A 144,179-nucleotide genomic window follows, 5' to 3' on the forward strand; every position below is an offset into this window, starting at 1 on the left:
TCTGTCACTTAGCTGCCCAGACTATTTGTCCAAATCAAGGATGCAACAGCCTGGTTAGAATTAATTGTCCTGCATAGTTTTGTGTTACCAGCAAACATTAATACATTTCTTATGATCCCGCCACTCAAGCTATTAATGAATAAAGTTAATAAAGCTAGACCCGATACAGAACCCTCTAGCACCCCATTAACAACCCTTATCTGTACCCAATTCTAAAATTAGTTTTCTATCCATGTACAAACAGCATTACAAATACCAACAGATCAAACATCTATGAGATCAATAAATTCCTGGTAAACTTTGTATTATCACATACTTCCTGTAGTATTGAGCTAATAACAGTGGCCTAATTGGACAAACAGTTTTTGTTAGGTTCCACCCTAAAGATATTCTTCCTTTTTTACACTTTTTGGCCTGAGCATTTTGGCATTTGTCCCTAGCTCTAGCCATTCTTTGTGGCCCTAATATTCTGCCTCCTTGTATCTTGTTATTGTATTATTTCAGACCTTTGTCTGCTTTAGTTGTTTGATTTGTACATTGCCTTTCTATTTTGGCCTCTGCCTACAGGACTTTTTCTACCCTGACTCTAGTTTTATGGATCAATTATTAAATAGTAGGTGTTTCCCTATTTGAATAAAAATATCTGGGTAAGAATAATCTAATCCTTGCTGTTAGAAGTATTGCAGAAAAGGATTTTGAGAATGTCTAAGAAGCACAACATACTCACAGCATGGGAAATCCCATAATGCAGAGTTAACTTTCAATGCTGATTAGTAGGGGATCAAGTAAGTAAGCAATCACACCTGCCCAAAGTAATACAGACTGGCTTTAGGGTATGACTCTACCAAAATAAGTAAGTCCTTACAATAACATATCATTTTAGCCACAATTTTTGTCTGCCTGTAACTCCCCTCTAGATGCCAACATTTTATTAATGACATTGACCTCTCATCCCCCAGCACAACATAATAATGTTGGAGAATTAAATGCTATATGTATTATGCCCTTGTAATCATATATAGGAGGGGGGGGGGGCTAGTAAGACTGAAATAAAATAAATAAACTTTGTTTTAGTCAGATATAAATGATAAAGTTTTGCTGCCTGCTGCAGTATTTTAACACCAGAGCTGTATATTCTAAGGCATATAGCACTAAAAGAATTAATGGGCTCTACTTTTCCAGGTTTCTATTTGATCTCTGCTGTGCTGCTTATTTACTGGCAACACACAGACAGAGGATAGATTGGAAAGGTATTTAAAATAAACATTTGAATTTTGAGGAATAATATCTTCATGGCTGTAAATTTACCTACTGTAAATATATATACTAAGTTCAGTTCACGCCTCCTGCCTTTGTCTGGTAATGCATCCTCCAAGGCACCTCTAAAATCTTATTTGTGATAGGGGCACTGGCCAATAAAAAAAACCTGAAGAGAAGTAATAGTCAACTGCATTTATTAAAAACCATCAAAACCAAAGATCCTTCACTGCAAACATTTTAACAGAAGTAAAAACAGCAAAATACACTTTTAAATGTATAGTTTAAGTTTGCATGAAATTCAAGTCACGATTATATAGCAATATTTTTTCAGCAATGTTGAGATACACATTTATTGCTCTTTAGGTGATTATCAGTGTACCAATATAATAACAATGTTGTTTAGCTTTGCACAACAATAATAGCACCTCCAATAATTTAATCTATAAATGTTGTTTCTGGACACAGTATAAGATTACACAAGAATAAATAAGAACAAAATGAAAAGCAAAATACAACCATCACACTACATACCTTTCTAAATCAAGGTGCGCTCTCACTGCAAACATTAAACCAGATGCATATAGTTTAAAGTCTATGTTTTTAACCTGTATTATTTTTTGCTTACTTAAATTGCTTTTACATTGTTCTGTATCCTTGAGCCATCAGTTCCCCCTTGTTTATAAGCCTGCAGATCTTCTAGTAAGGACATACTACACTTTCCAACTTTCTTGAAAAAAACAGGGGTTAAACATCTAAGCACAGCTGCTGGTAAAAAAAACAAACAAACAAAAAACAACAAAAAACAAATGTGTTTCTATCATCCTGCCAGCTGGTAACTAGAAAGTTAGAACTTTCTGAATTTCATTCACACAGGGAAACTAAAATGTAACATTGGCAGTGCTGGCATTATACAAAGCAGGAAGCCAAAACATTTGGTTTCCCTTCCCATTGTTGCACATAGGTATTTATTGCCTGCTGTGTATGGAAACAAAATGTGTTAGCAAGGCTGCCAGCAGGGGGTGTGAATGTATACAGAATAAACCAGATGCTTCAGATGGCCCAGGGATCAGGTATTTAACAGAACAGAAAATACATTATTATATTGGGTAGTAGAACAGCACTTAAAACAGATTTTTATTAATAAGAAGAATAAAAAAATTACCAGAAGACCTCTCTTGCATAAAAAAACACTGCTGAGAATTGGATTTGAGCTGCATGGATGGGTAGTTTTAATACAGTTTCTGTGAAAATGATCCTACTGAATGCTTCAATATCTTTAGGACAGACTGGAGAGAGATAATTTTGACAAAGCCTGATACCTGCCATTTATTATTGATCCCTTCATTTCTAATCCACGATCACTACCAGGATCAATAATGGCACAAGTAAAACAAGAGCAGGACAAATATTGATTCAGAGCCAAAAATATATTTGTGTATGACAGATAATCCTACTTCATCTCTTCTCCAACTCTGTAAAGTGTTATGGAGGTTAACTTTCTTCATCAGCACAAACCAATCAGCAGTAATCATTCCTAATTTACATATGCTGGGTTAAATCTGGCTGATCTGAAGATTTGGTCTCCTGGACCAATGACCAGACCACAATAGGACTCTCAACCAAGGGTATTTTTCACCTAGCCCACCACCTAGCCACTATGCTTATACTTTACTGTAGGTATGTGTTCTTTTTTGTGATTGTAGTGGTAGTTTTGCACCACACATACTGCTTTGAACTTTGGCAATAAGCTCCTGTCTTGACCTCTTCTTACTGCAAAATATTTTCCACATTGCAGATAGGTCACATACTTTATGGTAAATTTCAGTATGCTTTGACATTGGCCTGTAGGTGTTAAATTAAGTAACTATGTAAAAGAAGAATGTTATGCAAAGTTTTTAAGTTGGTCTTGAGTTGGACCATGTAGTATGGTGGTGGGTCTGGTGGCAACAACATTCTGTCCAGGCATCTAGTTAGAATAGAAGACTGGATGGTGCAAGACAAGACAGACATTTTGTAACAGAATCTATTTAAGACTCCTAAAACTGAATCTTCAGAAATATAATCTTCCAGCAGAACAATTAGCCCAAACACAAGGCCAAAGTAACACTATCTGAAGGACAAAAAAAGATAAATGTCCTGCAATCGTCCAGTTAAAAGCCACTCACAATCCAGCTGAAAATCTGTGGCACAATTTGAGTAGTCATCTGAATAAAACAAATACTTTAACATAAATTGATGGATATGGGTTCATAGAGTTTGTTTGATTTTGAAATTATGATTATGAAAGTCATTGCTGGTGACATACATACAATAGGACAGGCAGGGGAGAGCCCAGCACTGGGGTCCACAGGTCTCTAGATGCACTGCAACTAAAAGGATAAAGTTGTGCATTCTGTTTTTAGTTCAGTATCAAAAGTATAAAGCTTTTTTGTGTTTTGCGATACTGGGTCAGTTGCTCTGTGATACTGAGTCTGTTACTTAACAAATCAGGTTTTAACTCTAGCTTAGTGCAATATGACAGAGTTTAGCCAGATTTCCTTTGTTTGGCAATCACTGTCCACCTTTTAATACTGTAGGTTTTTAATTTTTAGACTATATTTCATTTTCATTCAAGTGAGTGATACTGCAGTAATTTCCCACAGTTCCTGTTGAAGAAGAATAAAAGAGATTAGGCATATTACTCAGGGGGACAGCAAACAAGAAACTGTAAAGGTTTGGGTAAGACACTGTAATTATCAACTGAACAGTCTAGTGTAATGAAACTTAGGTAGCAGTCAGAAAGAGAAGAGAATGATGGACATATATCCTTGGCAATTTAAAAATGCAGCATTAGAAGTTTTTATTTTTTTGGCATAATTTGCTATGGTTGATAAACAGGGTCTAGTGCCATCCCGAATTCTTGCATAAATATATAGGGTTAAAAAAAACTATACCCCCAGAATGAATACTTAACCACGAGATATCGCCAAACTGGAATATATATATCAGTAAATATTGCCCTTTTACATCCTTTCCCTTGATCCACCATATAGTGATGGGCTGTGAGCTCCCTCGGGAAGGGATGTCTGTAACAGGAAGTAGTGTGGAAGCAAAAGGCAGAACTCTATCCATTAATTGATTGATGGGGCCTAGCATGTATGTGTGCCTTGGAATTCTATCTTTGAAGTGAACATATGCAAAAATGCATGCAGATTTTGAAACCTTAGGTTGTCTCGTAAAATATACAAGCAAGAACCACTGCAAATATGCAAATGAATATGTAATTCCCTTGCAGTGAAAGGGTTAAATAAGGTATTATATTCCTGTGTACGCTTGCTTCATGCTGGTATTCTTGTTTTTCTTTTAGACATGGGGGCAATACTAATCCCGCAAATACTGTGCACTACATAACCTAAGAGGCCAAGTTGTGCACATGAGTCTGTTAACTGTAACAATATATATTTAATAATTGTGCTAAAGAAAAAGATATATAAATTTGCAGAGTTCAAAAATATTTCTTTTGCCTCTTGAAAAAGATACAAATGTTGAAATTCATGAATAGATAATGCAATGTGGTAACTGCGGACATTTTACGTTGCACTGTAATCTTAGGTAGAGCCTAAAAACTTACCAAGTGCTCTATTCTTTCATAATTAAAAGACTGAGGAAATGTAGGCTTGATCTTTTTTGCAGTCCATTTTAGTTTACCATCACTGATATTTTCAAATTTTTCTAAACAGCGTCGGAAATGATTGTAGGCATCACATGTAATGTCCATGTGTCTTATTGTAAAATTAAACCTAAAATTTCAAAAAGGAAATGCATGAATGTGGGAAATGCATTAACATGGTCCAAAAATCATACAGAGTATTGCAGTAAGACAAATCTATATGTTTATTGTCTGTGGCTCCAAATGTTTACGCTTTCTTTTTTTTTTTTTTTTTTTTTTTGCAATCTATCAAAAGCAGCAAATGGATAACAATTGTGTTAACAATTGGATAAAGGGGACATTTTAACAGTGCGGAAGTTTGGGGCAGCTTTTGTTTAACTTTTATTAAACAACACATTTTAACTTGGACAAAAAAGCTATTTAAAAACACTTTTATGCAATATCAAATTTTCTACTACGTATTAAACTTCAACTTCTACTCCTTCACAGAAGCAGAGGCCATTTAGGTCCCTTCCCCACATATTTATTCTCTCTCTACTACTTTTACTTGTGATTGGTAACATCTCTCCTTATTTAAGTCATCTATGTTACTTTCCATTCTGGAATTCAAAGACCTGTGCCTAGGATGCTAAATGAGGGTCAGTGAGCAGAAATGCAAAAACATGGGTTGCATTGTTTTTGTATTTTCCACCTTGATCTGCAATTAATAAATGAGCCATACTGACTCCTTACAACCTTCTACTTATCGCTGGAATTCAGTGACTGAATCCCTCCATAAGGAACTCTCACACAAAATTAAATCCTACGTCTCAGAGCACTAGTATGCTATCTGATTCTGTCTTGGTACTTACAGACAAGTGCCCCATCCATGATGAATGGTGGTACTTTTTGCTATCCTATTTATGTCTTTAAGCTACCCACCAATAATATTATAACCTCTATAGGGCAATGACATTCTTCCTCCTGTGTCCTTTATATGTGGCACTTAATTTTTGTAAATATATAGGATTTATTTTTTATATATTTTTTCATTGCAATTTTTAATTATCTGTACCTTTTTAAGGGCCCATTTATCAAAGTGTGAAAAAGGTGACCCAATAAACTACTCATATAGCACATTATAAACAAATGCAATTACTCAGTCAAACAAATCAAGCAGGTTAACTTGAGAGGTAACACATCTTTTAGATACTGTGAATTAGAGCTTAGTTTAGGACAACCTGATTAGAGTTAAAAAGCTCTATAAAATTCTTTTATGTCCTATAAAGAACCTGTGCAGGCAAATACAAATCAAAATTTGCAGAATTTGCAAGATTCTAATAGAGGGGAATGTAATAAAAAGGGTAAAGTTCGCTAGGATTCCATAGCATCCAATGGACAGTCTGCATTTAGTGGCTAAGTTAAGCTTTGATCTAGTCCCTCAGCTGATCAAAGAGACTGAAATATTAATGGTACAGCTAGAAGCTTGGAATGACCTAATGCAAGAAAAAAAAACACTTTTCAGGAGACAGATACTTCTGTCATCTGTGCAGTGAGGAAACTGAAGACAACTGAGGCAAAAATATTGTATATGTGCTACATCATAAAAATCTGATATAAACCTAAAGTTACACATGCATAATTTTGTAACCAGTACATATAAGTAATAACTGCGTAACCAGTACGTATAAATAATAATGCTCTTTAAAAGCCATCTTTAAACAATCTATCACACAATGCAAAATGATGGGGTAATTCAAGGTTGAAGAGTAATGGCATATAATAGTTTTGGAAAGTGATTTTTTTTTAATTGTTTAACTGACTAGCTGCTCATCAGCTAAAAGGCAATTATTATCCTTGAATTGTGTGGAAGCAGTCTAACATCTTAATATGAATACAAATATTTTTGCATGTATTTTTACAGTACAAAAAAAGAAAACTAATCACTAATAAAATAAAAAAATGTAAAAAACACAATATTGTGCCTGCCCCTTGTGCAGTGCAAAACACAGTGTGCCTTTTATGGCTGCATCTACGATGGTACAGCTGGCTTAAGCACAAAGTAAAGTGCTATGAGCCCTAAGCAAGGTAATCCTGAGCTCAATCCCTGCCTTAAAGGAGAAGGAAAGGCTAAGTCACTTGGGGGTGCCAAAATGTTAGGCACCCCCAAGTGACTTAGATCGCTTACCTTCTACCCCGGGCTGGTGCCCCTGTATGGAGAGAACAGCACCAGCCCGGGGTAGCAGCGATCGCTTCCTCCTTCCTCTTTCGTTGCGCGCGCATGCGCAGTAGAGTGAAAAGCCGAACTTTAACAGAGAAGTCGGCTTTCTCACTCTACTGCGCATGCGCCCGACTCGGAGTCCAGGGGAAAGGGAGGCGGAAGGAGGAAGCGAATCACCCCAGGTGCCCCGGGCTGGTGCGGTTTTCTCCTAATAGGGGCACCAGCCCGGGGTACGAGGTAAGCAATTCATGTCACTTGGGGGTGCTTAACATTTTAGCAGCCCAAGTGACTTAGCCTTTCCTTCCCCTTTAAACATGCTTCTTCTGGTACCCACTAAATGAAGTGAGAAGTCAACATATTTATGTCAATGGACCATTTCATACACCATCCCTAACATGGCAGGCACAAGTTGTCGTTTTCACTTTGACCCTTCTGCCCCTTTAATAGTTACATAGTTAGTTACATAGGGTTGAAAAAAGACCAGAGTCCATCAAGTTCAACCCTTCCAAGTAAACCCAGCACATACAACCTATACACTCACAAACATAAACTATATATACAAACATTTATACTGACTGTAGATATTAGCATCACAATAGCCTGGGATACTATGCTTGTTTAAGAACCCATCCAGGCCCCTCTTAAAGGCATTAACAGAATCTGCCATTACAACATCACTAGAAAGGGGATTCCATAACCTCACTGCCCTCACCGTGAAAAACCCCCTACGTTGCTTCAGCTCCGCTCCTCTAATCTAAAGGGGTGGCCTCTGGTGCTTTGATCGTTTTTATGGGAAAAAAAGAACACCCCCTATCTGCCTATAATCCCCTCTAATGTACTTGTACAGAGTAATCATGTCCCCTTGCAAGTGCCTCTTTTCCAGAGAAAACAACCCCAACCTCGACAGTCTAACCTCGTAACTTAAATCTTCCATCCCTGTTACTAGTTTAGTTGCACGTCTCTGCACTCTCTCCAGCTCATTAATATCCTTCTTAAGGACTGGAGCCCAAAACTGCACCGCATGCTCAAGGTGAGGCCTTACCAGGGACCTATAAAGAGGCAAAATTATGTTTTCATCCCTTGAGTCAATGCCATTTTTTATACAAGACAGCACTTTATTTGCTTTAGTAGCCACAGAAGGACACTGTCTGGAATTAGACAACTTGTTATCTACAAAAACCCCCAGATCCTTCTCCATTAAGGATACCCCCAACACACTACCATTCAGTAGAAAGTTTGCATTTATATTATTTCTACCAAAGTGCATAACTTTGCACTTGTCAACATTGAACCTCATTTTCCAGTTTGCTGCCCAGTTTTCCAATGTTGTGGTTTTTCAAGTGTTGTTGCTCTGCAAAGCGGCAGCATCCTGCATGGAACTTATAGTTTTGCCCAATTTAGTGTCATCAGCAAAAATAGAAACAGTGCTCTCTATGCCCACCTTCAGGTCATTAATAAACAATAGCTCTTCATCTATCAATTTTATCTGATTTAATAGAATCAGTGCATATATTAGGGGTAAGGGTGTTAGGGTTCCTGACTGCCGACTCTAAATGTGGTAATCCGTGGGAGCCCTCCTGCCAGGACAAAGACGTATATACGGGAACAAGAAGGACACAACCATAATGGAAGTTCAAACTTGTTCAGTTTATTCTTACGTGATCATAGCTTTTATACCCTTTGTGTACGTGCAGATACAAAGGAATCATTATAAAAAATAGAGTAGGACGGCTAATGCGGGACATAAATTTTACATAGGACACGATGAGTAGAAGAGGCGTTAGTACATAGATAAGGTAAAATTGTTTTTGAAGGCTTATATTTCGTAAGGTGCAAACTGTGCAAGGGCACTATTTGTGAAAAACAACTATTATGGGATGTTCAAGCCTTGCTGTTTGCTGTTACAAAATAGAGATACATTTCTAAAATGGAGTATGATATGCTAAGCATCAAAGTGTATCAAAGTATCAAAATACATGCATATATGAATATATGATTATATGAATATGAGAATATAGGGTATTATGTCAAACCTCACAATCGGGTACTCAACATCACTCAGACTTGCATTTGAATAATGCAGGAGGGTGTGCATCTAGCATGGTGCAAGATTAATAACTTCTTATAACTGAGGGGCATATATATTGAAATGAGAGTTTTTAACTTAATACATAAAAACTCAGCCATGTTCTATTCATTCCTATGGGTTTTGTGTGTATTTATCAAATGGTGAGTTCTAACTTTCTTCCATTATAAATACTCTTCTAAAAATCCCATAGGAATGAATAGAAAGTGGGTGAAGTTTTCTGTAGTGAGATCTAATCTCACATTTTGATAAACTTGCCCCTTAGAGTTACACATATTGGGCCTAATTCATATGAATGAGAACTTTATTTTTATTGATTACATTTGGGGAGAAAAAACTTTTCTCCCAATTCAGCTGCAGTTTTTTCTCATTGAATTGCTTCTGGCCCATTATATATTACATATACATATATAGGTTTAGGGTACAATGTGTATGGATATAATAAGGAAATCCATAACAGGTTATCTTTGATTCCATGGCTCGTATTTTATATGTCTTTGTCAAAGCATGTAGTTCAGCAGTTTACACTAATCTGAGCAAATAGTATGTGCAGCTTTATAAAGCTTTTAAACAGAATGTTAACTCATCAATCTATGTAGGCATGCAGAGTAATATTTCTAACTACTATTTGTGTGAATCCTTTTGCACTTCCAGTCGCTCCAGTTGTTCATTTATACAGAGATTAGTTATTGGTCAAAGAGGGACCACTTACAGAGTGGCCATTACTAAGTCCCATGGTGCCAACAATTTAATTACATTTCTTTTTTTTATCGTTGAATTAAATTTTATTTCTTGTTAAATATATCACCAGGTTGTTAAGAATCCTTACTTTAACATAGCAGAGGTTAGTTCTAGGCTATAATTGTGGTGCACTGACAAGATTTTGACCCTTAGACGGCAGATAACATATCAAATTCTGGACAAAGATATTCTTACTCTCCTGGGAAACACTCCAAAAAAGTCCACACAGAAACTAGTAAACCAGGTACTTTCTGCTGCTCATATCTCTATTGCAGCTAAGTGGAAGTCACATGCCATGCCCTCTGCTTTGGAATTGAAACAAAGGGTCATTGGTATCATACAGTTTGAATACAGTCTGGCCAATATACAAAATAAAATACCACAATTTCTTAAAATATGGTCTTTTTGGGAACTTTTCTCAAACCCAAGTTAATGCAGTCTATTTCTTTTCTCTGGTTTTTCCCATCTGCCTTTCCCCCATCCACTCCATGGTCTCCCTTCTTCCCTTGTTTTTTTTTCACCCCTTGTGTACAGTGTAACGCATGTTCGATGATGCCTCCTGTGGTGGACTCCAAAGTGAGTCGGACTATATCACTGCAAACAATAGATAACTGTATATGCTGTTTTATATCATCTCAACTTTGCTGTTTGTTTCTTTTATGATAAAATAAAAATAAGTTACAAAAAAATAAACAATTGTGGTACACTGGAATCTGTGTGTCCTGCACACAATAAATGATTATGAAATTGGTTCTAAACACCTTGTGTTTAAAAATATTAATTATAATATTGCTACTAGCACATTTGAACAGATGATACATGTTAAGTAACTAAAAAATGAATGTAAAGTTTCACTTGATTATCATATATTATAATAATCTAACAATACAGTACATGCTTCATAATAACTTCCATAATACATGCATATAAATTACCTTTTTTCTGTTGATATATATATAGTGCATGGATTTCTTGAACTGTGCGAAATTCGATAAAGTGTCTTGAACAGTGCATCTGTTATGTCATCATCATAAATAACTGGCAAAGGGAAAAAGAAGTGTGAGCAGAGCTATATACATATATATAATCTGAAGCTCTAGTTTGTAGTTTTCAGCTGTAGCTCCAAGAATTCTTTAAAGAAACTGTAACACTAAATTTGTTAAAGTAAAAAATCTATTCTACCGTGCTCCAATAATTGCTCTATCCTGCACAAAGCTTATTATTTTCAATGCTTTATTAAAAAATACAGTCCTAGAAACTCTGCTCTTCCGGTCTTCAAATAAGCTGGTAGGGCAATATTAGCTCTGTACAATCCAACATGTCATGCTCCACATAATCTCCTAGCCTGACTCCTTCCAAAATTGGAAGTCAATTGTTGCCCCTGTATACAATATTTTTTAGTTTGTTGCAAGAGAGGGGTGTGTGGACAGCATTACTTTAGAGTTAGTTAGTGCAGCTCTTACAGAAATTAATTACACAGGAGAACTAACACTGAAGTAACACTGCCCACATGCCCCCTCTCTTGCAACCTAAACTGCAGGAATTTAGCCGAAGATGGAGAACTATTAAAAAGTAGCTAAAAAATCCTCCATACAGCAGCAACAATTGACTTCTGTTTTTGGCAGAAGGCTAGGACGCGACGCGAAGCATCACATCTGGCTGTGTATGCGGCAGATTTGCAGTTCACTGTGACTCCAAGCTCGTACAGCTTGATAGTTATGGTACAAAAATGACTGCTTTTTAATATATGATCAGCATGACAATACAGCCATATACTGGCAAAGACATAAATATAATCAGTTTAAAATTGTGTAATGTTTCTGAAAAAATCAAGTTGCTCACCATTACTGTCACCTACTCCGCAAGTGTTGGTGTGGGGACAGCCATTTAAGTTAAATTGGGCTAAAAGGCACATGATTTCATGGCAGAAAACAGATAATATGTGTAGAATAATATGGTTTGATAAATGAATATTAAATGCCATTCTTGGCTCTCTACATGACTATATAATGATTTTTTTTTTTTCATTTTCTGTCAATAAATACTTCATTTGTAATTGCTGGATTAACAGATATAAACTGTAAATGTAATAAAAATAACTTTATGACAATGCTAGTCATTTTGACTTTAAGTACTCAAAGGATATAACCACAGGAGTCAGCTTTAAGCTGAAATATGGTACTTTGTTATAGTAATGACATGGTTTTAACAGTAACGCATTTATATGTTCATTACGGGACAGCATTTACATCTCAAGGTCAGACGCACATCCTGTACAGTAAGTGATTTGTGCTACAGAAAGTGCAAATTAATTGTAATTCACTGTACAATTCAATGTACAGAAGGGCACTAGGCATGATGTGCATGTGGATAGCATTTTCATTTTATTAAAAATAAAGTTTTTAGGAAAACATGGATAATATTTTGGTATAAAATACAGGAAAGGAGATCTAGTTAAAAGAAAAGGAAAGCTACAATGGGGTAACAGTAAAGCAACTGCAATCAGTCGGGGGTGTCTAACATTTGGGTGGTCTCCTTTAAAACCCATCACCAAAGTGAGGTTTGGCTGTAAAGGGAGTGTGCTCATGGTTGAGGATGTTGCAGTTTGGCATGGTGAGGAAACACAAAGGTGGACAGTCTGAAAGTAAAGGTTACCTAATTTGTCTATACATTATAGAAATACACATTCTTTCTACAATTGTAGTCCTTATAGTCTCCTGTTAACTACTCCATCTGTCACCAAATGCATGCTGGGGTTTGTAGTTTGCTGAAAATTGAACAGGCTTAGGTTGAAGGTTTTGTGATGGCCCTCAGCTATTATGGGTATGAGGCGACATATTTGTTTAGATTTAAAATAAAGCTAGGCTATTTTTACAAGCATATTTAATAGCTCTTACAGTAATGTCTAGACTTTGTACAAAGAGAGGAAAATCACAGCATATAGGTAGTTATTGTCAAGATCTAAATGAGAGTGCAAACATTATACTGTATATTGCATCTATGCCATTACATAAAAACAAATGCATTCTCAAATGCTACTATTCAGTGATTCAGTGATTTATGATGGGGCATATTGAAATGAAAAATTGCTGAAATAAAGCCAACACTGTTTCTATCTGTCATTGGTTGTGATTAGGTTGGCTAAGCAAACGCTGCTATCAAAAAGGTGAACATGGTGCTTAGGGTCACAGGCAATTCTAAATTCTCATCACCAGACTCTTTACAGATATCTGATAATAAAGCTGCATCTGTTCTGAAAAGGTTGCAAATTCAAGGCGTTCCTTCTTTTAATGCAACAATAAAGATTTGATTTTATGAGAGACCCCGGAGTCTGGAGCGCTTGGTGTCCACTATGTTTGACATGCGCATATCAACCCTTCTGGCATATAAGCAATACCATTTAGTCATTTTACTTATTTTTTACCATGTATTTATTTATGTTTCTAAAGGTGCCCATACACCTTAAGATCCGCTCGCTTGGCGATGTCGCCAAGCGAGCCGATCTTCTCCTGATATCCCCACCTACGGTTGGGCGATATCGGGAGAATCCAGGCTAATTCGATAATTCGGGCCGATTAGCTGCCAAATCAGGCTAAGGGACCGTTATCGGCAGCTTGAATCGGCCCGTTTATGGGGACCTTAAAAGTAGTGTGACATAGTCTTTGGCACTGGTATATTTAACTTATTTAGAAAAGACCAAAATATATTCTACACCAGAAATATGTGCTGCAGAGAACCCCAGCAGCCTAAATCTGTTATATTTCCCACAACTCATTTTTGTGATGCAATTTCACAGGAGCCATTTTGTTTGAACCTATTTCCTCCCTCTGAGATTCTTTCAGGGAATCATGCAAGAAATCTGAAAAAAAGTATAAAAAATTTTATAGGAAAAATTCTCCAGGACAACATGCTAGGAAATATCGTAGAATTTTCACAGAAAAAAATGCATGCTGGGAAACATCTTTCAGTAAAATGAAAGCTTTTCCCCAGACAGAAATGCCACATGAAATATGTATGTATGACGAGCTCTGCACATATGGCACACACACGCAATGAGGTTATTGTTAATTCATGAATATAAACCTTTAAGGCTAAAATCTTCAAGTGCTATGTCATGAGGACTTTTAATTGAGAATGTATGCCAACATAAAATAATTAAGCTGAGAAATAACACCAATTGTTTGCCCCCATTTTATTCACCGCACTACACAGTATATACACAGTGTGCTATAGCACATAGGTGCTGTATTTTTTCCATATTTTTAGTATTTTTTATAAATAGGCCCCTTGGTCAGCTATAATGGGTAAGATTAAGCCAAGCTGGGGTATTGGTGTAAAATAAACAACTATTCACTGGATACAAGATAATGGAACAATATAAGGGCTACTTTAATCCTGCAATGTAGCGTGTCCTCTCTAGTTGTGTTTTCTGCTGCCTACTGTGGCATATTAGCTGCGATGCACAGACATTTTAAGCTACGACCTTGATTATCAACAAATTGTGCTCTGTGTGGTCTGCAAATATATTTACTAATTACATAGTAGAGCAAATTTTATTAAGTAAGCATTTAGTTTCTAAAGTACTGTTGGTTTCTACTGACAGCCACAAGACAAAACTACTAATTAAAAGTGTTAAGGTTTAATCCCTCTCAAGAGCAATATCTTCAAGCAAAAACGTGGAGTTATGAAAACAGCAAAAGAGCTAATGACATTGTTCTAACTGGTCCATTCATACAGTGATATTTCTGATGAGATTTTTGTCCTCTTATACATCACCAACAATTATTCATCTTTATTATCTCATCATTTAAGTCATTTTAAAGTGTATACTCCAGCTACTCAAAAACCCAGCTAAGGGACCCACTCAAAACAACTTGGTGTAGCTCCTTGTTGAGGGAGGTACTGTCCACTACCCTAAATATTATTCACATAGATTAATGCAATGTTTGTTTTAGCCCTGACTCAAACTTGCATACACATGTGCACGTGTTCAGCATCAAATTTTCAGATTGGTTTCTTCATTTACCAATTGACTCCAGCAGGGTTAGCAAGAGCTAAATAACCAGTGGAGTAATTTAGTCATGCTGGTCCCCCTGTAGACCAGTCCTTTCTTCCATGGAGAGAGGCTGGGAAGTGGGACTATGCTACAGCAGACCTCATGGTCTGGGCCCCCTTGCTACCCGGGTGGGGTCTGCTGTATATATAGTTACGCCACCGCATATAACTGCTAAACTCTTTATCAATTTATGTGGTCTATTTTGAAAGTTATGCCAACTCATAAAGGCTAATAGGTAAACATGAGTTTAGTACACAGAACTCCTGGAGTCATAAAGCTGCTTTAATAGCTTGTAATTAGTAATTACACAGGGTTATACATAAATGCAGACAAAGTTGAGATAAACTTTATAACCCACAACAAACAATACTGTTAGCTTTTAATAGTCTCCAGCAATTTCTTGGTTATTTGGGGGTGCAGGTCTATAGAACACAATATTATTACAAACAACAGGCACCTATCTGATGAAGCGCCCAATGGCACAAAACACCTTAGTAGAGCATGAAGCATGACGTTCTGAGGTACCTTTAAGCTATAAATTATTATAAAGTGTTTGTTCTAACTGATTCTCTTTTTAAATGTTTAAAAAAAATACAATTCTAAATAAAAAAAAAAGAACCTGTTTGCGAATAGCAATTAGTGGGATGAAACAAAGATTCAATTATTGCTTGCCAGGATGCACACAGTAGTGTACAGGAGACACTATTAGTAACCAACTCTCATTTATTGCTCACTTAAAACCTACAATGAGAATCCAGCTCCTCTCAAGGTTACAGGGAGCTTCTCATGCCCTCCATCAGGAAAAAAATAAGCAAGAAATGTTTACTAACCTATCTTACAGCTATACGTTAGACATGACTTTAAAGATTGAGACTGTGGAGACTTATTCCCTCCCTTCATAACCTTAAACCAATGTAACAATCTGATAGAAAGAACACAGGGACACAGTTATGTGGGTGAAGGTCGGCCACAGCTTTATTAGAAAAATACCTCATCTCTTTGATGCCATCTGTTTCACCTGTACCAAAAACATCTGAACGAAATTTATAGTTTCCTAACTGAATGCCAGCCACTGTGAACTGAGTGGGCATGTGAAATACATCAAATAACGCTGGAAATTAAATGGCCAAGGACTATCACCCACCATTTGCTGGGACCACTTTTAACAATAAGTATAGATAAACAGTACTTAAATTTAAGACATGCTTGTGAAGCGGTCTGAACATAAATGTCACAAGGCAAATGTTCCTATGCACATTTCTTTCAAATTTGTTTCTAAGTTTCCAGGTATTGCAGAGAAGAGTCCAGGATAGACCAAGGAGGGAGGGAGGGAGGGGGATGCCGCTCCGGACGCAGAAGCAGAAAAGGCGGAGTGCTGCATGGGAGACGCCGGGCGAAAGAGGATGCATGAGTGAGGAGGCACAGGGGCCCCCTTACTATAGGCTGCTGTGTGCTGGAAGGGATCGGGTAAGTTAACCCTTTCGTGCGTGGAGGGAATTTTGCAGGCACTTTAGCTCCACAGTCCCTCTGCACTTTCATTAGGCTTTTCAGTGCTCTCCAATATTATGCCATAGCAAAGCTTATAAAACATAAAGCCCAATGAATTTTCTTCCCTCTTTTTAATTGGGCACATTGTGCTATATTTTAACTAATAAGAACTAACTAGAAAGGGAAGTTTGAAAACAAACTTCATGTTGGGTTGAAAAACGTGAAGTCACTGAATGAAATCTGATCTCTTGTTGGCTCCGCCCACTTTTTCTAACCTTGACCAACAGTTTTATAGTAAAAACTACTGTGCAAAGTTTGGGGACCCTGGTTTTAATAAGTGTCTAAATTGCAGCAATTTAAATTTCCCCACTGAAAGTCAATGAGTGACATCTAATGGGAGGCTGGTGGCTCCACCCCCTTTTTCTAACCTGGAACTGGAGTTACCCAGTAACTCTGCAAAGTTTAGGGACCCTAGGATTAATAGTTAAAGAACAGCAGCAGTTTAAATTTAAACCACAGTTACCTGGTGACTAGCTTTGCAAAGTTTGGGGACCTTTAGTATTAATATTTAAAGAATAGCAGCAGTTTAAATTTAAACATATGAAGTCTATAGGTGAAATCTGATCTGGCTGTTGTTAGCCCCGCCCACTTTTCTAAACTTGGAACATAGTCACCCAGTGACAAACTGTGCAAAGTTTGGGGACCCTGACATTAAACATGTGAGAATGGCTGCAGTTAAAATTTCCCCACTGAAAACAATGAAAGAAATGTGATTGGCTTTTGGCAGCCCCGTCCACATTTTCTGACCTTGACTACGAAGTCACCCAAAGTTTGGAAACCCTGGCATCAAACCAATAAAATTCAATAGGTGGAATCTGATTGGCTGTTGGTGGCTCCGCCCACTTTTCCCAAACTAAACCTGTAGTCCGCTAGTGACCAACTGTGAAAAGTTTGGGGACCCTGGGGTTAATATTGTGAGAATGGCAGCAGGTTGAATTTCCCCATTGAAAGTCAATAGGTAAAATCTTATTGGCTGTTAGTGGCCCCGCTCACTTAAAAAAACAAAAGAAAACAACAACTTGAATACCAGTGACTGACTGTCTGGGAACTTTGGCATCAAACCAATAAAAGTCAATAGGTAAAATCTGATTGGCTGTTGGTGGCTCCACCCACTTTTTCTAACCTTAAACCGCAGTTACCTGGTGCCTAACCCTGCAAAGTTTGGGGACCCTGGTGTTATTACTGTGATAATGGCAGCAAGTCAATAGGTAAAATTTGATTGGCTGTTCACAGCTCCTCCCACTTTTGGGCATCCAACAATCATCATATTTTTATATTATATTATATATTATATTTTTCAGGCTGACTCCATGAGTATGTGATTCAAGTTTGGGGGGTGTAGCCTCAAAGCTGTAAGATTGGCAGCAGTTTCAATTTCCCCATAAAAGTCAATGAGTGAAATTTGATTGGCTGTTGTTGGACCCTCCCACTTTGGGGTCATCCAACAAATGTTGCTGTTTCATTCAAGGTGCCCCCATTATTATGTTTTTCAAGTTGGGGGGATGCAGCTTCAAAGCTGTTAGTGTGGCAGCATTTTGAAAATCTTCCCTGTCAAAGTCAATGGGAAAATTGGGGGGTTCAGAGGGGCGCCACAAAAAGATGGGGGAGGGATTGCTTAGAAAAGCACAAGCAACCTGCTCCGCTATAGGGCGAAGAAGTGTGGAAAGTTTGGGTGTTGTACCCCTAAAACTGTAGGAGGAGTAGCGTCTAAAAAATGGGGGGGAGCTAAGAATAAGAAGGAAAAGCGGAAGAATAAGCCAAAGTCAAAGAACTGTATGTTGGGGTTTAGCAATATGCCAACATATTTTACTTAACTGTCTTATAGATAACTTTAAGACAGAGAGAACATACACATTTTTATTTTTTTTATAAGATAGGGAAATTTATAAAAATCATTCTGCCAATAAACTATGTGCTGTCACAATAAACTGTAATTTTTTTTGGCACTAATTTCCAGGGCCACGTTAGGGTGCTAACAGGACAGATCCAAAGCCTCTACTAAGTAGGAAATTTGGGGGGCTTGACTACATTAAAGGGAAACTATACCCCTAAACATTGTAGGTCTCTATAAAAATATATTGCATAAACAAGCTCATATGTAAAAACCTGCTTCATCTAAAAAAAACCCATTGTCATATACTTTTGGGTACTCCTAAATAAAAAAATGCAATTTTAAGAATTAAGGGTCTCCTGGGATCATAGGATTGACAGTGCATGCAAATAAGCCAGGCACACACACATGCTAGGCCTCATCAGCCAATAAATGGACAGAGTTCTGCCTTTTGCTTCCACACTATTTCCTGTTACAGTTTGAGCTGCATTATTTCTGGTCATGTGATCTCTGAGGGAGCACCCAGCCCATCACTAAATGGATTAAGGGAAAGGATGTAAAAGGGCAATGTTTACTAATACACTGTATATACTGTATATTCCAGTTTGGTGAGATTCTTTAACCCTTTCACTGCCAGGCGTTTTGGACAAAGCGGAACTTCTACTGCCAGACAGTTTTTGAACATTTTGCACTTTAGTGGCCTTTCCTCGGGGGGACTTTTAGTTTACCCAGGAAAACAGTATATAATTTTTTTCAGGACAACCTAAGCTTTTAAAATATGGTAGAATTTTTGTGTAATTCCAATTCTGTAACAAGATATAGGTTTCTAAATATCTAAAAAATGGAAAAAGAAAAATATTTTCCATAATATAAACACACATACCAGAAACAAAAATTATTTTATACATGAAAATACAACTGATTTGGAAAGTCCCATGTCTCCTGAATGCACCAATACCAAATATATATAGTTTTGTGGAGATTTCTCACTTGTATAGGTCAAAAACTCCCAGCATTACACAACCAAATTTCCAAAGCCCTGATCCAGAAAGCTGCATACTTTAGATTTTAAGGCCAAAAATTCCACTAACAGAAGGTTTATCCCAGAAAATTATACATTTTTAGAAAGAACAGATTCTGGGGAATCCAGAATATGCACAACTGTCTGTCTAGTCCAAACTACCAAGTTGCAATTCTTGCAAGTTATTGGTTTTTATCAAAATTTGTGACATTTTTTAAAAATCACTTCAAAGCTTCCAGTCTATAGTACCTTATCTCCTATAGATCATAAAGTAGCCAGATAAAACACCCTAAATATGAATGCCAGGGGTCCACTTAACAGTTTGATGCCCAATATGTATAGGTTTAACTAAGTATGTGGCATGTAGGGGCCCCAATGTGAACATACCCCTATATGATCTATCATTTCTGTCATTTCAGCTTCTGCAAAGCTTTCCTAAAGTTGGCAATTTTGATAACATTTCCAAAAATCCACTCAAAGCTTCCAGTTTCCAGTATCTTATCTCCCACGCATCATTAGGTACCAAGATAAAACACCCTGAATTTAAACGCCAGGGGTCCAGTGAACAGTTTGATGCCCAATTTGTATAGGTTTACCTAAGTATGTGGCATGTAGGGGCCCCAATGTGAAAATACCCCCATATGATCTATCATTTCTGTCATTTCAGCTTCTGCATAATCTACACATTTACATCATTATGTGGGATAACGCTAGTAAAAAGTACATTCACCCCAGAAAGTCATATATTTTTGGAAAGTACACATTCCCCCGAATCTAAAATGGGTACCCATGTCTTTCTACTCCAAAGTACCAAGCCGCAAAGCTTTCCTAAGTTTGACGATTTTTATAGCATTTCCAAAAATTGCCTCAAAACTTCCACTATGCAGCATCTTATTTTCTACAGGTCATTAGGTACCAAGATAAAACACCCTAAATATGAACCCCAGAGATCTACTGAACAGTTTGATGCCCACTGTACATAGGTTTATCAAAGCACATGGCACTTAGAGACCCCCCCAAATATACCTTGTGCACACTCATTTCATGGCTTATCTTTACCTAATTCATAAACACATGGCAGTTTTATGAGGGGTAGAAGCTGCAGAAATGTAGGGTGACCCCCAAAAACCCTATATTTTTGGAAAGTACACATTCTGACAAATCCAACATGGGTAAAGAGTCCTTTCTACACCAAAGTACCAATCTGCAAAGCTTTCCTAAAATTAGTAATATTACTAATAATTAGTAATAACATTTCAGAAAATCGCAAAAAAATGTTGCAGTTTGCCACATTTATCTCACACAATTTTTTGCATACAAAGGCAAATCACCCCAAATAGGAACACCTAAGGTCTACTGAACAGTTTGATGCCCAATATGCAAAGATTTTCCAAAGTCTGTGGTGTGTACTGAACCCAAAATTAAAATAGCGCAAATGGATTTCTCTCCTGCCAACACAGCTTTTGCATGCAGAGCCCCCTGACAGCGTATTATGTGCCGGAACCCCCCTAACTATACAGAGACCCCCAGAAAACCATATATTTTTGGAAAGTAGACATTCTGATGAATTCAAAATAAGTAAAATTATTTTTGTACACCAAAGTTACACATGGCAAAGCTATGCTAAAATCAGATCAGGAACACTAATATAGGGATAAAAATGCAATAAAACCACAAAAATTGTGCAAATCAATGAAACAACAAAATAAGTCACATGACAGCATAATTAACGGTCAGAATATCTGATCCAATAATCACGCTGTCAAAATAAACAGTTTTTAGGGGAAAAAAAATTGAAAAAAGTTTTTGTGAGTTTGTGTACATGTGCACATGTAAAAGTTGTGTGACAGTGTGTATATGAGTGTATATAAGTGTGCAAAGTGGAAAAAAAACAAACCTGTGCTAAATTGTATGTGTGTGTAAATGTATGTAAGTGTGTGTAGAAGTGTGTATAAATGAAAATAAAATTGCACTTACCTTTCCTGCAGATCAGATCACTTGCCTGGTCCTCCATGCTGCAGTCTTTGGGAGGAGGTAGGTGGCGCTGGGGGGGTAAGGAGGAAGCAGTGCAATTGCGTCTGCTGCTTGTAGGATGGTCCTGTGACAATCGCATCGCTGGCACATCACTTAGGTACCAATAACGTAGGTACTACATTGTTGGCACTGCTTTTTTTTTAAAACAACGTAGTACCTACGTTGTTGGCAGGGAAAGGGTTAATAGGTCACTTACCATAATATAAACTATCTGCTTGTTAGGTGCCTCCACCCAAGGGTAAACCATGTGGTAGTGGGCATACAACTCCCCGGGAATTGCAGCATCAGTGATTACTATACCAAATTCAATATACAATAAACCACTCAATATGTATTGGTAGTAACTTGTAATATATTACAGGTATAGGACCCATTATCCAGAATGCTTGGGACCAAGGGTATTCCAGATAAGGTATGTTCCAAATTACAGAAAAACCCCTTAAGTCTACTAAAAAAAAATAAAACATTAATTAAACCCAATAGGATTGTTTTGCATCCAATAAGGAATATTTATATCTTAGTTGGGATCAATTACAAGGTACTGTTTTATTTCTACAGAGAAAAGGGAAATCAGTTTTAAAATTCTGAATGATTTGATTAAAATGGAGTCTATGGGAAACGGGCATTCCGTAATTTGGAGCTTTCTGGATAACGGGTTTCCGGATAAGGGATCCTATACCAATATATATTTAAGCAATTTAAGAAGAAATAACCGTTTCAGCACAACACTTAGAAGAACTGCCAATATAATAACGGATCCCCCTAGCATAAAAAATGTCCACTGTCACTTTAAGAATGCTGAGATAGAACACTATGGGGCAGATTTACCAAAGCACGAATACGAATCCCGAATAGCAAAAATTCGGATTGGAAACAAAAATTTCGCGACTTCGTATTTTGCGCGGCTATTTCGTCGCCGTTGCGACTTTATCGTATTGAACGATCGTTAACGGCGGAAAAAACCTTTCCGACTTTGCATGATTTTGGAAGCCTCACAGAGGAATAAATGGCACTCTGCAGCTCCAATCTGGCCCAAGAAAAGTCACGATACTGAAGCTTGAATGAATCCGAAACTTTCGTACTCGGCACAACAATGCGATTTTTTCGCGACGGCAACAAAAATAAACATACAAAAAAGTCGTGACGGCGACGAAATAGTCGCACAAATACCGATCATTACGAAAAAAACGCATTCGGACGCATTTGAAGTGTTCCTGCCTTAGTAAATCTCCCCCTATGGGTCTGCACAGGTTAACTACTTGTATAAAGGTAGCGGGAGCAGATTTATGTGTTGCAGCACCAGATTGTAGCACCTTGGGGGTGTGGAAATGCAAAGATCTTATCAACTCACAGTGACATTGAGAGGAGAATACATTCTGTGAGGCAGAGAGGATGCAGGGACGCAGTCTGGTAGCTGTAGTCCACACTGAGCTTGAAATGCTGGAAGAAGAAAGTCTTCTTGGTAACCTGAGGAGATCCACTGCAGGTGTCACAGAGGCTGATGGGTAATCCCAAACCAAGATCCAGTGTACACCCTTGCAACACACCACAGGGCTGAAGTCCTAACTATCCTACAGGTATAACTATCCTGTCCCATTCACTTTGATGTCTGAATAGGGAGGGTTAACTAATGCCCATGTGCACTGACTACGGGGTTTCCTATATGGGTGAATGTTCTACAGGTAGAACCCCTAGCTCCCTATGTGTACAGATCAGCAGCAACACTCCCAGAAGAGAGCAAGAAATCTTATGCCAGATCTCAGTAATACTGTGCAGAGTCCATACTTTCTATACTTCTCTTCTTCCTGGAAAAGATCTGTCTCACTTTCATATATTTTTGGCCCCAAATCCTCTTTCAGAGAGGTCACAAGGTCAAAAGAAAAATTCCTCTTGTGATTGGACCAGGCTGTGACGGATAACTGTCCTGCAGCCATGTTTTTGGTTGTCCCAGATATTATATATTCAGGAAAGGCTAATTAACACTTCCCAAGAAAACCACAAGTCATAATAAAAAAGAAAATAAAGCAATAATAAAGCTGATAATGAGGTCTATGATTAACATGCTCATCATGCCAGATACCAGTGAGTCTGCTTTCTGTCCCAATGCAAAGATCAAATCCATCTGCCACAATTCTTACAAGATTTCACACTCAAAAAAAGTCTGCTTGCAACCAGGAAAATCTTAAACTGATCGATGTTTACGTATGCCCCAGGTTGTTATTGATTTATTGCAATGATTTCTACTGCACGTGTATGGACTTTAACCAGTACTGATTATTAAAGATGTACAAATAACATCTGGTATGTGTGCATCTATACCTGTGTGCGAAACACTAATCAATATTAGCCTGTTGTACCGTGATGGAAACCCAATTTTATTGAAAGCTATATTTGCTTGGTGAGGTAAGCAAGTGGGATATATTTGGCTGATCACATCAACTGGCATCTAAGTCAAGGATCAGATTTTAATAGTAATAGGGGCCTATGTAAACCTGCCATGACAAGAATTGTCCGTCTCCAGAGAGGAGTTTCATACCTTCCCAATAGATACTGTATATATCAATAAATATCTAATTGACTGCAGATAATCCAGTGAAAAACCTTGTAAAATACAGCAGCAGAAAAAAAAACATTTTCCTATGTGCTTTTAGGATATTTTTTTTCTGGACTTCTGTAGGGTGAAAACTGGGCCCATCTTATTAGACAAATGTAATGTACTATGAAATCACAGCTACTGTATACAGTCCCTAGGGTTTCGATATTCGGTAAATACATTATATGATTCATGGACTGCATTTACATTGATCTATAGCAAAAAAACTACAGGTTTAGGACCAGTTATCCAGAATGCGCGGGACCAAGGGTATTCCAGATAAGGGGTCTTTCCATATTTTGGATCTCCATACCATAAGTCTACTAAAAAATCAGTAAAACATTAATAAACCCAATAGGATTGTTTTGCATCCAATAAGGATTAATTATATGTTTGTTGGGATCAAATACAAGGTACTGTTTTATTATTACAGAGAAACAGGAAATCAATTTAAAAAATCTAAATTATTAAATTATAATGGAGTCTATGGGAGATGGGCTTTCCGTAATTCGGAGCTTTCTGGATAGTGGGTTTCCGGATAACGGATCCCATACCTGTACTTTAAACAACAGGAACATAAATAAGGCTTTATGAAGAAAATTTTACCATCAGCAGCAATGATGACGGTCATATGATCATAAAGGTCAGCTATATCATTCTCTGTCCAACTGTATGGAGATTCTAAATCTAAAAAAAAGGAAATACAATGTGATTTCACTATAATTATCATGCTTTATGGAGATTCTAAATCTAAAAAAAAGGAAATACAATGTGATTTCACTATAATTATCATGCTTTATGCCAGCATATTTCACATCAGTCCCTGCCCTATTGCTGCAGATATGAATAAATATTCAGCTGCTTACAAGTACACAGTGGAATGAATATTGTCCTCCTGGATCAAAAAGGTGCAATACACAAGATATATACTTAACTGTAATAATAAAATAAAAACAAAATAAAGAGTATACAGTATAATGAATACAGGTATATAATATAATATACAGTATAATGTGAAATGGTATACACAGTGGAAAATAATTCAACACAAAAACTGTGCAACACAAGATCAGTGCAATGGTGAAATAGCTAAATAATAAACAGTGCAATACAAGAATAGTGCAATATTACAAATATTGAAGAGGGGTAAGCAGCACTGTAAACATTGTGTTTTGTTTTTCCTTTCAGTTGTGCAATACAATAAATGTGCAATATGCAAGTTTGTGCAAAAATGTTTAATAAATATGAGTGTAAACATACACACTTGTAGCTACAGTATATTAAGTAAAAGAAATGTGCTATGTACAGTGTTATATAGTGTTAGTGTAGTCCAGAAAAGGTGTGAATTACAGAGTCTAGTGTGGAGGAGGGCAGCATGGTCTTCAGGAGCCGGACTGTTTCATAGTTTTGCAACACACAACAGCTCAGGGTTTTCAATGGATAATTACTATAAAAGATATGAGGAAGCTTCAGCACCCCCACCCTTTGTGGTCTAACATTTGGTGAGGCTCCTGGAATGTGATAACCACACAGTACAAGAATACATACGTTTCTTCCTTACAAAATGCAAAATGACTACTACCATTACTATTACCAATACTTTAGTACTGTTTTTGCTGTAGGATACAATATGGGATATTTGGAGGAACCAATTTTAAAGCCAAACATAAATTCATTTATATGTACATAGATTGAAATTGCAAAAATACTTTTAAAGAATCATCAAGTCAATTAAGTAATGAAAAAAACAAAACATTTTATTTGAAGTTGCTGAGAAGAAAGTCTCAGTTTATTACCTTCAGAAAAATTGTCCTTAAACCAATCCAATTGCTTTACTATCACTTTACTTCCTATGTAAAAAAAAAAATTAAAAAGTCATATTTCATCATGTCAGGTTTAAGAAAAATATCCCTCATGCATATCAAGATCAAGTTAAGGAACCAAGGTTCTAGTCAATTACATGTATTTTTCTCCTATTTTTAATATACATTATTGATAATGTTGTACACCAAATAAAACACCACTTTTTCTGATTTGGCTTTAGAATTGCATCAATTCTGGTGTGTGGCTTTTCATGGCATTAGCATGTGTTTTGGTTTTTTTTTTTTGCCGATGTCTGCTGCTGTGAGAACCATGGAATTACCGCCACATTCAGGATGGCAGTGGCTCCAGGTACTTTAGTGTCAATAGGTGCACTTGCTCACAGTTTAGCTGAAGAGGCAGCGCAGACACAATGGCACTTAGCCCCACTATACTGCAAGATATGTGTTCGGCCTCAAGTACCTATAATGGATGGCATCAATAAGGGCAACATCAGCATCAGTTTCCAGTTACTGTGCTCACATTTGTAAACAACCATTAAAAAAAAAATCACATTTTTGTAGTTATTCTTGTTATTGTTTAAATAAAAACAATCACAATTAATAACTTGACATTGGTGACAGGGTGCCAGCCAAATATTTGAATTTCTGAACAAAAGCCACTACAGAAAAAAAAGAAAATTTTTTTGCTGGAGAATGTGAGCGTAGAGACAGTTGAAATATCTTGCCTATTCACAATAGCAAGGCTAAAATGAAATATATTATTATTTTCATTAGTTGATTCATATCAGGTTTTACTTTTTTTATGAAGAAGAGGCAAGCATTTGAATGGAAATAGCCTATATAAGCAAAATTGCTAGAAATAACCTGTCCGCTACAGCCTAGTGGAGTCATTTAACATAAAGCCTTATCGTTTGACAGCTTTGATTTATAATACCTGTATTAAATTCTTTGACACATTTTTAAATTACATTTGATAATTTTTCTCCTTACATCCTTTATCTACACTCTTATTTAAAAGGCCACATTTTATTTATGAATTTTATAAACATTTATTGAACATTTATATGAACATTTATGTTTTATCATATGACCATTGTCCCTAGAAACCTGTGCTTCTAGGCATTTCAGCTCATGCTGTGTGTAGCTATAGGATCTGTATTGCTCTGCATAGACACAGGACCATTTTCAATCTTTAACAATTACTTTACATCACATAATAAGATGTACAAATTAGTTACTGCAAATACGCTCTGTAGTCTCTTGTTGTCATTAGATTTTCAAGCATACCCTTTAAACTGTGTTATTTCCTAAGGAACATTTCGTAGGGCTAAAGAAAATCCCTTACTGTACACATCCTCAGTGTACAGCTGATAGTTAGTTCTATCATTTTCTTTAGGAATTTGATTCCTAATTAGCTACTAATGGGCAGAGATCTGTACCACTGCGTGACATGTATAATGCACAGATCCAGTGCAACACATGACTAGATACTTCTTTGTCTAGAGGTGGATCCCTTAACTTAAAATTAAAGATTTCCTTCCCCACAATACACTGGAGTACCACATAACTATGTACCACACACTTTATCACTATGTAAGCAAGCAAGTATGTCATAGTCTGGGATTTCATCAGGGTTCACTTCCATTACAAATGCCCTAGCAGCATAACCTAGATGAGGTTTGGAAGGTTAGCAACCTTTCCTCCTAACATAGAGACATGCTTGTCCTGTAAGAAAGAGGCATGTACTAGAAGTAAGGCAGACACACCTTAATACCTGAGAGAATTTGATGTGCATGTTTGCAACTTAAGCCTACTGTAGCTGGATTAAGTTGGTTGGGTAAGTGTAGTATTCCAATAAAGGTAAAGAGCATGCACGGTGCATTACAGGGGATATTTACTTTTACATTAAAGATAAGGAAACCCCAAAGCACCACATGTTAGCAATGTTACGCACCTCCTAGTAACTAAAATTGCTTACATTCTGTCCCTGTCCAGCTCTCCTTCTCTTTAAAAATTAGCTGTCCCTGGGTATTTTCCAGAAGAATGTGTGCTGCCATATGTATTCTTTCACCCATGTAATCCTTGCTGGGTGCAGTAGATTAAAGTCTGCAAAATGACTTAATTGTGCATGCAACCAACCAGTGCAACACAAGGGTTACATACGAGTGAATATGGCACAATGGCACTGGAGTCTTATTATCTGCCTTTTTCGACCTGCAGTTAAAAATACTATATGGCAATCAATGGTGATGATTTAGCTCTATGGCTTCACCATTATTCTTTTTTTTTTTCTTAGCTTTCTTTTCAGGCCTTGACAATGCGTTATCCATGTTGATCTCAAAATTGCTACTGGTTAATAGGTCCCCTAGGAACCAGAGAAAAGTTTATATATTAGAGAAAAGGAGAACTAAAGAAGGTTATTACCTACTGATTCAGTAAGATATTTATTCAAGCTCACATTTCTCTTGCACATCTCCAACAAGTCTTCACCGACATCTAAAAATAAAAAACAGAGACTTTAAATGAATGTAAATTTGCAGTACATAGGCTGTAAAAATTCAATATACTGTACTTAGTTACAGCTACATTGGGTAGCATGGATTTCTAATGGACATCAACAACCTAATGTAGACAGGTGGTTTATTGAGGACAGAATGTTGCCTGACAGCCTTATGAATCAGTTGGAGAAGTCAACCCTCTACTCCCTGACCCTAAATTAATTGACACAAATCAAAATGACGGGGCTCAGGAAACCACCATGGATAAACACTCACCAAGTAGAACAATGCACCAGGTGCACCAGCCCCAGATCCTCAGCTCGAGGAGTGGACAATCTACAGTAGCTACAACAACATAGGGGTGACCAGGCACTCTATAGAATACCCTGGTCACAAAGTGAAAGCAAAAAATTTATTTTATTGAGAATACATTAAAAAAGGTTCAAAATATCTGGTGGAATCAATGTGCTTCAGAGCAGATTCTGTCATGAGAACAAGCTCATCAATTCATTACCTTACTTAAACCTGTCAGTAATATATATGTTCTGCCAGTAAGAGACAAAGCATTACAGGGAAAGAAGATGAAGTCAAACATAGAAACAGGTGGTGGGGGATGATAGTTGAGTGAAAGTGCTTTGGAATTGTGTACAATAATACAAAAGCAAGGGGGAAGCTAGTTGAAAACAATGTGCGTAAGATAATTTTTTGGCAGGGGAAGCATTAGTATTAGTTTTTTGGATAGAAACTGACAATGCTAGAGCTGATCTGTAACTATTGCCCTTTTACATCTTTTCCCTTGAGCCACCATTTTGTGATGGTCTGTGTGCTCCCTCAAAGGTCACCTGACCAGAAAATGTAACAGGAATGAGTATAGAGTAAAAGACAGAACATTGTCCATTAATTGGCTGATGTGACCTAACATGTATGTGTGCTCTAGGTTTGTTTGTGTGCATGGTGAATTGTATGATCCCAGGGGGCAGCTCTTAATACTTAAATTTCCTATTTAGTATTACCCAATTGCACATACTATTTATAAAGTAAATTTTTTTGAAAATGGTTTATTTACATAAAGCAGTGGTTTACATATGAGCTGTTTATGTAGTATATTTTTATAGAGACCTATATTGTTTATAGTTTTCCTTTACGGAACTCATGTACTGAGTTTATGAAAAGCCCACAAGAGATATTAAAATTAGGCCATATTAAATCTTGCACATATAAACAGCTTTTTGATATGTATATAACCTTGCTTTAGGATACAGTGGTAGCCTGCAAAATATATTTTATGAGGTTTAATAACAAAAGTGCTGAAATAAACCAGGCTATATAAATAAAACATTGACATAAGCAATGTAATCGTGTAGCAGCATTCTAGTCTTTTGAAACTAATAAAACAATGAAAGTGTAACATGCCAACTATTCTAAATAACAGATCAAACACCTGGAATCTTATGAATGGAAAATAGCAATAAAAATTTTAATGGCCTGATAAATTATAACCCTTTTGCTCAACATAAACATAGATACTCAAACAAATATAACAGCAAGTGTTGCATAACATTCACAAATATGTATGTGTAAAGGTGTCACTGCTTTAAAAGACAATAGGCATAAATATGTAGGTAAAAGAACCTTTACACATCTATCAGTGATATATGTCACATGACAGCATTTTCTACTTCTACATTCCTTGAATAAAAACAATATTTCCAAAACAAATGAAAATACACATTTTGAGCTTATACAATTTTTAATACTATTTTATATATTATAAAGAACACATCCATGTATGTTGACAGCAGTGTCCCCGCCTCACCAGACATGTCCTTGCTTCAAAGCTTAGCCCCCTCTTTGCTAATGCTGTGCCCCTCATTCCTATGGCCACTTTATGACCACTTTGAAAGGCCTATTTGGGATCCTCCACAGAAGCAAGTAAAGTATAAAGCAACTGGAGTCCCATATTTTCATACTCTGGTTGTTGCAATTTTTTTTAACTTATTGCCCGTTCTTTCCTACTTTATTCTGCTTGCAAGTGAAAATGCTATGTGGTTGTTGGGTTCACGAACCCTGGAAACCCCACAAACGACTGCTTTCTAAACTAAGGTCTATTGGTCTTAGTGAAGTCATTTGCACATGGATAGAAAACTATCCAAAACTACAGGATCAGGTACAGAGGGTGGTTGTAAATGGTACATTCTCTACTTGGAGTAAGGTTCTCAGTGGGGTCCCTCAGGGTTCTGTACTGGGTCCACTTTTGTTTAACTTGTTCATAAATGACTTAAGGGAGGGTATTATAAGCAATGTATCAGTGTTTGCGGATGACACAAAACTCTGCAGACCAGTCAGTTCTATCCAGGATGTGGCATCCTTGCAGCTGGATCTTGACCAACTGGCAATCTGGGCAGCTAAATGGCAGATGAGATTTAATGTGGATAAATGTAAGGTAATGCACCTGGGATGTAAAAATATGCAAGCCACTTATATCCTTAATGGGACTGGACTAGGCAAATCCATAATGGAGAAAGACCTTGAGGTCCTTGTAGATAATAAACTTGGCTGTATCAAGCAATGCCAGGCAGCAGCTGCAAGGGCAAATAAGGGTTTGAGCTGTATTAAAAGGGGTATAGATTCACGGGAGGAGGGGGTTATTCTTCCCCTTTACAGAGCGCTGGTAAGGCCCCATCTAGAATATGCTGTTCAGTTTTGGTCTCCGGTGCTTAAACGGGACATTATTCAATTAGAAAGGGTCCAGAGAAGGGCAACTAAGCTGGTTAAGGGTATGGAAAGTCTCAGTTATGAAGAAAGACTGGGTCTGTTTACACTGGAGAAGAGGCGCTTAAGAGGTGACATGATAACTATGCATAAATATATAAGGGGATCATATAATAACCTCTCTAATGCTTTATTTATCAGTAGGTCCTTCCAATGGACACGAGGGCACCCTCTCAGTTTAGAAGAAGGAAGGTTCCGTTTAAATATTCGGAAAGGATTTTTTACTGTGAGAGCTGTGAAGTTGTGGAATTCCCTCCCCGAATCAGTTGTGCTGGCTGATACATGATATAGCTTTAAGAAGGGGTTGGATGGCTTCTTAGCAAGTGGGGGAATACAGGGTTATGGGAGATAGCTCTCAGTACAAGTGAGGGAATACAGGGTTATGGGAGATAGCTCTTAGTACAGTGATCCACGGACTGGTCCGATTGCCATTTTGGAGTCAGGAAGGAATTTTTCCCCTCTGCAGCAAATTAGAGAGGCTTCAGATGGGGTTTTTTTTGCCTTCTTCTGGATCAACTAGAAGTTAGGCAGGTTATATATAGGCAATCTCGCCAAGCGAGCGAATCTTAACGTGGCCACCTTTATGCTTGTCTATTTCAGACATTTCGGCTGATTGCAAAGGTGCCATGCAAAAATATATTATATATTTTAAAATAACTTTTAACTATTATTTTTGTGATTTACAATAGTATGTATTTTTACATAATGGTGGGGCTTTATGTATTTCCATCCTTCTTACATTCTTAAAAAATACAAAACCCTTACACTTGTTAAAAAGGACTGTTAAAATTAATTTTTAGTATGATGTAGATCTTGAAATTCTGAAACAATTTACAGTTAGTCTTCACTTTATGTTCCGTGGTTTTTGAATTATTTTGCTTTTTGTTCAGCAACTCTCCAGTTTGGAATTTCAGTAGTTGTCTGGTTGCTAGGGTTCTAATTACCCGAGCAACCAGTGAGTGGTTTGAATGAAAACCTAATATAAATAAGAGGGGGACTGAAAAGAAAGATAAGTTATACAAAGTAGCCATAACAATAAAACTGTAGCATTAAAATTAAATACGTTTTGGCTGCTGTGGTCAGTGACCCACTTTTGAAAGCTGGAAAGAGTCAATTATTCTACAACATTTTACAACATACTAAAAGTTAACTTAAAGATGAACATCCCCTTTAAGTGTGCCTAGTTGAATATAATAATCAGCACTTAATTATTCAAGTTAAATCAGCAGCATAACACAAGCTTTGCTGCTCAGACAAGGCAATGATTAATAAGTGCATCAGGCTTAAGAGCTTAGGAATGCTTTCCTATGGTTTTTGCTGTTTATAGTGTGGGCACTATTATAATCTGATTTTGTTGGACCTATCATGCCCCAATCAAACCCAGTAATGCCTATGATTCGAATAGTTGGGTCAAAGTTGTAGAATGTTTGTAATTCTTTTAACGATGGAAATTAAAACTAATGTAAAAGTATTAATATGTCAACTCCGTTCTCATTGCCATTATGAATGTTGCTGTGTTCAGCTAATCAGACAACTTGACTTGGTCTAACTGAATCAGATCCCAGTTGCGCTTCAAATGTTAATGTGCATGAGGTTAAATTAATTTTTATAAGGTTAATGTTATTGCACAGTGACTCCAGAGAAACCAAAGCTGCAGGAAATACATAGAAATAATAATATGCACATATCATGGAAAATGTTATTATTAATTTCCCTGGTGATTTAATTTGTACTTAACATCCTGTAACAGTTACCACAAGTAGTGTTTTTTTGCAAAAGTTAACACAAGGATAGTGCTGCTCAATGTGACACATAGCATTTATATCTATTACCTGACCTTTTCTGATTGCCATTTATTTGGTTTGGTTGGCATGTTTCCTTAGTATGATCAAACCTCTAATTGCTGTCAGCACTACAGAAAAATATAACAGTAAATGTTAAAATGGAAACGGAAAGGAATGAAAGAATTGCAGAGATTATCTCTTAAGGACATGTGCCGCTCTGCACCTCCTAGAAGGTAGAACAAGAGCTAGATTTATTACAAGGCTTGTTCATATAATTCTAATACCTGTATCGACTTGTTTTAAGTGGGTTTATAGCAAGTGGATCTAATTAAGCTGATTAAGCTATACATGGCAAATTCTCAACACATTTGACACCATGACTGTTTTGTATGGTATGCTCCTCTGAGTAAGAAAGAGTACAACCTCTTTCAAAGCTTATACATGGGTCTCATTCACACTAACGCTGTGAAGTCTGCTTTAAAAATATAGTTTTTTTTAGCAAGTTATTATTTTATAAATTGTGTGGACTAGTACAATTTGTAAATATATTTCAATGGGCTAAATAAATATATTTGAATATACTGATTTAAAGCCTAGGATAAAGTAAACTCTAAACTACAGTTAGAGTTTCACCTTTGTATAATGAAAATACTTAAAGGAGAATGCAAGTCAAAATTTAAAAAGCATACTGCCCAATAGTCCTCCTATTGTTTAGTAAAAACGCCACACTTTTGGCTCACCTAATCAAATATTTACTCAGTCACACTTACTTCACATTTTCTAGAACAGGCAGCCATCTCTAAAAAGGTATTCTCCCTTCCTTTCCCTCCTTGCTTCATACTGCACATGTGTTTCATTCCCTCCCCTCTGCCAGATCCGCTTTAAAGTTATTATTGCCTGATTTATCAAGCTAGCATTAACAAAATAATTCAAGTTGCTTAAAGGGATCTAAACTTGAGCACTTTTGCCTTTCACAAACATTTTTTATTTTTTCATGTTTTCTTAATGACCTTTTACAAATATTATCTAATATATGTAATATCGGTAGATACTGCCCTTGCCCATCTTTTACCTTGAACCACCATTTAGTGATGAGCTGTGTGCTCCCTCAGAGATCAGCTAGGGAGTAAATGGTAGAACCTTGTCCATAATCAGCACTCATAGACCTCATATAGTGCTACATCCTCTTTACATGAATCTATGGCCTATACATGAATATATGTCCTAGAGGAGTAACGTATAGCAATTGTCAGTCATTTACTGACTGTATAAAAAGATACAATAATACTGTTTCTGATTAAGTATTTCTCTGTAGTGATCACCTTGAACGTTGATGGTTTTAATGACCAAGATTTCTTAGGAACATTTCTACTAATTCTTTTTTATTTTTGGTTTCAGTTTTAGTTCATCAGGGATTTTTTGTATGAGAACAAACACTAAGGGGCACATTTACTAAGACACGAATCTGAACCGAATTGGAAAAATTCCGATTTGAAAACGAACATTTTGCGACTTTTTCGCTTTTTTTGCGATTTTTTCGGTGTCTTTACGACTTTTCGGAAATTGTCGCGACTTTTTTGGTACCAATACGATTTGCGCCAAAAAACGTGAGTTTTTCGTAGCCATTCCGAAAGTTGCGCAAAATCTGGCGATTTTTTCGTAGCGTTAAAACTTGCGCGAAAAGTTGCGCCTTTTTCATAGCGTTAAAACTTAAAAGGTGCGACGTTTCGCGCAAGTTTTAATGCTACGAAAAAATTGCCAGATTTTGCGCAACTTTCAGAATGGCTACGAAAAACTCGCGTTTTTTCGCGCAAATCGTATTAGTAACGAAAAAGTCGCGACAATTTTCCGAAAAAATCGCAAAATACCGATCATTATGAAAAAAACGCAATCGGACGCATTCGGCCCGTTCGTGGGTTAGTAAATGTGCCCCTAAGGGGCAGATTTACTAAGACACAAACACTCATTCGAATGCTCTGAGCGTATTTTCGACGATTTTTTTGTCGCTTGCGCAACTTTTTCGACGCCTGCAAAACTTTTTTGTATGCTTGTGCAAAAAGATCGAAAAGGTTTTCCCGCTGTTTACAATCGTTCGGTACAAAAATTTAGTGACTTTTGGATCGCCAATACGATATTATCGTGACTAATACGATTTTTTAGTAAGCATTTTCGTGATATTTGCAATCTTCAGAAATTTTCGTATCCAATCTGAATTTATCCCATTCAGGATTCGAACTCGTGATTTCATGAATCTGCCCATAAGCCATATAACAACCCACATCTAATCAACCACACATAATCACTGCCTAATGTACATGATGAATAATTAAAGTAATGTGTATATTTATATACATGTACACATGTATTAAAATGAGAGTCGCTATCTTAAGCATTGCTGCTGTATTTAGTAAAATGGAACTGGACCTACATGGGTTTTAATTTCACTTCTGCTATTTTTTGAATGCATTTTGATGACAGCTTGACCTTTACTGTATATCAGAACAGATGATCTATGTGGAGGTTTCCATAACTGTAATATGTAATGTTATTTTAGAGAAAGCATGGTTGACATTCAGGACATGACCCAGATAACCACTTACTTTAGATTTTACCAGAATTAGTCCGCAACAGTTATAATCTGTTATGCAGTAATGTTCTTTAATAGCAGGGGTGTTGCTGCAAATATTTGAATGAAACATGCTCAAAGTCACAAATGTTTTAAGTATATGGACTGCTTAACTCTTAACCTGTGGTGATACAAGAGAGCATCAGGAACTACAATATGTGCATGTGGTGTAAAAAGGGGTGTCTGACTACTACAAAGGTTAATCACACTTCTATGGCCCGAGTGTACCTGAAATACATTGGATAGGAAGCAGAGAGAATATGTATGGGGATACATAGAATCACACAGGTAGCTGAAATGGAAAAATGGATAAAATAAAAAAAGTCTCTTTATTTTCAACCACCACCTAAATTGAATCCACTGAATTGAACCCATTCAGTCATTTCATACATATAATATTGTTATTTGTGTTTGGAAGGTTGGGAAGAAGGTTGAGCAGACATTTTCTTTCTGTCATATGTCTGTAGGTTAAAGGGGACCTGTCACCCTAAGAAATAACTTCAAATTATTTTCTATATTGTTAGTTGAGCAATATAAACTTCACTTAGCCTATATAAATAATATAAATCTTGTTTCATTCCATCTTGGAATTACTCAATCAAAGCAAGCAGGCAGACACCATTTTGTGGACACTGTTATGAAGGCAAAATTGATATCATGCCAAAATCTTGTTTATGTGCCAGAATGGGGAACCAAATGCCCATGCCCATGCAATGGCTACACAATTAGATGATGAAGAGGGAGAGGAAAAGTGAGAAGTGCAGTGACATCTAGGTAGTACTGAACGGAAAGCTAAAGTTATTGTCTGCCCCGCCTCTATGCCTAAGGCATAGAGGTGGGGCAAGCAATATATGATTGACAGCTGGGATTTTTAAATGCCTTTAAAATGGATTTGGATGTGTTAATATAAAAATGAATTTGGGTTTCATGTTTAATTTGAAAAGGACTTTTATTATACAGCTTTTTATGTCTGGGTGACAGGTCCTCTTTAAGCATTAGGCATAAGTCTATCATATTTTGGTATGTGAATCATATATAAGCTGCTTAGCGCATGTGAACCACTGCTTAGTTTGTATTCCAAACAGAAATACTATTTTGCATTATACCTCAGACTTTTTAATATTTTTTGTTTGACAAATGTCCCAATTTACAGTTCAGTCCTTCAAATATCATTGCTTTGCATTTTGTCCTTAAAGGAGAAGGAAAGGCTAGTAAAGAGTTAATCTCAAGCAGCAGGCATACCTTCAGTTGTCTCAATAGTGCCCTTAATGCTCCCCATATTTCTCCTCTTAAGAAGATCTGGAGCCAAACAGGAAGAAAAAACGCTGAGCTGTGTAAAGACAGTTCCCATAGTGCCTCGCTCCTGCACAGATATGCAGACCAAGTGTACATGCTCAGTTAGTAAGACTATGGGGCACATTTACTAAGCCACGAACTGGCCGAATGCGTTTTTTTCGTAATGATCGGAATTTTGCGATTTTTTCGGAAAATTATCGCGACTTTTTCGTTACCAATACGATTTGCGCGTAAAAACGCGAGTTTTTCGTAGCCATTCCGAAAGTTGCGCAAAATCTACCGATTTTTTCGTAGCGTTAATACTTGCGCGAAAAGTCGAGTACGAAAGATTCGGATTCATTCAAGCTTCAGTATGGTGACTTTTCTTGGACCAGGTTGGAGCTGCAGGGTGCCATTGAGTACTATGGGAGGCTTCCAAAATCATGCTAAGGACCTGATTCACTAAAGTGCGATAAAAATTTAAAAACGCAAAATAATTTGCGCGCGTTTCACCATAGTATTATCGCGTGCGAAAAATCGCAATTTTCGCATGGGTTATTTCTCGCGCAAGTTTTAGCGCATGCGTTAATTACCGCACTGAAAAGAATACGATCGCATGATTCACTCTAACTTTTGCGCGCTAAATATCGCATTCGGCTATGCGAAAATTAACTCCTACTACAGGCAGGCGAAAAATTATAGAAAAGTACAGTAAATGAGTTTTTTGCAATAAAATATGGACTTACAGTGTTATTTATTCAAGTATGTGTCTTTTTACTCAATTTTACTAAAGTCTTGGCATGTATGGAATTTCGCTACTAATATACAGTACTGTAGCGGCGAATATTTTTTTCGCGCAAAATACATTACTATGTATATTTTGGCGATTTTTTTTTTCCACGATTTTGTAATCTCGCGAATTGCGGACATTTTGTGGCGATTTTGTAATCTCGTGACATGTGCGACTTGGGGCCATTTTGTGTCATTCAGCCTGGAGGCAGCAAACTGAGAGGATGCCTGGGGTTTCAGACTTGCTACCAGGGGAGAGGCGCTATATAATCAGCGTGCTCCTGCGTGCAGGATATGACCAGCCACCGCCGGGGGACATAGGGGTCCACGAGAGGAAGAGGGCAATCCTGGCTGAGCTAAGAGAGGGTTTGCTCGCCAGGTTTGCCCTTGATGTGGGCCCCCACCAGCTCCGGCGGCTGTGGTCCGACCTTAAGCGCAGGAGCCCAGAACTGGTCGCTGAAATTAGAGAAGGTAATTATTGTACTTTATTATGCTGTTACAGTATACGTTCAGTAAAAGATTTAGCAAGTAATTTGAACTAAAGGTACAAATGTAAGAAATGTCAGGGATGATGAAAGTAACATAGTAACATAGTAAGGTGGGTTGAAAAAAGACATACGTCCATCACGTTCAACCATAATGCCAGTGAGGAACTGAAACGTTGGTCACAATAAACCTCTGAATATTATTTCACATATTTGTGACTCCTTGTGAGAATCCTGTGGGTGCCGTCACCCCATGCCTGTCTAGATTTTGTTTTGCCACAGGCACCCAGGTATTATTGTTCCTTATGGTGTGCAGCTTCCCAGCACTTCCTATTGTATATATATATATATATACACATCTATTGTCAAATACATAAAGCAGGGGGGAAGCAGCAGGGAGCGGCCCATAGTGTGAGTCATTTGGGGGAAGGGCCACGAATGTTTTAGGGGGCCCTGGCTAACAATGTTTGTGTGTCCTTTGTATTGATGTGAGGGTTCACAGGGGGAGGGGCCATTGGGGGCGTGGGAGGAGGGGGGCCCAAAAAATGTTGTTGTGAGGGGCCCCGTTGTTTATGATGGTGTATGAATGTATATATATATAATATATTACACAAAATAACATCTTGCAATACTATTTCACAGAACTTCAGCTGGCGCCTCCTCCCCAGGCCCAACCCCAGGCCCTCCAGCCTCTACCGGCCCCAGCGGCCCGACCTGCGGCCCCCGAGGCCCATCCACCGTCCCCCGAGGCCCAACTATTGGCCCCAGAGGCCCGACCAGAGGCCCCAGGACCCAGCCAGGCCCCAGAGGCCCCAGGACCCAGCCAGGCCCCAGAGGCCCCAGGACCCAGCCAGGCCCCAGAGGCCCCAGGACCCAGCCAGGCCCCAGAGGCCCCAGGACCCAGCCAGGCCCCAGGACCCAGCCAGGCCCCAGAGGCCCCAGGACCCAGCCAGGCCCCAGCCAGGCCCCAGAGGCCCCAGGACCCAGCCAGGCCCCAGAGGCCCCAGGACCCAGCCAGGCCCCAGAGGCCCCAGGACCCAGCCAGGCCCCAGAGGCCCCAGGACCCAGCCAGGCCCCAGAGGCCCCAGGACCCAGCCAGGCCCCAGACTCATATGAGGCGGAGGAGGCCGCCGAGGAGGCCGCCGAGGAGGCCATGGAGGCCCCGGACACCCCCCCCCCCTTTACTCCTCTCCCAGTTTGTCCCCAGTTTCCCCGGCCCTTGAGTTCCCCTCCCAGCCCCCCGGATGCCAGCAACCAGGTTCTCCTGCTGACGAGGGAAGATCACGGTCCGTGCAGGAGGACCTGGACAATGTGAGGGCTGAGGTGGCCCAGCTCCGGGGGGAAGTTGCTGAACTGAGGAGGGAAGTCACCGAACTCAAGGGCAGCAAGCCCTAAGTTTCCCCCCCCCCCCCTTTTTTTATTTTATAAGTAAAAATTTTTAATTTTATACTTTTGAACTGAGTAATGTCTCATTATTTATCCTTCATTGATATGGTATTCTATACTTTCATGTAGTTTCCCCTACACTCTTACATTTATCAGTAACACATCAATATGCTATATGGGTTAAATGTTTGCAAATATTCTGGCAACAATTTTGTCTTGAGCCCATTTTGCTGAATAGTAAAACTTGCGTTAATAAGTAGCGTATTTTCTGGCGAGTGTGATAACTGCCAATCCAATGTTTTGTTGCCAGAATAATTGCAATATTATATTTGTCCCCGTTTAATAAAGTGGCCATAACATATTTGCCATTTATTCTGTGTCTAAAATCTCTAACTTAATTTAAGCCACTTTAGCAAAAGGACCCCTAAGTATTTGGCTAAATATTCTTAAATGTCCCCCGCCGCGAAAAAATTCAACGCACGTGCAAAAATTCGCTGCAAATCCATGCCTGGCGAAACATTTCATCACTTGTAGCCAAATATAAATAGTCGCGCAAATAAACGCACGCCATGTTAGCCATACACGCCAATACTTGCGGAAAATTACTGTATTAAAAATGACCATTTCCCTGCAAACTGGCGGCTGCGTTACTCTGGGGGAAACACATACTTGAATAAATAACACTGTAAGTCCATATTGTATTGCAAAAAACTCATTTACTGCACTTTTCTATAATTTTTCGCCTGCCTGTAGTAGGTGTTAATTTTCGCATAGCCGAATGCGATATTTAGCGCGCAAAAGTTATAGTGAATCATGCGATCGTATTCTTTTCAGCGCGGAAATTAACGCATAACGGTAAAACTAGCGCGAGAAATAACCCATGCGAAAATGGCGATTTTTCGCACGCGATAATACTATGGTGAATCGCGCGCAAATTTACCGCGCAAATTTACCGCGCAAAAGCGTGCGATAATTTTTAACGCACTTTAATGAATCAGGCGCCAGGTTGGAGCTGCAGAGTGCCATTGAGTCCTATGGGAGGCTTCCAAAATCATGGTAAGTCTGAAAGTTTCGCCCGCCGCTTAGGAGCGCTCAATACGAAAAAGGCGCGACAAGATACGAGCGCATCGTAACGGCTACGAAAAATTCGCGTTTTTTCGCGCAAATCGTATTGGTAACGAAAAAGTCGCGACAATTTCCGAAAAGTCGTAAAGGCACCGAAAAAATCGCAAAAAATACGAAAAAGTCGGAAAATGTTCGTTTTCCAATCGGATTTTTCCAATTCGGATTCGAAATCGTGTCTTAGTAAATCAGCCCCTATGAGTCAGCTTCCTGCTGATTGGCTCAGATCCTCAGATCCACATTCCTAATGGGGCGGAGTGAGTTCCTAGCATTCTTGAGAGAGGGGGAGCAGGAAAGAGCAGAGAATAGAACAAATCTTTTTTCAGAGAAGTCAGTGCAGCGTTTCTGGGAGTGCTTATGGCTGTATTTACATAGACCTTTCTGATAAAGCTTACTTAGATTTTACCTTTCTTTCTCCTTTAAGACTTCACAATATACTTTACAAGTATGGTACCAGACTAAAACTAAAGGTCAGCACTGGCAATTGAATATATGGTCTACTCCTATGTTGACCCTTGAAATCCTTTAACCCTAAATGGACATTGGAAAATAGACCTCCAAAGGAATCACAAGCATAACAGATATCTTAGCTAATAGTTACTCTGCTTTTCACACAACATAAGTATGGTATAGCCCAGTGGTGGGCAAACTTATTTGTCAACTGAGCCAAATATCAACAAAACAGCGATTGAAATTTCTTTTGAGAGCCAAATTTTTTAAACTTAAAATATATAGGAAGTTACATTGTTATTAACTTAATAAGGGTATTCCTAACCATCTCAACTTACCTTTCTCAATCCTCTACACTTCATGTACGTTGAATAAAACTTGATAACATACTTAATAATGATATTATTTATTGATAAACTTCCTTAACTTCCTTCCTTAAAATTAAACCATGACAATGACTGACAAACACTAATGTGAACAATAGCCTTGCATCTCCTTGGAAAGTTTGAGTAAGTCAGCTTTGTATGTTGTTGTTTTTAATTTTAGGCACGATTCCTGTCAGGCTTACCAGGTCACTCAGTATTCGGGGTCACCGGGACTCACCAGCTAAGGTTAGGACAGCACAAAGTTAGCGTCACACAAACGGCTCACACAACACGAAGCCTCCCAGGGTGAGGATAGGAGTCGTCGAGAGTGGAGAGAAGCCTGAGCGACTAACCAAGACAAGGTAGCGAAGGAGAAGGCAAAAGCGTAATCAGGCAGTTCTGGGTCAAGGGCAGGCAGTGTAGGTTCAGATTCAAGGTCAAGCAGAGGTCAGGACGGGCGGCAAGGATTCAAGGTCGACAGGTAGAAGTCAGCAGCAGAGAATCAACAGGAAGTAACAGCTAGGCTTCAGGATAACCACAATAACCAGGCACTGATCAGTACTACAAACAGCTAAAATAGTTTGTCTTTTGGCGCCAATTCGCCTGTGTCTTGACGCACTAGGTAAAGATGCACCGCGTAATGACGAGCCCCATGAAGACACGCTGCGCAATGACGCGTCCCGTTATGACACACCGCGTAATGACACATCATGATGTGACGCTATCACCTCACTGGAAGGCGTCGGACGGGGATTGACGTCACTGCAGCAGGGTACGTATCCTTACAGATTCAATAAGACAAATTCTCAATTTACTCTTGATAAGGTTCATGCTTGAAAATGATTGTTCACATAAATATGTAGACCCGAATAAGGAAAAAACAGCAAATGCTAGTCTTTTCAGTTGATTATATGAGCCAGGAATACTATTCCAGGTGTTAAAATCAACATATCTTCCATCTCCAGGTCTTTCAAAACAGACCACTTGCGCTGTGAACTAAGTTCACATTTATTTTTCTCCAATATTTCTATATCGGTACAAAGACGTTCAAATTTCGAGCTCCACAGTTTTTTGTTTTTAAAATCCAGCAATTGCATTTCAAAGTTGCCAATGTCAATATTAAAGGGAGAAAAATATAATTCTGTTACAGTAGCATCAAAAGGTTTTTAACAAAGGCTAACTTCGCTTTTTTTGAATTCCTGTAACCTGTTGAGAAAAGCTTCCCTCATATTTAAAAGTGTTGTTTTGAAATAGCAAATGTCAATATCAGAAATATTTTCTTGGCAATGTTTCAACATGCTTGGAAAATTAATCAAAGTTTCTCTTTCAAAATCTTGAGCAAAAACAGATAATTTGTTTTTGAATGAAATAACTTCTTCTAACAAATTGTTTTCATTCCCTTGTAGTTTATGATTAAGTTGATTTAGGTGGGACGTAACGTCTAACATGAAATACAGTTTTTGTATCCACTGATCGTTCGTTAGTTCTGGATAGTGAACACCCTTCTCAAGGAAAAATGCTTTAATTTCTGTTAATAAGGAAGCAAAATGTTTCAAAACGTTTCCTCTTGTTATGCAGCAAAAGATCTGCGTACTCACTCTCCATTTCAAATAAAAATTCTTTAAATTGGCGATGATTAAGAGTTTTAGGTATAATGGAGTTGATAATCTTAATCATCAATTCCATAACTTTGCAAATTTCTTCTGGTAATGTCTGCACACAAAGAGCTTCTTGATGTTTGATGCAATGTTAAGTAAGTATCTCGTGATTAGTTTTTTCTTTCATAACAGCAATAAAACCCTTTCTTACGCTGGTCATACTTTTTGCCCCGTCTGTTGAAATTGAGACAGTTTTATCGAGTGGAATATGATGTTTTTCAATGCACTTAATTACAGCATTCGCTATATCTACTCCACGTGTTTGACCTTTGAGTGGCGATAATCCTAAAAGTTCTTCTTTAGAACCTGTAGTTGAAATAAATCTTACAAAAAGTGAAACTTGCGCTGTATAATTTATGTCACAAGACTCGTCAACTGCTATTGATAAAGCTGAAGCCAATTTAAGATCTTCAACTTGCTGTTTTAACAGACAATGGCAACTTTTTAATTTTCTTTTTAGAATATCTTTGTTCTTAAAATCCCTAAATAACTCTTCCGATGCATTTATTAAACAACGTTTTATGTATTCGCCATCTGCAATCTCTTGACTAACCACAAAACTTGTAAAATTAACATTGTTGGAAGATTGCATCCAGTGATTAAATACAGAACTTGATTTTTCTTGACTCTTCTGAAGTTCCTCAACTGCTTTCTTCCTCGCATCACCAACAGGATAATTATTACTAAATGACACGTGTTTAGTTGTAAAGTGTCTCTTTAAATTTAATTTCTTGTTATACGCCAATTTTTCTTTACAAATAAGACAGGTCGGAAGGCCATTTAAGTTTTGAAGTTTTGAAATTCACGGTTTTTCGTTGCTTTTTGAAATTCACGGTTTTTGCAGGGCACGTTTCATTTTAAAATAAAGCCACCAACACTAAATAATGAAAACTCTGCCTACAATTGATTGAACAAAAGTAGCTGTAGATCCTACAGTGTAGGTCAGGATTGCAGCTTCACAGCAGATTCAGAAGATTCACCTGTGCGGGATTTGAGGAAGTTACTGCTGCTCATGAGACTGCAGACTGTTACTGGCTCATGTGCATGAAATGAGCAAGCCTCCCCTGCACTGTGTGTCCTGCCCCCCTCCTGCACCTCGTCTCCCGTAGCCCAAAGACCACCCCCTCCAGTCGATTTTTGCTACGGGCAACAAAAATACGATCGCACTGTACGTGCAAGCCCGCACCTGGAAGAGCCAAATTCAAGGGGCTAAAGAGCCGCAGTTTGCCGACTGCTGGTATAGCCAAACATGACTTTTTTAAGCATTGCTTCTAAGCATTTACTTTTTCATCGGTTTTTGAACACCTCTTTAATGAAAAAGGGTATCACTATATGCTATAATTTCAGAGATAATAGGACAAGTGATAGACTTCCCTTAATACTCAAATGGGAATGTGATCTGCACCAGGTATTTGATTTAGCTCACTGGCTTCAAGCTTTCAAGCCTTACAGAGCAACAAAATATATAAATCATATAGAACAAGCCAAAAAAAACTATTACTATGGTGGCACCTTCCAACACCTTCCAAATTAGCAAAAATGAACCCAACAGCACCTATAAAAGCAAACATATATATATATATATATATATATATATATATATATATATATATATATATATATATATATATGGTGGCCATGTGCCTAAATTGCACCATTTTGGCAAGATGTACAAACTTTAATAAATAAGCAATTTATTACCCTTTTTCCAGCTTTATTCTAGCTCAATATTAATATGGAGTTAGTCACATTTTCTGGTTGTCAGTAGATTGACCTTAGCCAAAAGTAGACGCAACCTGCACCTCCTTTTATTCAAAAAGTTAGGGAATGGTTAAAAAAACAAATTTGTTAAGAAAAGCTCTGTTACAAATGGAAGGGGAAATTTACTTTAACAAAATGTGGAATAATTGGGAAGCTTGGCATTTATAAGAAACAATGTGCACAAGTTATTAATCTTAATGTGTAGTTCTGGAATCTCTATCTTATCTTGCCATTGAGTGAACAAGGTAATAGTTCTCTGACCCCTGCATATATTAAATGTGTAATGTATTTCTATCAACTGAATGTTAATATTACCTAGATGTACTTTTTGACCAACATTAACATGTACTGTATGTGCATGAATGCCTTGCTATTGATTAATTTTTCATTTGTCAAATTGTAAAAGTGTGATCTGGGAACCCAAGGCCTTTTGAGGTTTATGAAGCTTGGAATCCAGATAAGTAATGGTTTAAGTATGGAATATGAATGAGGCTTTCCAATTTATAGATTTTATATTTTATTGCAGTTCTGACGGTTTGCATGAAAAATTACTTGAGTGTTTGCAGTGCCACAGAGAACTTCATTCACTGGCTTCTTTGAAGCCTTAGAGGCAGGTTTATCAAAATGTAAGTTTAGAGCTTAATACATAAAAACGTATCCTATGGGATTCATTACTATGGGATTTTAAGTAGCCTTTTCAGTGGCCTTTCCATAATTCTGAATAATGGGTTTCTGGATAATAGATCCTATACCAGTATAAAGATTTCCATAGCTGTATAAATTGCAACAAACACTCACAACTCACTATATAAATTTATATTATGCTTCTGGAGTAGACATATTTATAAAGCTGTGCAAAAAAAGTTGAGTAAGATTACACTACACCATAACATTTAACTCATCTGTAAAAGCATGTGTATTTATCAAGCTGTGTATTAATACACATGTAAAGTTGAGAGTAAAATTCTGTTATAAAAACTGGTGTAGAAATCATACCACTTTTTAAACCAATTTTTACTAATTTCTCATCAGCTTTAATGACTTTAATGGATTACACCAGTTCTGAAGTGTAGTAAATTTATGCTGCACATATCTGGATGAAATATACACAATAAATATACTGCTTCATCTACACATTTAGGCTGTAATGGATTCTGCCTGCTGATTTCAGAGTTTTTTGGTGTAAATGTTTCACACAGCTTGATATATATGCCCACAGATTAAACATGATTTTGCAGCTGGTTACTACATCCATGGCCAGGCTGCACCAATTAATTTCTTCATGCAGTCGCTGCCTGCTCACATGAATACAAGGAATGAGAAAATTCATACACCTCATCAGAAAGGATGTTTACAGGAGCCACTGCATTTCTCAAAACAGAAATGATAATACATTGCAGTTTTACAAATTGGGAATGTTTTGCAGAAAGCCTTATCAATACATAAAACAGTGATTGGTGGAGATTTTATTCCATTTAGAAATTTCCAGGGTCGGCTCATCTGCTACTTGCTGTCTTTGTAACACACAAGAAAAAAAGAGCTAAGATTCATTTGCTGGAGGCAAGAACGCTTTGCTAAAAATAAACGCTCACACACTGACAAAGTGCTGATGTGCTTGTTAAACGGTTTATCTTGGATTTCTGCTATATATAAGAAATCAAATATATTATGTATGCTAGGAAGCAAAACAGAATATTGGTAGCACAAAACAATGTATTTTGACCTACATTATAATATAATAGTTGGTGATTAAAGCTTCCTACATAGAATATATATATATATATATATATATATATATATATATATATAGCAGTTTCCACTGTCCAGTGGCTTCTTAACAGCCTGCAGTCAATAACACAAATATATATACAATTAAATGTATATACATTTAAACATGGACTTACATAATACTTAGAGGCAGATAGATCAAAGAGTGAAATTACAGCTCACCACATAAAATTTCACCCACATTCTATTGTTTCCAATGCGATTTTTAGAGGTGTATTTATCAATAGCTGAGAATTCACAATTTTATATAGTGAGTGAATTTTTCTGTGGTGAGTTCCAATAAATCTACCCCTTAATGTTTATCTGTAGGTCTAAAAACACAAATATAAATTATTAAATTATAAATCAGTGGCACCACATTGCTTTGACATATAAGATATTAATTCTGGTGTCTTGTTTTTTTTGCAAAATCAGGAATGAATTTCTAATGTTATACGGCTGATATACCTACATTTCAGGCTTGAAATAAAAGCTGCTACTATAGGGCTTTAAACTGCTGCCTTGTTGCTAGGACAGTTAAAGTTAAAATGAAGTATTCATAGAAGAGTGCCTCAACAAAAAGATAACCAATAAAAAATAAGAATAACATTAACATTAAAACCTCATATTCTACTACAAAATATATATGCCAGGAGTTATGAGGTGAACACAACACATGAAGTGTGTGATCCAGGTCCACGTGCCCCAGACTATCAGCTTAAGGAAGGCAAATCATTTTATTTTGAAAACAGTAGGCTGCTTCAAACAAGACCATCACAGCAGCTGATACAGTTAATAACTGTTTATAGAAAAAAAAATCCCAAGATACATGTTTCATGTCTTCACAATACCTGTTAACAATCCTAATGCCACTGCTGTCTCTAAACTCCTTTCACTCACATCCTCCTTTGGGTTATCTCTGTGCTTTGATTCCCCCTCTCACTCCAATGGAAACTCCCTGGATCTTTTATTTACAAAATGTTGTTCTATCTCCAACTCCCCTTTCCACCTTCTCCGATCACAATCTGCTCACATCTCAACTCTCGCTAACTCCCTCTACACCCTCTGCTGTCCCCCAAACATACATACCGAGACCTGCAATCCCTAAACACGTCACATCTCTCTTCTTCCTTTGACTCTCTTCACTCTAACATCCCGTCTGTAATCCAATCCTTGTATTTACGGACCACAAGAACAAGAGTTTTTAAAATCTGCTAAGAGGCTGAATACCAGGCAGGCTTGTTGGGCCTTATTCTTTTCTCGATTTAATTTTGTAGTTACCTACCGCCCTGCGTCACGTAATGGGAAAGCAGAATCTCTTTCCAGGTCTACTTCAAGGGAACCAATGCTCCCTAAGTCTGAAGTTCCTATCTTGGACAGGAGATGCTTCCTTTTTTTCACAAGTACATGTGGATCTGTGGAGTCAGATCAGGGACTCACAATCCAGGGACTCTGAAACCAAACTTTTCACCAGTTCGGGATCATTGATCCTCCATGGTGAATTTTATTGCCATGATAGTTGTATTTTCGTTCCGTCTGTTTTGAGGGAGAAGGTTATTTCTCTGATTCATGATGTAATAATTGCTGGTCATCCTGGAAGACGAAGAGTCTAGCTGCTAGATACTTTTGGTGGCCCAAGATGCATCTGGATATCTGAGACTATGTTGTGTCATGTTTTTTTTTTTTTTTTAAAAAAAAGGAATTAAAATGTTCTGAAAGCTTGCTATGATTATCTTAGTTAGCCAATAAAGGTATCACCTTTATACCACTTTTGTTATTTTTTTATTTCAAAAGAGTTACCCTGTAAACATATTCCTCTCTGACAAATACCTCCTGGATCCCCTACAATCTGGTTTTAGACAACACTCCACCGAAACTGCTCTAACCCGACAAACAAATGACCTCTTATCGGCTAAAGCCAAAAACACTACTTGCTACTAATACTTCTTGATCTCTCAGCTGCTTTTGACACTGTGGATTTTTGGCAGGGCTCTCTTCACCTTTTGTATTGGAATTATGGGAAGGCAGTCCCCCATAGACTCCATTTTAATCAAATCTAATTTTTAAAAATTATTTCTTTTTTCATTGTAGTAATATAACAGTACCTTGTACCTGTACTTCATCCTAACATAATCAATGCATATTGGAGGCAAAAGTAAACCTAAGCAGTGGCATTCCTACATGGCACCGGGCCCTCCTGCAGAAGAATCTTTTGAGGAGCTTGGCACGCTGTTAGGTAATAAGGCGGCTGGGGAGGATAGACTACTATAACTGTAGAGGTCTGTTTCCTCTAAAGTTACACCACTGGACTTAAGGTATGACAATCCAAATAATAGAAAAAACCCTTATCCAGAAAACCTCAGGTCCTGGATAACAGGACCCATACCTGTATATAGATACTTGTGGGAATTGGTAGAATTGTTATCCTGGTTTTAAGCATGGCTTATTTTAAAGGGTTGCGAATTATGGGTGAACTCAAGATGTAGACAAGATACCCAGCAGAACTGCCATCTTTATGTTTAAGATGACCATACACAGGCGATTAGAAACTGTCAGTAGTTTAATAGCCCATCTGCTGAAGATTTTTCAGCTGTTATCAGGTAGTTTAGAAAATCATGCTCAGTTTTACACAGACTTTTGTTAAAATGCTTCAGACATTCTAAATCCCTACCTCATAAAGCTGGAAATCAGCAACTGTTTAGAAAGATTAGGCAATTTGCACACAACATGATGGGTAAACCCAAGCAGACAAATTGGGTATAATACTTGTAAGGAAACTCTGCAACGTTTTCTAAAGCAATGGACACAGCATACAAGAAACACAACTTTCAGTGTAATTTTTTTATTTTGGCATTGAGACAGTGCCAAGGCCACAAGGATTATACTTGGTGGTAACTATGCTGCTTGAATCCATTACAAACCATAACATATAATAGAGATCCTATACTGTATACAAAGAAATCGGCATCTAAAAGCTGGTGAGTTCATGTACAAGTCAATGGGAGTTGTATTTTCATAATTCAAGCTAATTTTTGAATTTGAGTTTTCAAAAAGAATTTGAAATTTTTGAAATTTGAAATCTGAAATGTGATTTCGCTGTGCTCAAGCTGTTGTAGAGAATATCCACATTTTTTTGGAAATTTGCTTAATATTTCTTATGATAATATTTACCTGTGCAGTATACTGTCTTGGCGATCATAGCCATGATAATACTTGTGAAACCAGTGCCTGCTCCCAGTTCAAGCACAGTACAGTCTCTGAAGGGATCTGGCTGCCAGAGAATGTAATCGGCAAGAAGGAAAGCACCTCGCCAGACCTACAAAAGCAGGACAGGCAACAGATAATTTAATGACTAATACTGCACATACATAATTAATGTTTAGAATTTTCAAGTATTTACATCATTATTTTAAAAGTCTGGAAAGCTATTCAGCACAGCTAACATTATTTAATGTAACAAAGTTAAAACACATTGGGACACTGTTGTGCAGTGTATGGGAATCAAATAAAAACTATGGCATACTGAATTTGTAAGCAACAACAAGAGATCCTCTGCACTCACCCATTATCAATATATATAGGACATTTATACATTCTGTGCATTAAGCTACCAAGAAATGCCCTGGGATCACCTGACTGTAGCTGGGAAGGGTGGGAGCTACAACATGGAGCCAGCCACGACTTCTGTATAAACTATAGCAAAAAAGGGGAAAGTTGTACTCAACCACTAAATTTTAAACCATTTGGCGGGGGTGCAATGAGGTTGTGACCACAAAATAGTGGCCCTAGTGGAGCCAATAAAAGGGCAACCATATGGGGGTTTTAACCTTGAAAGCAAGAAAGTTGCAAGTAAAACGTAGTCCAGCAGTAGTGAGTGGCAATATGCCACATTTCTGCATTCACAGTAACTAGGATTCACTAAGCACTTAAGGCCCTTGGAGCGGGTTGAGTCCCCCCCCCCCCCACAACAAATAGTAAAAACAGAAATGTTTAATTACATAACATAGAATCACATAGGACTAATGTTTGCATGGGTCTCGCATTATCATCATCAATAAACCTCTTTTCCATTTCAGGAGATTGTTGTGGTTCTCTGTGGAGCTGTCTTGCTGACTTTACAACCCACTGACCTTTTTGATGTTGTTGGAAAAAATGATATATTTTTGCCAATCTTCTCAATGATGATCATCATAACATGAACAATACAACTTCATGGACAATAATGTTATTGTGGTATTTTTGGACACTACAAAGTTCATGTGAAGAAAACCTTTTTACAAGGACCACCTCCAGTTCCAGACATCTGAAGTGTCACTGCTGTCATTAATATGAATAGGTATTTCAATTTTCAATTAACATTTACTAACACTTGCATGTTTGGTGGTTTGGGCTAAATCTATGATCTAGAAGTTGTTTTTAAGCATCTCTGCAGAACTGCACAAAATGGCGGAAGTCATGTGGTAGACAATGCCTAACGCTTACTTGCGGAATATCACGCGGTAATAACGTATGCAAATTTTATCGCATGATGCGGAAAATACCGCTTGAAAATGTGTTATTGGCAGATAAATAACGACAATAAAATCACTTCTTAATTATCGCAAGTGTCCTTGTAGTGAATCGTGCGTTAAGTCGAAAAAAATAAGAAGCGATAACATTTTTAACACATGCTATAAATAGCAGTCGTAATATCGACCTTTATTGAACCAGCCCCATAATGTTCTGTGCTCTGCAGAAAGGAAAATACTCATTATGCAAGTAAAGAAGTCAATTTATTTTGCATTTTAGCAGGTCCTTGACAAAATGAATACAACTTTAAAATAAACAATATATACCAGACATATTCCAATCAAACATAAGCAATAATGGAATAAAGTGTGTGCATACACACAAATAGACACAGGACTTACCTGCTTACCAACATCTTCTAATGGTGTTGCCATAGTGTGCTCTGAAACCAAATATTTGAAGATATATTTAACAAATATATAATTAGTAAATAAGTAAAAAATGCACTTGCTTTTACACAATGCAAAACTGAGGCCAAATATCAATGTATATAAGCAGAAAAAAATTATGCTCTGTGTTGTAATAATCATTAGGATTTAAAAATGCCTGGAGCACTGCAAATACATAAAGAACATGTTCATTTTAGTTACCTATATAGAAGGAACAGGAAAGGTATTTACACTTGCCGTACATTTGAATTCAACTTAAATACAGTTTTTTCACATGCAGGCAGCACTTAAAGCACACTTTAGAAAATTACATTCTGAAATGTGTGCTTTAACATGTGTTTTAGTACTGTACATGTTTAGACAAGGAAAGAAGTGTACTAGTGCTTACTTTCCAATAATTGAATCGAATTTGATGTATTTTTGATACTGACAATGCAACAGCCTACACAACAAAATAGTTAATAGTTTTGCACAAAGTAATCTATCAAGATAAAAGAGTGAATTTAATAGCATCTGGAATTGGGGGACTTAAAGGACATGTAAAGCCTCCATTTGCCTACAATGTATATCAGTTGGGCAAGTCTCCGACACCCAAATAGCATCATTTGAACTGCATATACCTATTCCGTTTGCCAGCACCATCACATTTTCCTAAAGCAAATAGCAGCTTTCACCCGGTGGCCATTTTTCCTCTGATACATAATCAGATACATTTAAATCTGCAAACAGCATAAACACACAAAGACCTTTATTCAGCATACATTTTATCAATAACACAGGCTCACACAGGCACAACTGTCTGATAAACGGTATGGTTTATTTGAGCTGAGCTCAGGAGAGAAAGTTGGGGGAAAAAAAATTGAAGCAGACAGCTAGAGCTGAGTTTCTATGGTAACCACCAATGCCATCTCTTCACTGGCTACTAAACTGGAGTGCGTGTTTAATAATTTGAGCTTAGAACAACTGAGCATGCCCACAAGCCAGAAGTCAAAGCAAGTTCCTGAGGGAGGGGGCCGAGGGAGAAGGAAATCTAAGTGATTAAGGGGATGCTGCAGCCTTCTATTAACATCTGGACGACCAGTGTGGAAGGTTTTAAAGAGGCTGTTCACTGATTAAATTTTGCATGGGGTTTACATCTCCTTTAAATATAGCACAGGGACATCTATAATAGAACAAAGGTTTAAAGTCTGTTTAAGACATGCTTATTCTCACAGCACCTTGCTTAGTATTGATAAAAATAAAAAAATATTATCAGGCAGTGTCAATGCAGCAAATCTCAGTGGACCTATTTTGGTTATCAATTGCACAGAGTTGCACCATCTGACAGGTGACTTGTTATATCTTCTTACATGGAAATTGTAGATTTTATGGAAAGGCTGTTATTATTTTATAGATTGACCCATGTTTAATTTGCACAAGTCACTGGAACGCAAGGAAAAAGTTCATTCTAACATATTGCTTAGGGTATGCAATGTCGAAGTTGCATTTCATTTACCGAAGGGTTGACAAATCAGAAAAAATACACTAATAACTTATAAAAAATACTTGCATGGTGAAAGCAATAAATACTATTATTAATATAAATATTATCCAGTTTTTTATTGAAAGTTTTTATGTAATCTCTATTCCCAGGTAGGAAGTAAGATGTAAATTAGTCTACTCCAAATATGCTATTTAAAAGCCATCAATTTGACCTAAAATAGAAGTGAGCTTTAAAAGGCACCAAAAATCTACATTGTTGGAGTGGTGAAAATAACAAAATAAATAAAGTATATGAGTGGTAAGCACAACCACTGTTTATTGAGAATTGTGCTTAGCTTGACTGTGGTTCCAGGATTTTTCAGAATTTAAAAAGAAAGGATGAGTAAAAAAAGAAATCCAGCATTGCTGCTCTCTGCTCTAGTTGGGAGGTGTGAATAAGAGAGGGGACAGGTCAGTGAGGGCTGCCTAGAGCAGGGGTCGGGAACCTTTTTGGCTGAGAGAGCCATAAACACCACATATTTTAAAATGCAATTCCATGAGAGCCATACAACATGTTTGGCAGCGCATGCTGCGGGGCAAGGTAGGGTGGGTCCCAAGGATGCCGGATGCGATGCAGAGGAGTGCGTGGCCTGCACTTGGTGGATAGAAGACGTGTTCTAAGGCTTAGAACACGTCTTCTATCTGCCGAGTGCAGGGGCAAGGTAGGGTGGGTGCCAAGGATGCCGGATGCGATGTGGAGGAGGGCGTGGCCTGCGCTCGGCGGATAGAACACGTCTTCTATCTGCTGAGCGCAGGCCACGCCCCCCATTATTTGTTTTATTAAAGGAGACATATTGGATAAATGGGAAAACCCTTATTTTGTAGGCAATTATGAATAATATTCAGTGCTGGTTTTCCTTTGGGCTAAACATTAATCCTATCTGTAACAATGGCCCCTTTATTGGAGCTCCCTATAGATCCTATCACTTCTCTGTCGGAGTTTGAAATGAAGAGTGGCGTGTCCTAACGGTCCCTGCCAGAAGCACAGTAGGAGGGGGAGAGCCAATCACAGCCCTTCAGTCACACAAGCACAGACAGGCTTCAGTTCCCTATCAGGTCAGCCTAGCTGCTGATTGGTTCCTATCCTACAGTGCAGGGTACGGAGGGCCGCCGGCTCCCCAGCTCATCCAGAGAATTCAGCCAGCAGGAAGTGGAACTGATGGGCGGGGCTAGTGGGGGTTTTGTGGAATTTCTCAATAAATCAGTCTGAAACACAACTTTTTAAGCACAATCCTTCTATAGGAGTATAATTCCCTGGTACATTCATAATTTTTATAGGATATGTCTCCTTTAAAGATTTGGCAGCGAGCCAGATGCAGCCATCAAAAGAGCCACATCTGGCTCCCGAGCCATAGGCTCCCTACCCCTGGCCTAGAGTGACGCAGATGTTGAGGCAGATTTATCAATGCACGAATTCAATGTTTTACTGCAATTTGAGTTTTTTTGTGGTAAAACTTTCAAAATTCTAGTTTCTGGAACACAAATGTTTAACACGATTGTAAGGGAGCCTTAGGCAAATTTTTAGAATTCAAGTTTCTTGAAAGTTCGTAGACTCATTGAATAATGTGATTTCACTGCATCTTCTTTTATCATGTTTTAATTGATTGTTTTTTCAAGATTTGAGTCATTTAATAAATAAGTACTCAACTGAGTTTGGTAAGTTTTTGAGCTTCCCCGAGTGCAAAGGAAACCCGATTCCTTCACCTTACCAAATTCTCATATCATTTTAAAAACTGCTCAAGAAACAGAGACATTTTTATGGGATTCCAAATCCGGAAACTATTATCCAGAAAGATCTGAATTATGGGAAGCCCATACTATACATTACTTTTCAGCAACTAATCCTAATTTTTAAAAAGTATGTATTTTTGTCACTGCAATAATAAAACATTACCATGTACTTGATGGTAACTCAGCTGCATGGATGCATATTGGTGGCAAAACAATCTTATTGGGTTTATTTATTGTTTTTTCTTTTGCAAACTTAAAGTATGGTGATCCAAATTACAGAAATACCTCTTATCCAGAAAAGTGCAGTTCCCAAGCACTCTGTATAATAGATACTACATATTTAGGATTTAGTAATTGCTCAAGATTAAATTTGAAATAGTTCTACTTACCAATTTTCACAATGTTAGGACTGCTGTAAATATTTTCTTCACAATTATATTCTTCCTCATTTCCAATAGTAAGTATGGTGGGACATACAATATTCCGAGCATAGTTCTGCTCATTTTTTTCAGAAAAAGACTGAGGCCTTCTAGTAACTTCAAGATCTCCATCTTCATCAACTAGGTTTTCTACATTCTCAGAATCATTTTGCTGTATGTCTTCAGGAGAAGAACTATACTCCTTTTCTGTGTCTTCTCTTTTCTTATTATCAGATTCTTTACTTACTGACTCTAGTGTGCTATTCATAGAAATAATTTTAAACACTGATTGGAAAACTAAAAAAGGAAAAAAAGAGAAATGAAAATGTGTGAGTACAATAAAAAAGGAAAACATTGTTAAAGGGTGTTCTACAAAGTGACTTCAACTGATTTGCTATAGGGATGCACCGGATACTTGATGCAGTTCAGCCCAATCTTAGCCTTATTTGGCAGGATTCATAATGTAACTTTAGGTCACATGATTGAGGAAATTGCAAGAATATTTTCCCCTTTCCTTTATCTAGTTTGCATATGTAAACTGGTGTTTTGAATGGGTTCGAGATTTGGTGGAATCCTTTGTGAAAGGTTCAGGATTTGGCTGAATGATTCGAATCCCAAAAAAGTGCATGCCAAATTTGCTATAGTCAATAAGCCACCATAGGAAGATGACTGGGTAATACCCTTAGTCTTTATGGGCTACAAGACATACAAAGTGATTGTATACCATTAAGATTGCTGACAGAAACACAAAATTTTAAGGAAAAATTAATTATAGACACAAAACCCATATCTACTGTATCTACAGTTTGTTATACCTAAGGAAAGTCATTGGTTTATTACCAAAATTTTGGACCACTATTATACACAAAACATTTAATCAGACCTGTTGAATGCAGACTCGTATACTACTGTATGCTAGTTCTCACCCGCAATAAGAAGCTTTTCAGTAATTTCCTACCACCAACGCCAGTTTAGATTTTTTTTTGTTTTATTAAATTTAAATGAACTGCTAATGTATATGAAGCTTTCAATGGTTAATGTTAAATAAGAAAGTGTTAAAGAATATCTTCTTTCCTGTACTGTGCTTTATTGTATTGGATAAATTGCCTTTGAGGGTTTCCCCATGATTTTATCTTTCTAGTTTCAATTTATATATACAGGATTTGTTATCTGGAAAGCTCTGAAGTGCAGGCAGGCTCCAATACACTCCATTTTAATCTAATAATGTAAAAAAAATTTTCATTAATAACAAAACACCACCTTCTACTTGATCCTAATTAAGATAGAATTAATTCTTATTGGAGTCAAAACAGTCCTAGTGGGTTTATTTAATGTTCAGGGATTTTTAGCATGCCTAAAGTATAGAGATCCAAATTATGGAAAGACTCTGAAGCTCTGCCCCGTTTGTATACTGAGCCTTCCTTCTCTTTTGAATTGGAAGTTGGCCAAAGAACTGTCTACTGCATGTTTGCTGCACAGTAGGCATAAAAGTAAAGTAAGTAATTGTCTTACTTTGCCTTGCCTAAACCAAGCCATCTTAAAGGAGAAGGAAAGGCTAAGTCACTTGGGGGTGCCAAAATGTCAGGCACCCCCAAGTGTCTTTAATCTATTACCTTTTATCCCGGGCCGGTGCCCCTGTTAGGAGAAACCCGCACCAGCCCAGGGTAGCTGTGAGCAAGCGTCTCCTCTTCCTCTTCTTCAAAAAAGTCAGCTTTTCACTCTACTGTGCATGCGCCGGCCCAGGGATTTTGACGCAGAAGGAAGAAGGAAGCGCTCGCTGCAGTTACCCCAGGCTGGTGCGGTTTTCTCCTAACAGGGGCACCAGCCCGGGGTAAAAGGTAAGCAATTAAAGTAATTTGGGGGTGCCCCCAAGTGACTTAGCCTTTCCTTCTCCTTTAATAGAAGAAGTCTTAAATTAGATACAAATATGACTAACTTTTTACCTGAGTTACCAAATTCTTCTTTATAGCATTAAAGGCAAATTAATTTAAAAAAATAAAAATAAAAAAAACTAAATATTATGCATTTACAAGAGTCAGAATATTCAAACATATCTCAGCAAATAAAATATGAAGCTCAAGCCGAGAAATCAGAATTAAATGTTTTGTAATCAAAATTTCAATGAAGCATTATCAAAACATCATAAAGAATTAGAAAAGTAATTGTAGGAAAGCTAGCTTTCACAGGAATCACTCCCCCTCTCCTCCCCCAGTAATTTGATCAAAGAAAGACTCTGTATAATTAAACTCGAAGCTGCAGCCTTTATAGGCTTTGAGATAATAGGGCTCATTTAGGAAAAAATTGCAGGTCTAACAGTGTTTCTATTGAGGAAGAATTTGACATATACTGCATACATTCACGGTAACAAGCTTGGAGGTTTGGTTTTCCAAAAAACAAATGAAAATAATAATCAAGCTCTGTCTGTTAGGGCTCTGGCACAGGGGGAGATTAGTCGCCTGCGACAAATCTCCCTGTTTGCGGGCGACTAGTCTCCCCGAAATGCCATCCCACCCGCGAAAATGTAAATCGCCGGTTGGATGGCATACGCGGCGCCGCAATTTCCCTGAAATCGCGTAAGATGTCTTGAGAGGAAACTTCCGCGATTTCAGGGAAATTGCGGCACCGCGCATTCCATCCCACCGGCGATTTACATTTTCGCAGGTGAGATGGCATTTCGGGGAGATTAGTCTCCCGCGAACAGGGAGATTTGTTGCGGGCGACTAATCTCCCCATGTGCCAGAGCCCTTAAAGAGAAGGACATATCCCTTATGAACAAGTTCTTCAAAGATTACTGTAAGAGTTTATTAGTTACAGTACCAGTCTGCACGCTTGACTGCAAGCTAGCAAACAATACAGAACAAGGTCCTAGGAAAGTTGTTCTTTTTTATGTTTCTGAGAAAGCAGCTAGCATAGTTTGTGTCCCTAATGATCCTATAGATCAAACTATGTTGCTCCAACTACTATTAACAATTGATAATTTAATAAAACAGTAAAACCAAAAAAGTCGGATTTTCACTCTACTGCGCATGCGCCAGCCCAGGGATTTTGACACAGAAGGAAGAAGGAAGCGCTTGCTGCAGGTACCCTGGGCTGGTGGTGAGTTTTCCCCTCAACACTGTGATTTAGGGGCATATTAATTATGCTATGTAAAAAACGGTGAGAAAATTCGCCACACAGCGCCAGACTTCGCTGTGTAAAAAACGGCGTAAAAGCGACGTAATTTTTTTTACTCATTTTTCTTCTGCCGGAACTTACGTAAAATAATGTCGTACAATCTGTCGAAAAGGCAATGTTCTGTTTATTTTACACAGCTTTTTACACAGCATGAATTCATTTTACACAGCATGATAAATATGCCCCTAATGATGTTATAAGTTTCAACTGTCTCTGGAAGCCAAACTGTTGAAACTTTTATTCTTGAAGCTCCCCTTTATCAACGTGGTGGGCTCGTCAACTCCTATAAGTATCTTGACAGGCCATTTTACTTAGCTCTGCTAAAAGTTCTTTGACAGGCCCAATGAGTGAGCTTCTTTAAAAGGTTCAGTTTTACAATCACACACAGGGTGTTACTAAGAAAGCCAAGACAGATACGGGTACGGGACCCCTTATCTGGAAACCCATTTCCAGTTATGCCGAAAGTTCCAAATTACGGGAAGGCCATCTCCCATAGACCCTATTATAATCAAATAATTACAATTTTGAAAAATGAATTCCTTTTACATGATCCCAACTAAGATATAATTAATCCTTATTGGCGCCAAAACAATCCTATTGGGTTTATATAAAGGAGACATATTGGATAAATGGAAAAAACCCTAATTTTGTAGGCACTTATGAATAATACATGGTGCTGGTTTCACTTTGGGCTAAAAATTAACCCTATCTGTAAAAATGGCCCCTTTACTGATATCCTATCAGTTCTCCGCCCCTGTTTTAAATGAAAGGTGGGCGTGTCCTAACAGTCCCTGCCAGAAGCACAGCAGGAGGGGGATAGTCAATCACAGCCTTGCTCTCACACAAGCAAAGACAGGCTTCAGTTTCCTATCAGGTCAGCCTAGCTGCTATCCTACAGTGTAGTGTACAGAGGGCCGCCGGCTCCCCTGCACATCCAGAGAATTCAGCCAGCAGGAAGTGGAACAGATGAGCGGGGCTAGTGGGTTTTTGGTGGAATTTCTCAATAAATCAGTCCGAAACACAACTTTTTTAAGCACAATCTTTCTATATCTAGAGGAGTATAATTCACTGGTACATTCATAATTTTTATATGCTATTTCTCCTTTAATGTTTTTTATTATTTTTCCCCAATCACTGTATGACACTGGTCACATTAAAAATGTATATCACATCTAACCCACTAGACAGTTTTGTGGTATTAGGTTTGGCATGGCTAGATGATATTTTGGCACTAAGAAACCTTGAGAAACAGTCTGCTTATGTTTGATAAGATAATTGGGGATAATATATAATTTTTGTTGGCATTAGCACAAGTCATTATGATGCTCAGTCACACTTTAGTAAATGGACACCTGTGTGTAATGATGGATACCTTGGGAGCCCTTTTGATATTATGAATTAAATCTATTTTTAAACTTTATTAAAAAAATCTAATAGATTATACCAGAAGAGCTCTTGAATTGCAAGTTAAGTGAATTTAATGGAGACATGTTGTGCATCACATCTCTACCATAAATACTTACTTGCAATTCAAGAGCTCTTCTCGTGTAATTTATTACTGCTTTTGCAAACTGGCTCGGACAGACCATATAACCATAAAATAAGAGTGTTACACGGGTCGCAGTATACATGTCTGGTAGGACATTTTTTGATATTTCAACATTTTATTAAATAATGTACTGTTCATTTACCTGGCTGGCCTGTAGCATTCAGTCTGACCATAAAATGCTTTTTTTGCCGTTTGTGTAAATGAACCTCTGACAAGATAGTGTCTCTGGTGAAAGTGACTTCCTCCATTTCTTCTGCAGCAATGTTTTTGCTGCTAGCAGCAGTGAGGGCAACCAAAGCTAAAATATAAACATGAGAGAAAATTAGAGATTTTTTTTTTAAACACTAGACATTCATAAAACACTTGAGAATTCACATCCAACACAGCATCACATTTACTGTATATTCATATTTTTCTATAAATGTAAACATTAAACATTAGTTATATTTGATGTAATGTCTAAAAATGACAAAATACAATAAAGACATTTAATTTAAGTTACCTGGTGCTGATCTATTAATTTCTGCTTTTAGGTTACATTCTATATCTAGATATCTAAAAACTACAAAAAATGAAGAGAACATCTATTGCTTTTATGGATTGTCCATATTTAAGGGACTGTTCCTAAATTATCTTTCAAACGGCTTCACCTTTAAATCCCTTGAATTACCAGTACTGACATTTTTTTGCGCACATGCGCATGTGACATCTGCGTGGTGTCAGGCTCATGAAGCCAAATGCTTTCTAACAGGTTGGTGGCTGGTTAAAGCAACTTTATCAAATCAAATTAACAAAAGAGGATAGGTATCAACTATTATTTAAAGTAACTGATGTATATTTAAATGTTTAAATTTTTTTTATGTTCTAAAAAACAAAGTTTGCTAGACTATAAGGCTTACAACAAGTTTTCCAAAAGTTGTGTTACTTTGTAGAGACATTTCCCTCAGTTTGAGGTGGATGAGGTTTGAGCAGATGCGCTTGAACACACATCATAAATTGAACCGCTGGGACTCCAGTGGAGCTTGCGCTAGTCAGTGGATAGCTTCTTTTTAAGTGTGTGCTCTGTAAGTATAGTTATAAACACAGGTATTAAAACAAAAGTGCCTACCTTTGTGGTGGATGTGAGCAAATTGGCTCTTTAGAGGCTTGCATTAGAGCCCGAGAGGGACAAATTGCAACACTGCAGTTGATTGATAATCATAAGAGAAGTCTCTTGCTCAATGAGCAGGAGCTAGAGGAGTTGGATAGTTTGTGGAGAGGAGAACAGCAGCAGCAGGATGATGAAGCAGTCTGGAATAAAGGCGATTGCGAGAAGACATTATTACCCTGTACAAGTATTTTAGAGGGGATTATAGAAAGATAGGGCCATGTTCTTTTTTCCCATAAAAACAATCAGAGCAGCAGAGGTCACTACTTTAGAGGAATGGAACTTTCATTTGAAGCAATGTAGGTGGCTTTTCACGGTGAGGGCAGTGAAGTTGTGGAATGCCCTTCCGTTGTGATGGCAGATTCTGTTGATGACTTTAAGAGTGGTTTGGATGAATTCTTGAACAAGCAAAATATACATTGATGTTGGTATATATAGTTTATGTATATGATTGTATAGATGGTCGGTATGGGTCAATGTGTGTGCACTGGGGTTGGCTTGGAAGGGTTGAACTTAATGGGCTTTGGTCTTTTTTCAACCTAACTTAACTATGTAACTATGTAAGAGAGAAAACAATCTAGCCCCCTTTATACTCCCCTTTATAATCCAACACAAATCCAGAAAGGGTAGCATCGGCTAGAGGGCAAAACCCCCCCTACTGGAAAAGCAAAATGAATGAAAGTCTTGTAATACTGCATGCTTATATATTCCTACAGTACAATGTACCTTGCAAAGATGTTCAATAAAAACGCACAGAGCAAAAAAAAAAAAAGAGAGAAAACAAAGCACACTTGGTCTCGTAAATGTATCTGTGATGGATGAGAAGTGGCCAATGATTTGGGCAAATCTGGAGGGGGAAGCATTTAACAGAGATAATGAATGTAAAGGCAAGGACGGTGGTAATAATGTAAAAAAATAAATAGGTATTTTGTATAGGCAACAATACTTTAGTATGATGTTGTTTGCTATTACATTCCGGATACACAACATATTAAAACCAAGGGAAATTTATTGTACTATATAAAATGTAGTAGGGAAATCTAATTTTTTGTTTCAGCACACAAAACTGCAGAGTTACAAGATAAGCCCTTGTTTAATATTGCTGGGTGTTGGTAATTTTGTAACCTGATGCACCTTGCAATAAAACAACATTCTGAGACAAGGTACTCATAGGGGCCCATTTACTTACTCACGAACGGGCCGAATGCGTCCGATTGCGTTTTTTTCGTAATGATCGGTATTTTGCGATTTTTTCGGAAAATTATCGCGACTTTTTCGTTACAAATACGATTTTTGCGGAAAAACGCGAGTTTTTCGTAGCCATTCCGAAAGTTGCGATTTTTTCGTAGCGTTAAAACTTGCGCAAAAAGTTGCGATTTTTTCGTAGTGTTAAAACTTGCGCAAAACGTCGCGCCTTTTAAGTTTTAACGCTACGAAAAAAGCGCAACTTTTCGCGCAAGTTTTAACGCTACGAAAAAATCGCAACTTTCGGAATGGCTACGAAAAACTCGCGTTTTTTCGCGCAAATCGTATTGGTAACGAAAAAGTCGCGATAATTTCCGAAAAGTCGTAAAGGCGCCGAAGAAAATTGCAAAAAATACGAAAAAGTCGCAAAATGTTCGTTTTCCAATCGGAATTTTTCCAATTTGGATTCGAATTCGTGGGTTAGTAAATCAGCCCCTTAGAAAGGCTAAGTTATTTATTAAAAATACAAGTCTCGTGGAAGTGGTCTCTGTAACACACACAAACAAAGGATGCAACATGTGATAAGAGAGGAGCTTCAAATAACACAATAATGGTTAAGTCTTAGGTTACCCCTGTGAAAGGGTTGTTCGACCCCCAAAGGAGTCCCAACCCATAGGTTGAGGACTGCTGCAGTAACAAGTTAACTTGACCTAAAACAGGCAGTGAATAATACCAGACCTGGGCATTATATAGTGCAGTTTCACATGTGAAAGGTTTATTTGGTGCGAAAAAACAATCATAAATGTCATAAATGTTTTCAAAATTAAAAAAAAAAATCAACCATTCTAAAAAGACAGAGGTGCTTCACTTCCTAGCGTGATCTTAAGCTCCTACATATGATAAATAGTATACTTTAAATTAGTTAGAGATTGGTGGATGCCCAGGAAGGCCGGATCACCCTCTTCTAAAAAATGTATACTTTTACATATCAGGATATACAGTAGGCTTTGACAGGCCCAAAGATCACTTTATGTAGCTTTGACTTTCTTTGCAATGTTTAGAACAACACAAAGTAAATTGGAGCAAATTTCCTGGGACAACTTTTCCTAGAAAGACTGGCAGTGGTCTTAAATGTTTCCCAATTGTAAATAATCCTTTTCATTGTGGAAACAAAGATAAATTATTTACAAATGGGTTTATAACAATATCTATCTCAAAGAGCAGCAACAGTTACATCTCTGAGCTCAGTGTAAATGTCTTTTTTTTTTTTTGACATGATTTAAATGCCAAAGGTGGGGATGGAGGCAGTAGTCATTGATCAAATAATCAATTTTTCATGATTATCAACAGCTAGCATTAATTGCCTTTTAACTGATACAAAAGCAGTAAGGGCAAACTTTTTCACAAATCTGTTCATATTGATTTTTCTTGAAAAAAACCATCATAATTAAATATGTTGAATATCATTCAGCACATATCTAGGAGGATCATGAGGATGAGTTAATAATTGATCATTTTGTAAAACCATAGAGAAAGGGTATATTTTATTTTTTCACATCATCCTACTCAAAAACACTTGTATCAGTGCTTCAGAGAGGCACTGTCAACTCATTCCATTCATTGCTGTATGACTGACAAATTGATATTGAGTCACATTTCATTAGCTATGTTCTGTTCAGTGTAAGTAATTAAAGTTCATTTCTATCATCATACTTTCCACACTTCCCCACAGACATAAGGCTTTTTGCCTTGCAAATCAATTGTAAGGATACTCACTGTGTTCACCGCACTGCTCCCGCACATCACCACCCTAATGGAATTCGACGCACAGTGCATGTCACGACTGGAATGTTGCATCGCACTGTGTGCCATCCAACACATACATCTCAACATACGGCAATTATTCGTGGGGTAAGCATGGCGTGCGTTGCAAGGGACGGCGTGCATCCTTACGCTCCTCCTGGGCTATTTAAAGCTGGTTGTAATTGTTATCAGTGCCTGGTTATCTTGGTCTCTCCTAGAAGCCTAGCCTCTTCCTTTTTACTTGTGTTTTTCTGGTTTGACCTCTGCCTGATTGACCTCCCGATCATCTCCTTTTCTGACTCCGGACTGTCTCCCGCTCAAGAATTGTTGCTGCCTGTCTTGACCCGAATCTGCCTGACCAAGCCTTCGTTACATCCCTGTGTACTGCGCTATCTGGCCTCAGCAGCTACTCGTCACTCCCTGGCTCCCTGTCTCATCCTCAGGTGAGCCCTAGGGCAGTGTAGGGAGTTGTGGGTATCTCTACCAACATACTTGACCCCTCCTTTTAAGTCTGACATCAATATAGGTTTTTGATATTCCATCAATAGATTTGTTCATGATTAAAGGAAAGAAGTGCTAATATAAATTGAATATCTGTTACCATCAAAATTCACAAATTATGTTTATTCTATTTTTTTCATCCACTTAACAGACTACAGTTCTGCTTCGCACCTATGCTAATCTTTTGCTCTCCTAAAATAATATGTCTCATTAACATAAAATGTCCTCAGTAGATTGTGTCCTTTTACACACCCCTTTGCATTTCTTGTACTTTTCTTCTGAGCATAGGTTTCAGAACCAGTTGAGTTGCTGCTGGTAACCCATTTATCACAGTGCAATGTTTAAAATATCAATGACAGTAATCACTATCTGTCTACTTAGTAGTTCTACATCCATATGTGTGTAACAACACTTATAGGATAGGTTTCAGGCTTTTTCATGCTTTAAAAAGCATCAATTAAGGCCTAAAATGTTGCTTTGCTATCAGTGAGTCATGATAGTATTAATGCTATACAAAAATTATAATTGGGATTCTTGCATTTCAAGATGTAGGTAGTAGTAATAATTGCATGCTTTTATAAAATATGGTATGCATTGAAATGTGTAACACTCTGGTACCTATGGGTCCTTAATAAGGAGTTATTCATGCTTCTTCTAACCAGTCTGAAGTGCAGAATGTTTTTTTCCTTTCCTGCATGCCAGATACTTACTGAATTTGCTTTCTTTTAATTCAGTTGATGCACATTAAGACCACTATAACATACAATATATACTTTGTTGGTTTATAATATATACTGAATCTCATGTAATCTATGTGTGCTATATAATTTGTATATAGTACCACTATTGTGGGGTGAGGTTGTTTTAGTACAGGAAATAATGGAGGTAACAATTATTCTGAAAAAAGCACCAACAATTTTATCTAAATAAAAGAAACGTTTTGTCCTTACATATCTATTGCTAACACTAAAGGCTTTCTTTACCGTTTCAAATAAAAAAATATAATGTTATTGAAAAATAAATAGAAATGTGCAGCTACCCAACTGTAGTAGGGGTCAAAGGGTCTAACCTTGCTTTAACAACCTGCTGGTAATAATAAAAAACTAAAAGGGCTTCTATAATGAACTACTTTGCTGTCATTCCTTTAGTGAAATGTTCTTTTCTTGCATTTTAATGAAAAATTAAGCTTTAATGAAGTCCAAGATATACTCCAAATTTTATAATAAAACTATAACTGCACTTCTGTTTTCCAGAAAACAAGTTGGTAAATTTCTCAACATATGAAAATTCACCAAGAAAAGATTGTGTAAATATTGTTGTTACAAAAGATATAAAATAAAAGGCAGTGTTATATATAATATTACATTAAAACGCTACACTTGATATTTTCATATAATTATTTTTATTCAGAGTAAATACAGCTTTCCATTGGAACATATGCTATAGTCAAGCTTCCTTACTGGAAGACTGAACAAAATTTCAAAGCTTTAAAGGGCGAACAAAAAAAAAATGCAGCTTATTTAACAGGTAATTTTATAAAATTCCATCAGTGTAAGGCCATATACATTGTACATAAAACATGCTCTTTACAATTCTTGCACCTTTAAGCCTCTATCTCATTTGCTTTCCAGCTGTTTATTGAATCACAGCACAGAAAATGGTAAACACAGCCCAAAAACCAAATGTTGAATTATATGTCTTGGAAGGAAAATACCAAACTGTATATTAATATTGGCATACATATATACAGTAACATTTTCCACAATGTACACAATAGAGGAGTCAGAATTACTGGACAATGTCTGTACTCATGGCTCAGCCCAAACAAGTTGTCAATGATTGAAACAGGATAGGATACTTGAATGCTTAAAAGAGTCCTACAGTGTCCTTTATTACATTTTGGGTCCTCTACATGCTATGAAGTTTTGTAAATACAGGTATAGAATCTGTAATTTGGAAACTTGTTATCCAGGAAGGCCACCTCCAATAGACTCTATTATAATTAATAAATTAACCTTTTTTAAACCTTGTAGTTGATCCCAGCTAAAATAGAATTAATCTCTACTGGAGTCAAAATAATCCTATTGGGTTTATTTAATGTTTTAAATTCTTTTTATATTAAAGGGGTAGTTCACCTTCAATGAAACTCTTAATATGATGTAGAGGGTGATATTCTAAAAGAAACTGCAATTGGTCTTACTTCCTTATTATTTGTGTTTTGTTTGTTTTTTTTAACTTCAGGCGTTTATTGAAGATTTAAATTTCACAACGGTAAATTCAATGCATTATATACTTCCATTGTTTACAATATTGAGTACTTAGCAACAGTATCTTGCATTTAATTAATAGACAAGCATCAATATAAGACCAAGTTAACATAATTTAGCAGAACTATAGTCGTTGCTTGCTGTGCATTGTGTAGTTATATTATATCTTAAGTTCAGCCATTTATCCCATATTTTGTGGTAGTTTTTGGGGCTTCCCCTTTTTTGATAAGGTTTTCAAGCATAGAAACACGTTTGGTTTCTAAAACCCATTGGGATTGATTGGGGGGTACAGACTGTTTCCATTTCCTTGTAATGAGTTTCTTTGCTAAAAATAATGTTTCATTAATAAAAATACTTTGACACCGTGTATATGAGTTTTGTATTCCTATACCGAATAGTGATACCCGTGGGGTTCTGGAAAGTTGTATGCCTAAAACATCATCTAGGGTGTCAAACACCTCCTTCCAATATGATGTTAGTGCAGTACATTACAAACCATATGCAGGTCCGGATTTTGTGCCACAAAGGCCCAGGCCTAGGGCGGCACAATTTAGGGGCAGAACGCCGCCCCGCAACAACAAAATGTTTAAATTTGGCTCCCATACGGAGCAATGGGGATCTCTCCCCACTGCTCTGTATGGGAGTTTAAATGTTTGAGCATGTCGCCCCCCCGTGTGCAAGCCGGGGGAGTTTTGTGTGGTTGCACGTTCGTGCATGCGCACACGGGGAGGTGGCGACCAACGGGGGCTGCCAGAAGACAAATCCGACACTGACCATATAAATGAAAGTGGCCTGTTGCATATTGCATCTAGAGCAGTGCTGTCCAACTTCTACGGTGCCGAGGGCCGGAATTTCTCTAGCACACATAATGGAGGGCCACTAATGGAAGCCAGTTTTGACCACTCCCCTTTTTGAAACCACACCCACTTCAAACCACACCTATTTTATCACAATGGTGGTAGCACAGCATGCTTGGTCCTTACAATGGGTGGTAGCCCAAATGCTTGGTCCTTACTGTGGGGATATCAACCATCATTCGTATGTGAAAGAATTATGTCATATTAAGAAATACCCTTAAATTCCATATGCCTCCTCCTCCCCTGTGGATAGCAGAGCAACCCCCAGTACGTAATTACACACCTTTGGGACCATTTAATGGCTATTTCCAACTGCTAACAAACTCCCACAACAAACCCCTGCCAGGTTCACCTCCCACAAGCAGCATAGGGCAGGCAGAGTATGGCACACACAGGCAGCACTCTGCCTGTCCTATGCTGTCTGTGTGTGCCATACTCTGCCTGTCCTACCCTGCCTGTGTGTGCCATACTCTGCCTGTCCTACCCTGCCTGTGTGCCATACTCTGCCAGCCCTACCCTGACCATACCCTCCCTGCCCTATGCTGGCTGTATGTGCCATACTCTGCCTACAGTACCTATGTCTGAGGTGTGAAGAAGTGAACAATGGGGGTGAGATTACAGTCTGAGCCTGAGGTGTGAACACTGCAGGGGGTGAACAATGCAGGTATTAAAAGGTGTGAAAAACACAGGGGATTACATTTTTAAACAATACAGAGGGATTACAGCCTGAATCTGAGGTGAGAACCATGCAGGGGGCCAGTTAATCTCAGTACTGATACCATTTAATGCTTACTCAAAGGTAAGCCATCAAAGCAGCCAGACAGGTGGGGGGCCACACAGAGGGGGGTCGCCAGTTGGACAGCACTGATCTAGAGCATTCAGAGGGGGATGCCGGGAATAGCTTATATAGTTTGGCCAGATAGTAGTAGGCTCTGTGTAAGAAATATAATTGGATCATATGGTCTCTATAGTTTAGGGATGCCAATATAGGGGATTCCAACATCTGAACCCATTCCTCATCATCACATAATGTCCCTTTCCCATTTATCTCTAAGAGTATCTAGAGGTTTATTATGCAGTTTAGCGTGGAGTTCAGAGTATAAATTAGAGATAAGACCTTTTAGTTGAGCTTTGCATTAGGTGAACCGTTAATGAGTATTGAGCTAGTAAAATGGTATTTCTGTTATTCTGTGAATTCAGGCATCTCTTAATTGAATATATTTCAATCACTGATGTGCGGGCAGCCTAAATGATTGCTTAAGGGTATCAAAGGGGACTATGGCGCCTCCATGCCAAACATCTCCTATAGTACGTATGCCACGGCTCTCCCATAAAGGGTTTTGGCCCAGTTTGGCAACATTTGGGAAATGTAAATTCTCCCATAGGGTAGTCTGGGGAAATATATTAGTAATTTGCATAATTTGTGTAGTTTTTTGCCAGATTTGTCATGCAAACATTATAACTTGGTTAGGATATGTTATTGTTCAAGGTTTTTTGGTAAGTAACCACTGAAAGGGAGTGTTGTTGGCTCCTATTAAGGCTTTATATATCTGGTTAATTGATGATTTGCATCCTCAACCCGGGATGCTATGTGGCTTAATTGGGCTGCTATGTAGTAGAAGTATATGTTCGGGAATGCTGCACCCCCTTGCGATTTGTGTTTTTTTAAATTATTTAGCCTTTTGTTCAGCAGATCTTCAGTTGAGAATTTCAGCAGCTATCTGTTGCTAGGATCCAAATTAGCCTAGTAACCAGTGGTGTGAATGAGAGACTGGAATATGTATAGGAGAGCACCTGAAGAGAAAGTACAGCTATGGGACCTGTTATCCAGAATGCTCGGAACCTGGGGTTTTCCGGATAAGGGAACTGGCCACTCTATAACATTTGAAAAGTTAACAAAGGTGAACAACTCATTTAAGGCAGTGATGTCCAACTTCTGTGGTACCGAGGGCCATCCCCACATTAATGGTGGCAACACAGCAAAAACCCAATGGTTGGTGCTTACTGAAGGGATATCACCCTTCATTCATATGTGAAAGAATTATATTATGTCATATTAAGACATACACTTAAATCCATATGCCTCCTCCTCCCCTGTGGATAGCACAGCAACCACCAGCATATAATTACACACCTTGGGGACCATATAATGACTATTTCCAACTGCTAACAAACTCCCAGAACAAACCCCTGCCTGGTTCACCTCCCACAGGCAGCATAGGGCAGGGAGAGTATGGCATACACAGGCAACATAAGAAAAGGCAGAGTATGGCACACACGGGCAGCATAGGGCAGGCAGAGTATGGCACACACAGGCTGCATAGGGCAGGCAGAGTATGGCACACACAGGCATGGTGGGCAGACAGAATATGGCACACACAGGCAGCATAAGGAAAGGCAGAATATGGCACACACAGGCAGCATAGGGGAGTACTACCTGCCCTACCCTGCCTGTGTGTGCCATACTCTGTCTTTCCTATGCTGCCTGTGTGTGCCATACTATGCCTGCCCTACCCTGCCCATGTGTGCCATACTATGGCTGCCCTACCCTGCCCATGTGTGCCATACTATGGCTGCCCTACGCTGCCTGTGTGTGCCATACTATGCCTACCCTCCCCTGGCTATGCTTGCCCTATGCAGCATACAGTGACACAATGCTGGATGTGTCAGAGGGAATCTGAGGTATGAACAGGTAAACAATGTGGGTGATTACAGCCTGAGTGTGAACAATGCAGGGGGTAAACAATGAAGGCATTAAAAGGTGTGAACAGTACAGGGGATTACATGATAAAACAATACAGGGGGGTTACAGCCTGACTCTGAGGTGTGAGCAATGCAGGGGGCCAGTTAATCTCAGTATTGATACCATTTAAATCTTAATCAAAGGTAAGCCATCAAAGCAGCCAGACAGGTGGGGGCGGGGGGGCAGCCCTAATTTAAGGTATGGAGATCCAATTTACAGAAAGACCCCTTATCCATGAAATCCCTGGTCATGAGAAAGTTATGCAGTTTAGTAGTGTGGTGTAGAGACACATATTAATCCTTTTTGTATTTGCCAGAATATGTACTTTTCACAATGATTTTCTTTTTTTATGTTTGCCATACATGAAATGTAGGCAGTGTGATTTTGCAATGCACTGATTTTTGTATAGTTATGGTGAAAATTTGTTGCCATTACGTCAGCACACATTGCCCATCCTATCTAACATATACATGTAAAGTTAATAACTGATTAGCTCTATATGTATGTTCCCAGGCAACAGTGAGGTTACAGCAGCATCTTATACCCTACTTCCTTAGCTAATGAACTATATTTAAAACTAGTTTGTATAAATGAATTCATATATCTTTATATTTTTATATACATACACAGGAACTAACTACAAGCACACACACATGCTAGGTTGTAGAATTTTTCCGAATGTTCTCTGTGCCCCTTGAGAACACAAAATCCCTACTGCAGCATTATAATCCTCAGAACCCCACTTTCTCTAACCCACTTTATTTTACAGGCTAGTATAGGAATATGAAATCTGGATCCCAAGAAGCCATTCCCAACCTGTAAGGGCCCTGTATGTTGCGTAGCCTGCATACTTAAAAGATTAAATTAAGAGTAGAAAATTGTTGCATTAAAGGGAAACTATACCCCCAAACAATGTATGTTTCTATAAAAATGTATTGCATAAACCAGCTTATATGTAAAACCTTGCTTCATCTAAATAAACCATTTTCATAAAAATATACTTTTTTAGTAGTATGTGTTATTGGGTAATCCATAATAGAAAAATGCCATTTTAAGAATTAAGGACCGCCTCCTGGGATCATAGAATTGACAGTGCACACAAACAAGCCAAGGCACATATACATGCTAGGCCCCATCAGCCAGTTAATGGACAGAGTTCTGCCTTTTGCTTCCATGCTACTTCCTGTTACAGTTAAAGCTGCATTATTTCTGGTCATGTGATCTCTGAGGGAGCACACAGCCCATGACTAAATAGTGGGTCAAGGGAAAGGATGTAAAAGGGCAATATTTACGGATATATATATAAATATATATATATATTTATTCCAGTTTGGCGAGATTCTTAAATAGGTCAATTAACATAATATAAACTATCTTTTGGTTAAGTATTCATTCTGGGGATATAGTTTTCCTTTAATTGTATTAAGACGTTAATGAGAAACTATTAAATCTTCATACAAATACAATTTCATTCTTCATGCAGTTTGCCATATTATATAGGATGGCAGTTGATCTGATTCCTAGTTGCTTATACAATTGGATCTGAGTTCTCCCAAGGGATCTAACCTATCATTTGCTCTAAACTGAATAATGAATAATTTTCCTATGCAAGAAATCTAGTTCCTGGTACAGCATTTTAATGTAAGCCTTAGCCTTTTATAAAACAAACAGTTGGACTTACTGCCATTGATTTTCATTCAACATTGTACCAACAATGAATAGCTTTTCCTAAATAGATTGTTTTAGAAAAATATAAATAACTTCCCAACATCACTCTGGACATGCAGCAGTGGGCAATGGAATGAAACACTGGCATCTGGCACAATATTAACAATCTCGTTTTTTTTTGGGTTAGGATATAATTATTTTGCAACATAAAGGAAGAGGCAGAGGTCTGAGACCAGTTGGTATTTACAGCAAATTAATGTCAGAAATATAGCAAAGCTCCTTTACATGGGAGGAGGCCCATGCACATAACAGGCAGGGGTATCTCTCAGTACAATTTATAAGGGGTGTCTATGGCAAAACTATAAATAGAGTAGAAAGGGACACTGTCAGAAAACTGGGACCATCATGTTCTTTATCTCTGTTTACTTTTATATTACTGGCAATGCTGGCTACTTCAATCTTGTAAATGTCTATGAAATGTGGTTTCTAAAAGTAGAACATCCTGTCACACCTATCATCACCTTTCAAATGTATTCTAGTTTTTCCTTTATGTGGGTATATCAAGGACACCAATCGTATTGCAATCTTTAAATTCCATGGCTTGGACTTCTACTATTGATGTAACAGCATGTATTTCTGCACACTTCATTCCCTGGGTTTATAAGCCACTGGTTTCCATCATAATGAATACAGAACTCATGAAAAGCCACTCAAACATTTTTATATGGCAATCCAGTTCCTTCTCTTGATGACAAATTCTATCTATAGAAACAAGGCACAAGTATGGGAGCTATGTGCCCTCCAATGCAAATCATTGTGTGTATTAGTGGAAGCATAAGTATATTTTCAATGATGAGAACCCTTAAAAAAAGTTATATTCATTATAATGACAAACTGTTATTGATTTGGAACCTCTCATAAAGCAATGTTGATGTTTCTCTCAATTGCTATTATTTAAAATTGATATTTACTTATGAGTTTACATCACATACTATTAATTTTGTAGATATCTCACCAATTGTACATTTTCAGAATTTTTTTTTACACAACCCTGTGAACTCAAAGATCAATCACTTTATCAATAACGTATACATTTTTGTCATGTAAACTTGACAAAAATCTAGATAATAGTTGAGAGTTAGTTTCTGAAAATACAAAACCATTGGTACTTTTCTAACTCTTAGCTTAGTTACCAATAATAAAAAAAAATAACACCTACATACTGCAGCTAAATAACACAATTATTTTCAAATGTGGCTTCATGTGGTGTATAACCTGTTTATAACCTGTTTATTTGTCACCGTAGGTTTTCCCTTCGTCTCTTCAGTCACAAACAAATGTTATTTAATTCAACAATATAATAATTGCAACACTAAAAATGCGATTTATTTAATAGCATGTAAAAAATGTAACATGCTGTGAACATTTGTTCAAAAAATGAAAGTTATGTGGCCAGATATTTCATTATTTATTCCAATGTCCTTTTCTATATCCGGCATGAAGAAGATATCTGTAATGATAGAGGCAGTAATCTTTTTACTTACTGTAAAAAGACAAGTGGATTTTATATTACAGGTTAGACACCCCTAGTGCCCTTAATTCAGATTTTTATGTTAGTTGTTACTATGAACATGAAATGGAAACTCTGGCTACCGGATTTGTTAATGGGCCCCAAACAACACAGTCCCCTAATATACATATTACTGTAATCTTTTCCCATTTTTATATGCTAAAATCCAGTTGCAACACAGCTCTTCTTTTTCTGCATCATTTGCAATCCTGGCAGGGGAGGAGGGACTAAAACACTGATGTTAAAAAGTGTAAGAACCACTTAAGAAGATTAAAGTTTTTTTCCCATTGTTTCATAAAACGAGGGGGATATTTGTCTTTAACATCTAATAGGATAGAGTAGATTTGAGAGATGGTATGAGATGGAATGGACTTGGCAAGGCAAAAGTCCTTGAGCAGTTGCCCTACCTTTTACACCAGATATAATGAGGCTTCTAATACAATTAAAAGCATTATTTATAAACTTTGGTATGTTTTGAATGCTGATCCTGTGATGGGCAACTCTATTGAAGAAAAAACCTTGTGTCTCCTTTAAAAAAATTAAGCTAGAACTTTAAAAATGTTGGGCCCTTTTAAAGTTTGGGACAAGAATCAGGGATTGACGGCACATTTTGGCCTTAATGAAACATACAGATGATATTGAATCATCTTTCAGTGAGTCCTACCCGAAAGCATGGACTACAATGCTCATGTGTCCAAGGCACCAGCCAATAGAACAATAAAAAGTGTGCATCTTGCAAATACATGATTCCCTGCTCCAGGGTCGGACTGGGCCGCCGGGACACCGGGAAAAATCCCGGTGGGCCCCAGCGGCCCAGTCCGACCTTTGCCGGCGTTCCCCCAACTGACTGTTCCTCCCCTGACGCGTTTAATTTATACGCGCTTGGGGAGGACGTCAGGCGGGGGCCCTACGGGGGGGGGTTAGGGGGGCCCTTGGGGGGGGATAGGGGATGCGGCTGGGGCAACTGCAGGGCCCCGGGGGCGGGAGCCCCGGTGGGCCCTGCACCCCCCAGTCCGACACTGCCCTGCTCCCATAACTGTATATGTTTGATTCAAATGGGGCTATAAATATTATTGCATATACTTTTGGGTAATGCAGGGCCTTGTGGCTATGCACATAATTATGCAAATGTATTTCTGTGCATAATTATGCAAATATAGGCATTAGCACACTTGTCTAAGGAGTTTTTGCCTTTATTGAACATGCATCAATATGTTGCCATTGTGCATGTGCCAAGTGTGTAACTGCAGATGCACATACGTATGGATTGTGTTGGATTTTCAAAAATCTTCACATGTTAAAATGGGGAAAGGATACACAACAATTATTTGCTCCATTACAATTAATGTGGCCTAACAAATCCACCAAATCCATCAATCATGTAGAACAAGCCAAGTCCCCAAGCTAACTTATTCCACATTTTGTGGTCTTGTAAATCCATAATATAATTTTGGAAAGAAGTAAATGCTTTTATTACCAAAATCACAGGGGTACATTTCTTATTTTTTCCTGCCTGTCCTTTTAAGGATTTACCTTGCATCAATGTGCACAATTACACACAATTAAGTACAATTCAGAGCAGACTGAGTAGGCATATTGGATCTTGCTATAAATTTCCAAGGAACAATTATGAATGCAAGTACCAAATTTACAATATAGTTTTATTTATTAGTATATTTATTTTACAAAAAATACAGTATATACTAAACAGGAGATTATTTAAGGTGAGAAGTGTATACAAAAGCAGGTATGGAGAAGGTCTGAGACAGCACTTACCAAAATGACCACAATACTCGTGCCCCTAGTAGCATTTTTATTTTACATAAATGCAAAATGTATTTAAAGGGAATTTCACAAATGCTTTTAGAGAAACCATAATAATAATTCATGCTAAATTATTGTGGATTTAGGTGAAAGCTCTATTTGCAGCACCCTGCTGGGACTCTTGATTGGCTTTGAAACCTTGTATTTTGTTTTATACTCTGCACTGCAGGTGGAGCACAGAATGCTATTTGAAATAATGCTTGTCTGATCCTTTTGTATTAGATTTCTGTCTTTATGGTTTAGCTTTTTGAGATTAAATCATGCATATTAAAGTGTCATTACTGCAGCATTTTGAAAAATCTCACTTTTGAAAATAATATAATATGTAGTAAGCTATACATGTGTATTCTTATAAGTATTTCATTGAATACTATTTATAAGGAATCATGTAAAAGGCCTTAGTTATATATAGACGCAGAAACACAGGAAAATTTTAACTATTGCAGTAACAGATCTGGTTATATTTTACAGTAATCATGCAGACAATATAACAAAGGTTGCCAGTGAAGATACATTAAACATCATGTACATAACAAACTCCCACACTGTCTAACATCTAGCTCCCTACTTGACTCATTTCAGTCTGGCTTCTGCCCCCACCACTCTACAGAAACTGCCCTCACTAACGTACGGAATGACTTCCTCGCTTCCACTATTCTCTTTTAATCCTGCTTGACCTTTCTGCAGCTTTTGACACTGTTGATCATTCTCTCCTGCTCCATATTCTATCCTTACTGGGGCTCTATCTTGGATCTCCTTCTATATTTTCAACCCATCCTTCAGTGTCTCCCATTCAGCCTCCACCTCCTCTACTCAGCCTCTCTCAATTGGGGTACCTCAAGGCTCTGTGCTTGGACCCGTTCCATTTTCAATCTATACCACTGGACTGGGTCAACTAATCAGCTCTTTTGGATTTCACTATCATTTATATGCAGACGATACCCAAATCTACCTCTCCTCGCCAGACCTGCCCTCGCTACTAGCCCGTGTTTCCGACTTTCTAACGGCAATTTCTGCATTCATGTCTTCTCGTTACCTAAAAATCAATATGGACAAAACTGAACTGGTCATCTTGCTGCCTTCCAACTCTGTTTCCCTGCCTGACATCACTGTCTGCATGGAAAATATTAATATAACCCCAATTCCACAAGTTCACTGTCTAGGAGTCACATTTGACTCTACTCTCTCTTTCATTCCTAACACTCAAAGACTCTCTAAATCTTGTCGGTTTCACCCCAAAAACATTACACGCATTCAACCTTTCCTCACTCATGAGACTGCCGCAAACAAAAGATATTCTGGGAATGAATTCCAAACTCTTAAAAAAATCCCATTTACATGGGTTTATCCTATAGGCTACAGCTCACCCACTGGGTTTGAAGCTGAAGCCAGGATAATAATAGCTGATCAGATTCCCAACTACAGACCGGTTTTGCCTTTCTTGAGGCTCATCGGTGAGTGCAGGGTTTTCTGATCAGCTTAGGTAGAGTCACCATGTGGTTCTACAAACAAATAAATAAGGTTGAGGAGACTGCCTCATACAGACAAAAGCAAACAAAAGGAATTCTGGGAATGAATTCCAAACTCTTAAAAAAATCCCATTTACATGGGTTTATCCTATAGGCTACAGCTCACCCACTGGGTTTGAAACTGAAGCCAGGATAATAGCTGATCAGATTACCAACTACATGAGACTGCCAAAATTCTCATCCACGCCCTTGTCAGATCTCGTTTAGACTACTGCAGGGCTTCCCCTGTCTAAACTGACCCACTCCAATCCATCATGAACAGTGCCGCCAGACTTATACAACTCTCCTCCTGCTCCACAAGTGCCACCCCTCTCTTCCAATCCTTGAAATGGCTACCTACAGGATTCAGGTTAATTCTTGTACTCACCTACAAAGCACTCACTTGTGCCACACCACTCTATATAACCACCCTAATCCCCAAGTGCTACCCCAGATATAACCTTCGCTCTACACACAACCTCCTTCTCTCCTCCTCACTCATCACCTCCTATCACTCTCACATCCAGAATTTCTGTCACCCTGCACCCATCCTCTGGAACACTCTTCTCCATCCCATTAGACACTGCCAGAGTCTCCAAGCCTTTAAACGGTCTCTTAAAGCTCACCTTTTCATTCAAGCCTATAACCTAAACCCTCAGAAATGCGATTACCCACTGAGCACCCCTAATCTTCCCTCATACACTTACTAACCACTGGTTTTCACCTCTTACTCTGCATTTACTGTCACTTTACACACAAACATTAACTCTACTGCCATACTAGTTTCCCTGATCTTATGTCTCAGCCGCCCTCCCCTTTAGAATGTAAGCTCTTGCGAGCAGGGCCCTCCCCCTAGTGTCTCCAATCCTTATCCAAATGTCCAAATGTAACTGTAAACCATTTTTTGTGAATTGTCTATATATACATGTTAACTGTTTTGTCTTTTGTACCCCTTTATTCTGTAAAGTGCTGCATGAATTGATGGCACTATATAAATAATTAATAATAATCATGCAAAATACACTATAATAGTGATGTAAGGTTGAAAGGTAGTCTAAGGGATCAGCTTCCAAACTTGGCCCTAATCCCAAAAGCTATACATCGGCAAGAATGAATTAATCTTAAGCAGGGGAATGTTATTATTATTTGATGCTACATTATGCACCCAAAACAGTTTAGATAACAATTTCACTTCTCAATAAATTTACAGTAAAAAAATATGTAAGACGGTGTGTAGACGGTTACCTGCTTCCTCTCCCCTTTGGGCTCTTCAGTAAGCATAGATTCGTCAAATTAGTAATAACTGCCTGATGCAATGTAAGTATGTCAGAATATTCAATTTATTAAAAATTTACCTTAAAAGTGTTTAAAGGAAACCACATTTTAAAAATGTATTCTACATACACAAGAAAATCTAAATACTAGGGGGTTTTATTTATAGACACTGGGCTAAAATTGCACATGGGCTATAATAGCTAATCAGTGATTAGCTTTTTTTTAGCCAGCAGCATTAAGAACAATCATCTAATTACCATCAGTTATTGCCAAGGTGCAAATTTGCCTAACAGTTATAAATGACCCTCAAAGTATACCACCATAAGTACAGTTGTTAAGTCACCTTTAATGGCCTTAATAATCTGTGGTTTTTAGTTTTATGATTATCTATATATAAATATATTAACACTGCAATGTTGCTGTAATATGGCATTTTACACTGCATGCAATTTATGTGAAGTGACAAATGAAATGCCCACTAATTTTTTTCTTTTAGGAGCCCCTTTCCTGCAGAATTGATATCAAGTAAGCAGCTCAGGTTCAAAAATGTCAAATATGGGGAGAAGACCATCTAGTGGAAGACTCTCTCTTTTAATAGGTTAAAAAAAATGATACTGTGGTAACACCAATTAATTGCATTTAAATAATGTTTTAAGGGCTATTTTGATCAATACTCTCGAGCTGAGCACTTTTTAGTTGAACAGTAACTTCAAAATCATGGGCAAAATATATTAAATGGGGTAGAAGAAAGAAGAAAGCAGATAGAAAGCAAAGGGTTAACCCCATTTTTGGCAATTGTGAATAAACAGTAAATAAACAGTTTCCAAACCTTGAAACAAAGTTCTTTGTTATGTCGGCAAAATGTAAATCCTTGGTATAATTATCAGGGCTTGTATTGTCCTCTAAACTGTTAGGGGATTTAATGGGGCAAAGCAGTAGTAGTAGTATATGGGGATAGAACTCACAGCCCCAAAAGGCCACATTGGTACATTGGTGCAGAATGGAACTCCTTAGAAGGAGGAGTGTTCTTGATTTGGAGCTGCATCGAAGATGTTACACCGAGGCCAGCAATAAAGATTAACAAGTGCAAGCCTTCATCAATGCAGCTTTGAGGCCCTATACTTTCTGTGGAAACACCTATTAAAAGAACTGCTTCAGGACTCCAAAAATGCAAAATATGTGTTTATTAGATAAAAAGGAACAGATGTTTCAGTCTGCCTGGATACACTTTCTAGGAAACTGTTGTGATCAGCTACATCTCTGGCACTGGTATAAAGCATGTTATCTACAACACTCTTAATGCACATTTAGGTGCACAAACTGAGAATCCACCCTGATTGTACAATGCATGCTATTATTGCATTTTTTTCTGTTTACCTCTTAATGGTTGAGAAAGGATTTAGGCGTCATATGAAAGACACATTTGTAATGTGGGCTACATCTTCTTGCATTTACAAAGTAAACTGCTATGTTGATATCTGCATGCTGTGTGTTATTGTTGGACTTTCACTTTGCAAAGTGCAATATTTGGATTTAAATCACAATGTAGCAACAATATGAGTTTTACGTGAATTGCAACCTAATTTCAGGCACATGCTAAGTTGTGTCCATTGCAACATGCGCATGATACACCAATATGGATGCAAAGTTGCAAATTTCTTGCAAGTTGTAATGAAATTCCTCTGTATTTTGTTAGAAAGAAGTGACTTCTGGTATGCAGAGTCAGTGTCGAACTGGGGTTCATGAGCAAGCTCCTGCAACCTTCCCCCCCCCCCCTTGAGCACCCCCAAGTGTTGTACCCCTAAAATTGTAGGAGGAGAAGCATTTAGAAAATGGAGGCACTAAGAATAAAAAGAAGCGGAAGAACAAGCTAAGAATAAGCTAAGTCAAAACCAACATAATTAGGCTTATATATAAAGGAGAAAGCTTTATTTTTGTGGATTTGTTTTTTTACTCATAGTTGTCAGACTTTGACATTTCCAGAAAGTTCCAAATTACGGGAAGGCCATCTTCCATAGACAAGCAAATAATTGTAATGTTTAAAAATGATTTCCTTGAAAACAACAACCTTGTACTTGATCCCAAATTTGTATATATATATATATATATATATATATATATACACACACACACACACACATATACTCACGCACTATTTTAGATTTTGAAATAAACTGCTTCCCCATTATTTTAATTTATATGTAAAATGATTAAATGCATTTATGATATGCATACTCTGACAGAATCTGAAATTTTGTCAGAGTACTTCTAAAACATAATGATGCACATAATTATATACAAAATCACGGTAGATTCTTGTAATTGCCATAACAGCTATTTAGTGAACCGAAGATTATCCCATGAGTTCAAAAATCTCTGCTCATTAAGTTTGCAGTTTTACAGTAAGAGAGACTGCACTGCTTACAAAAAGCATAGAAAACAAATTTAGTGCTGCTTATCTGCACATGAAAATAAATACTTAATCTCAGGTTTTAAGTAAAAATGATATAATATGAAGGTAGGGAGTTACAAAACAACAAGACTCATTCATCATTTACAAATACAAGCACAACTACAACACACTAAAATCGATGCAAAATTTACCTCTAAATTTTCCATATTGCATTTGCTTTTTAAATTAGCCTTAATGTCTTTACTATTCTGCACACAAGCAACTAAATGGTTTTTTTTTGTCTCTCTCACCATTAAAATTATAAAAATGTTATTTTGAAAATGTTATTATTTATACAGGGTTTAAGTGTTAATGTGCATATCTCAGAGAGTATGTCAAGCACAAAGAAACTGTTTCAGAGACTGAATAAGAAGTGTGTATGGTATATTCTTTACTCCAAGGATTTTCCACCACCACCACCTCCTCACATTCTTATCCCAAATTCTTATATTAACAGCCATAGCTCTCTACTCCCTAGACATGTTTATTTCTATATTTGTATTATATATATATATATGTGGTTTATTTTTATTTTTTTAATGGGAACCTATCCTGAAAATGTAAAAGCTTAATTTTCTGGAAATATATGTATATATATTTCCAGAAAATTAAGCTTTTACATTTTCAGGATAGGTTATATTCTAATAATCAGTTACTTTTAGCAATCTGGGGTCAGATTTTGCCTAGACAATGCTTACTATATTTAATAACTAACTCTGACACAAAGCCTGCAAGTAGAGAGACAGTGTAATCAAGTGGAATAGAATCTAACATCATGCTAACATCAATCTAACATCATGCTAACATCACCACATACTGCTCATTTGTGGTAGTTTGGAGCACATATTTAATATCGTGAACATTTGCCCTTGGATCTTTTTCAAACAATGAACATTGAAATGAGATTAGCATACAACTTGTACACTTGACTGTGCTCATGAGTACATTTTATACGCTTGTTTTATATTTCCTAATTGATTAAAGGCTTCTCTACTATTAGTACATTATTTTTTCCTCCATGCTGATGTACTTTTTTCAAGTAAGACTTGTTTATACAGTGAAAATTGTTGACTTTAATTTGAAAAAGTAGCAGGAGAGGCATGGGATTAATTAATCAGCAAACTAATAGATATTGGAATGTGAAGTGGAAAGTCATGGGAAAAGTAAACAGTAAAATCTCTCTGAGGGTAAAAAATATGGAAATTATTTGTGTGACAAATAAATACTATAAGCACTATATACAGTACAGCACCCAAAGCATTTCATATACATATATATAGGAAGAAACCAGCACTCACAGGATTTGAAAAAAGAAAGAAAAAATTTAATTGTGACATTAACATTTTAGTCTAAACCATGACCTTTAGCAAAATAATAATCCCACACCAAACCCCAACTAAATACTCAGTGTTTACAACCAGATTTGGTGCCAAAATTATATCCTAATGATGTCATAAACAGTATTTATCATATGTGATCATGTGAATGGGAAAAGGTAATCACAATGCCCCATAATGGTAAAAAAATTTAGAGCAATCAGTTTAAAAGTGCAGTATGTTTAAAGGAGACATATCATATAAAAATTAAGAATGTACCAGTGAATTATACTCCTCTAAATATAGAAAGATTGTGCTTAAAAAAAGTTGTGTTGTGGACTGGTTTATTGAGAAATTCCACGAAAACCCCACTAATCCCACCCAACTGTTCCTCTTCCTGCTGGCTGAATTCTCTGGACGGGCAGAGGAGCTTGCAGCTCTCAGTACAGGAATTGTAGGATAGGAACCAATCAACAGCTAGGCTGACCTGATGGGGAACTGAAACCTTTGCTTGGGTGAGTTCAAGGCTGTGATTGGCTATCCCTCTCCGACAGTGCTTCTGGCAGGGACTGTTAGGACACGCCCCCCCCCCTTCATTTGAAACACGGACAGAGAACTGATAGGATCTATAGGGAGCTCCAATAAAGGGGCAATTTTTACAGATAGGATTAATGTTTAGCCCAAAGTGAAACCAGCACCATATATTATTTATAATTGCCTCCAAAATTAGTTTTTTTTTCCATTTATCCAATATGTCTCCTTTAAAATCAGCCATGTTTTTGTGAAGGGCAGGGGAGGAACAGATAATACCAAATAAATATACCAATGTCTGTTGTATGTTGCTGACAAAATTGACATAATTTTGACAAAGGTTGTAAACACTGGGTATTTAGTAGGGGACTTAGTGTGGGAATATTAGCTTGATAAAGGTCTTAGTTTAGAATTTCGCTTTCATATTAAGATTTGTTTTCCTTTTTTTCAAAATTTTGTTAGACTACAAATCAGCACCCAGGTGATTTTTCTATATTTATATAAATAAATATATACAGTGGCTTGCAAAAGTATTCGGCCCCCTTGAACTTTTCCACATTTTGTCACATTACAGCCACAAACATGAATCAATTTTATTGGAATTCCACGTGAAAGGCCAATACAAAGTGGTGTACACGTGAGAAGTGGAAGGAAAATCATACATGATTCCAAACATTTTTTACAAATAAATAACTGCAAAGTGGGGTGTGTGTAATTATTCAGCCCCCTGAGTCAATACTTTGTAGAACCACCTTTTGCTGCAATTACAGCTGCCAGGCTTTTAGGGTATGTCTCTACCAGCTTTGCACATCTACAGACTGAAATCCTTGCCCATTCTTCTTTGCAAAACAGCTCCAGCTCAGTCAGATTAGATGGACAGTGTTTGTGAACAGCAGTTTTCAGATCTTGCCACAGATTCTCCATTGGATTTAGATCTGGACTTTGACTGGGCCATTCTAACACATGGATACCGTATATACTCGAGTATAAGTCGATCCGAATATAAGCCGAGGTACCTAATTTTACCTAGGAAAACTGGAAAAACGTATTGACTCGAGTATAAGCCTAGGGTGGGAAATGCAGTAGCTACTGCTAAGTTTCGATAATCAAAATAAATACCAATAAAATTACATTAAATGAGTGGGATATGTGTTTTTAAATATTTATTTAAACAGTAAACTAGCTCTAGTGGAGAAGAGGGTCAACAAAAACAATATGGTATCAATGATGATACCTTAAGGGCTCTGTCACACGGGGAGATTAGTCGCCCGCCACAAATATCCCTGTTCGCGGGCGACTAATCTCCCCGAATTGCCATCCCACCGGCGACAATGTAAGTCACCAGTGGGATGGCACACGCTGCCGAAATCGGATTTGCAGAAATCGCGCCGCCGCGTGTGCCATCCCACCGGCGACTTACATTGCCGGTGGGATGGCAACTGATGGCAACTCGGGGAGATTAGTCGCCCGCGAACAGGGAGATTTGTCGCGGGCGACTAATCTCCCCGTGTGCCAGAGCCCTAAGAGTACTACCCCCTTAGCTCAATCAGCAACCAAGCTAAAACACAAAGAGTTAAAATCCTTCAAAACTATATATAGTTTATATCGAATATAAAGTGCAATGTCTAGTGTAGAATGGGACAGGTGAGGATGGTAGATGAAGATGAATTTGGGAGCAGGCCAGGGCACTGGAGGGTCTGGTTGCGGGTGGCCTAATTTGCACACAAAGGACAGAGGGTGCTAGTCTTTTTCAGCACATTTTGGGTGCTGAAAAACTAGGCTTATACTCGAGTATATACAGTATGTTTTGTTTTAAACCGTTCCATTGTTGCCCTGGCTTTATGTTTAGGGTCGTTGTCCTGCTGGAAGGTGAACCTCCGCCCCAGTTTCAAGTCTTTTGCAGACTCCAAGAGGTTTTCTTCCAAGATTGCCCTGTATTTGGCTTCATCCATCTTCCCATCAACTCTGAGCAGCTTCCCTGTCCCTGCTGAAGAGAAGCACCCCCAGAGCATGATGCTGCCACCACCATATTTAACAGTGGGGATGGTTCCATTTTGGTCTCATCTGACCAGAGCACATTCTTCCACATGTTTGCTGTGTCCCCCACATGGCTTGTGGCAAACTGCAAACGGGACTTCTTATGGTTTTCTGTTAACAATGGCTTTCTTCTTGCCACTCTTCCATAAAGGCCAACTTTGTGCAGTGCACGACTAATAGTTGTCCTATCGACAGATTCCCCCATCTGAGCTGTAGATCTCTGCAGCTCCCCCAGAGTCACCATGGGCCTCTTGGCTGCATTTCTGATCAGCGCTCTCCTTGTTCGGCCTGTGAGTTTAGGTGGACGGCCTTGTCTTGGTAGGTTTACAGTTGTGCCATTCTCCTTCCATTTCTGAATGATTGTTTGAACAGTGCTCCGTGGGATGTTCAAGGCTTTGGAAATCTTTTTGTAGCCTAAGCCTGCTTTAAATTTCTCAATAACTTTATCCCTGACCTGTCTGGTGTGTTCTTTGGACTTCATGGTGTTGTTGCTCCCAATATTCTCTTAGACAACCTCTGAGGCCGTCACAGAGCAGCTGTATTTGTACTGATATTAGATTACACACAGGTGCACTCTATTTAGTCATTAGCACTCATCAGGCAATGTCTATGGGCAACTGACTGCACTCAGACCAAAGGGGGCTGAATAATTACGCACACCCCACTTTGCAGTTATTTATTTGTATGATTTTCGTTCCACTTCTCACGTGTACACCACTTTGTATTGGTCTTTCACGTGGAATTCCAATAAAATTGATTCATGTTTGTGGCTGTAATGTGACAAAATGTGGAAAAGTTCAAGGGGGCCGAATACTTTTGCAAGCCACTGTACATATATTTTTTAATGAATCATCAAATTCCATATCTGATTGCTTGCAAAAGGGAATATAATTGTAGGGGATCAGAGAACTCTGTTTCCTGTTTCTAAGTCTGTGACAGACAGACTGGGGAGGAACCCGATTGGCTGGATGCCCCAGTGCACGGCTGGGAAGAGATGTGCTTAAGTTTGGAGCCAAAAATCAAGGGGCAGGCCCAGAGTTGATAAAGGGAGCCCCTGTTGTTTTTGCCAGTGGTTGGAAGAGAGATACAGAGCAAACAGCCAGTACCACTGTTGTGAGTTCAGACTGAAGGATAAGAGTCTAGAGGACTGCCAGGGATTACAAAGTCCTCTGTGGAATCTCTGTGTGTGTCCCCTGGTGTGAACAGGTATTGCTCGTTTGCCTGCTACGTGGGAGCAGTCACCTTTTCAAAGGGGAAGGTACTCTGGGGCTGGTAGCGCTACCTGGGGGGACTAAAGAGCTCTTGGGGAAGGGACTGAACTGATTTAAGGGTTGGGGTCTATCTGAATCCAAGTTGGGACTTGGCACCTACAGAGACTGTGCCAGGAATGGATAGACTGCACAAGTTCCTCAGGACAGGAAATTCAGTTATCCCTAAAGCTCTTTTACTTTCTATTTCAACAGTTATATAAAGTTTAATATTGCTGCAAAACTGTGTGTGATTATTCCTAGTGGAAAGTCACTTGAGGTGTGTTCCTGAGTGTTCACTAGGTGGAGGCACTGCACTAAAATCCCAGTTCCCAGTATCTTTATAATTCAAGAGAGCAAATCTCCTGTACAAGTAATACAGCCCAACAGAAGTGAGTGTGCCAAGAAAGGGTTACATAATACATTAATGTTATAACTTTCTAAAAATAGAACATCATTGTGAATTCTGAAAAGCAATAAGTATTAGTGCTGGTATTAGGTAAGTTGATATTTATAGATCCAGACTCATTTTTTGTGCATGTCAAAGTAGAATTTCTTACTAAACTACCATCAACTATGAGAAACAGATTTTGAACATCTTCAAACAGTACCTTGCTTCTTCAGATAATGCTTATTGACAAAAAAATATGCAATTGTTTGTATTATGCTCCGTAAATCTTTTTTTAACACTTTCGCTGCCAGATAATGTTTTACAAATGTGTCAATAAATGTCTCTTGTAATATTCTTATTTGGTACCTGGTAAAACATGGTCTGTAGAGGTGACATCAAGGCTGCTCACATAGAGACAAGGCACCACAACAAACCACAGACCAACCATGGAATATAGTACTGGAGCTGACAAATCATCTCCATGAACAAAACATGTACAACATGTACAAGAATTCAATTATAAAATACTTACAAAGTGATACACAAAGACACTGAATTTTAGGAAGGCAAATTTTAGCTCCTTAAGGGCAGTGCTTCAGGGCATAGATTGGGGCATTATGTTTTCTGATAAAAACACAGAGCAGAAATGGTTGTCATTTAAAATGACATTAAATCATTACTGTTCTCAATTCATTCCATTAATAAGAAAAAGTAGAAGCGTTAAGAATCACCCTATGTGGCTTAACTCTGAGGTAAAGAAGTTAATAGGGAGAAAAAGGAAAGCTTTTAAGAAATATAAGTCAGAGGGGACAGTAGCTGCGTTTAATGATTATAAACACTATAACAAGTGTTGTAAAACAGCAATCCGGAAGGCAAAGATAGAAAATGAGGAGCGCATCGCGGCCGAGGCCAAGACTAACCCCAAAAAGTTTTTTTAAGTATATTAATAGTAAAAAGATGCAGGTTGAGGGTGTGGCCCCATTGAGTTATAGTAACAATATGGTTACAGCGGATACAGAAAAGGCAGATGTGCTTAACCAGTTCTTTTCTTCTGTGTATACAGTAGACGAGCCAATGGGCCAAGTCCCACCCAATAGCTTCACTGTTGCCTCAGCTCCAACTACACAGTGGTTGGCACAGGATATGGTGCTTAAAGGGTTACACACGATAAATGTAAACAAGGCACCTGGGCCAGATGGAATACACCCTCGGGTACTGAGAGAGCTAGGGGCAGAATTGCAGTGGCCCTTGTTTCTGATATTCTCAGACTCTCTTTCTTCAGATATGGTACCTAGGGATTGGAAGAAGGCGAATGTCATTCCTATATTTAAAAAGGGAGTAAGATCTCAGCCTGGCAATTATAGGCCTGTAAGTTTGACATCCGTGGTGGGCAAGTTATTTGAAGGCTTGTTGAGGGATCACATTCAAAATTATGTAGTGGAGAATGCCATTATGAGCAGTAATCAGCATGGCTTTATGAAGGACAGGTCATGTCAGACCAATTTAATTGCTTTTTATGATGAGGTAAGTAAGAAGCTGGACAGTGGGGATGCAGTAGATATAATCTATTTGGATTTTGCCAAAGCATTTGATACAGTTCCCCACAAACGACTGCTTTCTAAGCTAAGGTATATTGGTCTTAGTGAAGTCGTTTGCACATGGATAGAAAACTGGCTACAGGATCGGGTACAGAGGGTGGTTGTTAATGGCACATTCTCTACTTGGAGTAAGGTTCTCAGTGGGGTCCCTCAGGGTTCTGTACTGGGTCCACTTTTGTTTAACTTGTTCATAAATGACTTAGGGGAGGGTATTATGAGTAATGTATCAGTGTTTGCAGATTACACAAAACTCTGCAGACCAGTCAATTCCATGCAGGATGTGACATCCCTGCAGCAGGATCTTGACCAACTGGCAATCTGGGCAGCTAAGTAGCAGATGAGATTTAATGTGGATAAATGTAAGGTCATGCACCTGGGATGTAAAAATATGCAAGCCCCGTATACCCTTAATGGGACTGTACTAGGCAAATCCATAATGGAGAAGGACCTTGGAGTCCTTGTAGATAATAAACTTGGCTGTAGCAAGCAATGCCAGGCAGCAGCTGCAAGGGCAAACAAGGTTTTGAGCTGTATTAATAGGGGTATAGATTCACGGGAGGAGGGGGTTATTCTTCCCCTTTACAGAGTGCTGGTAAGGCCCCATCTAGAATATGCTGTTCAGTTTTGGTCTCCAGTGCTCAAACGGGACATTATTGAGTTAGAGAGGGTCCAGAGAAGGGTAACTAAGCTGGTAAAGGGTATGGAAAGTCTTAGTTATGAAGAAAGACTGGGCAAGTTGGGTCTGTTTACACTGGAGAAGAGGCGCTTAAGGGGTGACATGATAACTATGTATAAATATATAAAGGGATCATATAATAACCTTTCTAATGTTTTATTTACCTGTAGGTCCTTCCAACGGACACAAGGGCATCCACTCCGTTTAGAAGAAGGGAGGTTCCGTTTAAATATTCGGAAAGGATTTTTTTTACAGTGAGAGCTGTGAAGTTGTGGAATTCCCTCCCCGAATCAGTCGTACTGGCTGATACATTATATAGCTATAAGAAGGGGCTGGATGGATTCTTAGCCAGTGAGGGAATACAGGGTTATGGAAGATAGCTCTCAGTACAAGTGAGGGAATACAGGGGTAGGGGAGGTAGCTCTCAGTACAAGTGAGGGAATACAGGGGTAGGGGAGATAGCTCTCAGTACAAGTGAGGGAATACAGGGGTAGGGGAGATAGCTCTTAGTACAAGTTGATCCAGGGTCTGGTCCGATTGCCATCTTGGAGTCAGGAAGGAATTTTTTCCCCTCTGCGGCAAATTAGAGAGGCTTCAGATCGGGTTTTTTTGCCTTCCTCTGGATCAACTAGTAGTTAGGCAGGTTATATATAGGCATTATGGTTGAACTTGATGGACGTATGTCTTTTTTCAACCCAACTTACTATGTTACTATGTTACTATACCAGATCCCAACTAAACTAGCTAAAATCTATAAATCTATCTCACCTTTATGCTGGAGATGTATGAGTCACCCAGGCACAGTAACCCATATTTTTCACAGCTGCTCAGCTCTCACCACCTACTGGGACACAATTCGCAATACAATCAAGCCAATAAACAGATGTAGATATCCCTTACGCTCCTTTAGCCCTACCCCTGCAGGACACCTCCAACTTAATAAGAAAATACAAAAAGTCACAAAAACCAACTACACAGCTATGCACTAATACCAACTATGCATGAAAGCTCCAATACTGCTAAAATGGAGACCAACAGAAAGCACACATTAGGCACTTGTTTGCCAAAATTAAGGAGGCCCAAAAAGGAAATCGAAGCTATTACAGAAAGGAAACCTCTAACTTTATTAAAAAATGGTTTGGACCAAATTTACCATATCAGAACAGTTCACGACTCTTGACTGAAGTAGTCATCTGACACAAATCATCCAACTCTAACTTAACTCACAGCCACCTCTCTACTTGGATGCAGATGGATTAGAGGAGTGATACTACCTAGACATTTCTTCAAAAACTCCCTCCCCAGGGGCTGGATTGCAGGAATCCATTGAACACAGAGAGGAGTATTAAAATGGGTTTATTAACCCCACAAATCAAAAGTGTCATCAAGATAAGCTAGTTATCAAGGACCTAAATCAACAGCAACTTTGACACTATCGGTGGGGGGAGAAAACCCTGAACCTTACTTTTTTCCTTAACCTGACCCCTGTTTAGTTTCTTACAGTTACAGTTAACAAATAGTTTATCGATCTATCCATTTGTCTTTCTAAGGGAACCTACTAATAAATAGAGGGGTTTTAAAATTGACCTGTTTTATCATCATATTGATATTTTTACCTCTTGAGATATTCATTTTGAAATGACAAAACGTATTTTGGATTTAATGCCACTCTAATTGTACATGTACCCAATTATTGTATGATGATCTGTTCTTTTTATTATGTTTGGAAAACTACCAATATAAATTGAAAAAAAATAAAGTTACTGTCTGGGTCTTGGGGAGAGGTGGCAGTCATGGGAGCAGACAGTGTCTCAACTGGGAAATGCTGCCATTACGCTTCATCACACAGGTCATCCAGGAGCACACAGGAACGGGCAGACAAATTGCTTTGTGATGGTGCTTCACGAGGGCACTAATAGTGGGACCTCTGTTGAATGGCAAAACCTTCACAGATGTCTGTGGGAAAACTAGAAATGGCACCACTGAGGGGACAGCAGCTGACAGCCCTGTAGTGAATTAAGCTGGGGGGTCAAGGGCAGGTCTGGAGAGTTTATAGGAGGATAGGAAAAGGGGTGGTTTTCTATTCTCCTGTTTAAAAACAAACATCTTATTGGTTGCTATGGGTTATTGCTCCTGGGCAAACTTAGTGCCATTTATTACATACAGAGTGTTATCATCATAGTGGATAAGTTGGTCGACTGCACTCAATGTAAGGAGGGGTCCAACTCACACCACAGATCCTATATCTTTTGAAACTTTGTTATTGTTCATCTAGCCTCTGGGGTCAGTTTTATTGGAATGGAATGGCTTTATTATGGTTTTATTGACCAGGTTAATGCAGGTCTGGTCTATTTGAATATGAATGTGTGCATATCTAAATATTTGCACCTACTCCCTCCTCCACCTGACCCCACAGTTCCCCTTGCTAAGTGCCAGCACATGCTATAAAACAAAGCTTAAGTATGTGTTGGGATGGGGTATTTACCAATGCCCAATGCACCATATTTTTGTAAATTCTCCCTCTTTTATGCCTTCTCTTTTTAATATCGTTTACTCTTAAGTCTAGACAGTACAGAAAAAAATGTATCAAACTGCTCACTCTTATGCTTGTTTATTACTATTTTTTTTACATTCAGAAAAGGGGAAGTAAACATAAAAATGATAAATAACACTTTCTTTGCCTGTAAATCAATAAACCGTAATAAAAAAGACAAAAGAACAAACAGAATTATTTGAAGACTGTAAGCTGTTGATGACATTTATAAGATGTGCAGTATTATCCTAAAATTGGCACATAATTTAATTCAGCTTTATTTCCTGCCATGCTCATTTCCCCTGCATGAAGCCAATCATATTCATCACCCTGCCATAGACAGGGACAGACAGTGTATGTGTACATAAACAGGAAATATATTACTTATAATTTATTATACAGCATATAAGATATATAAGAGCTGCTGTAATGAAAATAAAAGTGTCATATGCTCCCTAACAGCAAGATTATATTTTGTAGAAGACATAGAATTGCCTCATTTCCCTGTCATTGTGCTTTGTACAGAGAGGTGACAGCACCATGGCATAGTAACTAAATGTTGCTATGTTTTTCCAGGTATTCCTATCCAGCAGATATTATGTGTAGCCCACTTTTGAACGGTGCTGCTACTTGTGCCTTACAATGGCTTACTTTTGGTGCTACAGGAGCCCTGAGTCCCCGGTTACTATGGGGGAACAGGTACAATATTACTGAATGGCGTGCCTCCACCCAGGGTAGGTATAGGTGGAACTATAACTCCCCTCCCTGGGAAACTCTGTAATGTCCTCTTTGGACAGGGACTCCCTGCAACTCCCAGTACCTTGCCGCTCCCTTGGGGTAGCTGCTTACCAGGCAGTTTAGGATCTTCTGTATATGAACAGTCAAGACAACGGTTATGATGATGAACCAGATGAACTTGCTTTATTAAGTGTAAGCAGGACTTCCAGGGTACTGTACATGAACAGTTACGGTGACACTCCTCCTTTAACTACTCTCTTAGAGAACCTCTCTCAAAGGGCTACCCACGGTACTCCCGCCAAGTGATCCTATCTAGGAGCTCCCCCCGGTACTCTCGCCAAGAGACCCTCTCTTAGGGTTCTCCCCGGTACTCACACCAGGCTGACCCTCCACAAGGACTCACCCCGGTACTCACGCCTAAGTACCCTTGATTAGGAATCTCCCAGTATGGTCACCTAACTAGCCACTACATGCCCTGAACTCCAGCCAGGCCAGGAGTGCTGGTGGGGCAATCTCTGTCCATCTAAATACCCTGCCTGTCACTCCTAGAGCGACCTATTACAATACTCTACTACCTAGAACACTAGCCTGTTGTACACCTCTTACAGAGGGAGGTCCTAGGCTGGAAAACCTGCTGAACATGGGAGTCATCCCTTTTTATACGTTTAGCACAGCGCCATCTAGTGGTTGATGTTAACTTGCAGGGAAACTCCCTTTAACACATAAACATCTAGGACCACCTGAGGCCCAAATCTGGTGATCCCTACATATGTAATGCTTGAAAAAGGGCGGTTGTGCCCAAAACACGTCACAACACATGAATAAATAAAATAAGCAGCATAATTTTGTGCATTGATGTGCTCCTTTTCTTTGGTAATAATTGGCAATATTTTAGATCTGCTACTGGCATTATTCATATTATTGTAACTGCTGATAAACCTTTATGTATAACCTTTATGTTGCTTAATCTTATGTACGCTTCAATATATAATGGCAAAAAAGCATATGGTAGTAATCATATAAAAACATTTTATTCAAGGTTCACCTTTTTGCACTTACAGTTATTTAAAAAATAAGTATACCCTATTCTTGATAAATAAAGGTGCTATAATATAATGAGTATCATGCACCAGTCACATTTTGTAGATCATTGTGTAATTTAAATATTTGTGTATTTGCCCCAGAAAACACCAGTACATTTTTCATTAGCTCAAAAAAAACCATCAGATTAGAATCAGGGGCAAATAATTAGAGAGGATCTTGGGGAAACCAGTACAGGTACTATTAAAAACCTAAAATATTAAAGAGGTAATATAACAAAAGATCTACTGTTTGCGCTCATCTTGTAATCTGACCAGTGGATACTACCGTCTGATTGGCTGATATGGGTTACCAGACAAGAAACACATTTTAGAATGCTACATTTCCACATTAGTTTGGTTTGCTTTTTGTTATTGAAGTGTGTTGTATTAGGGTGAAAACACACGGAGCTACTAGTATCAGCTACTTGTCATGGGTAATAAAATAGACAATGCTGATCATTTACTGATAATTGTCTCTATGTGCGTTTTAGAGATTCTCAGTATTGTTTACAGCAGGGTATTTTCTAGCGTTTAGTAGCCGTGAAAATGTAGTTGCTACTACTATCTCTGTGTGTCTTCACCCTTCACCCTTCAGTGCCTAGAATAAAAGAGCTCTTGGAGACCTTTGGATGAGTTTGGGACTAGATTTAAAAAGATCTCCACACAATTAAATAGCAATCATCCAACTGCCAGGAAGATCATCTACATATTGAGAAGATGTCACATAACTACCAACTTGCCCAGGTTAGGCTGTTCCCAGAAAGTTCAGCTAAGAACCCCAGAACTGCATCACGTTATCTTCAAGTACTGTAGCTCTCACCATTACTGCTCAAAGTGCATGAATCTAACATACTGCACAAATCAATCTACATGGGAGGTGTGCCAGGAGGAAACATTTGTTGTCTAGAAAAAAACATCATGGCAAAATTTAATGGGGTGGTTCACCTTTTTTTTTAGTATGTTATAGGATGGCCAATTCTAAGCAATGTTTCAACTGGTCTTTATTTAATTTTTATAGTTTTTGCCGCCTTCTTCTAACTTGCTGCTTTCAAATGGGGCCACTGACCCCAGCAGCCAAAAAAACATTGCTTTGTGAGGCTGCAGTTTTATTCTTATTGTTACTTTTAATAACTCATTTTTCTATCCAGCCTCTCATTCAGACCACTCCCTGGTTGCTACGGTAATTTGGACCCTATCAACGAAATATAGATGCTGAATCACCAAACCAAAGAGCTGCCGAACAAAAAGTGAAATAACTAAATACAAATGATAAAAAAAGAAGACCAACTGCAAATTGTCTTAGAACATTACATCATACTTTAAGTTAACTTAAAGTGAACAACCACTTTAAGTTTGCACATGAAAATCTAGGCTAAGACCAGGACTTCTGGAACTACATGCTCTGGATATACAAGGCAACAATTGATTTATATGGGCAATGTACCAAAAGGCATGCTTGGTAAAAACCAAAAGCAGCTTTTCATCAGAAGAACCGGATACTGAGTGTAAAGTATGATGGTGGAAATGTTATGGATTTTTTTGTATCAGGGCCTGATGAATTCTTCATTGTACCAGGGATAATACAATACCATCTGTCAGAAGACTGAACCTCAACTGAAAGTGTACCGTGCAACATGAAAATGACACTAAACATGCCAGTAAATACACCAAGGAATTGCTAAAAAAAAAAAAAAAAGAAACAGAGGGTTCTGGAATGGTCAAGCCAAAACCTGAATATCCCACTAATGAATTGTAAAGGGAAACCCCTCAATCATCATACAGCTAAAAACATTTTTTACAATCAATGTCAGAGACTAGTTATATGAAATGCCTGCTTGAGGTTGTTTCTGCCATCAGGGGGAAATAGCAGATGAGTGCAGGGTGTACTTATTTTTTCCACAAAAGAAAATGGCATATCTGTTAAAGTTTTCCTTTTTTTTTTCGATAATATCAACTATATGTAATGCCAACCAACACAAGGAGTATTGTCCAGTCTTGTAACTGTCTTTGAAGTGTGAGTAATATACAATGAGCTAGAGCATTGTATTTGGAGATGTTTAAGACAAAAGATTGTGTAGACAAGAGTGCTGTGATTCAGATTATGTTGCTAGCAGTGGTCTTGAATACCATGTGATCCGCTGTAGGAGTTTAAGGGTATGACCTTGGGTTTATAATAAGACACGAGAAAGTATTCCCAGAAACAACTACAATAACAATTAGTCCTAATTGTAAGAGAGCAACTTGTGTCACATATCCAGCTCAAGCAAATTATTTGTGACAGAATGCATTTAAAATGCCCACTATGGTCTAATTTGATTTTGCTGTAGGTTTTGGATATTGTTTCACATAGGAGGATAATGCATATAAATATTGCTTTAAGATTAAAGAGAGCATTTTATTGCTTAGAAAGCCGAGTGACGGAGTAGAGATATAAATGGAACATACTGTGAAAGAGCTAAATTTGAACATTGAATTTCATTGATTAAAAAGGAAAATGTGATTGGATATTGAAACCAGTTAACAAGACTTGGGTTTAACATTATTTTGGTCTAAATAATGGATGGTAATTCTAGGATTCCAACTGCAGGCTGCATCAATAAAGAATCATACACAGACATAATTTTAAATTGTGTTGGAAATTACACAATCCCATACTGACAATTATGAGTGCAATATTGTCTGATTAATTAAATTGTAGTTGTATACATTTTAGAGATGCAACTGGGCCAACTTGATACCTGCATGCCCACAATTAACAATGCATTTTGGTTTCAAAACATGGTGAACTGTGTCTGAAATTGTACTTTTCACACTGTACTTGTGTAAATAATCCCTATGAATTTAATGATCAGTAAAAATTTTAAAACATCTTAACCTTTTTACTACCACCCGTTTTGGTCAAAGTGGAACTTGTATTGCCAGACAGTTTATTAACATTTTGCACTGTTTCACTTTAGGGGCCTTTCCTCGGGGGGACTTTTAGTTTACCCAGGAAACAATATATCATATTTATATTTTTTTCAGAACAACCTAAGGTTTCAAAATATGGTAGAATTTTTGTATAATTACAATACTGTAACAAGATATAGGCTTCTAAATGTTTAAAAATGAAAAAAAAAAATTCCATAATATAAACACACATACTAGAAACAAATTTTTTTTTATGCACAAGTATACAACTGATTTGGAAAGTTCCATGTTTCCTTTACATGCCAATACCAAATATATATAGTTTTATGGAGATTTCTCACTTGTATAGGTCAAAAACTCCCAGCATTACACTGCCAAATTTCCAAAGCACTGCCTCAGAAAGCTGCATACTTCAAGATTTCAAGGACAAAAATTCCACTAACAGAAGGTTTATCCCAGAAAATTGTACATTTTTGGAAAGAACAGATTCTGGTGAATCCAGAATAGGCACAACTGTCTGTCTACTCCAAACTATCTAGTAGCAATGGTTTCCTAAAGTTATTGGTTTTTATCAAAATTTGTGAAATTTTTTAAAAAATTGCTTCAAAGCTTCCAGTCTATAGTATCTTAGCTCCTACAGGTCATAAAGTAACCTAATAAAACACCCTAAATATGAACACCAGGGGTCCACTGAACAGTTTGATGCCCAATATGTATAGGTTTACCTAAGTATGTGGCATGTAGGGGCCCCAATGGGAACATACCCCCATATAATCTATAATTTCTGTCATTTAAGCTCCAGCAAAATCAACACATTTACAGCAATATAAACAGAGCAATGTAAAAAATAAAGCTTATGTAGAACAGATAACTTAAGCTGGCCATACACACACCGATAATATTGTACGAAACCTCGTTTCGTACTATATTCGGTGCTTGTATGGCAGGTCGCAAGTCGACCGATATGGCAGGAGGCTGCTGATATCGGTCGACACGCCGATTGGCCAGGTTAAAAGATTTTGATTGGGCACCATAGAAGGTGCCTGAGCAAAATCTGCAGTCAGGGCTGAATCGGCAGAAGGAGGTAGAAATCCTATTGTTTCTACCTCCTTATCTGCCGTTTTAGCCCTGAACGTTAGTGGCGGATTTAACAATCTTTCGTGCGACCATCGCAAATCGCCACGTGTGGGGCCACCTTTACTCCAAAGAGGTGTATGTTTGAGTATGACTATTCATACCTGCAGAACTATAAATAAACACAATAAAATAAAAAGACATGAACTGTATATTATACAGGTATGGGACCATTTCCAGAATGCTTAGGACCTTGGGTTTTCTGAAAAAAGGTATTCTATTTCCATTATTTGGATCACCACACTTTGATAAAATATAATTTAAACATGAAATAAACACAATAGGGTGGTTTTGCCACCAATATGGATTCATGCAGCTTAGGATCAAGTACAAGGTACTGTTTTATTATTACAGAGAAAAATAAAATTCATTTTTTAAAAAAATGAATTATTTGTTTAAAATGGAGTCTACAGTAGATGACCTTTCTGTAATTTGGAGCTATCTAGATAAGGGATCCCATATCTGTATTCAACTCCACAGAGTAGTCCAGACAATACAATTACATTGTAACAATGTCTAAATCTGGTCATGAATACACTAACCTGCCTGGAGAGTACATGAAAAAAGACAGGGCACAATGTGTTCCTCATACAAGTATGGGATCCGTTATCCGTAAACTCGTTATCCACAAAACTCTGAACTACGGAAGGCATAGACTCCATTTAATGAAATAATTCAGATTTTTAAAAGTTACTTTTTCTCTGTAATAATAAAACAGTACCTTGTACATAATACTAACTAAGATATAATTAATCCTTATTGGAGGGAAAATAATCATATTGGGTTTAAATGATTTTTTAGTAGATTTAAGGTACCTAGATCCAGATTATGGAAAGATCCATTATCTGGAAAACCCCAAGTCCTGAGCATTCTGGATAACAGATTCCATACCTGTTTTAACATACTGAAGATTTGCCATGTAATGCTTGTATGCTTTATGCATTAAATTGAGATGTACAGTAACTCGTAATGCACATTAATTTATATTGTTTACAATTATGTTATTATGTTATTTACCAACAAGAAGCAAAACACACAAAAGAGGACAAATCCTTATTTAAGAGCCCTTAAAACACCATCCTAGCAGGTAAGTCAAGACAAAGGGGGAAAGTGTGAGAAATAAAGGTTTATTAAGACATAGCCTTAACTATTATTAATAATAAGATGGCACACTGTAAAATTCAAAGAACCAGGAGTTATAAAAATGCCAGATTAACTCTTCCTTACTATGAAAAGGAGAATCTGTAAATAGCTATAACATAAAAGGCTAGGACTGAGTATGCGTTGCTTACCCTGCCTAACTAATTGCAAATGAATACCCTTACTACCATTGCTATAAAACCTTGGCACATTCCTTTCCTTCAAATAATTTGCTACTTTTGACTTGAGAGTTAAAGGGGAACTGTCACAAGAATGAAAATTCAATTTATCTTGAACAGGTATGGGACCTGTTATCCAGAGAGCTCAGGACCTGGGGCTTTCTGGATAAGGGATCTATCTAAAATTTGGAGCTCTACATAATTTCAGCATCTCTGCAGCTCAAAACAATGCACTTCTGGATGAGACCTTAGTAAGGAGTGCACTGTTGTGCAAGTTCTTATAAATACTATAAGAAGAGCTGGCCAAAGTGTCCACATAGTTCTGCAGTAACAGGGGTGGGTGTTATTCCAGCACCAGTGCACACAGCTGGTAAAATCTAAGGGGCCAATGTGTCTGACTCTCTTTTTTTGGTATGTGACTTCTTACCTACCAGCTGTAGCGCATGTACAGTACTTTAAATTCTACATCTGTATCGCTGTTCAGATCTTGGCTGCACAGGAAGAGCAGATGGGTTGTGAAGGGTTGTAAGGGTTATAACTCAAAATCTGAATGGATTATTCTGAACAGGCTGATTTTTTTGATATTAGCAACACTATGCTACTATTCTCATGAAAGTTCCATTGGTGACCATGGGGTCTGCTGTATATGTAGTTATGCCCCTGTGTAGCAAATAGGATCCAATAGACTTGTTTATATGATATTCCACAGAAGTCAGTGTGTACCTGCAAACAAGCTCTAAAGTGGCAATCAAATATGCTGCAATACTGTACTATTGCAAATTCCCTCCCCCACCATGTACCCCCTCTGCCAAGCAGGGTTCCTGGGTCAACGGGGACCACCAGGTTTCTCCTGGTGCCCCACCAGCCCAGTCCAACCCTACAGGAGCAAGCAAGCTAAAGTTGCATTTGCATGTGATGTGTATTCAGTTAATTCACAGTTTGCACTATTACAGCACCTGTCTCTGTATGTCTCTCCACGGAATGTAGCAGCAGTGTTCTATGTAAGTATAAAGTGACCTGCCAGCCTCACTCAAGTGTACGGACATAACACAGGTAAAACAGTTAACTAAATATAATTATTATTATTATTATTAACATTTATTTATAATAATGCCAGACTTGTAGAGAAACTGTCATTAATTATAATCCCTACCTTTTTTCTCAGTATTATAATAAATTGCATTAATGCGATAACTTCTATACCAAATCACATCAAATTTGTATTAAAATCACACTTACTTATCACTCCTTTCTAATTGTTTTCCAAACCAGGCATTTTCACAAACTGAAAGTAGGTGTGTCTATTCTATAGCACTTGTCATTGCATCGTTCCTTTAGGCCTGCCCATCGTCCCTTTCAGCCTCAAGTTACGTCATTTCTGTGCGCAACATTTCCCTCTCTGTTTTAATAATCAAATTGCTCCCTTATTCATTGTTGCCAAAGAGAGGGAGGGGAATTTGAGCTCCGTTCACTGTAGCTTTCTTTTTTCAGGCTTTCCTGCTTATTCGTTCTCACTGATCTCACAGAAAGAATCCTGCTTAGCTGCATGGGTGGGGGAGGGGGTGACATGTGCTGCTTTTTTTTTTTGCTTCAGAAAAACATTACCAATGCACTGGTTGTCAGAGTGAAGGGTGGGGGGAGTTTGGGTTCTTGTGATTGTGTTGTTTGTTTTAAGGATCTCTTTTTAGGGATGCATGATTTTTAATTTTTACAAAATAAAACCAATATTATCTCTCTCTGTAGCTGATCAGTGTGGGGGCTAGAGTTCAACTTAAAGCTTCCGGTCAGTAAATAATCGGCGTTATGCTCCTGACTTGATTCAGCTTGAAGATTTTTATAGTGATACTTATTTAGGGGCATCCCAGCCATGAGCAAGTTAAGAAACATACCAGGGCAATGTGAAATTTTGGCACTTCTGGTGCAGAGACCGCATTTGTACCTCCCCACTGTATTCTACATGATATTTCTGTAGTTCAAATTGCTCTATTACATATAAAGCAGTATGAATATAATAATGTGACTGTAACACTAAAAACACACAAACCACCCTCTTGAAGGAAATGCTCTGAAGGCAGGTTTTGAAGGTTTGCGTATTTTTAATCTGATAGGACTGCTCTGTTTTGTTGTCTGATTACCTAATTATACTGATGTAGTTAAGGTTAGCGGATTAGTGTTGAAATTTGGGGTTGAAATGTTGTGTGTGGTTCAGACTGGGGGAGTGCACTCTTTCTCTGCTCCTGAAGTTTCCCTGTCTTGGAATCTAAGGACCATGCAGAAGGGCATACAGAGAAGAGAAATGCGGGAATATTTTGCCATTAGGGTTGGGTGCAATATAAGGTTTTGCAGGTTAAGGTTCAGTGCGGATTAAGTATTTCCTGATCCACACATCACTACTGCCCATCTTAATCTGTTGTGCGCTGGATTGGATCTTTTGCTCACATTAGGTTTTACCTTTATGCTGTTTAAGGGCTCTGGCACACGGGGGAGATTAGTCGCCCGCGATAAAACTCCCTGTTCGCGGGCGACTAATCTCCCCGAGTTGCCCACCCCTGCCATCCCACCGGCGAACATGTAAGTCGCCGGCGGGATGGCAGACGCGGCGGCGCGATTTCGCGCAAATCGCTGAAAAAGACTTGCGAGTCTTTTTCGGCGATTCCCTGAAATTGCCCCGCCGCGTCTGCCATCCCGCCGGCGACTTACATGTTCGCCGGTGGGATGGCAGGGGTAGGCAACTCGGGGAGATTAGTCGCCCGCGAACAGGGAGTTAATCGCGGGCGACTAATCTCCCCCGTGTGCCAGAGCCCTAAAGTGTTAGAGACTAGTCTGACCTACCGTATAAATCTCCAGGGGTCCCTTATGGTTTTAATCAATATCATATTAATTATTAATTATACATTTTTTAACAAAGGTTTGATTTATATTTTTTTTCTTAAGGAAGTGGATTAGAATCTTGAAGATGAGAAATACATACCTGAACAAGATTTAAATAAAGAGACATTAGGTATTAATGTAAGTTATTAGAGTTCTTTACCTGTGACTGAGACAGATCCAGAAACAGGATGTGATGCAGCCCCTGCATAGGCTAATTTTTTAATTGAACCACCCACACTCCAAAAAATAAATGTGTTTAACCTTTCATGATTATTAGTCCCTTCCATCCCTCATCTTGATGCTGATTGCCAGTAAATATTTCAAATTCAAGTATTAAGTATTTTTGGTTATCATGTATAGAGAATGCATAAGAAAAAGTATCAGAGACTCTATTGACTATGCCATTTTATTCTCTAGCTTTTTTTAAATAGCGATCTGAATCAATATTTGATTTAAGAATAATTTTTGAAAATCAAACTTTCGTTTTCTGAATGATGCCTAATCGACATAAGAAAAAATGGTGGAAAGGGAACATCGATTTGAAAAAAATGTTCATTCACTAACTTGTGTCAGTGATGAAGGGATGCCTTAGAGAGGTTTCTCATGGACATGCAACATACAGTGGCTTGCAAAAGTATTCGGCCCCCTTGAACTTTTCCACATTTTGTCACATTACAGCCACAAACATGAATCAATTTTATTGGAATTCCACGTGAAAGACCAATACAAAGTGGTGTACACGTGAGAAGTGGAACGAAAATAATACATGATTCCAAACATTTTTTACAAATAAATAACTGCAAAGTGAGGGCAGTGAGGTTATGGAATGCCCTTCCTAGTGATGTGGTAATGGCAGATTCTGTTAATGCCTTTAAGAAGGGCCTGGATGAGTTCTTGATCAATCAGAATATCCAAGGCTATTGTGATACTAATATCTACAGTTAGTACTAGTGGTTGTATTTATAGTTTATGTATGTGAGTGTATAGATTGGTAGGTGTGGGTTAGGTGTGCTGGGTTTACTTGGATGGGTTGAACTTGATGGACACTGGTCTTTTTTCAACCCTATGTAACTATGTAACTAAGTGGGGTGTGCGTAATTATTCAGCCCCCTTTGGTCTGAGTGCAGTCAGTTGCCCATAGCCATTGCCTGATGAGAGCTAATGACTAAATAGAGTGCACCTGTGTGTAATTTAATGCCAGTACAAATACAGCTGCTCTGTGACGGCCTCAGAGGTTGTCTAAGAGAATATTGGGAGCAACAACACCATGAAGTCCAAAGAACACACCAGACAGGTCAGGGATAAAGTTATTGAGAAATCTAAAGCAGGCTTAGGCTACAAAAAGATTTCCAAAGCCTTGAACATCCCACGGAGCACTGTTCAAGCAATCATTCGGAAATGGAAGGAGTATGGCACAACTGTAAACCTACCAAGACAAGGCCGTCCACCTAAACTCACAGGCCGAACAAGGAGAGCGCTGATCAGAAATGCAGCCAAGAGGCCCATGGTGACTCTGGACGAGCTGCAGAGATCTACAGCTCAGGTGGGGGAATCTGTCCATAGGACAACTATTAGTCGTGCACTGCACAAAGTTGGCCTTTATGGAAGAGTGGCAAGAAGAAAGCCATTGTTAACAGAAAACCATAAGAAGTCCCGTTTGCAGTTTGCCACAAGCCATGTGGGGGACACAGCAAACATGTGGAAGAAGGTGCTCTGGTCAGATGAGACCAAAATGGAACTTTTTGGCCAAAATGCAAAACGCTATGTGTGGTGTAAAACTAACACTGCACATCACTCTGAACACACCATCCCCACTGTCAAATATTGTGGTGGCAGCATCATGCTCTGGGGTGCTTCTCTTCAGCAGGGACAGGGAAGCTGGTCAGAGTTCACCTTCCAGCAGGACAACGACCCTAAACATAAAGCCAGGGCAACAATGGAATGGTTTAAAACAAAACATATCCATGTGTTAGAATGGCCCAGTCAAAGTCCAGATCTAAATCCAATCAAGAATCTGTAGCAAGATTTGAAAACTGCTGTTCACAAACGCTGTCCATCTAATCTGACTGAGCTGGAGCTGTTTTGCAAAGAAGAATGGGCAAGGATTTCAGTCTGTAGATGTGCAAAGCTGGTAGAGACATACCCTAAAAGACTGGCAGCTGTAATTGCAGCAAAAGGTGGTTCTACAAAGTACAACAACAACAACAAACATTTGTAAAGCGCTTTTCTCCCGTGGGACCCAAAGCGCATAAGCTTGTCTCAGATAAGTTATGTGGACATAAATGCCAGGCTAAACAGGTGGCTTTTCAGTTTTGATTTAAACGTGTCCAAGGTTGGAGCTGTCTTGATCCCGTTTGGCAAGGCGCTCCACAGGGTAGGGGCAGCATGACAGAAAGCTCTGGATCCAAAGGTTTTCAGTTGAACTCTAGGGATGGTCAGATTATTGGATCCATTTGATCTAAGATTGTGGGAGGTGTGACGTAGTTGCAGCAAGTCCTCCAGGTATCCGGGGCCCAGGCCATGTAGGGATTTGAATGTTAGCATCCCAATTTTGAAAAGGATTCTCCTTTTTATGGGTAGCCAGTGCAGTGAGCGAAGGATTGGTGTTATGTGGCAAGTATTGACTCAGGGGGCTGAATAATTACGCACACCCCACGTTGCAGTTATTTATTTGTAAAAAATGTTTGGAATCATGTATGATTTTCTTTCCACTTCTCACGTGTACACCACTTTGTATTGGTCTTTCACATGGAATTCCAATAAAATTGATTCATGTTTGTGGCTGTAATGTGACAAAACGTGGAAAAGTTCAAGGGGGCCGAATACTTTTGCAAGCCACTGTAATTACAGGAGTTTCTGATGAACAGCTCCTATATTTCATGATATGTTTCAGAGGGAAACTATATAAAAAAAATACAAGGACCATCAGATGCAATGACAGATGTATTTTTTCAAACATTGTTAAAATTTACTGTTACTTTATATTGACTTAAAGGGGCAGTGTACCTTGTTTCATCATGCCTTTTTATCTTGTAAAAGGACATCTAAAGTCTGTTTTACTGGGGATTGCACAATGTTAGGCACCCCAGGCGAAATAGATAGCAGGGCTGCTCCTGCCAGGAGGCATGGTGAGAGGGAGCAGCTAAATACACTAGTTGCCTCTTTGCACTATCAGAGCTGAATTTTTCCCCATTGGACCTACTTTGATGCTAAAGTTGTATTGTAAGCACGGAGCAGGTGAAAGGGGCGCAGATAGATAGCTAAGTCGATACCACCTACTGCTTCTCATTTTTTAGGTTTATCATGTGTTGATATATTCATTGGTATGCCTTGGCTGGTTTAAGCTCAGGTCACCACTAGACAACTGCATGGCATCCTGTAGAACTGAAAATTGGACTCTTTTTTTCAGTTTAAAAAAGTTTAGGAAAGTGTATGTTATAACTCTCCAGCTGCTTAATCAGGCATCATTGGTCCTTTCAAAGTCTGGAATTTCCAGCTTTAGCCGCCATGCCCTAGTAGAAAATGTAAGATCTTATTTAGTAAATTCTTCATTTGACACCAATAAAACCTTTTAAAAGAGAGCAGCCTGAATTTGAAGACAATATCAGCCACATAGTTACATAGGGTTGAAAAGACCAGAGTCCATCAAGTTCAACCCTTTCAAGTAAACCCAGCACACACATACCTATATTTACCTATCAATACACTCACATACTTTGCATTAATGCTAACAAGATATTAGTATCACAATAGCCTTGGATACTATGCTTGTTCAAGAACTCAACCAGGCCCCTCTTAAAGGCATTAACAGAATCTGCCATCACAACATCACTAGGAAGAGCATTCCCCAACCTCACTGCCCTCACCGTGAAAAACCACCTACCCTTTCCCTTTATGGGAAAAAAGAAAATCCCCTATCTACCTATAATTCCCTCTAATGTACTTGTACAGAGTAATCATGTCCCCTCGCAAGCACCTTTTTTCCAGAAAAAACAACCCCAACCTCGACAGTCTAATCTCATAGTTTTAGGAAGTTTTACTTCCATCCCCTTTACCAGTTTAGTTGTACGTCTCTGCACTCTCTCCAGTTCAATAATATCCTTTTTAAGGACTGGAGCCCAAAACTGCACTGCATACTCAAGGTGAGGCCTTACCAGGGACCTATAAAGAGGCAAAATTATGTTTTCATCTCTTGAGTCAATGCCCTTTTTTATGCAAAACGACACTATTTGCTTTAGTAGCCACTGAATGACATTACCATGAATTAGACAACTTGTTATCTGCAAAAACCCCCAGATCCTTCTCCATTAAGGATCCCCCCAACAAACTACCAGTAGAAGCTGCTTGCATTTATATTATTTCTACCAAAGGTTATGAACCTCATTTTACAGTTTGCTGCCCAGTGTTCCAATTTTGTCAAATCACTTTGCAAAGTGTCAGCATCCTGCATGGAACTTATAGGGGCCCATTTACTTACTCACGAACTGGCCGAATGCGTCCGATTGCGTTTTTTTCGTAATGATCGGTATTTGGTGATTTTTTCAGAAAATTATCGCGACTTTTTCGTTGCCATCCGAATGTTGCGTAAAATCTTGCGATTTTTTCATAGCTTTAAAACTTGCGCGAAAAGTCGCGCCTTTTTCGTAGCCATTCCGAAAGTTGCGCAAAATCTTGCGATTTTTTCGTAGCGTTCGGATTCATTCAAGCTTCAGTATGGTGACTTTTCTTGGGCCAGGTTGGAGCTGCAGGGTGCCATTGAGTCCTATGGGAGGCTTCCAAAATCATGCTAAGTCTGAAAGTTTCGACCGCCGCTTACGAGCGCTCAATACGAAAAAGTCGCGACAAGATACGAGCGAATCGTAATGGCTACGAATGGCTACGAAAAACTCGTGTTTGGTAACGAAAAAGTCGCGACAATTTCCGAAAATTCGTAAAGGCGCCGAAAAAAATCGCAAAAATACGAAAAAGACGCAAAATTTTCGTTTTCCAATCGGAATTTTTCCAATTCGGATTCGAATTCGTGTCTTAGTAAATCAGCCCCATAGTTTTGCACAATTTAGTGTCACCAGCAAAAATAGAAACAGTACTCTCTATGCCCACCTCCAGGTCATTAATAAACAAGTTAAAAAGCAAAGGACCAAGGACTGACCCCTGTGGTACTCCACTAACAACACTGGTCCAATTAGAAAATGTTCCATTTACCACAACTCTCTGTACCCATCCTTCAGCCAGTTCTCTATCCAATTACAAATATAATGTTCCAGGCCAATATTCCTCAATTTTATCATTAACCTTCTGTGAGGTACTGTATCAAACGCTTTAGCAAAGTCCAAGTAAATGACATCAGTTGCCATTCCAGCATTGAGGTTCCTGCTCACCTCCTCAAAAAAGACGACTAAATTAGTCTGGCAAGATCTGTTATGCATAAAACCATGCTGGCACAAACTTATAGTATTGTGAACTGCAATGTATTCAAGTAACCTATCCCTTATTACCCCTTCCAAAAGCTTTCCTACTACTGATGTCAGACTAACTGGCCTATAGTTGTCAGGCTGAGAACGGGATCCCTTTTTAAATAACGGCATCAAATTAGCAATTTCCCAGTCTCTCTGCACCATCCAGACCTGAATGAATCCTGAAAATTTAAGCGCTAAGCTCGTTTAACCCCTTTACTGTCAACAACGTGTGGCGTACGTCATTGTGGAAAAAGGCTTTATCTGCCAACGACGTGCACCATACGTTGTTTGGCAGATTCTTTCTGCAGAGGTGGCATGTCGGCAGGACCGACATCCAAGCAGCAGACGCGATTGCATTGCGTCTGCTGCTTGGTCCTGCTTCCTTCTTCCCCCCAGTGCTGCCGCCCACTGACTTTCTGCAGCATGGAGGACCAGGACTGCAGCACCGAGGACCAGGCAAGCTTCAGGACAGGTGATTTTTTTGCATTTACACACACTTACATACATTTACATACATTTTACGTCTCCCTGACAAAAGTTCCAGTATGGAACTGAAACGTTGGATTAAATAAAAACCTTAAAAAAAAGTTCCTGTTGACATGTGTTCCTGTTGATCTTTTGCCTTTCAAATAATGCAAATCCTGTGAGTGCCATCATTTTCTACATTTGTATACTGCTATTTTGCACAGGCACCCAGGTATTAACCCCTTTTTGCATGGTGTGCTACCTCTGCTTGGACTTTACATACATTTACACACACATACAGCACACAATTTAGCAGTGTTTTTTTTTTTTCCATTTTGCACATTTACTGTCACTGTCACACAGCTTTTACATGTGTACACACATGTATACACACATTTTTTTTTATTATTGTTATTATTTTTTTAATTTTACCACTTTGTTTTTTGTTTCTTTTCCCTAAAAACTGTATATTTTGACAGCGTGACTATTGGATCAGATATTCTGATCACTAATTACACTGTTGTGTGACTTTCTCTGTTGTTTCACTGATTTGCACAATTTTTGTGGTTTTATTGCATTGTTATCCCTGTATTAGTGTTCCTGATCTGTTTTTAGCATAGCTTTGCCATGTGTAACTTGCCTTGTGTACAAAAATAACTTTACCTATTTTGATTCATAAGAATGTGTACTTTCCAAAAATATATGGTTTTGTGGGGGTCTCTGTATAGTTAGGGGGTTTTGGCACCCTCTAGTAAGGTGAGTATAATTTGTATGCCATTGTGTAGTATGATAAGTTTTATTGAGTATCCCCAACGATGCAAGACCTGGTGTTGGTGAAACAACATGGTGATTTCTTGGTAGGGTTTTCACTAAGGTAGTTTCTGAGAAATCTAAATATACTTCAAGTTGTTGGATTTTGTGAGGTTAATATTCTTTTTTCCGTGCTGATGCCAGTTTCTTATCTTTGATAGGAGAAACAATAGTTCTTTTTTTTAAAACTGCCCCTGCCAGCGCTGGGCTACCCAAGAGCGCCTCCTTTTTTTAAAAATCAAACAAACTATTGTTTCCCCCAACCGGAGTGCAGGTTTATTAGACCACATTTCTGGTGGAGAAAACCGGAGTGTGGTCCTTTTTTTGACTCTTTTTTGTCACATGTTGATAATGTACTTCAGTCCCACTGCTGTTGTTCTCTGTCCATTCCGTTAAAGCACCCTGGGCTTGAGGAGCACCACTCTTATGCCTCTGTCTTGTGGGCTGACAAACTCCACTCTGAAAGTGTTTTTTTTTTACCAATTTACCAAATTAGCCATTTTTTTTAGAAGTCAATAGTATAAGTCAATGAATTATACCTCATGCCATCCATTTGACCGGTACCAAAGACGCAAAAGCTGTTTCATAACCAAATGCTGGCCACTGCAAACTCAGTGGGCATGTGAAATACATCGAATAACACCAGAAATTAAATGGCCAAGGACTATCACCCGCCATTTGCTGTGACAACTTTTAACAATAAATATAGATAAACAGTGCAGCTCCAGATGCAGGAGCAGCGGTGGTGGGGTGCTGCGTGGGAGACACCAGGAGGAAGAGGATGGGTTAGCGAGGAGGCATAGAGGTCCCCTTAGTATAGGTTATTGAGCGTGGGAAGTGATTGGGTAAGTTAACCATTTTGTGCTTGGAGGGAATTGTGCATGCAGCTTAGCTTCACAGTCCCTCCATGCTTTCATTAGGCATTGCAACACTCTCCAGAAAATGTAAAAAAGTTTATTAACATAAATGTGTTTATATATAGAATATAGAAAATACAATGTTTTTTTTTAGCAAGGAAGGGTTAGATAATCTGAAATTCATCATGCTCATGCTTTGCTATGTAGTTCCATATATTAAATTTCCTACATTCATTTCAAAGAAACATTTCTAATCTCATAGTCTTCAAGAGGAAGCTATTCAAATTTCAACTAAACACTGCCCTAGCCCTCACCTATATTTTTCCTTTCTCCTGGGTCCCTGACATATAGCTGCCTGTTCTTCTGCTGAAGATTTAGCAGTACAGGGTTCAGGCAAAAACAAAGAAGAGAGAAGTAATCTGAAAGCCGGTGGGGTCTGAGGAAGTCACATTTGATGATGAAACATGTTGGACCATTCCATGTTGGAATAATAACTTCAATCTTGAAAGTGTAATTTATGGAATACATTTTTTTATAGTGAGCATGCACTTCATTTAATTTATTTTATAGATACCGATTTGGTTTGACCAACCATTTGATGTAGCAGTGCCCAGTGAACTACTGCGGCTGGGATTAGTGTTGAGACTTTTATATACACATAAATAACTGTTTATTGTCTGTGGCTCTCGCTTCAAATTTAAATTTCTCTACCTATTTGTATATTCAAAATACTAATTTTTCTGGAAATTTGTCTTACCTGATAATAAGCGACCCCTTTATTATTGTTATGACACAGATGATTGTTACTGTGTCTTCTGTGTCAGAGAGACACATTACATGCACTTTTACCATCTCCAACTCTTGCATTTTACTGTTGAGGTTAAACGGTAAGTGCATTATCTAAATATACAATACTCAAATCTTTTATAGTCCTTGTTCAGTTTCTACTCAAAAGGTGTACTGAATAGTGCAATTTCTGCATGTAAGTTAATGGACAGATGAATGTATTAATTAGCAAGGCATGACCAACTAGAAATGTTTCTTTCCTCTTATTCTTCTAATTTTGGGGGAGGAGGTGGTTTGTCTTTAAAGGAGAAGGAAAGGCTAAGTCACTTGGGGATGCCAAAATGTTAGGCACCCCCAAGTGACTTTAATCGCTTACCTTTTATCCCGGGCTGGTGCCCCTGTTAGGAGAAACCCGCACCAGCCCGGGGTAGCTGCGAGCATGGTCTTCCCTTCCTTCTTCGCGCACTTGCGCAGCAGAGTGAAAAGCCGAACTTTTCACTCTACTGCGCATGCGCTGGCCCAGGGATTTTTACACAGAAGGAAGAAGGAAGCGCTCACTGCAGGTGCCCCAGGCCGGTGCAGTTTTCTCCTAACAGGGGCACCAACCCGGGGTAAGTGATTAAAGTCACTTTGCACCCCCAAGTGATTTAGCCTTTCCTTCTCCTTTAAATGCTTCATCATCTTCATCATCATGCTTCCCATTAAAATCACCTAAGCACATTTACAAAACCTGCTGCATTTACAGTACAAGCTGGTCCTTATTGGTTGGCAAAAAGAAACATGTGGCTGCTTGTAGGTTTATGTCTTTTTCTGTTTGGAAGGCATGAATAAAACATCTATACATAGAAGCAGTCAATTGTGCATAGCAAAGGAAAAACAATATAATTAACATTTTTGTGCCTATAAAGGTGGCCATACACGGGCTGATTCTCTCGGCTCGTTTATGGGCTCTAATGACGGGCCTGCCCGACCGACATCTGGCCTGAAATCGGCCAGATCTTGATCGGGTATGTTTGATTTTTCTTCCGATTGGGGAGCTAATCAGCTCGTTGATGACCCAAACTGACCCGTCGTTCTAATTCAATCACCGAATTAGCCCGATATTGCCCACCTATAGATAAGAACCTGGATTTAGGCTGAGTGGGGGAATAGTATACCTGCTAAGGAAATCTCACTTTCGCAATTATAGAAAAAAGTAACCACTGTTACTTAGGGACTTAGCCATAATACTCAGAGTAGGGACCAGGGAGGAAGCAGAAAACTAATGTTGGTAATTATTTAGGCAATAGTATTCATAATACAGTATGATTGATCTCCTTTGAGATAGGGTTGCAGAGACAAGCATATAAGAGTGACTAGGAGGGCCCTAAATTGATTCTCTACAGGGGACTTTTCCAATTGTATGTTTCTCTTTTGCCTGCAAAGGTTTCCTCAAGGTACTCTGGTTTCCACCTTAACTCCAAAACAAAAATGGTAAGCACTATATAAGTGATTGAATTATTATATAATGCAGATGTCACGGTCGGCACCTTAAACCAGAACTGATGCCAAGTTCCCTGGTCTCGGCTCGGCTTCACCAGTATTGTGACCGCCTTTGGCTTCGGGAGGAGCCCTCAGCTACTCAGATGCCACCTGGACTTAACGAGGGGAACAAGGCGAGGAGTTCTGGCAAGCAAAGGGGCACGACTGTAGTTAAAGTCAGTTAGGCCGAAGATCACGGTACAAAAGGATTAGGCAAGTTCGTAGTCAGGCAGGCTGGGTCGCGGTGGGCAGGAATCAAGGAACGTCAGACAGGCAAGGGTCAACACCGGGTAATCAAACAGCAGGATCAGGCGGTAATCAAGGTCAAAGTACAAGCCGAGGTCAGGATACGGATAGCAGAATAGTAGGGAACAGGCCGGGTCAAAACCACAGGAAAACACTAGCAGGATACAGGAATTAATGCACAAGGCTCAGGAAAGGCACCAGGAATCAATCCTATCACGGGCAACGAAAAAGTAAACAAAGTCCCTTTAAATACATTTAAACTTGGCGCCATAGCGCGCTGACGTCATCACGCCGGCGCGAAGCGCCTATAAATTACAGCGATGCGCGCGCGGTGCGCACTAGGAAGTTGCCGGCACTGAAGCAAGACGGCGCGGCAGGCTTCCCCGCTGATGACGGCGCGGCGGGCGCCCCTGCCGTGCCAGTAAGGAATTTTTCATTACATTACCCCCCTCTCTAGGGGGGGCCACTGGACCCCCAGGCTTCTCAGGAAACCTAATATGGAATTGCCTCCTGAGGCGATCAGCCTTGATGTCCTCAACTGAAACCCAAGAGTTCTCCTCAGGACCGAAACCTTTCCACCTAGTGAGATATTGCAGCTTACCTCTCACAAGGCGGGAATCAAGAAACTCCTGGATCTCATATTCAGGCTGACCTTCAACCAACACCGGGGGAGGAACAGCCAAACGACGAGTATTAGAAGCAGGTTTTAGAAGCAAAACATGAAAAGTATTGGCAATTTTGAAATTAGGAGGTAATTGAAGACGGACGAAGATGGGTTAACTATTGCAATGATGGGATATGGACCAATGAACCTGGGACCCAATTTGGGAGAGGGAACCTTCAACTTAATATTTTTGGTTGACAACCACACTAAATCCCCTACCTTGTACTGGGGTGCTGCCTGACGGGACTTGTTAGCAGCTCTCTCCTGGACTAAGGAGGCTGCGGACAATGAATCATGAACTGAAGACCAAATCTCAGAAAATTTTAAAACAGAAGAATTAGCAGAGGGTACAGAAGAATTAGAGCCAGAAAAAGAGAATGCTTTAGAGTGTAAACCATAAACAACAGATAAAGGAGACCTCCCTGAGGAGTAATGGGTACCATTGTTGTATGCAAATTCTGCCCAAGGAAGTGGTTCGGACCAAGTGGACTGATTATCCGATACATAACATCTGAGATACTGCTCAAGGGACTGATTCACCCTTTCAGTTTGACCGTTAGTTTGGGGATGATAGGCAGAGGAAAAAGATAAGTCCGTACCCACCAAGGAACAGAAAGCATGCCAAAATCTTGAAACAAATTGAACCCCCCTGTCAGAAACAATATTTTCAGGAAACCCATGAAACTTAAAAATATGAGTAATGAACAGGTCCGCTAGTGTTTTAGCAGAAGGGAGCTGTGGAAGAGCAATAAAATGAGCCATCTTACTGAACCTATCAACCATCCGGATAACTTAAAAAATTACCCCTTTATCGGAGCTCCCTCTAGATCCTCTCCAGTCCCTGTCCATGTTTCAAATAAAGAGTGGGCGTACCCCTTATGGTTCCTGTCAGAAGCAGTAGCAGGGGGCTAACTTATCACAGCCCTGCAATAACACAAGACAGGCTTAATTTCCCTCAGGTCAGCCTAGCTACTAATTGGTTCCTATCCTATAGTTCAGTGTACTGAGTGCCGCTGGCTCCCTGAACAGCCTGGGAAAGGAGGCAGCAGGAAGTGGAACAGATGGGCCGGAGTAGTAGAGTTTCTGCAGAAATTCTTAATAAATCAACCCAAAACACAAATTTTTAAGCACATTACTTTTCTATTTAAGAGTATAATGCACTGGCACATTCTTGTTTTTCACACAGTATGTCTCCTTTAATTATCTTTGGAACTATTTTATTATGTCATGCACAGAGCTAAAATGTGAAAAGCCATCCAAAATAAATTGAACAGCAAATGGTTTCCCATTCTCAATTGTTTTATTTAGTCCAGATAAATGTAGCTTTCCAGAAAACACATTATTAAATATTATTATTATAAACATTATTAAATATTTTACATGAAAGCACTTATACAAACTTCATTCCATTCATTATTTAAGGATTGTATCATGTTTTGAAATAGAGAATTCAAGTAAACACTTTTAAAATATGTGTGCAATGCAAATGAGTCTTTATTGTTATGAATATGTTTATTGGTATTATATATATATATATATGTATAATTTATAATTAGCCTTTCAGTCAATAGTTGTGACCTAATTTTCAGAAATAAAATTAAATATGGATATTGTAGCATAGCCTGTCACTCTAAGGTGAGCTTACCAAATTATGTAAAAAATACTTGAAATCTAGAAGGCCTGTACTGTACTGCCCTGCAACTTGCATTTATTAAAAGTATCTGATTTTTCTGATTTAATAACCTTGCCGTAAGTATAGGGTAATAAGGAATTTGGTCTACATATTCTAAAATTGGATTTTGTCCCCATGACATTTAAGAGTTGCATAAAAAAATGCCCGTGTATATAAAAATCCAAGTGTAAATAGCAAGAACAATGCAACACATCCAGCAGAAGCACTTGACAAATAGCAAAGGAGTTTACAATAAGGGTTAACTTTTGAAAATGTTCTTGCATGTTATCTAATATCTAATTGCAGCTCACAAAAATGTTTTGTTACCTATATCACTTAAACCATATCCAAATATTACTTACATGATATCCATGACATAAACAGGTGCTCACTTTTCTTATTCCATACTTGCTAGAAATGTAATTACAGAGGCTTACTGGTTATATATATGTGAAGGGTATGATTTATGATTAGATGCCTTCTGTATTCCATTTTGAGAACATGAAATGTCCAGTAGATTTTTTTTAAATGATTATTTATTTTTGGGTATTTGTGAAATATGCTCTATTTTATTTGGCGTTTATCAATCTTTTATATTGATTGTAGAGTTGACCTTCTCCATGAGTTATGGTCAAATTGTGTTTAATTATGCTGAGCAATCATGGTATTAACGTTTAGATATTAATTACATGTTAGATTAGATTATTATATAGTTTAAGTAGGTATATTGGTCTTTCCATGGTTTGAGCTTGTCATGAAGCATCTTACTTATTACTATAATTATGATGAGAACTTTGGCTTATAGTATTAAATGTAATATTGATGTAATTGTGATTACAAAAAGTCTATTATACTTTTTATTATAGGAAGGTTAGATTACTATTGATCAGTTGAGTTGTAGTAGCTTTACATGTTGGATATTTATTGATTTCTATTGTTGCTTGTTCTTTTTTATTTTTTAGTGAATTATAAGTTATGGACATTTATGCATCATTTTTGTTTTCTTAATGTAATAAATGCAGTTATATTTTTATTATTATGAAATTTAAGCAAGGTACAAAAATGGTCTATTCCCTTTAACAGACAATAGTATTATTTTTCTTCATTAGTATTCTGACTCCAATTGCTGTGATAATGGCTGAATTTCCCCTGAGACCTCTCTCCCTGGGTCTGTATGGAGCTGGGCACAACCACTGTGGGCAATCTTTGCCAGATAGCAGAACTCACCAGACACTTGGAATCCACAACAGGTTCTTTATTTGTTGTGGGTGAACAAATGTAGGGGGGGATGGACAAATGCTTGAGGTCAAAAGGAATATTGCTTTCCCAACCCCTGGAGTAGCTCCTCACACATAGAAAGCAGGAACATGAATGGCATGATCGGAGGAACTGACGTCACATATAAGGAAGGGGATGGGAGGGTATACAGACTTAGAAGTAAACAAGTTGCGGTACGACCTTGGTCACTAGGTGGCAGCGTAACAATGAAAATACATATAAACCATTTACTTTAAACAGAATACACAAATATTAACTGCAGGGGCAGCACAATTAGTTTTATTTTTGTAAAAGTGACATCCTATGTAATTGTTTCTTTATTTCTATAACTTTTTGTTTTGCTCTTGCATCTTAAAAAAAATATCCATTTAGGCAGAGAGTTGGGTAAGTTGACCCCACATGTCTTGATCCTGTCATCTCACATAATAAATATACATCATTTCATGAGAAAAGTTTTATTTATTTATCTATCAGTAAATAAGGATAAAATTACTATATTGATATTAAAAAGAGGAGGAATCTTTAATTTGCATATTGCGGAATATAGCCCAAATATTACATAGAATACATTTTAAAATTAAATTGTTGGGATTTGGTTCATGCTGTTTTTCATAAATGGACAGAGGTCCTTTGTCCACACCAAGTTTTACAAAATAAGATTATACATGTGACATTACATGGTGATCCATTAACTGAAACACATTTTTAAATGAATTATATTTCTGGTTTCACTGCTGTTTACTTCCATGCACTGCTTATCTGTTCAACAATAGAATGGAATTTTCCAATTGAATTATTTTATTTTTTTAATTTGATTTTAGTAGAATTACTGAATATGTTGCTTACTGTGTTGTTAGCGTTTTGCTCGCCAGTGAATGTTATCATTATGCTTCAAAGTGATTTTTTTTTTTATATTGCTCTTTGTTCATGTAAATCACTTCATTAATTCAGCTTTTAAAGTATTTCTTTTAACTTCCAAATTTAATCTTGTGTGTATAACTTCAAACTCTTTCTAATTACATGCCTGGGGATATATTTCTACTTCTAAGGGAAATAGTAGTTCTCATTTTATCCAAATATACTACATTGTTGGGAATTTGTCACAACATAATAAATATAATAATTTTGTTTTGCATGCAGTTTTTCCCTTAGAAACCAAAATTTTGTTCAGCTTTTCAATGAGCACTTAGGGGCACATTTGTTATTGCTTTTTTATGAGCTGCAATGACAGCACTGTTACATAAAAAATGACAGAGGAAAGAGATCTGATTGCCAATCGTTTTACATTTTACTATTGACTTTAACACCCCATTAAAAGAAAAACACTCAAATCAATTTTGATAAATTGACACGTTTAAATCCAAAAGTCAGTGAAATGTCAATTATTATGATAAAATGCAATCGGAATCCACAAGAATTTCCCAGTACTTAGTCCCTGCCACTTTGATTTGCTGACTTTGCTACTTTCACCCAAGGTATTTTACTTGCTTTACTCAACTTTTCAATTGGTCTTCATTTTTTATTTATTATAGTTTTTTTTAACTATTTGCCTTTTTCTTCTGACTCTTACCAGCTTTAAAATGGGGGTCACTGACCCCAGCAGCCAAAAAACAATTGCTCTGTGAGGCTCCAGTTTTATTATTATTGTTACTTTTTAGTACTTATCTTTCTATTTAGCCCCTCTCCTATCATATTACAGTTTCATATTTAAACCACTGCACCACCACAGAAAATAAAAAGTGAAGACCAATTGCAAATTGTCTCAGAAAAACAAGCTCTACGTCATACTAAAAGTTAATTTTACCCCTGTAAATAGAAGACAGTGGCATAACTATACATAGTAACATAGTAAATTGGGTTGAAAAAAGACATACGTCCATCACGTTCAACCATAATGCCTATATATAACCTGCCTAACTTCTAGTTGATCCGGAGGAAGGCAAAAAACCCCATCTGAAGCTTCTCTAATTTGCTGCAGAGGGGAAAAAATTCCTTCCTGACTCCAAGATGGCAATCAGACCAGTCCCTGTATTCCCTCACTTGCTAAGAATCCATCCAGCCCCTTCTTAAAGTTATATAATGTATCAGCCAGCACAACTGATTCGGGGAGGGAATTCCACAACTTCACAGCTCTCACAGTAAAAAATCCTTTCCGAATATTTAAACGGAACCTCCCTTCTTCTAAATGGAGTGGGTGCCCTCGTGTCCGTTGGAAGGACCTACTGGTAAATAAAACATTAGAAAGGTTATTATATGATCCCCTTATATATTTATACATAGTTATCATGTCACCTCTTAAGCACCTCTTCTCCAGTGTAAACAGACCCAACTTGGCCAGTCTTTCTTCATAACTGAGACTTTCCATACCCTTTACCAACTTAGTTGCCCTTCTCTGGACCCTCTCTAATTCAATGTCCCGTTTGAGCACTGGAGACCAGAACTGAACAGCATATTCTAGATGGGGCCTTACCAGCACTCTGTAAAGGGGAAGAATAACCCCCTCCTCCCGTGAATCTATACCCCTTTTAATACAGCTCAAAACCTTGTTTGCCCTTTGCAGCTGCTGCCTGGCATTGCTTGTTACAGCCAAGTTTATTATCTACAAGGACTCCAAGGTCCTTCTCCATTATGGATTTGCCTAGTGCAGTCCAATTAAGGGTATAAGTGGCTTGCATATTTTTACATCCCAGGTGCATTACCTTACATTTATCCACATTAAATCTCATCTGCCACTTAGCCGCCAAGATTGCCAGTTGGTTAAGATCCTGCTGCAAGGATGCCACATCCTGGATAGAATTGACTGGTCTGCAGAGTTTTGTGTCAACTGCAAACACTGATACATTACTTATAATACCCTCCCCCAAGTCATTTATGAACAAGTTAAACAAAAGTGGACCCAGTACAGAACCCTGAGGGACCCCACTGAGAACCTTACTCCAAGTAGAGAATGTGCCATTAACAACCACCCTCTGTACCCGATCCTGTAGCCAGTTTTCTATCCATGTGCAAACGACTTCACTAAGACCAATAGACCTTAGTTTAGAAAGCAGTCGTTTGTGGGGAACGGTATCAAATGCTTTGGCAAAATCCAAATAGATTATATCTACTACATCCCAACTGTCCAGCTTCTTACTTACCTCATCATAAAAAGCAATTAAATTGGTCTGACATGACCTGTCCTTCATAAAGCCATGCTGATTACTGCTCATAATGCCATGCTCCAGTACATAATTTTGTTTGTGATCCCTTAACAAGCCTTCTAATAACTTGCCCACCACGGATGTCAAACTTACAGGCCTATAATTGCCAGGCTGAGATCTTACTCCCTTTTTAAATATAGGAAAGACATTCGCCTTTTTCCAATCCCTAGGTACCATCCCTGATGAAAGCGAGTCTGAGAATATCAGAAACAAGGGCCACTGTAATTCTGACCCTAGCTCTCTCAGTACCTGAGGGTGTATTCCATCTGGCCCAGGTGCCTTGTTTACATTTATCTTGTGTAACCCTTTAAGCACCATATCCTGTGTCAACCACTGTGTAGTTGGAGCTGAGGCAACAGTGCAGATATTGGGTGGGACTTGGCACTCTGGCTCCTCTACTGTATACACAGAAGAAAAGAACTGGTTAAGCACATCTGCCTTTTCTGTGTCTGCTGTAACCATATTGTTACTATAACTCAATGGGGCCACACCCTCAACCTGCATCTTTTTACTATTAATATACTTAAAAAACTTTTTGGGGTTAGTCTTGGCCTCTGCCGTGGTGCGCTCCTCATTTTCTATCTTTGCCTTCCGGATTGCTGTTTTACAACACTTGTTACAGTGTTTATATTCATTAAACACAGCTACTGTCCCCTCTGACTTATATTTCTTAAAAGCTTTCCTTTTTTTCCCTATTAACTTCTTTACCTCAGTGTTAAGCCACATAGGGCAATTCTTAAAACTTCTACTTCGACTTAATATAATTTTAAATGACAACCATTTCTGCTCTGTGTTTTTATCAGAAAACATAATGCCCCCAATCTATGCCCTGAAGCACTGCCCTTAAGGAGCTAAAATTTGCCTTCCTAAAATTCAGTGTCTTTGTTGCCCCAGTGTAAATTTTTTTCCTGCACCAAACATCAAATGAAATAACATTATGATCACTATTACCCAGGGGTTCAACCACTTGCACATTTGCTATATGCTCTGGGCCATTAGAGATCACTAGATTCAGTATAGCATGGTTCCTGGTTGGCTCCTCAACAACCTGTGCCATAAAGTTGTCATGCAGCAAGTTTATAAACTTGTTCCCATTTACTGTCCTGGCAGTACTATGGCTTCAGTCAATATCAGGATAATTAAAATCCCCCATTATTATCACTTGCCCCAAACTAGCAGCCTTTTCTATTTGCAACAGTAGCTGAGCCTCCTCCTCCTAACTTACATTAGGGGGTCTATAGCATACCCCTACAATTAATTTGGTAGATTCTTTACTATCTGTGAGAAGCTCAACCCATAGGGATTCAGATCCCTCTGTTACCCCCATCACTTCCTCTTTTAATATTTCCTTTTAATTCTTGCTTAACGAACAGACACACTCCTCCTCCTTTTCTATTGCCCCTGTCCCTCCGAAACAATGTATAACCCCCAATATTAACTGCCCAGTCATGAGACTCATTCAACCAAGTTTCAGGAACACCAATCACATCATTTTCAGCAATTAAAAGTAATATGGGTCCGGGAACTAAAAGACAAATAAAAGACAAGAATAAACAAAATGAAAGATTATAAACAAAATGAAAAACATCCCTATAGATAGATAGATACCCTATGCCCTCCGGGAGGGAGGTATTCACATTAGCTTAGGTATATTATGGGTATTGGACTTCATCTTTGGGTTGGGGGGGGGCAGTGAGGATGTGCTGGAGGCCCAGAGGCAAAAGAAACCCTATGCTTTAGAACCCTAAGGTAAGCACTCTCCTTATAGACTGGTATAGCTTTCAAGGGCAGTTCTGTGCTCAACAAAGGAGAGATAGTATGGGATTAGTAATAATTAGGTGGTACCCACAAAAAGAAGGTGCCAAAAAGAAAAGGAGCCCAGGCTAATGTTCTTATATCTGGGAGGCATCCACTGAGGGTATCTAGTAAATTGGGGTATAATACATGATGATGAGATTATATTTTTACAGAAAACTGTGAGTATCATTATGTGAGAATATTGATTTGATTCTAGCTGATCTATTTGACTCATCAGTGTTATACAAGGAAGTACCTTTTTTCCTTTATATGGAGGATTAATAAATCATTTCATAGTAGAGAACCTCTGGTGTCCAGTTTATTCCTATATTTCTACTGACACTGCTTATGTTTTTTCTTACATTGCACAGTACACCTACAACACTCGTTCCCGAGAGAAGAGTGCTGTAAGAAAAAAGTGTTCTACATAAAAACAGCTGTGACTGGAAGGAATTTCTCTTGACCACCCCTTCCGGAAAACTAGGTTAGCACCCAAAAATACAAAATAGATATTTAAAAAAAAAAACTAGAAAAAAATGAAAACAGAACAGGAAGAATTTTCACCCACAAGAGCAGTGAGAAAGCACAATTTTGAGCGCAAGCTGCATGTTTTTTTCGCCACAATGCAGTTTTTTCCCTTAGAATTCCACCATTGGTGTGCTCACCAGAAGGAGTTAAGGAAACTTTACACAATTGCGCTTGCACTATGACAGAAATCTGACACAGTTTTATGGAAGTTTTTCGAGTCTAGTTGGAATAATTTCCAGTCTTCGGTATGAGTACAGTGCGCTGGGCCTATATTAACACAAAAGTGCAAGGACCACATTTTTATGCAAGTACCTTAATGAATGGGCTTTACATGCAACTGAATGTGGGGAAATTTGTACAATCACAACTGGACTTGTGGTTGTAAATGATCACTAGTGTGTATTTGCATATATTTTAATAGCACTACAGATATACATAGTACTTTACAATTTATAAACAGTGGTATGGTTAAATAAACATTACGTTTGTGGAGTTTCAGTATACAGGTTGGATAAGGTTTTCTGGCCAGAGAGCTTACCATATCAAAATGAAAATAAATAAAGGAGCAGCTGTTTTCTGCCAAGCTAATAACACTTAAGGGAATCAGGATAACAGCAAGTACCAAAGTGACATACAAAATATATTCCTGAATAGGGGATATTTTTATTCCATTCTGAAAAATGGAAACCAGATGCTATTGAGATGTTTGTTAATGCATGAAAATGTATTAGTACTTAAAGAGAACAACACATTGCACACAGATTTATATAAGAAACACTATATTTTTACTATATACAGGCTTTCAATTTAGACTACATTAAAAGGAGTCTACCATACAGCCAGTTTTTAAGAGTCAAAAGGATATTGTCAGATGACACTCTCTGTGAGAAACCACTAGGTGAAATGACACATTTATTGATCAGGGCTATGATGTGTAACTGGTTCAAAGAGAGTTGCTAAAGGTGAAACATAAAGATAAGAGAGATTTGTTGAGAATGAAACCCACCCCTAAAGCAACCAATAGGATCCCTTTGTTACAACCTAAAATGCACATTCCAAGCACCTACAGACTATTGTATACAAATATTGGTGAATACTGCAAAGAGATGAAAAAAATATGGAAATATTTTTGGTAATAAACCAATGTTTGCTTTTATTATTATTATTATTGTTATTTATATAGCACCATCAATTTACGCAGTGCTTTACATCGGAGACACTAGGGGAAGGGCCCTGCTCGCAAGAGCTTAGGAGGTCACAGAGTTTGGGTGACCATTTGATAAGAGCCAACATATTGAAATCTAGGACCAGCCAACCAATGTTCTTTGGTACCCCCAAAGCAGGACCGCATCTCTACTTATCCTGTAATTACTGCTGCAGCAATATTATTAAAAGGAAAAAGTTTAATCATCCTTCAAAGAAATTTTTGAAATGTCGCTTATATACCAGCCCAAGGCCAACACAACCCTTAAGCAGAGAAGATCTTTGCCTCTAAAGATGCCCCCATAAGCTCCCCATTTTCTTTTCTGCTGATTCCCAGCATATTCTCTATGCTGCTTTCAGTAACTAAGCTTAGGGAATGACTCACAAAGTTGTGTAATGCTCTCCCAGAATCAGTCAATCTGGCAGATACATTAGCTCAAGAAAAAGTTGGATGACTTTTTAGAAAGTTAGGAAGTACAGGGTTCAAGTCAGGAAGGACTTTTTTATCTGAGGCAAATTGGAAAGGCTTCAAAAGAGGTTTCTTGTCTTTCTCTGGATCAACTAGCAGTTAGGCAGGTTTCATGTAAACAGAAATTGATGTAACAATTCTACAAACTATAAGACTTCTCATTTTCACTGTGACTGCCTCGGTTTACACTTCTCAGATTCCCTAGTGCTGGTGTTTGTTATTTTTCCTCTGCCACTGATTTTTTATTTAGATTGTAATTGCCTTACAAAGACTCTTACAAATGCATTTGCACCTTTGTACATTTCTGTTTTGCTTGTGCATGGATGCCTCCACCATGCTAGGTTCTTCATACGTGAAATAATTTTAACATCTATAGCATCTATAGCTATGCCTAGCAGCTATATCTTATGGGTTATCCGTTCTAAAAAACTATTAGGGTGTAATCTTTTGATTTAAAACAGCAAACAATAGATGAGCCTGAATTCAATTGCTAGTTGGCAATTCTCTGTTTTTCTTTGATTTCAGCGATGCATAGGATGTACAGCACTGTTTTCATTCACAAGATTCTTTAAAGGCAACAATTGTAATAGCAATACTACTAGAATGAATTAAATGGTACAATACTTTTACTGTCTATGGAGGGTGTACTAGCTAAGGCAATCACTATGGCAGCAATCACTCACATTACATATTTAGATCCATATATATATCATCCAGGTTATCCAGTGTAAGCTTTATTTTACTATTAAGAATGTGGGAAAAGCTTGAAAATCCACACACTAATAAATGTGATGGTACACATTTTTAAACATAGTAACATAGTAAGTTAGTTTGAAAAAAGACATAAGTCCATCATGTTCAACCTAAATGCCTATATATAACCTGCCTGAAAGAAAAGAAAACTGCAATTGCAACAGCACCCAATCATAACTGCAATGAGTAAGAGGTGCAGGGTATAAATTACCTTTAACAAAAACACCATTGGCCACAGCCATGGCTGCAGACCCTTAAAAGCCGCACACTCAATTATCAGTAAAACTGCAATCTTTATTGGAACAAAAAATGAGACTCAGTTAAAATAACTCTTCTCCCTCACGTAGCCCCATACTTCAGTATCACCCCCACTGTAAAGTGCAAAACCCTGTCGGGACCAGAACTGATTAGTTCATGGGCACAAGGTTGCATCTGTATGCAAGTTCAGTATAAGCCAGTGATAAAAGGACAGTCCCAGTGCAAATCACAAGTTCATATGTACATATACATTGCCAGTATTATTCACCCATGCAAATCGCCCAAAAGAGAGTCAATACTCATCCAAAAATAATATGTGTTGGGCTGAGGGAGACACCATCCTCCATGCGTATTGCCACCCGGCTTCTTCAGGAGGTGTCAATACCTGTGGAGGATGGCGTCTCCCTCAGCCTGCACTCCTGGTCTATAGGTTGCCCGATACATATAATTTTCAAATGAGTATTGACTGTCTTTTGGGCAATTTGCATGGGTGAATAATACTATCTTACACTAATTTACACCCTAACACCTGCCTTGATCAGGACTTTTATAGGTGCTTGTTGTGGTACCCCTTGAATTACATACAATTAAAGGACCTGTATGTGTATGTCTATATTGTGCGTCTCATTTCGTTGCAGGCAACTTGCAAAAATTTGCATGCAATTTAATAACCAGTGAAAATTTTTCTGTCATGGGTTTCTGGTGTTGGAATTCTGGGAGGAAATGTTGCAATGTGGAAATTTATACTGAGAAAATATGAATATTTACCTAATAACAAAAGATGAAAGTATTATGCTTGGATAATTGAATACCATTTAAAATGCAAGCTGACCATTAGAGAAACATTAATATGTGTAGCACACCTTGAGCTCAGTTAAGCCTTTTTATTTGCAGCTCTTCTTCCTATCATGCTTATTTATAAGCCAGACCAGAGAGCGCTCACTGCTCAGCTTATTACATAAAACCCTTACCAACTGAAGACTTGTATCCTGAATTGTTGCTGCTGACAGGCTAATGCAGCTATGGTGACTGGACTATTGTACAATTGATGCTTTTCTTACACCAAGAAGATGCTCATATTGCTGTTGCTGGAGATGGAGAAAGAAAGAATTATTATACCCTGAAAGGAAATCCATGTGTTTGTTGTAGTCATTTGTTAAACACAGGAACAAGTGGATTCCTCTTCTGTATCTGCAATGAAGCTGAAACTGAGTATGTTATCTGTCTTTGTTGCTGTGGTTGGCATATTAAGTTTCATATCATTAGTTGTTGCTATTGGAACTGATTTTTGGTATATTATTGATGCGTCCAGACTGGAAAAGATCACCAATTTCTCTGATCCATTAAGTTCCCATTCAGGACTCTGGAGGATGTGTAAATGTAAGTATTTTGCTTCATTTTTTCTGAAGATGCACAAAAAAAATGTTCATATATGTTCACTAATATACAGGTTTTATGTACAGTACCTTGGGATCTTGATAGCAACTTATTATGCTCAGCCTATCTAGTACACAAAACTATTCTTATATGCAATTTTCATTCTGCTTTACTTCCAGTTAAGAACAAATGTCTCCCTCTGATAAATCCCTTTCGGCTTGGGAACTTAAACTTCACTGATTCACAGAAACAGCTTTTGAGTGAGTTAAGATTTGTTCTATGTCATATTATGGATAACAAAATGTTATGAAATGTTTACTGTGTGCTTTAATCCTTTCGACTTAAAATGTGAAAATGCAGCACATATTTATGATACAAATGTGGCATGTGCTTATGTTTGTTTGTCATGCCGAATAAAGTTTTGATGAACAGTAACAAGGGACCACTAACTATCACTAACTAACATTAAAAATACCCACATTGCAGTTTTATGTAATAATTATATTTGACTGGATATGGGCTTGGAAAGATGATATTGTCGTTTTTCTATGATAATTTTGTTTTTTTTTCTTCTTTTAATTGCACTGGTCTCTAGTCTTGTTTTGCACAGTGTTTTTTGTATTTATGTTCCTTGTGGCTGATGTGCATTGCATAGGTTAAGTTGTGAAATTTTAGTGCAAGATCTCCCCCTACAGTTTTATGCAAGGAATTCAGGGTCTCTGGAATTTATTTCTGATGTTATAAAAATATCCACACATCGCCTTTCTTATAAAAAAAAAATTAGAAAAGATAAAATATTTTTGTTATAATAAGAATATTTTATGTATTTGATTAATTGTAAAAGCTTGCATTACGTATATGCCCCAGCTCAAGCATTAAGTATATGCCCCACATTAAGCAGAAATCTCTGCTCTAGAGAAAATATTTTCAAACTGAATATCACATTATCATATGAACAGGTATACTGAACATATATTTGGAAGGTCTACTCTAGTCATTTTGTATAGAGTTCATACTGTGGGTCCTATTTAGTAACATCTAATAGTCTCTATGCTTACTGGGTATAGCATAACTAGTTATCTATTACAGCAGCAAGGAATTTGACTGTACAAACCACTTTCACAAGTGCTTGGGAAAATCTACTGAATGGAATATAATAATATGATTACTTACCATTTGGGCAGTCAGTTTTATACAAGTCAAGAGTATATTTACTCTACAAAGGCCCATTATTCACGTATTCTGATTAATAAACCATTTACTAAAATATAGTGACACAAAAATAAACTGCTTGCAGAAATTCTTAATTATTTTATATGTTTTTTAGATTTGTATAGGATAACACTTGTACAATTATGTGGCTAAAACATGCCACAGCAACTTATCAACATGATGGTTCCATTCCTGTCCATCTTTACAATATACCTTGTATGACACAGGTCCAGTTATTACTGCAGAGACCCACTTTTGAACAGCCCCGTAATTCCTTGCATGCACTGGATAATTAGAATAAAAAAAATCTTACAGGATACAGCTGAATCCAGGCTCTGTTGCCTCTCTACATCCACGTTAAGGTCTGGATTGTGATGGTCAAGATTTGTCTTAATGCACTGCCCTACTGGAACCTCAACAGGGCTGACACCTGAGGTTGGATGTAGGGTAACATGTCCACCTAAAAGGAATCATCCAAGAGTGCATCTTTTAAACCATTATTTCAACAACAACTGTTGGTATGCCTGGGCAAGATCACATTTTGTGAAAACCTTGCCACCAGCTGGTGTGGATAACAGTAATTCACGACAACCACAGGATATGGGTATTGTTTAAGAGCTTTATTTACTGTGCATTTATAGCCTTCATAGTTTGTGACATCACCATTAGGCTTAAGAACTGGCACAACCAGTGTTGCCCATCGTATGTGTTTCACTGGCTCAAAGACCCCTTGTGTGGTGAGATGTTCAAGTCCAGCTTCAATTTTGGCACTGATCTGGATTTTATGTCTATAGGTGACATTGCAGGGTCTGATATAAGTGACTTGTGTGAATCCTTGTAAATGCCCAGTTCCTAAAGAAAAAAAAAACTTGTTGGAATTCCTCAATTACTTTCTTTACTTGTCCACCAGTGACAACACAAGCACCTTGGATGCTGATTTCTTATAGAGGGAACCAGTTCCTTCCCAAAAGGCTTTTCTGAATATCCTTGGCAATTATTAGGGTACTATCAACCCACCCACTGAATGTGCTGTACTGAACACTCACATCACACCAAGAAGAGACTGCCCATTAAACTGACACAGTGTGCACCTGGATTTAATAATGTGGGAGGATCCTGAGGAAACAGTCTATGTAATAATTTTGAGCTTATTATAGTAAATGTGGCCCATTTCACACTGATGACCATGCATACAAACATTTGCAGTCATTTTAGAGTATTCAGGCCCCTTACCATTGACATGCTGGATTTCATATACCTGTTTGACTTCTGTTGCCGTGGTCTCCCTTTATTTGTTGGAAAATTGTTTTTGAAAACTCTGCATAATCACTTTGCTTTGAAGAACCTGAAGAACCTTTCCTTAGTACAAATATATGATATGGTATTTTGTTTTGCAATAATGACATACAGCATTCTTAAAATGTCATGCAGTTCACACACAACCTATACAAGGTTTATTGATGATGCAAAGTTTGTAAAATAGCCTTTTAGTTTGCTGTTTAGAAAATTAATGTCATCTCCCTTATTGAGGGTTATGGTGTGCACACTGGTTGCTGAATAATGAATTTCCTTAATGTGCAAAAAGTGCTTTTCTGCTGCCAAGGCCTTTGCCAGCGCAGCTGCAAGTGTTAAGTTAGCCGCAGTCAGAAGCTGCCATTGCAAAACCTCATACTAAATACCACAGACTAATTAGTCTTGCAGCATATCATTTAGGAACTATGCCAAGTGGCAGTGCTCTGCTAAATACAGTTATTCTGCAGTACAGGTAGAAATGGTTGGCTTTTTGGTTTCTTTTGTGAAAATAAAATCTCTGTGTAATGACAAATGGTGTTGGAGAAAAATGTACCTTTAACATTGCTTATAAGTCTTTGTTTTTGGAGAGGCCGTTGCAGTATAAATGTAAATGTTCACAGGCACTCAGCAGCACTGTCCGTCTCTGCTCAGGGTTATCTATAATGTTTGCTTCTAGGATGTATGTAAAGGATAAAATGGAGGGGACCATTGATTTTTAGTGCAAAAAAACATGAATCACAGGGGGCTAAATACAGCCTAAATCTGCCCCTAAGTGGGACTAGTTAAATAGATCTACTGTATATAGTTAATATACTTATATTAATATTAATGCAGATATTAGGGATGTACCAGGATCCATAACAATGTGAGTCAGGAATCAGCCAAATCCTTGCCCTTTTTTCATAAATCCAACTCAGTTCAATCTCAAGTCTTCAGGCAAAACAATTCTAAAACATTCTCATGCATAAAGCAATTACATTTTTAGTTTACAATAATGCAATTTCTAGTGCGTGCATAAAACCCCAGTGTAATGGACTCTGCTTACAAAACAGTGAAATTAAGGGGCAGATTTACCAAAATTTGAGTTTAGAGTGTAATACATATAAACTTACCCGCATCCTATTCATTCCTAAGGGATTTTAGAAGCATATTTATGAAATGGTGAGGTCTGACTTTCACCCATTGATAAATATGCTTCTAAAAATCCCTTAGGAATGAATAGAACATGGGTGAGTTTTTATTTATTAAGCTCTAAACCCACACTTTGATAAATCTGCCCCTAAATGTGGAAGGAAGAGGGTTGTATACTGGTAATTATCTACCAAGGACCAAAAATGAAATAACTTCCACTATTTGCCCTGTTTAATTCAAGAAATTGCAAAAAACATAGGTATTTGGTGATAAAAGCAATAAGCTAAAAGTATGTTCGGCACAAGCCTTATTTATTGAACTTATTTTAAACAAGGAGTATACTAGCACGTTAATGTAATTTAATACTGCATACAAGCTAACGCTTAACGCGTAGTTTTATGCATTAAAAAGTGTTAGTTAATTAAGTACCGATTCATAAAAGTCAATTTGCATGCGTTATTACTCATATTGCATGCGCAATATTATCGCAAAGAGTTATTTCCATCGCATAGTTCACAGACATATTTTAAGCGTTAAAAGCATAAAATGTGGCGATAATTACTCCTGCCAGGAGTACGTGTTTACTAAACATTGCAGCTGGTGATTGTCTGTGGTGACAAGATGGAGTTTGCAGTCGGATTTTTCCAAGTATGTGATCGTTCTAGAGTGATGCATCCTCCAGTTTTCAGGGAAATGGTAATTTTCAGAACGGTAGTTTTCAAAAAGTAACGGTTACGTGCGTAATAGCGTGCACGAATATCGCGTGCTACGAAATAACGCATAAATATATCACATGGTTTCAAATATTGCTTAAAAATATGTCATTGCAACATAAATAACGACAATAACATTGCTTCTTAATTCAGACAAGTGTCATTTTTGTGAATCGATCGTTAAGTCTCCAAATATAAGAAGTGATAATATTTTTAACGCATGCTAAAAATAACACTTGTTTTTTCGACCTTTAGTAAATCGGCCCCTATATGTTTAATAGCACTGTGATTCATAGGAAAGTGATCCATTTTCATAAACTATTAATGTAAAAATCATTGTGGGCTTATTGTATCTGTTTTTATATTTTCTTTTCTCATCCACTTTTCTTGTGGAAACAAATTCTCAGCCTGCAGTGTGGTAATGTAAGGTGAGGTAAGGATTTCCAACAACATATTTTTCGGTTGAACTAAAACCAAATTACTAGAATAAAGTATGCACCAGTGTATCAGAAATTACGCAAGCAGAAAAAGTATAACTTTTTCAGAATTAAAAACACAGTATATTTTGAAACCAAGGTATACTCTGCTGGGGAGGCAACTACAAGTGAGCTATTACTTCATTTTATATTACTAGTGACTTGTCAACCTTTTTTTAATCAACTGTAATTGGTTTATTTCTTCTGTTTATTTAATTATTTTTACAAATGGATATCTTCTCAACAGCAGATTTATATTCTTCATACATGCAGAACATCCTACATTACAGAGTAAAAATTCTAATTTTTCCTCATTTGTCACTGTTAAAGAATACATAACGCTGTCTATGTGATGAACAGACTAACTGAAATATTACATTCGCTGATGCCTGTGTCTCTCTGGTGGTTACCTCCAAGTCTCATCAATTTCTCATCCTTATTTTTGTTCTCTTGCACATCAGTCAAATCTATTACCTTTTTTCCCATGTATATTCAAAAACTATTAATCACTCACAATACTCACTGGTGTCTGAGAACACCTTATGCATGTTGCTAAATTACCTGGCAGTTTTATCTGGGATTAATTTAGAATTTAGATTCAAAATTGTGCAAGAGATGTCACATTTATTAGCAAGTCTCAATGCTCATAACATTTCATTTATTCCTAAAAATGTATAAAATCTTGGCTTTCCTTAAGTCCTCTCCTCATACCACTCATTGTTGTAATAAATTTGGGTTGGAACAGTTATCTATGCGTGGTCCCATGTTCTACTGCTGATCTGGCTGACTACTTTGACTGAGAACATTAGTCAACTGTCCCCAGCCTGCCTTCAGCCTGCATCCTCCAAATTCCAAAACTCTGATCTGATGTCAATAAAGAAATTAACATTGCAGTGCAATACATTGTGGCTTATGAAGTGTTTTAGTCCCTCCTCTCCTGCCAGGATTTCACATAATGTAGCATATAAAATGGTATTTATTCATACTTTTTGAAAGAACAGATTAGAGTGAGAGGTATATTAGCAGTTTCTGTGTTGTGTGGGACTATTTAACAAATTTTGATTTAAAAGCCTGAGTTGCCCTGTTCATGCTGAAGCTACGGTGGGAACATTGGGAAAGGTGCATAATTTAGTAGCTGTTTGCAAATACATCAATAGTGAAATCACATAATGTAACTAGCAAATTCTGTAAAATAAATAAATTAAAATTGGATACTTAGGAACATACCAAAAAAGAACAACAGAATCCCTATTGATGAATTTTAAAAGCAACACTGCACATCTGCAAATATCTCCTATTGGAATTTTCCATTGGCCCTCCAAACCTGTTTACGCCCCCCACTGGTTTAAAGACATGATAATAAGACTGCATTTGTATAGTACAAAAAGAAGCACTGGTACCCAAGGTATAAAAAGGAGGAACATTTCTAATATATTACAATATATTTCTCATTTACAGACCAAAGCACTTAGAATGGAATTTTCCCAGATTACTGGGATACTAAGGAGAAAAATACCCAAAAGCTCATGCTATAAAGGCACCACATCCCTGGGAAGCCAACCCAAAGGCCTAAGGCAAATGTTGCATTTTCTTGATTGGCTTCTATATTCTATATGCCTCATTTAAACAAGAGAACTTATAGGTGCACCCTTTAGCAGTCTTTTTTTTTTAATTCCTTTTTTTGCTATTTTTTATGTCTTTTAAACATATATTTGTCCTACCCTGTCTACTAATCTAAAAGTTTTTTTTTCTGGTACAGCTGCTTTCAGTTGTGTATCAGGACTGGAATGCTTAATTATGACTGTGATTTTTTTTTTTTTTTCAGGTATGCATGGAACACTAGTGATTTTACTACCACTTAGCCTAATCTTGATGATATTTGGAGGAATGACTGGGTTTGTTAGTATTCTTGCAAGAGCTTATCTACTTCTGCTTTTGACCGGAATGCTTTTCCTGTTTGGCGGTAATATAACTTTGCTTCAAATTCTTTAGATTAATTCTGATTTTCCTTTTTTAAAATAAAACAGATTTTTGCAATATTTTGTCTGCATAATGTAATAAATGAGAAATTCACTTTTTAGATGTTGTAACTGAGACCGAAGAAGAGACTGTTTGTCACAAAGAGATAGTTGGACTTTCCAGCCATGTGCTAGTCAATAGACTAGCACATGGTGCGAAAGTCCAACCATCTCTTTGTGTGTAGGGCTCATTCCTCATAATCATAAACTATCCATGTCTGACTTGGCAGAAAAAAAAAATTCTTAGGACACCAAGGCCGTTAGGACTAGGAAGGAAAGACTTAGGAGGACGATGAGCAGAAAAGACTTGTGGTCTGAATATTAGGCACAGGTTAAGGCAGTCAGCAGTCAGGAACAGACCAGGAGTCAATAAAACTATAATCAGATAAAAGCCATCTAGGATTTTAGTGGATAAGACCTAAAAATTGATAAGGCAGGTTTCATAATTAAAATTTGGCATGAAAAGTGATGCTGCAAGGCCATCACAGAGTGCCCATCATTGTACTGAACTTCTGGTGTGTTTCCCTGCAGACCTACAGTCTACAATTTTCTGCTTACAGGACCACTGGCCCAGGGTATTAGGTAGTAGGATGATTTCTTAAACAAGCATAATATCAAAGGCAATTGTGATACTATACTCTACAACTAGTATAGAAATTGGTATGTATAGATATATATATTTGAGTGTATAAATAGGTTGGTATGAGTGAGTGTATATATGTGCACAGGGGTTTGTTTGGAGGGGTTGAACTTGATGGATTTTAGTCATTTTTCAACCCAACTTAACTATGCAACTATGTAATCCCAATAATCTATACCACAATAATGTAGTATTTACTAAGCTGTTTAGAAGTACTCTTAAAAGGTAAAGAGGTTGTTATCTTCTGTTTGAAACCATTCATCATACTTACAAGAAAGGAGAAATAGTCGATTAAGGTTGGTGGGTCTTTCTCCACCACAATGCAATATGTACTTGTGTGTGCTCTGTAATCATGTTGAGATGATTTATATTTTATTAAAAAGAGGGATGGAGTTGTTATATTCTGTCCTTGACAGTGTTTTCCACTAGTGCTACTCACAAGTTAGGAAAACACACAGCATGGTGTTTTGCCTCCGCAGGCAAATTACTGGGGGACATCAAATTGCCACCAGCAGAATCAATATATGGTTCAGTTTTAATGCCTCTAACAACAACACTACTCTTGCAAGCTGCCCTTTCTGTCACATCTGGGCATATAATCAAGATGCTATGGAAACCCCTTCCCAATAACTGTTAAACTGTATTGTGTTGGCAACACTGCAGGGATTTGTTGAATGTTTTCATTGTTTGTGAAATTGAATCGGCATACTTGTGACTGTATTTGTTTCCTACTGTGTGGTAATTATGTGCTTAAAGTTCACTTATTGTACTGCATACCACAAGTTACTGATGTTGTTTCCATTATTATTATGATTATATATTTTTTCTTTCTTTTATCCCCTTACCTTTGTACTGCCAGCATTGGTCTGTAGGCTTTGTTGGCATACACATAAATGAGATGTCCACAAAAAACTGTTATCATTTTTTTTTTTTTTTTGCATAATGAAAGAAAATGTCATTCTTAGTAACTTTCCAACCTACATTAATTATCAACTATACAAGGTTGTTTGAAAATGTTATTGAAAGTTACATTTGTTTTCTGTTATTTTCTGGTTCTAAAACATGAATATAGCAGAAGCTCATTCACCTCTAGGTCAGTTATTCGGCTGCTTTCTGGTACATTAGAAATGTGAGTGGACTATTTGAATTTTCTTAAACACATTTTACATCTTATCAGTTCAACTGAGTGGTAGGGAATTCCATGGAATTGTAACCCTTAAAGTTAGTACAGTCTACAACATCCAATCACAAAGGTTCCATTCAATTAGGTGTTAGCTAAAACTCATAGATTTTATGACAAACCATACATAAAGTATGCACTGAAATTGGATATGTACTTTTTTAGAACAAAGCTTAAAAAAACAGTACATATGTTTTGACACAATTCATGAACAAATAAATAAGGTTGAGGAGACTGCCTCATACAGACAAAAGCAAACAAAAGGAATTCTGGGAATGAATTCCAAACTCTAAAAATCCCATTTACATGGGTTTATCCTATAGGCTACAGCTGTATGAGGCAGTCTCCTCAACCTTATTTATTTGTTTGTAGATCCATATGGTGACTCTACCTAAGCTGATCAGAAAACCCTGCACTACACTGATGAGCCTCAAGAAAGGTGAAACCGGTCTGTAGTTGGGAATCTGATCAGCTATTATCCTGGCTTCAGCTTTAAACCCAGTGGGTGAGCTGTAGCCTATAGGATAAACCCATTTAAATGGGATTTTTTTAAGAGTTTGGAATTCATTCCCAGAATTCCTTTTGTTTGACACAATTCATGAAAATTTTCACTTCTTAATAGAAATCATCTGAGTTGCTTTCAGCAGACTGGGAGAAACAGATTAATATGATGGTATCAGGTCCTATTCTGCTAGCCCTGAAAATAAAAACCTTCAGATGAAAAAGCAAAAAGGGAGAAGAAAATCCATCCAGCTTGCTGAAATAAGGCATATATTAGTGCACAGCTAGATACAGACAGTATTCATATTGTGATGTCTGCATGTGGCTGGAATAAATAAAAAACCCTAAAATGAAATGAGTCTCTGTGTTGAAAAGCCATTTTCTATTAACTGGAAATCAACCCAAGCAGCACTGGTACCTAAGCATTTAACATTTAATTTGGTGTTTTTTTTTTTTTTTTACAGCTTTGGCATATAAGGGCCAGTGTGGTATTTATATTTGCTCTAGATACTGCTTCATCCAGAGCATATGTTACTGAGAATAAATAATTTTCCCATGCTGTGCAAGGCATTATGATCATACAAGCGTAAGAAAGAAATATAACATACATGCATAATGTAACTCTATCACTACAGGATATTTCTTTTCATTCACTAACCTCTTGTACCCATATTACAATGAATTTCACATCTGTTTACCTTTTATATCATTTTATGCTCGCAAGTTTTTTATAATAGTAATGGCCTTATTGATCACAATGTGAGGCCAGGTCCCTGCTATGACATATCAGTTGTTAATAAGATGTTATTTAGGGTAAAATACATACATTTAGTGCTCCTTTTTAACCCTTATCTGAAGCCTATTATACTAGTCACGTTACTTGACCAGATCACATAATTGCTCAGACTAGAAGACTCATTTATAATTACAAAGTCAAGCGAAAAAAATGCAAATGGGTTGCATGTTGATGCTATTCAGAAAGGTACCTGTGTCTATATACAGTAAATGGTGCCTTCCGATTTGAGTACCAATGGACCCCTTGTATGTTACTTGTCAGTGTAATAAACATATAATAAATAACAGGCATTGAGGTAAGGGAACCCTAGAATTACAGCCAGCCTTAGCACACCTATAGACACAACTGACTTCTGCCAATTGAATCGGAAATCTGACTTTATTAACACCATTCGATCTCCATCAGGGTTTAATTTAACAAAAAAGACTTTAATTTCACTTTACTGGTGGATAGAATACAAATTGCAGTGGACGCAACTTAATGCACACCTGCAATTTTCTGAATTCTGCAGAATTCTGGGTAAAAACATGGTTATTTGTATCCACATTTTGCAGTTTGCACTGCCTTCATAAATGAACCATTATGACTTCCAGAGTTGTTACAGGTGCATTCTAAGACGCACCCATAATTTGGGTGCAATGTTGGTTACACTGAAATTCTGGGGAGAAAGATTCTGCATTCTGGGTGAAAAATCATTGCAATTCACATCCTTCTTGGTGCTTTGCCCACTGCACTTGCATTAATAAATGGATTTTTAAGGTTTTTAATGAACCAGTATAGGGTAAATTGATTAAGCAATTTATGTGTGATTTTGTTGTGTTGCATTAATTGACTTTCACAGCACACCTCTTTCAACAGATTTATGATTTCTTCTGCACAGTACAATAGAAAATGAAACTTTTCAAATCAATAACAATTGCAAAAATTGTTCATAACAAATATCAAACCATGACATAATGGGTAAGATTGTGTCATTTTAAGTATTAAAGGCAAAAGATATTAAAACATGTTACATACACCACATAATACATCAATATTTTTCTTTCATTACAGCACTAGTAACATTAACGGGAATCAGCATCTACATTGCCTACTCTGCTGCTGCATTTAAAGATGCCGTTTGCATCTTAGGGAACAAAATTCTGGAAGATATTGACATACAATTTGGCTGGTCCTTGGCTCTGGCATGGATATCATTTATTACAGAGATTCTCACAGGGATAGCCTTCCTGGTGGCTGCCAGAGTAACTGGGTTAAAAAGAAGAAGACGGGAGCAGGTTATATAAAACAAGTACAGAACCAGATTACACACTGCGTCAACAATCTGAAATAATTTTGCCACTAGACTGTGGACTAGGTAAACTGCAGTAACTGCATTTCTCCCATTCAAACACATTAACATTTTACTTTGAATTGGTTGACATTTTCTTTTGCAAAATGTCATAGATGCAGTTTTTTTGTGTTGGTGCCTTTGGTGTAGTCTGCTGTTTATTATACCTTGTAAATAATAAATGAAAGGATTAATTTAATTAAAAGGGTTCTATGCTTCTGAAAACGGAAAGCGCCTTTTTAAGTACATTAAAAGTAAACAATTCTCAGGATGGTCACATATGGGAAACTTTGGCCACGTATCTATATTTTCTTGTGTGCTCTGATGTGATGGAAAAAAATGTTGTCAATAAAAGTAAATAATTGGCAAACTGTTTTTTTTTTTTGTTAGTAAGAAGATTGTAACATTTTATTTTTAGCAAATTTGCTTCTGTGTTTATATAATGTGCTAGCAGGGTAATGGGAGTTGGAATAAATTATGTAAGGCTCATTTGCCAACTGTGACTAATACCACCAGTGAAGGAGGACAGAAATTACCATTTTGTGAAGTCATGCTCCTAAGTCCACCAATCAACTGCCTCTACGCCGCATGCATCACACTACTTGCCAGTAGGATGTGGGTCAAAAAAAATGTTTGTGTAAATTCCCCCATCCCTGTACTTACCGTATTTTTCGGACCATAAGACGCACCGGACCATAAGACGCACCAGTTTTTAGAGAAGGGAAATGAAGAAAAAAAGATTCTGAAACAAATACTGTCCTAAAATATTTGATGTGCATTAAAAGCGAACCTGTACCAGCAGCACCCAACATATTGCCCCCCACCTGTACCAGCAGCACCCAACATATTGCCCCCCACCTGTACCAGCAGCACCCAACATATTGCCCCCATCTGTACCAGCATATAGCCTACAGATATACTTTAAGAAAAGGTTTTTTACTTGCCCGTGTGGTCTCCGTGCAGGGCCCTCCTCTATTTACCGGCGCTTAGCTCTGGCGCTGTGCGCATGCACAATGACGCGCATGCGTATGGGCATGCGCGTCATTGTGCATGCGCACAGCGCCAGAGCTAAGCGCCGGTGAATAGAGGAGGGCCCTGCACGGAGACCACACGGGCAAGTAAAAACATTTTTTTAAAGTATATTCGGACCATAAGACGCAGGGACTTTTTCCCCCCACTTCTGGGGGAAAAAAAGTGCGTCTTATGGTCCGAAAAATACGGTAACAGTTTTGGTTCCATTATATAAAGCTCCCAGAAACATCACAGACTAGGGAAAGGGAGAGAGTTTGCCCCTATTTTAACACTAATACAGGGTTTTGAGAAGCTCTCATTAGAAATAGAATTGTAACCCACCCTGAGGTGTGCCCTGAAATTGTGCTAATGGGTATACTCCAGCAACACAACCTGGTGACACCCCTGAGATCCAGTAACCAGGCACACAAGAATGGCAGTGCAACAGGCATAGCCTTACTTTATTAAACAGCAAAAGCTGTAAAAAAATGAAATAATTGGTTAGATATTGTGGACAATAGCAGAAAAACAGGTACTTAACATCTCTACCTAATATTGTAATAACAATAACTACCCCCCAGCATAACCCTGGTGTGCATACCTAAGTCACATTGCCAGCTGGATATACATCCAACCACTTGGGCCCTGTCCAGTCCATAGAAGTTACATAGTCTCCCAGCAACTTAAGGTTCAGAAAGAACCCTGTTTCTCCTTTTGCTGTAGCTGTCTTCTGATCAAGATGGTTGATAAACTGCAACATATCTTAGTGGCCTACTGGTTTGTTTTTATTGTGATCATACAAACTTAAAAAAGAATGTTGCCCTGTTTAGTGCAAGAAATTATAAAACAAAAACCATACATATATCGTAATTAAAATGATAGGCAAAATGTATGTTCAGTACAAGCCCTATTCATTTAATTTATAATTAAAAATGGGTATACTGCCCTTTAAGATACCCTTGCCTGCTGATTTACAATTATTCTATTGATTTGTGTTTACTCGTAACAGTAGAATACTGAGGAGTTTTCTATTTCACAAGTGTTTTATTTTGTATTCAGTTATTTTTTTTTTTTTGCTAGTCTGTGCCTCATCATGCTAAAGTGGTGTAATCAAAAAATCACTGTGCCTTTATGATTTTGCTATAATCATGCTTATAAATTTCTCTAAGCTTAATCAGGAAGTATGAAAGGACTGCTGCTGCTATCGCCATAGCTTCCCAGTATATGGAGTGGACTTACACAACAAACTCTGAATGGAAGAATGACCAAGATCTGACAATCCAACAGATGTCTGGCTGTCATCAAGGAGATAAGGATTGAGTCATGAGATTCTGAGAATAAATTGCATGCTGCTCTTTGATGGTAGAAAAAAAGGAGACAAGAAGAACAAAATCAAGGAAAATAAAGAGACATGCAGAGAAATAGGGGACATGGAGGAAAAACAGAAAAGCAAAGAATGTATTAGAGAAAAGAGGTAAAATGGGAGAAGAAGGTCAATGCAAAGTACAGTAAATAGTGAAAAAAGAGAGAGATAGCATTAGCCATTTGGGTATTAGATTTATTTCATCCATCAGATTGCCACTTAGAAGGGGGGCTGGCATTATTTCTTCTGTATACAGTCTTGTAACATACACAATACACACTTACTGTAGTACTTTGTAAAGGCAACATTACCTTCTAACCAGTCCTGTGGACCAGAGAGAAAAAAATATTTTGTGTGGTGCCAGATCTGTTGTTCATGGTTTATTGAGGCACCCTAAAAATTAGTGGCCCCCCACCTGTCTGGCTGCTTTGATGGCTTACCTTTGTGTAAGCTTTAAATGGTATCAGTACTGAGATTAGTTGCCCCCCTGCATTGTTCTCACCTCAGATTTAGGCTAAGATTTAGATTTAAACCCCCTGTATTGTTTAAAAATGTAATCCCCTCTCACCTCCAACAGGGAGCATAAGGCAGGCAGAGTATTACACACTGGCAGGGTAAGGCAGGCAGAGAATAACACACAGACAGCTAAGGGCAGGCAGAGTATGGCACACACACAGGCAGGGTAGGGCAGGCAGAGTATGGCACACACAGGCAAGGTAGGCCAGGTAGAGTATGGCACACACAGGCAGAATATGGCACACACAGGCAGGCTAGGGCAGGTAGAGTATGGCACACACAGGCAGAATAGGACAGGCAAAGTATGGCACACACTGGCAGCATAGGGCAGGCAGAGTATGGCACACACAGGCAGCATAGGACAGGCAAAGTATGGCACACACAGGCAGGGAAGGGCAGGCAGAGTATGGTGCATAGGACAGGCAGAGTATGGCACACACTAGCAGCACAGGGCAGGCAGAGTATGGCACACACAGGCAGCATAGGGCAGGCAAAGTACTGCCTGTGTGTCATTCTCTGCCTGCCTTACGCTGCCTGTGGGAGGTGAACCTGGCAGGGGTTTGTTCTGCGAGTTTATTAGCAGTCGGAAATAGCCAATAAATGGTCCCTAAGGTGTGTAATTATATGCTGGGGGTTACTGTGCTTTACACAGGGGAGGAGGAGGCATATGGATTTAAGGGTATATCTTAATATGACATAATATAATTCTTTCACAAATGAATGACAGTTGATATATCCCTGCAGTGAGGACCATGCATTTGGGTTTTTGCTGCACTACCACCATTGTGATAAAATGGGTGTGGTTTGAAGTAGGCGTGGTTTAAAAGGGGAGTGGTCAAAACTGGCTTCCATTAGCGATATTCGGTGTCTGTATGGCAAGTCGGCGAGTCAACCGGTATCGCAGGAGGCTGCTGATATCGGTCGACTCGCCGATCAGCCAGGTCAAAAGATTTTGATCGGGCACTATAGAAGGCGCCTGAGCAAAATCTGCCGTCAGGGCTGAATCGGCAGAAGGAGGTAGAAATCCTATTGTTTCTACCTCCTTATCTGCTGTTTCAGCCCTGAAGGTTAGTGGTGGGTCTGACGGTCTTTCGTGTGACCGATGGTCGCACGAAAGATCGCAGATCGCCACGTGTGTGGCCACCTTAAGACCAACAGACCGGATTGCTGTTTTACAACACTTGTAATAGTGTTAATGTTCATTAAATGCAGCTTCTGTCCCCTATAACTTATATTTCTTAAATGCCTTAATTTTTTCTATTAACTTCTGAATTAAGCCACATAGCATGGTTCTTAATGCTTCTACATTTACTTCTTAAGGGAATAAATTGAGAACATTAATGATTTAATATAATTTTAAATGACAACCATTTCTGCTCAGTGTTTTTAACAGAAAAAGTAATACCCCAATCTATGCTCTGAAGCACTGCCCTTAATTTGTTAAAATTTGCTTTTTTGAAATTCAGGATCTTTGTGTATTTTACATAACATCACATTTATTGACATCTTATTGGCCACTTAAATAACTACCTCATAAATAATATTGCAAGAATTGCATTTCTTTTCTTAACCATAAATGTTTTACTCGCTTTAATTACATTTCCCTAAAACATTTCTACATTTCCAAGAGTATTAACAATGTCATATGCACACTTTGGGACAGATTTATCAAAATGTGAGTTTAGAGCTTAATACATAATATCTCACCAATTTTCTTTTCATTCCAATCGGATTTTTTGAAGTGTAATTATCATTAGGTAAAAGTTAGAACTTACCATTTTATAAATCCGCTTCTGAAAACCCCATAGGAATAAATAGAACATGGGTAAATTTTTTGTATTAAACTCACATTTTGATAAATCTGCCCCTTTGTGTTGATAGTGTATTGATTGTATTGACTATTGAGATGGGTGCTCCCAGGTGAGAATTAAATCTGGAAACACTCATTTATCAACACTTTCACAATACATTCATGATGTTGGTGCATAGTAGCAGTGTTGTGCCCACTTGTACTATTTGGACATTTAATTTAATCTGACACCAGTCTCAATTGCAAAAGAGCCCTAAAATTAGCACATACCCACAAAATGTTTGCATCTTGCCCTTCCAAAATATGGGCCCTCAAATCTTTAATTCTGTTATTTTATTGCAATACTGTAAGATACTGTACACTGTTTTTAGAAGGCTAATACATTCAGGCTGCTCTAGAATGAATTTGTGTGCATCTGCTGCCATCTGGTGTTAATGTTGTATATATATATACACTCTTGCAACGTTTTTTTTTTATAAGTCATTATATTTATAGTTTTAGTTTTAGTGCACTTTTCATGGCTGTACCATTTTGCCAATCTATTGCGATGTCAGATTTATATCTCAGATTTCAGCTTAACTTCTTATGACATCATAATCTACTAATACATTTATGATGTTAAAAGAAAACACAGATATTTTCATAATTGTTAAATTGTGTGGGAATATAATGGTGTGGGAAATAGTTGGAGCACCCCAAAGTTAAGTAAAAATTACAGGCACAAAGTGCAACTGATTTGGCCAAATCAGCTCCAAGCATACAAAAGAGAGAGGGTTGATCAATGAATATTCCCTTGTCTCCTGATTCACTATCAATTAAGGGGTATATTTATCACAGTGTGTAAGCCAACATCGCCGGTTATGTTGCCCATAGCAAGCAATCAGCAATTAGAATTTACCAGTCACATACAGGTTAGAAAACGAAAGCAAAGATCTGATTGGTTGCTATAGGTAACATCACCAGTGATGTTGGGTTACACACTATATGCCACTATATTATACTATATACTATATTTATTATGCTATATAAAAAGTGGAGTGAAGCATTACCTGTGATGTTGCCCAGGGCAACCAATCAGCAATTAGATTTTAAAGGAGAAGGGAAGGTAAAAACTAAGTAAGCTTTATCAGAAAGGTCTATGTACATACAGCCATAAGCACTCACAGATACGCTGCACTGAGTTCTCTGTCAAAAGAAACAGGATTTGTTGTCTCTATGTTTTCCTGTGCCAGAGACACACAGCGCTCTCCTTCTCCCCCCTCCCTCAAGAATGCTAAGAAATCTCTGCCCCCCCAGGAATGTGTGATCTGAGCCAATCAACAGGAACACACATAGAGAGAAATATGGGCAGGCACTCCGATTCCCAGGAAGTAGTATATCAACAGCAGCAGTCAAATTAAATGTAAAAAAGTATATCAATTTATTTAATCCATATATAAAAGAAAAACAAAAGCCTTACGTGTTTCGTACCAATAGGGTACTGAATCATACGCTGACTAGCAATTACAACATACACAGTATTTAAAGTCAAGGTGGCCAATGGGAAAGCCCTAAAATTGGCCAATCATAGACATCATGTAATTAAACAATTAAATGACAGGTTGTGAGGAGTTAAAAGGTTTTATAAAAGGATTTAAGGTAAATCTCAGTTGTGATAGTGAACATCCAATATTTTAGGCAGGTCATACATAATACATAATACAAGTTACATAATAATAAAAGTTGAGACCATTCGGTTGTCTAGTTTTGATAAAAAATATCCATTTGCTTTCCTTTCTTATTAAAGTCTGAATTATGTCTCCCCCTCGAGGATCAGGGATAACTCTATCAATCCCTATGATGTTCAAATAGGACAAAGATCTATTGGAACAATCATTAAAGTGCTTTGCTACTGTGGTATAACAGGTTTCATTAGTGATGTTAAAAATGTGCTCTCTGATTCTATCCTTACGTTTTCTACTAGTTTGGCCCACATATTGTTTTTTGCATTTAGTGCATGAAAGTAAGTAATAATAATAAATCTCCCCCTTAGTGTTGCAGTTGATGTAATGTTGGATATAATAAGTATTTATTGTGACTGATGAAACGAAGGTTTGAGTTTTGAAAATAAAGTTACAAGTAATGCATTGCCTGGATCCACATTTGAACATCCCTCTAGTAGTTAGCCATGTGTCAGTGGATGCATTATAATGGATAAGACTAGGGGATAGTTTGTTACTTAAAGTGTTTGTTTTTCTCGTTACACATCTATATCCATTATCTAGGATTTTTCTCAAGATAGGGTCGGTTTTAAGTATCGTTAGGCTATTATTAACAATATTCTTTATAGCCTTGTATTGAGGGCTGTAAGTGAAAATACAAGACAATGCTTTAGTGTTATTCTTACGAGGAGTGGCCATGGTTTCTGGGGAGTTTCGTGTTTTATATCTATTAAAGAGGCCAGATCTATTTTTTCAAGCGGCCTCTTGGATTGTACTTTTTTGGTAACCTCTATCGAGTAGACAATAATAAAGATCTTTTGATTTAGAAACAAATTCTGTATCCTCTGAACAGATGCGTCTAATACGCAGAAACTGACTGTATGGGATATTTCTAATGAGGTGTTGGGGGTGACAGGATAGTGCATTGAGCAGAGTGTTGGCAGAACATTCTTTTCTGAAACTAGTGGTGGTGACAGATCGATTTTTAGTGCTTAAAGTGATGTCTAGAAAATGAATGAAGTTATCATTAATTTCTGAAGTAAATTTAAGGTTGTAGTTTCTTGTGTTGATGTAGCTGATGAAGTCAGGGAAGTTTTCTTTTGTGCCTGACCAAATAAGAACAATAGCGTCTATATACCGGCCATAATATTGAATATAGTTAGAGAAAATGTTTTCATCGTTATAAATGTGTAGTTCTTTCCACCAACCAAGGAAGAGATTGGCATATGATGGAGCGAATTTCCCTCCCATTGCCGCACCGCAACATTGTAGGTAGTATTTCATGTCAAAATAGAAATAATTGTGAGTTAGGAGATACTTAATAGATTGTAGAAGAAATGTGATAAAATTTGGTTCATAAGTACTGTAGTGGAACAAGTGGTGTTCAATGGCTTTAAGGCCAAGTTGGTGAGGAATACAAGAATATAATGAAGTGACGTCTATGGAGGCCCATTTTAAGTTATCAGCATCCCATTGAAAATCTTTGAGTACATGAAGTAGATGACCATTATCTCTTATATAACTCGGAAGTCTCAAAACTAGAGGTTAAAGGAAGTAGTCAATATATTCACATAGATTCTCTCCTAGGGACCCAATGCCGGCAATAATTGGTCGCCCCAGGGAAGGTCTATCTTTTTTGTGAACTTTAGGTAAGTAGTGAAATATAGCTGTTTTAGGGTTATCAGTTTTCAAAAAAAAAAAAGAGCCTTTCATCAATAATGTTGAAGTTTAAAGCTTCTTGTAATAAGTTGTCAAGTTCTATAGTGAAGTGCAGTGTTGGATTTTTTTCTAATACTTTGTAAGATTCTTTATCTGAAAGCTAAGTGCTTCTACAAAGTAGTCAGTTTTATCTAATATAACAATTTGACCCCCTTTGTCGGCGCTTCTGATGACAATATCTTTATCATTTTCTAGACAAGAGTTTTCTCACAAATCTATTAACATAAGATATTAATAGCATTATTTAAAAAAAAAACTCTTACATTAGCAGAATAACCACTCATGTGGGGTCCCTCGGTATAGTATAATATACAA

The 144,179-nt window shown here is 38.0% G+C and overlaps 2 protein-coding genes across 3 annotated transcripts; one reads left to right on the forward strand and one right to left on the reverse strand.

The window, feature by feature from the left end:
• Positions 1–1,437: 1,437 nt before the first annotated feature.
• mettl22 (methyltransferase like 22) lies at positions 1,438–99,778 on the reverse strand. Of its 2 annotated transcripts, NM_001127130.1 has the most exon segments (12): positions 1,438–3,905; positions 4,871–5,039; positions 10,872–10,974; positions 24,626–24,706; positions 25,816–25,869; positions 28,267–28,338; positions 49,752–49,896; positions 51,491–51,531; positions 55,180–55,506; positions 60,075–60,230; positions 61,041–61,222; positions 99,484–99,516. In NM_001127130.1, coding segments are annotated over 10 exon segments (1,134 nt in total). In that variant the 5' UTR covers positions 60,181–60,230; positions 61,041–61,222; positions 99,484–99,516; the 3' UTR covers positions 1,438–3,869.
• Positions 99,779–123,854: 24,076 nt separating this feature from the next.
• tmem114 (transmembrane protein 114) lies at positions 123,855–136,112 on the forward strand. Its single transcript, XM_018097340.2, has 4 exons — positions 123,855–124,458; positions 124,635–124,715; positions 131,106–131,243; positions 135,469–136,112. Exons 1-4 carry the CDS (start codon positions 124,275–124,277, stop codon positions 135,699–135,701), a joined length of 636 nt encoding a protein of 211 aa, XP_017952829.1. The 5' UTR covers positions 123,855–124,274; the 3' UTR covers positions 135,702–136,112.
• The last annotated feature ends 8,067 nt before the right edge of the window (positions 136,113–144,179 follow it).

Source organism: Xenopus tropicalis, chromosome 9 (genome assembly GCF_000004195.4).
Source record: "Xenopus tropicalis strain Nigerian chromosome 9, UCB_Xtro_10.0, whole genome shotgun sequence".
NCBI classification, from domain to species: Eukaryota; Metazoa; Chordata; class Amphibia; order Anura; family Pipidae; genus Xenopus; species Xenopus tropicalis.

Coding starts and splice junctions, on each gene's coding strand:
- mettl22 (XM_031892520.1), bottom strand. CDS start 60,180: ATGGAGGAAGTCACTTTCACCAGAGACACTATCTTGTCAGAGGTTCAT. Junction 55,507..60,074: donor GAATGCTACAGGCCAGCCAG/GTAAATGAACAG, acceptor TTCCTTTTTTAG/TTTTCCAATCAGTGTTTAAA. Junction 28,339..49,751: donor CAAGACAGTATACTGCACAG/GTAAATATTATC, acceptor TTTTATTTTTAG/ATGTCGGTGAAGACTTGTTG.
- tmem114 (XM_018097340.2), top strand. CDS start 124,275: ATGAAGCTGAAACTGAGTATGTTATCTGTCTTTGTTGCTGTGGTTGGC. Junction 124,459..124,634: donor ACTCTGGAGGATGTGTAAAT/GTAAGTATTTTG, acceptor CTTTACTTCCAG/TTAAGAACAAATGTCTCCCT. Junction 131,244..135,468: donor AATGCTTTTCCTGTTTGGCG/GTAATATAACTT, acceptor CTTTCATTACAG/CACTAGTAACATTAACGGGA.